The 140,816-nt window shown below is 41.6% G+C and overlaps 12 protein-coding genes across 35 annotated transcripts in view; 7 read left to right on the top strand and 5 right to left on the bottom strand.

Moving 5' to 3' along the window:
- elf2b (E74-like factor 2b (ets domain transcription factor)) overlaps window positions 1–14,135 on the top strand; it is a 19,425-nt gene extending 5,290 nt beyond the window's left edge. For 3 of the 10 annotated variants that reach the window (XM_053419776.1, XM_053419777.1, XM_053419778.1), the window contains 9 exons: window positions 1,236–1,399; window positions 2,794–3,052; window positions 7,991–8,104; window positions 9,008–9,208; window positions 9,553–9,639; window positions 9,752–9,947; window positions 10,048–10,437; window positions 10,554–10,719; window positions 12,091–14,135. In XM_053419776.1, the coding sequence (XP_053275751.1) occupies window positions 1,325–1,399; window positions 2,794–3,052; window positions 7,991–8,104; window positions 9,008–9,208; window positions 9,553–9,639; window positions 9,752–9,947; window positions 10,048–10,437; window positions 10,554–10,719; window positions 12,091–12,669 (2,067 nt within the window). In that variant the 5' untranslated portion in view covers window positions 1,236–1,324 and the 3' untranslated portion in view covers window positions 12,670–14,135. Of the gene's footprint in view, window positions 1–1,235; window positions 1,400–1,474; window positions 1,859–2,793; window positions 3,053–5,629; window positions 5,802–7,990; window positions 8,105–9,007; window positions 9,209–9,552; window positions 9,640–9,751; window positions 9,948–10,047; window positions 10,438–10,553; window positions 10,720–12,090 lie in introns of those variants that run through there. The other 7 variants (XM_053419785.1, XM_053419784.1, XM_053419781.1 and 4 more) reach the window with 7 other exon arrangements.
- Window positions 14,136–15,660: 1,525 nt separating this feature from the next.
- Window positions 15,661–30,459, bottom strand: LOC128437564 (nocturnin). 2 transcript variants are annotated; one of them, XM_053419788.1, is made up of 6 exons: window positions 29,945–30,459; window positions 24,781–25,044; window positions 18,345–18,487; window positions 18,087–18,252; window positions 16,615–16,946; window positions 15,661–16,539 (listed from the first exon to the last, which is right to left on the bottom strand). In XM_053419788.1, exons 3-6 carry the CDS (start codon window positions 18,477–18,479, stop codon window positions 16,018–16,020), a joined length of 1,155 nt encoding a protein of 384 aa, XP_053275763.1. In that variant the 5' UTR covers window positions 18,480–18,487; window positions 24,781–25,044; window positions 29,945–30,459; the 3' UTR covers window positions 15,661–16,017. The 2 variants fall into 2 exon arrangements, with proteins under 2 accessions (XP_053275763.1, XP_053275762.1); XM_053419787.1 differs by lacking the exons at window positions 24,781–25,044; window positions 29,945–30,459 and adding an exon at window positions 20,145–20,656.
- On the bottom strand, window positions 25,552–29,546 carry ccdc175 (coiled-coil domain containing 175). The gene has a single exon (XM_053419774.1). It carries the CDS (start codon window positions 29,544–29,546, stop codon window positions 27,339–27,341), a length of 2,208 nt encoding a protein of 735 aa, XP_053275749.1. The 3' UTR covers window positions 25,552–27,338.
- Window positions 30,460–32,584: 2,125 nt separating the features above from the next.
- Window positions 32,585–46,116, top strand: LOC128437560 (uncharacterized). Of its 3 annotated transcripts, XM_053419770.1 has the most exons (9): window positions 32,585–32,959; window positions 33,362–33,635; window positions 35,803–35,924; window positions 37,260–37,591; window positions 37,734–37,798; window positions 38,836–38,993; window positions 39,175–39,690; window positions 41,762–43,254; window positions 43,677–46,116. In XM_053419770.1, exons 1-9 carry the CDS (start codon window positions 32,719–32,721, stop codon window positions 44,340–44,342), a joined length of 3,867 nt encoding a protein of 1,288 aa, XP_053275745.1. In that variant the 5' UTR covers window positions 32,585–32,718; the 3' UTR covers window positions 44,343–46,116. The 3 variants fall into 3 exon arrangements, with proteins under 3 accessions (XP_053275745.1, XP_053275746.1, XP_053275747.1); XM_053419771.1 differs by lacking the exons at window positions 33,362–33,635; window positions 35,803–35,924; XM_053419772.1 differs by lacking the exons at window positions 32,585–32,959; window positions 35,803–35,924 and having other exon boundaries at window positions 33,497–33,635.
- Window positions 46,117–46,860: 744 nt separating this feature from the next.
- On the bottom strand, window positions 46,861–54,868 carry LOC128437561 (equilibrative nucleobase transporter 1). The gene is made up of 12 exons (XM_053419773.1): window positions 54,590–54,868; window positions 53,393–53,519; window positions 52,610–52,656; window positions 50,824–50,900; window positions 50,599–50,691; window positions 49,913–50,052; window positions 49,678–49,817; window positions 48,988–49,131; window positions 48,752–48,859; window positions 48,479–48,665; window positions 47,701–47,824; window positions 46,861–47,183 (listed from the first exon to the last, which is right to left on the bottom strand). The coding sequence occupies exons 1-12, from the start codon at window positions 54,777–54,779 to the stop codon at window positions 47,034–47,036; spliced, it is 1,527 nt and encodes a 508-aa protein (XP_053275748.1). The 5' UTR covers window positions 54,780–54,868; the 3' UTR covers window positions 46,861–47,033.
- Window positions 54,869–58,287: 3,419 nt separating this feature from the next.
- Window positions 58,288–73,207, bottom strand: LOC128437333 (equilibrative nucleobase transporter 1). Of its 4 annotated transcripts, none has more exons than XM_053419441.1 (15): window positions 73,074–73,207; window positions 66,674–66,866; window positions 66,202–66,455; window positions 65,705–65,834; window positions 64,461–64,507; window positions 64,296–64,372; window positions 64,133–64,225; window positions 63,911–64,050; window positions 63,716–63,819; window positions 62,712–62,852; window positions 61,013–61,120; window positions 59,595–59,781; window positions 59,325–59,448; window positions 59,113–59,225; window positions 58,303–58,767 (listed from the first exon to the last, which is right to left on the bottom strand). In XM_053419441.1, the coding sequence occupies exons 3-15, from the start codon at window positions 66,392–66,394 to the stop codon at window positions 58,662–58,664; spliced, it is 1,563 nt and encodes a 520-aa protein (XP_053275416.1). In that variant the 5' UTR covers window positions 66,395–66,455; window positions 66,674–66,866; window positions 73,074–73,207; the 3' UTR covers window positions 58,303–58,661. The 4 variants fall into 4 exon arrangements, with proteins under 4 accessions (XP_053275419.1, XP_053275416.1, XP_053275418.1 ...); XM_053419443.1 differs by having other exon boundaries at window positions 66,674–66,781; window positions 73,074–73,196; XM_053419444.1 differs by lacking the exons at window positions 64,461–64,507; window positions 65,705–65,834 and having other exon boundaries at window positions 58,288–58,767.
- Window positions 73,208–74,234: 1,027 nt separating this feature from the next.
- ctnnd1 (catenin (cadherin-associated protein), delta 1) lies at window positions 74,235–101,764 on the top strand. Of its 5 annotated transcripts, XM_053417635.1 has the most exons (23): window positions 74,370–74,563; window positions 82,252–82,399; window positions 84,860–84,934; window positions 85,062–85,181; window positions 85,389–85,684; window positions 85,821–85,911; window positions 86,037–86,227; window positions 87,437–87,692; window positions 88,213–88,284; window positions 89,648–89,798; window positions 90,257–90,458; window positions 92,955–93,072; window positions 93,331–93,487; window positions 94,394–94,411; window positions 95,069–95,134; window positions 95,342–95,469; window positions 96,314–96,464; window positions 96,587–96,782; window positions 96,877–97,070; window positions 97,552–97,599; window positions 97,939–98,021; window positions 99,218–99,272; window positions 99,702–101,764. In XM_053417635.1, the coding sequence occupies exons 2-23, from the start codon at window positions 82,259–82,261 to the stop codon at window positions 99,758–99,760; spliced, it is 2,868 nt and encodes a 955-aa protein (XP_053273610.1). In that variant the 5' UTR covers window positions 74,370–74,563; window positions 82,252–82,258; the 3' UTR covers window positions 99,761–101,764. The 5 variants fall into 5 exon arrangements, with proteins under 5 accessions (XP_053273606.1, XP_053273609.1, XP_053273610.1 ...); XM_053417631.1 differs by lacking the exons at window positions 74,370–74,563; window positions 82,252–82,399; window positions 94,394–94,411 and adding an exon at window positions 74,235–74,351 and having other exon boundaries at window positions 99,218–99,312; XM_053417633.1 differs by lacking the exons at window positions 82,252–82,399; window positions 94,394–94,411 and having other exon boundaries at window positions 74,372–74,563; window positions 99,218–99,312.
- Window positions 101,765–109,641: 7,877 nt separating this feature from the next.
- Window positions 109,642–112,927, top strand: LOC128436484 (uncharacterized). Its single transcript, XM_053418210.1, has 2 exons — window positions 109,642–111,293; window positions 112,599–112,927. The coding sequence occupies exons 1-2, from the start codon at window positions 109,730–109,732 to the stop codon at window positions 112,925–112,927; spliced, it is 1,893 nt and encodes a 630-aa protein (XP_053274185.1). The 5' UTR covers window positions 109,642–109,729.
- A 455-nt stretch (window positions 112,928–113,382) lies between these two features.
- timm10 (translocase of inner mitochondrial membrane 10 homolog (yeast)) lies at window positions 113,383–116,941 on the top strand. Its single transcript, XM_053417542.1, has 2 exons — window positions 113,383–113,590; window positions 115,826–116,941. Exons 1-2 carry the CDS (start codon window positions 113,520–113,522, stop codon window positions 116,019–116,021), a joined length of 267 nt encoding a protein of 88 aa, XP_053273517.1. The 5' UTR covers window positions 113,383–113,519; the 3' UTR covers window positions 116,022–116,941.
- An 816-nt stretch (window positions 116,942–117,757) lies between these two features.
- unc93b1 (unc-93 homolog B1, TLR signaling regulator) lies at window positions 117,758–129,771 on the top strand. 5 transcript variants are annotated; one of them, XM_053417524.1, is made up of 13 exons: window positions 117,758–118,015; window positions 122,265–122,398; window positions 122,546–122,687; window positions 122,810–122,963; window positions 123,087–123,248; window positions 123,861–123,990; window positions 124,119–124,212; window positions 124,395–124,519; window positions 125,198–125,380; window positions 125,508–125,793; window positions 125,913–126,034; window positions 126,141–126,263; window positions 127,849–129,771. In XM_053417524.1, exons 2-13 carry the CDS (start codon window positions 122,285–122,287, stop codon window positions 128,104–128,106), a joined length of 1,893 nt encoding a protein of 630 aa, XP_053273499.1. In that variant the 5' UTR covers window positions 117,758–118,015; window positions 122,265–122,284; the 3' UTR covers window positions 128,107–129,771. The 5 variants fall into 5 exon arrangements, with proteins under 5 accessions (XP_053273499.1, XP_053273506.1, XP_053273490.1 ...); XM_053417531.1 differs by having other exon boundaries at window positions 117,758–118,061; XM_053417515.1 differs by having other exon boundaries at window positions 117,759–118,061; window positions 122,285–122,398.
- Window positions 129,772–130,659: 888 nt separating this feature from the next.
- LOC128431231 (beta-crystallin A1-like) lies at window positions 130,660–136,118 on the bottom strand. Its single transcript, XM_053417492.1, has 5 exons — window positions 136,044–136,118; window positions 135,533–135,651; window positions 132,273–132,414; window positions 131,875–132,017; window positions 130,660–130,807 (listed from the first exon to the last, which is right to left on the bottom strand). Exons 1-5 carry the CDS (start codon window positions 136,116–136,118, stop codon window positions 130,660–130,662), a joined length of 627 nt encoding a protein of 208 aa, XP_053273467.1.
- A 3,691-nt stretch (window positions 136,119–139,809) lies between these two features.
- Window positions 139,810–140,816, top strand: part of crybb1l2 (crystallin, beta B1, like 2) — a 4,681-nt gene continuing 3,674 nt past the window's right edge. The window contains 2 exon segments of the mRNA XM_053417482.1: window positions 139,810–139,860; window positions 139,862–139,985. Coding sequence (XP_053273457.1) covers window positions 139,810–139,860; window positions 139,862–139,985 — 175 coding nt within the window.

Genomic DNA, 140,816 nt, shown 5'->3' with positions numbered 1-140,816 from the left:
CAATTGTGTAAAGGCAAAGTGTTTGCTGTTCTTATCAGCCAATTGAGGCCAGAGTGAAAGCCTGTGGTTATCCAGAGGGCAGAGAGATGTCATGGTTTATTTTATTTTCTACATGACAAGTGATGGAAGTAGCTGTATGAAGATACAAAAAAGAAACAGAGACATTTAGTGGGCCGCCACTTATGATGTAGCACATAGGTTTGGGAGAAAAGGGTTTCACACATGTTTACTGACACCTTAAATTGTATTGTATTTTATTTAACTTCATTTTGAAAGCTGTCACCTCACCACTGGAACAGCGCATCAAATCTCAGTAGGTCAGTGGCAAAGACGGCCCTTTAAAAACCAAGCAAAGTCAGAGTAGGTGGAGCGCAAGTCTACATCATGCTGTAGACTTAACAGCAGACAGACACTTCCTGTGGGTTGAGATGCAGGAGATCCCAGGCCCATAATGAGGCTCTGGATAACAGTCAGAAAAGAAGGAGTACATGTAGTTACATTTTGGTTGCATTACAAGATATGCCGATACTTAAATAACCCCATGGTTAGATTAAGGGTTAGGGTAGTTGAGGTAGTTTTAAATGATGTTCAGTCACACACACTGGTTACATAACTTGCCCACAGGCTTCACCTGTCCATTTTTATTTTATATATACAATAAATCCATTTAATTTATGTTTGCCTATCAGCTATTGTGCCCATATTCAACTAATGTAAAAACCTAAATAAACTAAAAATTGTTAAATACTAGTTATCAATATGCTTCAATTATTCGCAGAAAGTTCCCAAAAAGGTTAAATTATTTGGTACCCTCATAGACATTTTCTGCATAAGAGGATTTAAAATACTGTCGGCTACACATCAGCAACTCTGAAACTGTTCTGAACTCAGTGAACAGGCGAATAGGGAGACTTCAGCTCAACTCACTTTTGACATTGCTGCATTACAGAGACGCTCTTCATACCTGGTGGAACAATCATCATCACGTCACTCTGACCACGGTCAGACTCTCCCTCCCTCACACATACACTAACCCAAACACATAAACAATACACAATAAACCTGTCTGTCATAGTTGGACCGGTGAAAACACATTTTGTATTTTCATACAGCAGTGATTTACGTGTGTTTATTTGGATACAGAGCAGGGAAGTGAGATCTTATCACAGGTTATGAAGGTATAACGGCCAAACGTTTGTCATTTTGTTCATCAAAGTCTCTTCTCATCTTTCTAGGGGCTGTTGTTCACCACATAGGTAAAGCCCACCAGACTGTAGGAGCTGTGGCAAATCACTGGCTGTGTAACCCCACAGGAGCATGAGTCATGACCTCAGTGGTGCTGGTCGACACTGGTGGGACAGTGGTGGAGTATGTCACAGCTGAAGAGGACACTCTGCAGGTGGGTTTGACACAGACACAAGCAGAATTAAGGCTACACTGCGTTTCCAAACTAAAACAGTCTCTGTCCAAACAGAAAACGACTTACCAGTCCTTGAAAGAGGGGGAAAGGTCCCTTTTGATGTGCAGTAGGAAATCCAGTGAAGTGGCCTTGCGGACCTGCTGTTGTTGTTTGGCTGGGAAGACTTTGTGTACTTAGGCAGGCTCTCGCGTCGCTGCCTTTCTGTAGCAGTTAGCTTCAGGCAGGCCTGCTTGGAGGTTGGAAGAGCTTGGGTGGGGAGAATGTCTGGCCAGGAGGGGAGAGAGGAGGTCCTGAGGCACACAATATCATATGATCAATAGTAGCCAGAAGTTGGGTCCAGGGGCATTTTCACACCAAGTGGGAAGATGAAGGACCCTGAGAGACTGAGTTCTGGAAGCTTTCCTTCGTCTTCAGGACAAAGGAGCAGAGGTGTAAAAAGTACTGAAATATTGTACTCAAGTAAAAGTACCTTTTACTTTGATGAAATTTTACTCAAGTACAAGTAAAAGTACCCATCTAAAAATCTACTCAAGTAAAAGTAAAAAGTAGATCATTTAAAATGTACTTTAAGTAAAAGTTACTTCCAACAACTTGATGGGGGCCGCTCCTATACAGTGCAAAAAAGTACAAGGGTTCATAAATCCAATCCAAAAACAGTTATTTTTAATTAAAGGAGAATCTTTACAAATATATGTGCAATGCAGCCGCTCTGCAGTGGCTCCCTGTGAAGTGTTCTGCATGTCGCGCATATTTTTCTTGAACAGTGAACTTTACGATAAGTTTTCATATGTTGAACGTGCACGTAAGGGAACGTCATGCACTCTATGCAGCATCTACCACTGCAGTGAGAATTGCCTTGCGCCTTGAACTGTTTTTTTTACTCCGTAACGGATGTAATTTAATTTCCAATGTGCAATACTTCAGTCAAAATCTACTTAAGTAAAAGTAAAATTACCCATTTCAAAAGATACTCAAAAAATTACAAAGTACACAAAAAAACTACTCAATTACAGTAACGTGAGTAAATGTAATTCGTTACTTTACACCTCTGCAAAGGAGACATGTGATCAAAGGCTTTGGCTACACATGTAGGCCCAACTATTGCTCAACCATACTAGGTCTACATAATCAATGACATCAACATGCAAGTTTTCCAGTCAAAACTGGGCCAGCAGTGTCTGCAAACCTCTGTTATTATTTGCTCTATAACTCAGAAAGAGTTTGGACGCCAGGTATATTCTTAGCAGAGTCAATGCATTTTCAAATGAAAAGGTAGTAATATGGTTATAACCTCACTCTGCCTTCTTTTCTCATTTCTGACCTAATTTTTTCCTAATCGACATAGATGGTAAACGTGTTCTTGACTATTCCAGCAGGATGGAGAGTGTGAGGTGGAGGATGTGGAGCTGGAAGGAGAGGTGGAAGCAGAATGTGAAGCTGAGGAGGCCTATGAAGAGGTACAGGACAGAGAGGAGGCTGAGGACTACCCAGCAGTCATAGTGGAGGAGGTGCCTGGTGCCAGCCTGGTGGAGGAGCAACGTTACTCAGCTCAGTTGGTTGTGTATAATGACGAGGTGTACCTGATGCAGGAAGTGGGCGAGGAGCAGGAGGTGGAGACAGAAGGGGAGGCAGGTGAGGAATAAATACCTTTGTTTTGATCAGAAACTGGATTTAATGCCAACTTCACAATCTTCCCTTTTTCTACTTTTATGTTACAGTGCAGGATGACTATCATACAGTCAGATTTATCCTTTAACATGATTAATTAATCAATTAATTTTAAAACCAACATTCTGATCTTGCCATTACGAGCCCTGGCTTCCTTCACGTTTATACAAATTATTTTATATATTTTCAGCTGGTGCTACTGCCAGTCAGCTGCATTCAGACATGCACTGAACCCCAGACAATCTTCCTCTGGAGGGGCTGTATGTGAGAATACAAATGTAGAAGTGAGAGGACTCTCTCCTGAGTTTCTCCGGCCAGCCCCCCCGGTAAAAACTGTGGAGAACGTCTAAATGAGCTGGTGAGAGAACACAGCAGGAGATCCACCACAGGATATACTGTGAGCGAGTGGGCGTGTTGATGATGTTTCCACCAGACGTCACACCCAAAAATAAAAATAATAAAAAGTAAACGAATATCTCAGGATGAAAAATGGTGCCACACACATAGATGACACAGACCAAGATGTCAAGAGAGCTTTTGGTGATAAGGGCACGCCCTTGTCGATATGCTATAAACAAAAACACATGATCTCAACACCACAATTGAGTTACATCCTGCCTCTGTCTGCTGTGCCACTCCTCATCTGAACGGGCCAAAGATTTCAGTCTTGTTTTTGAACCAGTCGGAGCGAAGAATCTCCTACTACTTTGTTCCTATATGAAAAGGGAGCTGCGGCGAAACTCTGGACCTAATTTTGCCAACATTCTCCGGAGTTCATGTCTGAAAATGGCTTTAGACTCAGTAATGTTGACTGATAAGATAAAATGTAATTAATTTTACCCTGACTATGTCCTGGTACTTAATCCACCCAGGAAAAACGTACCCAATCTTTGTGTCACTCTGTCCAACATAATTTTTGAAAAACGTTTTTTGTGTTGTGATTGCACCTTTATTTTGTGGCTTTTTGTACATCTTTGGTTTTTCTGTCTCCTCACCCCTGACTTCAAAACTTTTTAGGCATACACATAAAAGTTTTTTGTTGCATTATAGAGTTTTAAGGACATATTGACATGTTGTACATTCACTTGAATCCCAATCCAAGGCCCACACATTGGTTTATTAATTCAAGCTTAGAAAGTGTTTTTTTATTTATTGCGGGTTGAGCGGAACTACTTTTCTGATTTGGCTGTAAACACTAGTGACACAATCTGGTCTACAGAGGTTTGTGTCCTCATGCTGCCACCTTGTGGATATTTTAGAACAGTCACTACTTCATGTACAGTTGAGGTGTCCAGCATTGCTCAGTAATCATCTATTAATCCCCTATTAACAGAGACTATTGTTCAGTCCAGTGCAGTAATTATGAAACATATTGAATACAAAGTTAATATAATTTAAAACTCATGAGTACTTGTGCTGTACTCATTCACATTATCTTAAATAACATCTCCAACCATTTGCACAAAATCTAAATAAAAAGCATTTCTAAGCAGGATCTATAATTGATCAAAGTAACAGTAAACGATCTTGCATCACTTGAAAGTGCATTTTGCACATTCTGCCTGCTTGAATTTCAGAAATATAGAAAAACTGGTTTTACCCATATAGTTTATTTTGACGCCTGGTTTTCTAATTTAAAAATGTGCTGTTTCAAGCGCAAGGATAAAGTGATTTAATTTGACGGAGTAAGACTGAAAAATTCTGGCACACACCAACATGGATTGTGACCATCACTTGAAAAGGACTTAGTGTTTAAGAGTTTAAGATGACCCTCTGTAGATATATAATTTCTGTCTTTTGGTAAACTCCATAACATTGTGTGTGTGAAGTCCCAATGAGACAAAAGACAGGGCCATTTTACTAAAGATGTGCAGAGATCACAAAAAGAATGCTTTTCCACTACACAACTTGCAGCATGTGCACAATAGTTGGAAATAGTCCTGATTAGTTGTCAACTAAAATGAGTTTGACTCATCTTTTATGATTCTGTTTAGGTAATAGTTATGTCGCCTCAGAACTGAAGTTATAATTGTTATAAATATTTTATACTGTAAACACACATGCATTCAATTACCGTGGATTTATAATAATTTTATTGAGATTAAAATGTTACTTTCCACTCTTCAAAAGAAGAAATCCGAATTACGGACATGATGTGTCTGTAACTGATGAATGTGTGAATTTGTAGGAGAGAATTTGACTTGTATCAAATGACCTAGATCAAACCAGCTAAGAAGTGAATGATGCTATTCCGTAGTTTATGGACAGCAACAAACACCGGTAGTCACAGCGGTTTCAAGGACAGGATTGTTGTTCACTGTTAAGGAAAGTTGTGGTTTAGATGCATTGTGTTGTTTACAACAATCACTTCGTTGTACAAACTGCAGCTTTGTTGTGTAATAAGTGGATTTGTTCGTCCAGTGTGTTCATTTCAATGAAGTTATCGCTGTGCAGCTGTGTGTGACGTAGTCATTACGCAAGTGAGGGAGGGCGAAGGAAGGATTTCCTGTGTCGGCGGAGGGATACATCTCGGACGCTGTAACGCGTCTCGGGGAAATCGACTAGATTTCCCATTGACGGCGGAGTGATCCGAGCTAGCTGGCTTCCCATACAATTCAGTGAGAAGTCAATGTGAATCTGCAGCAAGGGGAAAACATGGCGACTTCGCAGCATGAGGGACATGCAAACCAGCTCGATCTACTCATCAGAGCCGGTAACGTAACTTTGTGTTGTTCTAACCGGGACGCTGGAGCTGCCGCGAATGCGCGGCTCGCGTTTGTAAGCCGGGCGCTGCGCCTCAGTGCGCGGAGGAGCGCGCTGAAGTAATGGAGGGCAATCAGGAAGTGATCACCTTGGTAGCAACCTGCATGGCGTTGCTACACGATGTGTGAGCCCGGTTTAAGACGTGAAACTTGCTCAGTGTGCACGGAGACTCGGATGTGTGCACCATGCGTGTTTTGCACGGTGGAGCAGGCCCTTCTCCGCGCAGTGAGATGTAGAATAACGGTCTGCACGTCGGCTCTGCACAACCAGGAAGTGTAGAGATGTTTTCTTCCCTACGTCTTTGCCACGCTGTCTGAGTCGGAAGGACATGTGGGTTTATTTTCACTGACACTAACCTGTTACACAACATCACACAGAACCTCTGTCAGCTTTGTGGTGGAGCTGTGTGATGAGTGTGTAACAGTTGCTGGCTCTAGTTTGGGCAGTTTGTAGGAATATTGTGCAGTAATAGAACAGTACATTGCACCTAAATATCAGGATCAAATGTGTGGTTTTGTGATATTGTTGGTTGTTGAGCTCCTGCTAACACGTGTCGAGTGGAAGGTTGTGAGTCGGACGTCTGATGATTTCCGTTATCGTGTGTGAGACTGAAGCGTGGGACGGCCTGGCTCACTCGCTTTCTTCCCTCTACTTGTTTCTAGTGCGGCTTGTCCGTTCGACCACGTTGACCCACATTAACACTTTTTTGTCTGATTTGATGCGTGTTTGAATGTCTAATGTGTCAGAAAGACGCCTTCTAACTTCCCTCTCCTGTTTTAATCGTTATACTCAAAGTATTTTGTCTCATTTCGATGGCGGAAGCATTGTTTATGCAAGGGGCGGGGTGTGCTTTTCATCGACCCTCCCGTTGGTCCAATATCAGACGGGGTGGTTTAAAACGCAAGCTGGGGTCCAATGAGATTTCAACGGGGGGCGGCTGTCAATCGGAGAAGAGCCAATAGGAGGCGCTGCGGCTGTTGAGTGACGGGAGGATTTGTGATCTTCTTCGAAGAGAACTGGAGGGAAAGGATGAGGAGTGTAAACACGGAAGTCATCAGAGGCAGCACTACTTTCTGTCGGACTTGCTGCTATTCTTGGCGCTTCTACAGTGTAGTATAGCTACATAATATACATCTTGTGAATTTACTTAAGTATCCTTACGCTTACACACACACACTCAATGCTTATCTTTTGCAAAATTCTCAATGTTTTCTTTTCATTTATTATTATTACTTAATTATTGAATAAATAATTAAGTGTAAATCCAACTCCTCACACTATAGACAGACTTGAAACTACAACTATATGTGTTTATGTAGGTCAGGCTGCAGCTGCAGCTCTGTGACCTCCCACCTTTTGGGGGTCTTATTACAGAGCAGTGTTTTCAAGGGCAGCCCAGCTTGCTATAGGGTCTCTGCCGTGATCGCTGCCAGTATGTCCTGTTTGTTTGTGAGAGGAACTGAATTAAGTGAGACCATCTAAAGATAGCCCGACTCTCCCCAATGCAGTGCCTGTTGCCTCAGTGAGATAGCCAAACATGGACAGGGCAGGCTGGTGGAGATTCTCGTGTTTCCCACCGGTGATTGACAACAACAGCAGGTGCCCAGGGCTCCTTCCCAGGGTGCCTCAGGGTTTTTAACTGCACGCATGCAGATACTGGTGGGCAAGTGTAGGTGCCGCTGATGTTACTTAACCATCTTATCAATCTTCAGTATTTTCAAGCTGTTCTGTTGTCTTTCGTCTTCAGACAAAATGACAGAGCAGGGTAAAAACTGTCAAGATAGTTTATCAAAGGTAAAAATGAAGAGAAGAAAATAATTACATTCCATTGTTCTGTTTTAATCAAGTCCTAGGGTGTGAAAGTTGACTACTGAAAATATTTTAGCAGTATCCACCCAGCAATAGTTTTTTCACTAGGGGGCGCCATGTAGTTGCATTTGGTTTTGCAGCATTGCATTTATGATGCATTCAAGAGTTGACTAATGCGAAATGAAACAGTCAAAACATACAGGTAAACATAGACTGTGACCTTTAACATGATAACACATTTAAGTATGAAGCTTCTCTGTGCAAGACCCTGGACACAGGATTATTTAAAAGGTTGCTAATTGATTCTATGTGTGTTTGTGTGTGTTTCAGTGGAGGCTTCTGTCCATGGCACTAATGTGTACTGCTCTGACAAGACCATCGAGGCTGCCGAGGCTCTGCTACGCATGGATTCACCTTCCAGCCTCAGAGAGGGCCGTAGTCCAGGTAACACACACAAGCTGATAAACAGGAGAACACAAGGGTTCACACAATTAAGAACAAACTACACTTACAGCTGATGTCTGTTATGTCTCTTAAATAAGGCAATATACTTTTATTGTGGGTAAAGAGTGAAGTGTTGGTTGGTCAAAGAGGTTTTTGCTCCCATTTCATCTTTGCCATGGTTTAAACAATTTATGGTATTCCTACTTCGATGATTATTAAAACTCAAAAGATCGCTGGACTTTGAGTATTACTTTGAGTATTATTAGATCCCAAATAATATGAGTATTAGCTACTGAAGTAGATCCTTGTTTTTTATTAGGACTGTCACTTTTTATTCAAAATTCAAACCTTCACTTGTACGTAGGGGGAAACCTTCTTATTTTACCTGTAATGATCTGTTCCATTTAAAAATATAGAAAGCATCATGATCCACTAGAGGGCGCTCACTGTCAGCTTATTGGTCTCTTTATCTAACAGTTAAGTAAGTCAGTTATGTACCATTGTTTTACTACAAAAATGGAGAATGTCCTGAGCAGATGATCTTGACACTAACGCATCTAAGAAGCGACATGTGAAAATATTTTATACGATCCAAACAAAGGTGAGGTTGTTTACCGGCTATGTAATTAAATCTGTGGGCTCACCGGTTTGATTTCCACCCAAGTGAGGCAGCAGAGGAGGCACCACAGACAATCGGAGTCATGTGTTCATTCTCATCTGACTTGTGCAAACAAATTGCATGTCATGTCAAATTCTTTCCAACTTGAATTCTATAAAGAGTAAATACCCAATATATTATATATCAGCTGTGAAATACACATTTAAACCTTCTGCTTTTCCTATGAAGAAATCAAACTTAATGATGCAGCTTCAATTCAAACCTTTCTTCTGTCCTCCACCCAGAAGCCTTTTTCTCCCCATGCATCGTGACACCGGATTTGCTCCACGCTGCCATGCGTCCCGACATGATAGCAGACACAGAGGTGGAGATCTCGACTGAGGATTGCTGTGAGGAGGAGGAGGAGGAGGAGGACGACGAAGAGGAGATTGGGACGATGCTGGAAGATCCAGAACCTGATCACGAGCCTGTCAGAAAGAGAAGAGGTAGAGAAAAACATCTTGCAGTCTTGTCAAAGTTCATTTTTGAAGGGAGTCTTCAGTATTTGTGGAAAAGGCTTTGGGCAGAATGGGGCTCAAGCTTTGGAAAAAGGGAATAACATTTGTTTTTATTAATGGGGAACAAATGTGTTCCCTGATAAAGTTGACTTCAAATTCCAGGCCACAGACATTAAGCCAAGACCTTATCTTCTGCCATAAATGAGTCTGAAAGTTGAAATCCAAGAACACCATCTAGAGGAGGACCTTTGATTGTTGGGTCTCAACTGAGCATCATAGGTCAGACATATCTGGGTCTACTGATGTTAAATGTTAAACTGTTTCCTTTGTAGCTGGACGGAAGCCAAAGACGCATCATTCGGCTGTTTCCAACGGTTCGCCAGACCTCGGCATCAAGAAGAAACCAAGAGAAGGGAAAGGTATCTCACAGTTTCTTTGGACATTTCTGGCCAATTAAGACCTAAGGTGCCCAATAAGAAGGCAGTCCAAAATTTGCATTAATAAGTGCACTAAATTGACTATGATTTCCAGCAGGCAGTACCACCTACCTTTGGGAGTTTCTACTGGATCTCCTCCAGGACAAGAACACATGTCCCAGGTATATCAAGTGGACACAGAGGGAGAAGGGCATCTTCAAGCTGGTCGACTCAAAGGCTGTGTCCAAGCTGTGGGGCAAACACAAGAACAAGCCAGACATGAACTATGAGACCATGGGCCGGGCTCTCAGGTGAGTGTGTGTGTGATTGAGGGAGATTTCACACCATTTTCTCTTATTTTCTGTTTGATGGACGTAGTATCATAAAGTCTGATAAACCTTTTTTCTTCAGATATTACTACCAGCGTGGCATCCTTGCCAAAGTAGAGGGCCAGCGGCTGGTCTACCAGTTCAAAGAGATGCCCAAAAACATTGTCATCATTGATGATGACATGACAGACATGTCCGTCCCTGATGATCTCATCGGCTCAGACACCGCTACATCCTATGAGCGCGTGCCTCCACCATCAGACATGCTGCTCCAGGTGACCGAGCTATCGTCCTCCAAGAAGCCCAACATCCTGCGGACCGGGAACAGAGCCAACGTGGTCCAAGCTCCTGTCCCCATGGGGAGCAAGAACATGGCCGGTGGTGCGCGTATATTGTCGCTTACTGCAGCAACAGATGGGAGACAGACCCAGCACTCTCATGCAACGATCATCCCTAATGCCACGGGGCCCAGGTTAGACTCCTGCAGAGATGTCGACCTTCAGGAGCGCAGATACAAATGTATCTGTTTCTCCCTAACACCAAATACTAGCTTTTGACTCTTTGTGCCCTCTTACCTCTTGTCTGCAGGACGGTGCGGGTGGCCATGCAGGTGCCTGTAGTCATGACAACATCCCTGGGTCAGAAGATCTCTACCGTGGCTGTACAACAGCAGGCGGGACACACAGGACCCACAGGGGCTGTCGGCCACACCACGCTCCTCACCAACACTGGGAACACCAACTCCCAACAGAAGGTTTGTACACATGGAATCTGATTTGCTTTTAAACATTTAAACACATTACAGCAGAGCAGGGGCGTTTCTAGGATTGAAAGAAAGGGGGGCTTAGCCCCTAAGGATGCGTAATGTTTGCGCGGGCAATTTTTTGGGGGCTCATTTGGGGCTGCGGATATCAATTGTTTCAGACAGTTCATAGATTGGTTCAATCAGAAAGAGTGTGATTTTTCTCTGTATCTTTGCTTGCATTGATTCAGTATGAGATAACAGAAGAGACAGAATTTCAGGGTCATTGTGAAATTTGACAACACAAATGTGAACATTTCTCAAATAGAGAGAAATAATTTTCCTGCTTGTAAAGGAAAGACGGATATAGTAGTTTTCATATCCGCGTCAATCCCAAATCCTAATTCTTAAAGGGACCACACACAATGGATGGAGAATGGACCTGCCAGTGTCAACTTCTGAGTTGTTTATTTGTTGTATTATGTTATGTTATATATTATATTATGTTCACACTCTCGCTCACTGGAGACATTTTCTAACAAAATAGCTAGCTAGCTAGCTTAGTGTTAACATAGCTCATTAAAATATTCCCTTTCATTTGCCTCAAGTAAACCTAAATTTAAGCATGTAACAATCGTTAACAACTACAGATAGTCACATTCTGTAACTACCTGTACTTACAATTTCACTCCGTGCATCATTTACTATGAGCTAAACTACTTGGCTGTAATCCTGCTGTCTTGATGAGAGACGTTACTTGGCAGAGTGAGAAAGCCAGCGCAGCAGCGATGCAGACTCCCCAAGGTCCTAGTGCTCCAGGGCTTCAGCCCCCCTAAAACAGGCCTAACGACGCCCCTGAAGCAGAGTATCTGCACTTCTCACCACAGCAGGGAGGAAACACTTTGTCTCATAGTTTTCAGATATAGGTTTTATCAGAGAATGTTTGTTTTGTTCAAACAGCCTTTTAATGCAGCTTTCGTGGTCCAAGTCACATTAATTTAATGAAATATACACTTCGGAGTTAATGTTATATACTGCTGAGTAATATTAAATGCATGATACGATAGTAAATAAGTGTAGATTCATCTTTCAAATCATATTTTGGATACTATCAAGATCTTGAATTCTTACATTTATTAAATTTCGGGGTGTACACAAGATTGGAAAACAGGTGCACAAATAGAACGTACATTGAAAATAATTGTCTAAAATGAAATTTAAGTGATATAAGTTGTCTTACTCAAAGGGAAGAACTGTTATTCAGTCAACATAACACTAGAGGGACAGCCAGGCAAGATTCCATTTTTCGGCTGACCCCGGTTGAAAATTCTTATATTTCATTTATCTCTTTATATTTAAGATGTATGACTTTTTTTTGTGTAGGTTATGATACAGACAATCCCCACCATGGTCCCAGCCACAGCAGAGAACGGAGACAAGATCACCGTCCAGCTCGCCAAGATCATCACAATCCCAGCACACCAGTTAGCCCAGTGTCAGCTCCAGACCGGCACTAACAAGGCCGGCATCGGAGGATCCTCAGCGGGCATCAGCCTCCTCGGCAGTCCCCTGACCGTTCGGGCCCTGGCTCCTGTCAACGTTGCACCGGGAACGCAAGTGATGAGACTCACCATGCCAACGCAGACACAACAGACTCTAGTGGTGTCGCAGCCGGGGAGCATCGCAGGCAGGGCGGGGACGGTGACAGTGACGTCAGCCAACCATACGATGACTGCACAGCCTCACATCCTCAGCGGTGTCATTAACGGCTCAGAGCTGGTGTTAGGAGGGACGAGAGGAGTTGCGTTGGAGAAGCTGAGGGCTGCCGGGGTGCAGACGCTGCAGGTGCCAATGACGGCAGCCGTCCAACAGAGTGTCCAGCATTCTGAGGTGGACGCTGAGGTGGTCATCAACCTGCAAAGCCCCGATGTGACCGTCAAGACAGAAGAGCCTGAGTGTTGAAACATTTCCCAGCACCCATCTCTGCCAGAGAGGGGTAGTTTGTAAATGTCTGAAGTCATTTTTACTCTTGTGATAACCAGCAGCAGTCTCAGAGACTAAAAAGACGTCTGAGGGCCTGTTTTTAAGTCCTCAAACTGTCTTCAATTCTTCCCTGATGCTGCCTCAGACTGAAACGGAACTACGTCTGTCTCTTCACAAATCACGCCGGCACCCCCCTAGGAGCGTTGTGTTCGGAACTTTAACTGGATCCTTCAACATAGGAATACACAAAGACTTTAAAAGGGAGTTGTTGGGAACGGTTAAGGGACCAACCTTGATCACTACAATGTACGCCTTCTAAATGGATCATCATCACTGACTCAAATTTGGAAAACACTTTGAAAATATTAAAGAAGAAAAAGCAAACACTACAAAACGAGGCAAATAATTACAACCGAGCATAATGTGAACTATCAAAGAAGAAGAAAACAAAATGTGGAGGCTATAATGAAACTTCTGTAGACATTGGTTTCCTATTTTTTCCTCCACAGATGTTAAAACCAGCAACTTGTACTGAAAACCTCCATCACTGTGCATCGAGTGTTTGTGGTGCTACACTAGTGAGAGAGGTGCTGAGAGAAGCCCTCACAGAGACAATTATCAGCAGACCATGGTTGTGTATGTACATATTTATATATATATATCTACTATACAGTTTACGGAGCAGAAGTTAACAGAACAGCCTTAGATTTAATTTCAAATTTTCTTTTTTCATATTTTGTTTGAACAGTAAACAGAAACTAGGTTGTGTTTTGATACCTTGTACCAAGCACAGTATTATTGAAACGAGGGGTCTAATATTTGTTTTATCATCGGTTCCACACTCTCATATAAGAAACAATAACAGGTTGTAGATACGTGATCAGATTGTTTGTAATGTGTCTTCCAGCGCCCAGGAAAATCTGTAGTCTTGAATTAATCCTGTATCCGACTAAAAGGATCTTGGTCTCAATTCTTAAAATCAGTTTTTCGTTCACTCTCCTCATCCCAACCCGACACTGATTGGCTGCATTGAAATGCAAAGAATGTGACTAAGAGCAGGTGCTTACTGCCATGTCTTGGAAAGAATAAAGAAACCAAAAAGTAATATCGATATATGTAATCTCTGAGTTATGAAACTATTTTACTTTAAAAAAAGAGGCATTCAAAAAAGTTTATGCAAAATCTTTGCTTTAACAATGAAACCACTGTAGATCCCAGGTCACTTTACTTCACCTGTAAAACAGATGATAGAGTCTTGGCCATTTTGGCTTAACATTTCATTACTTCTTTTTTTTATCTGAAGGGAGGGACGATAGAAAGATGTTTGTTTTCAGACTGAACTGTTTGTATATTCAACATTTGAAGTATATTCTATTTTGTTGTACTCTTGTTTCAAAGTGTATGAAAGTAGATTTTACTGAAATATAAAAAAAGATTTGAAAATAGACACTATTCTATTGTGGTTTCACACTGAAGCTGCTGTGTGTGTGTGTGTGTGTGCGTGCAAAACATTTATTACTTGGTATTTGACGTCATCTGACCGACTTGTAAATGGGATGTTTGTTACTTTAAACTTCTTTCTGACAGTTATTTCTTTCCCAACCTGCACATATCAGTGATTCGGGGTAAAACGAGAACAGTGTCCTACATTTATTTAGAATACCAAATCTGAGTAGCCTCATTTGTTACCAATGATGACGTTGAGTTCAAACTGGCTCTGTAGTTACTTTCTACGCTTTACCTTCTAGTTTGAGATCAGAGAGCAGATGAATTAGTTCTTACAGATCCAACAGTCGACTAATAAATTCAGCTCTGAAACGAGGACCTCACCACGACCCCACCGTCACTATATCCAGATTTTTGGGGCATCTGCACAAAAAACACTTGGTTCTCACACTCTTATTCTGAGAAATCAAGGAAAATGTTGTAAAACCATCCTATCTCCCAATGTTGAGGTAAAACAAATCCTGGATCCACCCAATGTTCAGGATCCAGACCAAAACCTTGTGGCTTCTTCCCAGACCCAGCCTTCCACGTTTCATGGTTAAATTTTAGCAACACAAATGTGTCAATTGAAATTAATGTAATCAGGCCGGGTCAAGGAAGTACCACAAGTGGATGAGAAGCAGCTGTTTGAATGTCATTGTAAGAAAATAGGGCGAGAGGCCAAATGGAAAAACCTATTTCCTCACTGTGTGTGTGTCCCCTCGGTTGAATGAAGTCCGCGTTCTGTGAATTCCAGATGCCACACAGTGGGACGTCTCCACAGAGAGTAAATGAAAACAGGAACCTCATGTGGTGATCTGACTGTGGAGGTAGAAAGAGATCTTACTGACGTCTGTCTGCAGTCTAATACACCTGATCACCATCTGCACACTCACTTAATACAGTAACAAGTGGTCATCTGCAGTATGTCAACAAATTAATATTTGCACACGATTCAGATTGTTGGATGTGGGTCACAGCAGCTCTTCATGTTGAAGATTTCACTTGATTCTAATGTTTCGAGAGCAGCATGATGACGTTGACAGTCCTGACAGGCATTTGCTCTTAATAGACACTTAACAATGAAGGAGTAAGGCACCTTTAAAGGGCCAGTTCCCCCAAATAATAAAAAAACATACATTTTCAATTGGAGCAGGGGGACATTTCTTATCAGGACTCGTTCTTTACTGTTCATGTGCTTGTTATTCAGCGAATCAATGAACCTGGACTTGTTTTTTTCCAGAAAGACACTTTGCTGTTGTAATTTTATATGTAGAATATGTATATAAAATTATATAATAGAAAAATATATATACACAATTATATATATAATTTCAATAAACATTTTCTAAGACCCCTGAGGTTGAACGGTATTCTCCAGCCACTTAAGTGAATCAACACTTTAATACTTTAACCACCAAAATAATGATCAAACCAATCAGTTTATAGTCTGTTAACTAGGAAATAATCAACAGTCATCAGAACCACAGCAGAAACACTTTAATCTCATCAACTCTGTAGCACATGGGCAGAGTGAAACACTTTTAATACAGTTTATTTGAACAAAAGAAAAAACACCATCAGTTTCACTGTGACTGAGTGAGCTGCTGTGGAAAACACAGTGTCAGAGTTTAGGGAGATCACTGCAGTGTTATAATGGACAACTTCACTGTCATTACAATCTCAGACTTCTCCGCTTCCCACCCGGCCTCCTGTCTTCATTCATCGTTTCACTAACACGTGGCGTCTCGCCTCGTCCGCGCCTGCTCGTGGAGGCGAAACCAGCCAGGAGCCAATCTTGACTCGTCGTCCCTTCTCATGAGCAGATTCATCACTTCGCTCTCACTCTCCCTCCTTAAAGCTGAAGTCACAAACCAGAGAGAGATGGTCAGACGGATAGCTAAAGGATGGAAGCCTGTTTGGTCCAATCTGTTCCTCAGTGGGCATGTCCAACACAGCGTCCACTCTCAGTGCGTCCCGACTGTACCAGATGTAGTCCAGAGTGGTACAACATTCCCCTGTCGGCCGGATCTTCCACGTCGTGTACTCTGGCTCCGACAAACCGTCTTTGCTGAGTTTCTTATAGGCCGAGTCCAAACTGAGAGATGATGTGATAAAACGTCTGTACACCTCCTCAGTTGGGACTGCATTGAAGTCGCCGCATATGAGCAGAGGAATGTCGGCGCTGAGGTCACCCGTGGGACTGCCGGCGTGTTTCTGGACCAGGTTCTGGAGCTGTCGCAGGAGGTCGGAGCCCTGAGCGCTGCGCAGCCACTCCCAGCCCACACGGGCCTTCAGGTGGGTCGCTGCCACGCACACGCGTCTCGCCGTGCTCCGACAGCGAAGCATCGTCACTACTGCAACCTGTGGCAGACCAGCAGTGCGTTAGAGGAGCCTTATGAGAAGCTTATTACAAGGAGAAAGTGGACTTCAACCCACCTGATTGGTTGGAATCCTCATGGCAGAGAGGCGTATGTTCATGCTGTCCAGCAGCTCGAATCGCGACAGGTCAAAGAACAGCGCGCAGCCATCCGGCCCGTTGTTGCCCTCCACATCCAAACAGGGCGACCATGGTTTGGGGCAGAAGCTGCTGCTGTAACCCAGGCCGGCCAGAACCGGCTGGAAGGTGTCGAAGTAGTGGTCGACTTCCTGCAGACACAGGATATGAGGTCGGTAGGTGAGGATCTCCTCTAAGATGAGGTACTTCCTGCGGGACCAGCTGAGAGCCTCCAGGGGACACTGGACAAAACTGTCGAGTCCTTCACCCAGAGCTGAAGGACGGGAGAAAAAGAGAGGTCTGATTTCAGTTTGTAGTTTGACACAACGATGCTTCCTAGGCCCTGTTCACACCTGGTGTTTAACATCTGTCCTGAGAGATCAGATCCCAAGTGGTCAGCGCTAAGCTCGTCTGTTCATCCTGTGTCTCCTGAGACCACTTGTGATCGGATTTCAATTCACCGCTTCAAATACAAATTCACATGAACGTCATTTGTGTTCGGACAAAGACAGAATAATTGTGTTTATACACAGTCTGAGTTTACAGATGGGTTTGTTGTCAATGTGATGGAGTGTCTGTTTTGGACGGGGCAAGAGTTCGGGGGGCTTAGTGAATCCATGAGCTGCACACAGCCCTCCTGTGGACTACAACTTAATACGGATCAATCATTATGTGGTGGTCAGTGTCAATATCGTGTTCACAAAGACAAATGTTCATGCTGATAACCCTTTGTGTTTTAAGGCCATTTTGACTGTTTGTTGGTAGTTTTTCCTCACTCTTGATGTGTCTGACATGTCAGCTAGCAGTTTATTTACACACCAGCAGACACAGAGCAGGTGTAGGATTTATTTGGAGTTGTATTAACTGCCACCTGATGAATGTAAAATCAATATCCACTGTGATCTTTCATCTGTGTTGCTCTGAGAGAAATATCGTGTTTGATTAAATTAGTTTGATCTTGCAAGTTGTTCAGTTTTCTCCTCCTGCTAGCTTGACGTTAGTCTGCAGCAGAACATGGAAGTGTGGTTACATTTAGCTACTAATGCTAAGTTCTGTTCAACTCACTAACTTTTTGAAGCTGTGTAGAAAGTGTTCAGTTCTTTTTCAATGAAAATAGCCTGAGACTGGAAAATTAGTGAAAAACTGAAACCTATCAGCAACCACTTATATGTTACTCATAGTAATTATTGCAGGTTTAACTTGCTTAACAATGAATGGAGCAAATGAAGGGGGGAAAAAAGCATCCTAATATCTCCAACAATATGTTAAATTACCATTTATGAGAAGGACTGGTACACTTTAATCACAATAACTCTGTCACATTCAAAATCATCCTTTTTGAATCCAATTAAAAAATATTACTTAATATATCAGAAATTACAGTCCAGTGCGATGTGATATAAAATCCATATACCTTGTGCCAGTATGTTCCACTGCATTACCCGAATGGGGCTGCTGGGGGCGCTGTTACCCTCATTGAGGTAAATGAACTTCCTGTGGAGGCGAGGTGGTCGGTCCCTGAGGGCCTCCTCACACTGTCGGAGCAGCTCCACTGGATCCGGGGGGGACCCCCTCTGCTCCTGCAAACAGACAGGAGGGGCATGTTAACTCAGATTTATTTCATCTCTCTGTAAACTACACTGTGAACCGGAGAGAGAAGCTGGGGGGGCACCTGGCAGAAGTCTGGATCCAGGATTGTGTTCGCAGGCTGTTGGGGGTCCAGCGGGGATGGAGGGAGGGGGAGAGGAGAGCTGCTGCTGATGGCGTGAGTCAGAGCGCTGTACAGCCGGGTGGCTCCTCCACCCATCGGACACACTGGGGACGAGGAGAAGAAACTCATTAAGCATATGAGGATCTTAAAGAAAGAAGTCCAACAAACATCTTTAAATGAAATGAGTACATCTGAATAGCAGCTGGTGCTGTTTTACAAATCCTACTAAAACGTCTCATCTGTCATCTTGAGCTATGACTGTTCTCTGGTTTCACGTCTCTGCAGCTGAACTAAAACACAAATGCAGCCTCTTATGCAGAAGATCAGAATATCAACCGTCCCAGCCGACGTCTCATCACAGGCCTGACACTGACCCGTTATGTCTCCTTCCACTCCAGTCACACAGCTGTCAAAACGGTTCTTTTGGATACGTGTGAACAACAGGCTATAAACACAGCAGCAACTTATCATCACCTCATAAACTTATAAACAATGAATCTACAAATGATCGATACAATGTTTTTGATGTCTTTATTTGTCCTCTGTGTGAAGCACTTTGTCACGGCTTTGTCACGTGCTATATACATAGAGTTATTATTATCGTAGGAATTAAAAAAGGGAAGTGGTCTGATAACCTCAATGATATAATTGTCATAAAGCGTGGTTAAAGGAAGTAAAACTGTATTTATGGATCCGCCCCTTAATCCACACCCGCAACCAACTACATGGTGTTCATCCAAGGCACAGATTTTTTTTTTTCTGTAAAGGCTAAATGCAGAGTTGGGATACATTCTGTGGCTTCATCTCTACTGACAACTTCTTTCACATTACACACTGTCACTGGATCCACTGTTATTCTGAATATATGGATTACAGCGGCTTTAAATGAATGAATCAGTGTTTTCATACGAGTCTCTCTCTCTCTCTCTCTCTCTCTCTCTCTCTCTCTCTCTCTCTCTCTCTCTCTCTCTCTCTCTCTCTCTCTCTCTCTCTCTCTCTCTCTCTCTCTCTCTCTCTCTCTCTCTCTCTCTCTCTCTCTCTCTCTCTCTCTCTCTCTCTCTCTCTCTCTCTCTCTCTCTCTCTCTCTCTCTCTCTCTCTCTCTCTCTCTCTCTCTCTCTCTCTCTCTCTCTCAAGTGAGTCATATTGACTGATTGTTTGTCAAGCTTTGAGATGATACAGTAACAACAATAATCACGCTGTTCAATTAACACACAGTGTTCTCACTGGCAACGAGGACACTCCAAAACCCATCTCCTTAAAGTTTGTACATTTTCTAAATTCCAGCCAGCCCTAGTTGGCATTTTTCCAAAAGATCAACTAATGCAACACTACTTCAAACCTTCAAAAAACTAACTGTAGTGCGTGTTCATGTGCACCAAACTGACACTGACCTCATCTAAATTGTAAGATAGTGACGATAGTAAGATACCTTCTCCTCTGCACCAGAACTATATGACTTTAAAAGAATTGACCATGTAGTGTTTGACCGAGTGTATGATCCTGTTCTGTGTGTGTGAGACTACAGGACAGTAGCTACCACTCGTCCCCGCCCCCTGCTTTCTATGTATGATAAGAAAGTTAGTTTGTGGCACTATGTTTATTAAAATGCGTGCCACCCTCAGTTCCACAGCATCATCACATATACAGTACCCTGCCGTCACGTCAGCCCCCCCTTACAATGACACCAGTCATGTACAAAACATACTCTACCCCCAAACGCGCCCTCATCTACAGCGAAAGAAGGAACAGCTGCCTCTTACCAATAGTCTCCATCGATGTCCACAGCTACGTCTTCGCTGCTCTTCACTAAAAGGTCCCTAAAGCCTCTATTTAACAATACCTTCCACCTGACTGATAATCGATGTTACTGTCCGCTGATTACAGCTTCCTGCCTGAGCTCAACACGAGACAGTGACAGAGTGTTGTCTCTGAGTAAACACAGAAATCGGACGCGTCATTGCTCACTGCCGCCCATAAAACCTCAGGGAGGGAGAGACGGGGGGAGAGAGAGAGAGAGATAGGCAGCATAGACGTCATCAAGCCATATGGAGTATTACATGCTGGTGAGGCGGAGTGGGATACACTGCGCAATCCAAACCCCCCCCCCCACACACGCACACGCACGCACACACACACACACACACACTTTATTACTGATAGATTCCTGTTCAGAGGGAGAGTTTTCTCTCCACGGATACCGATCTGTTTGCTCAAAATGGGGACTGCTGAGTTTCTCTATACCTGTATATGGTCTCAACCTTAATATGGGAAGTGTCTTGTGATTTGGCGCTATATACAGTGCCTTGCATAAGTATTCACCCCCCTTGGACTTTTTCCCATTATGTACTGTTACTAACTGGAATTCAAATAGACTTAAATAAACTTTTTCCCATTTGATCAACAAAACATGCATAGTACTGTGGAGGTGCAAAATACATTTTATTGTGACACAAACAATAATGAGAACAAAAAAGTTGACATCTGTTGGGTGCATAAGTATTCACCCCCCTGTGTCAATACTTGGTAGAACCCCCTTTCGCTGCAATTACAGCTGCAAGTCTTTTGGGGTATGTCTCTACCAGCTTTGCACATCTAGAGATGGAAAGGTTTGTCCATTCTTCTTGGCAAAAAAGATGAAGCTCAGTCAGATTGGATGGAGACCGTCTGTGAACCGCAATCTTCAAGTCTTGCCATAGATTCTCTATTGGATTGAGGTCTGGGCTTTGACTGGGCCATTTTAAGACATTAACATTCTTTAATCCAAACCATTCCTTTGTAGCTCTGGCTGTATGTTTAGGGTCATTGTCCTGCTGGAAGAACTTCCGCCCCAGTCTCAAGTCTTTTGCAGACTGCATCAGATTTTCTTCAAGGATTTCCCTGTATTTGGCTCCATCCATCTTTCCCTCTATTCTGACCAGTTTCCCTGTACCTGCTGAAGAGAAGCATCCCCACAGCATGATGCTACCACCACCATGTTTCACTGTTGGGATGGTGTGCTCAGGGTGATGGGCAGTGTTGGGTTTTCGCCACACATAGCGTTTTGCATTGAGGCCAAAAAGTTCAATTTTGGTCTCATCTGACCAGAGCACCTTCTTCCACATGTTTGCTGTGTCTCCCACATGGCTTCTGGCAAACTCCAAACGGGATTTTTTATGGATCCCTTTCAACAATGGCTTTCTTCTTGCCACTCTTCCATAAAGGCCAGATTTGTGGAGTAGACGACTAATAGTTGTCCTGTGGACAGATTCTCCCACCTCAGCTGTGGATCTCTGCAACTCCTCCAGAGTAACCATGGGCCTCCTGGTTGCTTCTCTGATTAATTTTCTCCTTGTCCGACTCTTCAGTTTGGGTGGACGGCCTCCTCTTGGTAGGTTTGCGGTTGTGCCATATTCTTTCCATTTTCTTATGATGGATTTTATGGTGCTCAGAGAGATGTTCAAAGCTCTGGATATTTTTTTATAACCTAACCCTGCTTCATATTTCTCCACAACTTTATCCCTGACCTGTTTGGTGAGCTCCTTGGTCTTCATGATGCTGTTTGTTCAGTAATGATCTCCAACAAACTCTGAGTCCGTCACAGAACAGGTGTATTTATACTGAGATTAAATTGCAGACAGGTGGACCCTATTTACTAATTATGTGACTTGCAAATGTGACTTGTGAATGCAATTGGTCGCACCAGATCTTTGTTAGGGGTTTCACAGTAAAGGGGGTGAATACATATGCACTCAACACTTTTCAGATTTTTATTTGTAAATAATTGTGAAATCCATGTAATATTTCCCCCCACTTCCAAATGATGCACTATTTTGTGTTGGTCCATTACATAAACTCACGATGAAATAAATTTGAATCTGTGGTTATACCATGACAAAATGTAGAAAAGTCCAAAGGGGGTGAATACTTATGCAAGGCACTGTAAAACTGAATTAAGAACCATGACTCATTATTCCGACTTATCCGGAGGTTGATACACCTTTACTTAAGTCTGAATGTAGAGCAAATTCTAGTTCATACATACAAACATGTCATGTGTTATGTCAAAGGATAGCAGCATTTGTACACACATTTGCACAATGATTCTGCAGAAAGGTGCCTTGTGGATAAGTCATGCAATATTAACTTCCTAAGTTGAAACGACACTGTTTAAAGCTCATCATTACTGTTACATCAGTGTTTCCTGTTACTTTACACTCCCCCCCCCATACTGAAAAACAGTCTGAGTATTCATCAAGACTAGAAAACTCTGTAAATAAATGCCTCCAAAAAGTGTCAACAAAGAGCATTTGTGACTTAAACTCATTTTAATAAAAGCTCTGTGAAACATCCACCTGTGTCCCTAACAATGGAAACAAGTTCCCCTCTAGTGTATTTTGTGATAAAAACAGTTGTGATGTTTTACCAGCAGAGTCACATTACTCCCCTCTCTGGATCCCTTAATCCAACTCAATAGAGCCAGAGCAAATGTTTGATTTTCCACTGTGCTGCTTTGAAGTCAGTGTGTCAGCGCACACACACACAGTGTAAGTTGTAAGCTAGACGGGCGCTCAGAGAGTACATACCTCCACCAAGGCTAATGTCCTATCTCGCCATGGTAAAAAGGGTAAACACATTTTAATCTGCCCATTTATCTGGATCTAAGAAATGTGGATTCCGCTTTGGGTCACCTCCCATCATTAGACAAAATTTCAAGGAAATGGGATCAGCAGTTTTTGATAGAAAAACCATTGACAGCCTCTAGATGTAATCTTTCACAAGAACCATGAGCAAATGATGTCTACACCGACTGAATGAGCATTCACTGTTGTTTGTATGTGTACGTGCTGCCTCCTGGAGTTGCAGTGTATAGGGAATTGTTTTCATTATGGGACAGTGGGCCCATAATGAAACAATAAATCATTCAGTCAATGTAAAGTCATGGAAACACAACTCTATATGTGTGTGTGTGTATTTGATAGGTCAGATTCAGATGTGTCACTGTATCCTTTTGTGGCATATTGACATTTCCATATTGAGGCAGCTGCCTCATTACATTATAGTGTGTGTGTGTGTGTGTGTGTGTGTGTGTGTGTGTGTGTGTGTGTGTGGCTGTGTTAATCATGTTGGTTGCCTGTAAACTGAGAAAGCACTACTTCTGTATTATAACAATAATGTAATCTGTATAAAACACAAATCAATATCTGAACAATGTTTCCCTTTTTGAATCAAAAAGTCACAGACCAACACTGTCAGACCTAGGATAACACTATCAGCATGGGTAGGTAACACAAAAATAAATATGGTAATGAATAAGTTTGTCATATTTACGTATATGACTTAGCAGTGATTTGAACTGTAAACAAGCCTTATTTAAAAACACCCCCCCTCTCAAAATGACACCATCATTGCAACACGTATGAACCGTTGCAGATGTGAATGTCTGGTACATTGGGTGTAGTTTGTGGTGTTGAATTGCTCCTTACTCTCTGACCTTTAACACAGAAGCTCCTGCACTGCAAACTCTGTTTCAACACAACCTACGGTATAAAGGTGCTGCTTATGTCAAGATGGCCACTTGCTTAGATAAACAGACAGGAATGTCACTTACACACATATGTGGTTTTACTACGTTGACATTACAGAGGTTCAGAAAGTTCACAAGTTGCAACCTCTTTATTTTATTTTTTTTGAATAAAAAGTGGCACAAGTTTGCAAGGAGAAATTGTAAGACAACATGTGAATCACTATAGTTACATGCAATCTATTGTGACACATAATGCACTATTTAAGTGTTCTTTATATCAGAGCTGGACAATCTGACTATTAGATTTCATTGGGGTACAGAAATACATTATGGCACAGATCTAGACAAAGGGACAGATTTAGGAATTTCTATTACACTTTCGAAAACATTGTGGGAGGTCTATTGAGTATAATTCTATATCTATATCATGTCTAAAGACTGATTGTCCAGATTCCCGAAAGGCAGCTCATCAGTGCTGCGTTTGTGTGGCTTTAAAGTATTTCTGCTGAATTGTTTGACGATCGTTCTCAAAACCCTTCTCTCTGTGAAAGATAAGTTAGCAGAATCGCATCGTTAAAATTCTGAGTATCAATTTCTTTGGTAGTTATTTCTGTTAAATATGACCTGTGTTGAACCAGTGAGGTCCTAATTCAGAGAATTTTGTGTCTTTCATAAAAACTTTTATGAACCATCCCTACATGACTTGTTTGAACTAAAAGCTGAGCACTCACTACAGATCATTCCAGTTGGATACAGTAAAAGTGCAAGTAAAAGTGTAGATTAAATTAGTAAAAATATACCAAACTACAAAGCAACAGATACTCCAGCTTCCAGGTGGCAGGGCACAAAGGAGTTCAGAGCAAAGTTTACCTCCTGTGTATGTGAAGTCTTACCTTGTGTACAGGAACAAACGGGTGGTTTCCCTTTGGCTACACTCCTTCTGCTGATTCCTTTTTCCGCTCTTCTTTATCTGCCTTAACGTGACCGTAAAAGCGTGTGAGACAGAATCAGGGAGTGTTTTTGTTCTGAGCAACGTGGGTGGTGGTTTGACCCTGTAACTGCAGGGCAAGGTCGAATCCTGTTCCCTTCTGCCACCTGCTGGTCGGAACAGCGCAGCAAAAGAATGTTTCATCACCTCACTTCTCACAGTCTGAAGTCTGAAAAGAGATATCACAATATTAGCAAGTCAAAATGCCATGTGGATTGTGAGTAATAACTTTTTAATTTCTTAACAAGATGAAGTTTGTTGAAACTGATTCGGATTTTCAATTGTGTACTAGTGTTGTTGAGCTATGGAATTGTATTTCATGTTTGAGATTGTGGTTGTCATTAATCAAGTAATGTTGAGATATAAATTTCTCAAAGGGGGAATTGTAATAGGAATTTCCGTATTTGGGTATGTTTAATGAAAGAATATATATATATACGTGTAAGAGTGAATGAACAAATGTGTTTGCTCAAGGAACTTTATTATTTATTGTTTCCTGGGAGCCTAGTGTCTCTGTGCAAATGGTTCACTGCAGGAGGTCACTCAAGGCGTCCGCAGCTGGGTCCACAGGTCATTGTCTTGTAAACGAAGACAAGGTGTCTGGGACAGAGATTGAGACAGGATGTCTGATCACTCTCAGCAGACATCAAAGAAAGCTTATTGGATACCTTTTGCTCTTATCGGAGGAGTCTTTCATGTATAAATGTATTGATTCTCCTATGCTCTGTGCTCATGGTTGCACGTCACTCTAGGTGACGTGTGGCCTGGGCCCATCTGCAGATGTTTAGGAATTAAACTTATAGAAAGATAATTGTATAACTCTGTCCTTGAAATTTCTACGACAATTGCAATAAAGAATTGTAATTCAAATCACATATACGTATATATGATGACAAACCAGTAAGTCATTTCAAACACAACACTTCTGTCATTACACCTCATGTGTCTCAGGGTTAAATGTTTCCTCTGTTCTCACTGTACACAGTTACATAGGTTTTGGTTTATGGCCGCTCTACAGATCTACAAGAGGTGCTGTATCTGTCAAACACCGTGCATGAGAAATAAAGCCACAAAGAGAAGGACTACATGTGTGTGTCATGATGTTAGAAGACTTTGAAACAATGATGACAATAGTAACTTAAGACTTAATACAAGTGTATAAGTACTTATTATGTCTAACTTGTATTAACCCCATTATGCATTTATACTTCATACATACGTTTTTGGCTTATCAATTGCACAGAAAGTGAGCATTTTACTTTGACAGTAATGCTTCAAGGTGGATTTGTCATGAGAGAATCCAAAACACAAATATTTGACTTAAGGCCTCTGTTCAGGATTGAGTGCACTGAGATCAGTACTGACCTGAGTGTTTGTAGACCATCAGTAATAAGCTCCACGTGGGTCTGTGGTTTTATTTATGTTCATATTTGTATTGTTGAAGAAGAGCTACAATACAGACATTACAGATAATGCATGTCAACAAACATTTCTCTTAGAAAAGATATTTAAGACCTAGCACATGGTATTTTAATATATTTTAGACTTAAGGCCTAAGGACTGAGAAACAGAAGCAACTTGAAAGGGAGTCACTCATCATTAATTATATAATTTAACCTGTGACCCTAACCCTAACCCTGCAACATGTTTTTTGGGAAAATCCAGAAATTAAACAATTCACTATATAAAATGTTTGTAATTCCACTACAGACCCATCTAAGTGGCCAAATAGTTAAATCCTGAACCACAATGTTGAATGTTTGAAGCTTGAACCCCTGCTGCACACTGAGCCTACCCCCTTGTACTCTCCTTAAACCGTATATCAGCAGGCAATGAAGGCAAAATGCCAAAAGAGAAAAATAAGTAATTTGCCATTATAAAATAAACTTAATATGGTATTGATGGCTCAAGCTGTTAAAACAATGAAGCCACTTTGCCTCTATGCGTATGTTTGCCGTACGAGCATACTGCTGACACATCCCAAAATCTGTAAGTGATTGGCTTATCTTGAGAGAGAAGCAATTGTCTTAGCAGCGTCACACTTGCCATGTATTGTGAAGGACCCAGGACCAGCGCTCTGTAGCAACGATCACTGGGACTGTATGAATGTTATGTTGTTGATCACTTTCACAACAACGGCAAAGACAACCGCCCCTCCAGTTCAGGGTTCTGTGTACCAAGGCTCACCAAATCTGAACAGCTTCACGCTCTATGGACTGAGTCCTGCAGATGGTCTTTACTTCCTGTGACTCCATACTACAGGTCACTTAAAAGTTTCACAGGAAACAGGCCAAGCAAACAACCCAACAGCCCAGGTTCACTGTGGACACTGCACTGTTTAACAATACATTTAACAGATGTCTGTATGTTCCTGCTGCTCTGATCTTTCATACGTTTTTACTTTATTTTAAAGGGGATCTGAATTCATGTGAACCCTCAACAGTATTTGTGACAGAACTTGTGTCAAGTCAGATATGTTTTATCTCCCAGTCTCTTGCTGAATTCTAGCATTTTCTGGTGTAGGAGTATGTTGACATGTCCAAGCTGCTGTCTCCTAGTCTTCAGATGGTTCAGCAGAGTTTTCATACACACCAGCAGGACACCATCACTCCTCTGACAGTCCTCCGTTACCACTATATCTTCCCTCCATGCTTCCTGTAACGTGTCAAACAAGGCCTGCTTGTCCCGGTTGAACTGGTGAACCTCCTGCCAGTATCTGTCTTTGTTCCACCTGACCCTGTTGACGTCCTCCGTCATCTGTCTGATGCAGAGATGCAGCCTGCTGTTCTCCACTCTGACCTGCTCCAGTTTCACACTGGTGTCATAGATGCTCAGTTCCACAGCTCTCAGCTCTGAGGCCTGTCTGGACAGCACATCCATGTGACGTGCTCGCGTTTCCTCCCGCTCTGCCTTCATCTCTTCTTTGGGCTGAAGCAGAGAGATGGTTTTCTTCTTCAGCACCTGGACGGACAGCTCCAACTCAGCTCTCCTCTGCCTCAGCTCGGAGGTCAGCGTTTTCAGCATCTGGTGGTGGCTTTGCTCCTCATTCCACCTTGCCTCCACCTCCTCGAGCATCTCCTCTTTCTCCTTCACCACCCTCTGCCTCTCCTCAGTGCTCCGTGTGATGCCCTCAGTCTCTGCGGTGCACTGCTCAATCTCCTGATGGAGTTGGATCTCTATTTGTCTGTATTCCGCTGCACACTGGGTCACATGGTTCATTAGCAGGTCGGCATCTGTGCTCTTGGGCTGGCGCTGCTGGAGAGCGGCCTCCTCTTGGCGCAGCTCCTCGTAGCGCCTCCTTGTGCTGGTGATGCCAGAGTTTATTTTCGCCATGTGTTCCTCCTGCTCCCTTTTTGCCTGCTCCAGAAGTCTCCTCAGCCCGTTCCTCTCCTCCTCGAGGTGGCGGATGTTATTCCTCTCTGCTTCCACATTACCGCACAGCTCCTCCCGATTCCTCTCACACATGTGCTTGTTGATCGTGTCAGCCTTCATTAGTTCTCTGATCTGCTTGTCCATCTCTCTGATCTCCTTGTTGTGTTTGACTACGTAGGCAACGCGTTCCTCCAGCTGTAGCCCGGACCGCTCCAGCTGCTGTGATGCACAGGAGTGCTCTGCCCGCACGTTGCTCTCTTCATCATGCTGCTGCTTGAATGTCTCATGGATATGGGCCAGTTGGTCCTGACAGAGAAACTTTGATGACTGACCCTCCTCTATTTTGCTCTCCAGTGCAGTGATTCTCTCCCTTAGATTCTGAACGGCAAGGCTGAATGCTTCTCCTGAGTCACACAACTCCTTCTTCAGAGTTTCTCTCAGTCGCCTCAGGTCTTGACGCCTTTGAGTCTCATCGACCAGCTGTTTCTCAAACTGGCACAGAGACTCTGTCAGTCTTTGTAGGTTGCCCTCTATCTTGGCTGAATCAGTCACAAGCTCTTCCAGACGGCCACGGCTCTCTTGTTTCTCTTCGGTTACTCTCCCCAGCTCTCTTCTGCTTCTCCTGATCACTTGTTCCTGCTGCTTGATTTTCTCGTCCATCTGATTCTCGTCACCGGACAGGCTGCGTTTTTTCACATCGAAGGCTTCTCTCTCCAGCACCATGTTTTGCTCCAGTGATATTTTGTCCTGTTTGACAGCAGCGATGCAGATCTTCAGCTCCTCTATCCGCCCCAGTGTCTGGTCGAGTTGCATTTGCAAGCTGTACTTTAGGGAGATTTGATCATTCAAAACAGCGACGACCTCTTCATGCTGGGCCTTCTCTCGTTCTTTGTGAGGGTTCAAGGCTTCATTTTGGCTCAGGAGGACTCCCTGCCTCTTCTCAGTAGCTTCTCGCAGCCGAGACACTGAGTTGAGCTCCTTGTGCAGCAGCTCCATCTCCTCAGCATTGGATGCTCGGGTTGCTGCCACGTCCGCCTTGATTTCCTGGCTCACTTGATCACGTACGTTGTTTATTTGGAGTCGTAGCTTGCTGTTTTCTATGGTTTCCACTTCTAAATGTTCGTGGGCAGCACGTCGGTCTGACTCCAAGTCGGTGACAGCAGCCTTCAGCTCTGCCAAATGGAGGCTGGCCTCAGGTGCGAATGGGACTCCCTCCTCTTTCAGCACGTTGTCCAGCTCCTTTAAGTGTTCGAGGGCAACCATGACGGCGGGGAAGTCCGGCACCAAGCAAGACGCCATTGTTTGTGACACAAGTGTTATTATTTCAGGTGTCTGTTTGTATTCTAGCTGAAGAAGAAGCTGCTTTAAATTTCGGTTTCCGCTACGTACCTTGTGAGTGCGGTTGCCTTGACAACCGCTGCCTCAGCTAGGCGTAGAAGAAGAGAGAAGCTACGGCGAGTCCAAGAGGACATGATGTTGTTAGCAGCGGCTAACCGCGTGAGCTAACCGCGAAACCGAGCTACAAGCAAGAAACTAAAACCGAAGTGTAGGAAACAGACACGACACTGTGACCACAGAGTCTGAAGAGTAAACGAACACTGTCCTACAAGAGAGCATGTCCCTGTCAAATGTCCTGGTAAAGTTCGCGCTATACAGGTGTAGAACTTAACAACAACGTTAATGTTCGTGGTGCTTACCTTTAGAGTGGAGCAATGGCCCGAGCAGACGAATCACCGTCACTTCCCCGGCACTGAGAGCCGGAGGCAGGCAGACCCGGTCTTACAACTCACTGTGGCTAGCAGAGCTCAAACTGTGGCTAGCAGAGCTCACACCAGCGCTGTTGCCAGATCTGAGGTGAATTCCGGATGTTCGTGGATTGTTGTAAGGTTTTATATTTTGAAACCTCAGAGTCAGAGCCGTGGAGAAAGTGAACCATACAATAACAACACGGGCATCCTGTCTGCTTTATGGAAGCCACGATGTGTGGACGTCATGTTACATCCTTAATGACATACTGAATACGAAGCTTATTTTACAACACGTGTTAAAGTGGCACACATTTAAAACACTGCATAGAAACCATCGGCTTGATTTTCTTATAGAGAAGTGGTGTTGTGAAAACCAACATTTAATGCCTGTCTATTCGTTATGTTACAGTACGGATGCTTGGAGAGGCCAAAAAGGACCTGGTGAGAAAAAGTAGTTCAGGGTAGTTTAGTATAATATTATAATCAGGGGCTATAAAAAGATATATGACCATCAACCGTTGCAATTCGTTGTTCAGGCCCAAAGCATGGCTACCTCCACAATATTTTTGAAAATAAAAACTCTTAGCAATTTCCACAATTGTTACATTTTACACCAGGGTGCATTGAAAACAATATTTACAAACTTATTTTCAAATATTCAATACATGATATATTATAAATACTGATATGTCACAATTGTCACAGTCACTGTTACTCATCTGTTACAAGTCAAGCGACACTATGGACAAGACAGGCGCACATGTGTAACTATTGAGCCTCTGGTCTGGGAATGGTCTGATGTTGTTTGATGCTTTTGTTGCCTCCCTGCCCCTGTATTAGGATAATAAAGAACATTTCTATGGTAAATCTCTCAGTGTTACATTCATTAATATAGGCTGTTATCACCTGCAAGTGTTTATGAATGTTACCGGGCTTCATGAAAAATAAATGTAATCTAAATACGCAATTGTTGACCACAGAAATATGAGCAGCTTCTTGTTTTATCGGTAACAAGAAGTCAACATATTGTTTCTCAAAAGACAAAGTGGCGATGACACAGTGTCTGTTGGTCTGATTCCATGCAGTCAGCATTATCTTTATTGACTATTAGCATTATATATTACTTGTCTCAGCATCATCTATTACTAGTCACTATATCAAAGTGTCCTTTGGGTGAGGACATGTTTCCTTGACTTTTTATTCTTGGGTTTCAAGAACATCTTATTTTTTTGTTCCTCTCAACCTTAGTTTTTGTGATTGAAGTTGTTAAATATATATATATATCCTGTGCAAATGAATAGTGCACAGCAAAATATAAGCAAAGCACACATTTACAACTCTCATTTTATAGTTAACTTATAATTAAAATATATCAAGGTCGTCATCAATACACGGTTTTAGTTTCCCCCGTGCTTTATGCTTTTTGGATAGTGTGGATATACACAGATAAACAGCAAGAGAAGAAAGAAAAAGTCGGCAAACACAAAGGGCAGAGGCCTGCTATTGTCAGCTCTATTTGTTCTTTCAGTATTTGTTTTACAATACAGTTTTTTCAGACATTATCTAGTTCAGTCTAAAGTCAGCAGCAGTGAATCCATTTAACCACAAACATCAGACTGCACAACAGTATCATTGGCTCTAGCACTGCTAGACCTTTTGCATTGAGCATTCATTTCTTTAGAGAACAGGAGTTAATGTATAATTTTCCATGTATGTTTTGTTTAAAAAGTTTAAGATATTTAAATTTGTATCCACTTCCAAAACTGAGTACTGTTTGTTCTGTTATGACATATTATCCAATATCTTAACACTCAATATTCAGACATGTATATTATCTAATAATTAATATGAGGGTTTTATGGATGATTCATACTGTCAATTCAGCCAATTTTTTACTTTAAACCTTTTGAAAGTTGTATCGTAAAATTGAAAAGAAGGTAATAGTCTGAGTCATCTGGAAATCGAACTGATATTCAAGTCACCTACAAAGGAGTTTTCAGTGCAATATCAAGAAATGTGTTTATAATGCAATAAATAGTCCTTATTAGTTGACCAATGGGGAAATTTGTGTTACAGCAATGAAGAGAAGAGTGAGGATAAAAACACAAGTAAAGTAATAAATTGTAAACATGTAACACAAGAAAAACAAGTAAAAATGTATTTAAAAACTTAAAAAATATACATATATTTACACGTTTTAGAGTGTGTATGTCAGGTGTTTTTTTGTAGAAAATGTAATTGAAGTTTAATTTCACTTAAAATTTGAGAAAAAATACTGGAACAAATTATTATAGTAATAACAGTATTTTTAGTAATAAAAATAATAATAATAGTAAAATAGAAGTGGAAGTTATCATAATATTTAAAGTTACGAGAGGGTTAGGGTTAATACATTTTTGTATGTTATTGTAACTCTCGATGTCGCTTTTAAAATAGTACAAACCATAGTATAGTACAAAAGTTATTCATTGGAATAACTTTAATTAGTTTAATTAAACTTTACATAATGCGCACTTATTTTTATTTTCGGCTTTGATAAATAAATCATTGATGGAAAAAAGGCCTTTCGTCCTTTTTGACCGCTCCCAGCACCGGTACCCTAACACTACGAGTAGACACGCACTAGAATACATGCCGCTGTTGTTTTGACGTGTTTTTTCTCAAACTGCCGCCAAGTGAGCGCTGACTGCCTCCATCACGGAGGAGCAGTTACAGGCAGAGGCATGGATCTCATCAGTAAACCTAGGAGTAAGTCCATAGTGTGGCTGTACTTCGGTTTGAAGGCGGATGAGAAGGGGCAGCCGCTGAACTCCGGAGAGGCCGTGTGTCGCTTGTGCAGAAAAATTGTGCTGGCGAAAGGTGGAAACACCACCAACCTTAGAAGTCACCTGAAGAGAAGACACCGTGCGGATTTCTTCGACAGCTCTACCCCCACGACCCCCGGAGCATTGTCCGAGTCTCCTGGTGAGTTCACATACAGTCGGCCATGTGGCGTGGCTGCACTTAGGGATGTGACAGTGTGCATCACCTTTTAGCCTCACAACACTGACGGCCCTTGTAATTCCCCCATGCATCTCGTCTGAAAATGACAGAATGCATTTGGTTTGTGATTCATAAAGTTGCATGTTATGTAGGGAGCAGTTGGAAGGGGGTGTTCCTGTATGTGCAAACACACGTACACACACACACACCACGTGTGAGAACAGAACAATGTTATGAACGTAGAGCTGCAACGAATAGTCGACAAAATCGACGACGTCGATTGGGAAAAATAGTCGACATGGATTTGTATTGTCGACGCGTCATATACTATAAATAGATTCAGCGCTACCGGTAATTTTCATTCGGCATTGCAATGCAATACAGGAAGTGCTGGGGGCAGTATCGATTCCATTGTCTATATGCACCAAGGCATAGAAGAAGAACGTTTTGGAATCATGGCGGAAAAGAGAGTTGGAGATCCGAAACAAGCTAGACCGAGAGCTTCAAAAGTCTGGGAATATTTTACCGTCAAACCAAACAAAAAAGTACAATGCAACATCTGCAAAAAGGAACTAGCATTTCATAGCAGCACCACGGTAATGCATGAACATTTGAAGCGGAAGCATCCTGGAGTCACCACGTCGCCTCTTCCTGCCGGGTAAGTTTAAGTTAACTTCCTAAGTAACGTTAGCCTTGTTAACTTATCGTAAGGTTTACGCTTACATGTTGGAAAACAGACCGTCTCATGGAGGATGCTTGCTAACGCTATTTCAGGTATGGTAAGTGCAATGTAGTAAATCAGTCAATTATCAGAGTAGCCTGTCTTTTCGTGTGTTCTGAATAGGGCTGCAAAATTCCGGGAATATTCAAAGTCGGATTCATGAACAGCTTGAAATGTGTTCTTAAACCACCAAAGTGATCTGAGCTGCGCTGTACATTTTCTCGTACTCCTGAATAAGCATATATAAACGCCCCGCCAGCTTCTTATAAGGGAATGCAAATATAAAGACGTGTGCAGAATTCACAGGCAACGCGAACGCTTACACCATGTAGTGCATTTAAAAATACTACTCTCACACGGCAAGCGTGGGTTTTGCTCGAACTTTACATGAGCAACATGTAACCATCACGTCTACAGTAGTGATGTGTCGGTCGTGAAAGATTCGTTCGTTTTGAACGAATCCTTACAAGGACTCGGGAGTAACGAGTCCTCTCAAAGAGAGATTCGTTCATTTTCTCGTGGCCGCGCATCGGGACTGTTGCATAGGCTTATGCAGGTCACGTGAAAAAGGATCCAAAGACTCGTATCCGGCAGATGAACGAATCACTGATCCGAAGACTCTGTTGGCAGAAGAACGAATCACTGATCTGAAGACACGGTCGGGATTCGTTCATCTGCCGGGTACGAGTCTTTGGATAATTTTCCACGTGACCTGCATAGGCTCAGAAGAGGAACAGTTACCTCATTCCATTTCGCGTGACCGCTGTTTTAGAAAGACGTGAATGATATTCGTCATACTGACTGGTTTTGTTATTTTCACTTTACACTTTCACTTACAGTTAAGTGCAGTGTAATTGTTTGGCTTGATAATTAAATGCCAGTGTGATAATAAATGACAATTTAAAACCATACAAACTGTCTGAACTGTCTACACAGAATTTTTCATATAATATAAGACCATTTTACTTGAATTGCACATTTGTGTGGCAGATCATATTTAATATTCTCTATTAAATACAGTAAAACATGACTGTTTGTATGGTTTTAAATTGTCATTTATTATCACATTGGCATTTAAATTATATTTAATGTAATCTGTAACGTATTCCGTTACATTAACTAGTCTGAGTAACGTATTCTGAATACTTGAATTACTTCCACATTGAATTGCATTTTATAAGTGTAGTAATGTGGCGTTGTTATAGTTAGTGGAGCAGCAGCAGTTTAAGCTCTGTGTGCGCGGCTGCGGCGGGCCAGCTGGATGCGCTGGAAGGGAGCCTGCGGATCAGCAGCTCCGCAGATTCCCGTTCATGTGCGGGTGGTCGTGCAGCGGCTTCAGTAGGAACATCCCCCATGCTGAACACCTCCGTCTCGCAGATGTGCATGTAGGTGACCGGGGGGCTCTCGAGCCCCGCCGCCCCGGAGCTCGGCTTGCTTTTCCGGGGAGCGATTTTCAGGTCCGCTGCCCGCACCGCGGTCACCGGCGAGATGAGCTCGCTCTGTGTGTCCAAGCCGAAGAATCTGAACGATGAACGAATCATTGATCCGGAAACATGGTCGGGGGGTGAACGATTCGTTCATCTGCCGGGTACGAGTCTTTGGATCATTTGCACCCCCCCCCCCCCCCCCCCCACCCCGTTGAAATGAACGAATGACTCGAAAAAAGATTCGTTCATTTTACTGAACGAGATTCAAAGAACCGAGTCGGTAAAAAGATCCGAACTTCCCATCACTAGTCTACAGCCCGCATGCCTAGTGCATTCTGGGTAATGCAGTTCACTTAGTCTGCTCATATCACACGGTCAAGTAAACGCGGACCTAACTTCACCGGTGCAGAGGTGGAGGTTCTGTTGCAGAATGTAGATGTGTTCATTCTATTCCCCTATGGCTATATCCACGCGATTGAGTTTAGTCTTTATTTATTAATTCACTGCCATTTGCAATGTTCGTCTAGTGCTTTGATTTTTTCTTTCTTTCAAAATTTCAAAAATAATTTCATATCAACACAATTATTGGAGATCTGCTCTAGCATAATACAAAACTATGATAATATAGCTTACAACGTGATAATTAAAGCTTTGTGTTTTTTCCCTTTCTCATTTAGTACTAAGCAAAAGCGTGTGGACGAGTTTGTCCTGAAGAGAAGCTCATGCACCCCTGATATGAAACCTCTATCAATGGTTGAGGATGAGGGCTTTAAGCAGATGGTCAACACATTCCATCCAGGTTACACCTTACCTTCCAGAACTCATTTTACAAAGCTCATGTAGCAAAAGTATGAAGCTACACTTGTCAGAGTTAAAGATGCTCTGAAAGCAACTGAGAACAAGATCGTCCTCACAACTGATGCTTTGACCAGTGTAGCAACAGAGGCATATCTTGGCATCACATGTCACTTTACAAGTGATGACTGGGAGCTCGCTAGCTTCTGCCTCACAACCATGCCACTTGAAGAGAGACATACTGGAGCCAACATTGCTGCATGAATTGAGCCGGCCGTGGCAAGATTTGAGATCCCTACAAGCAGAATCGTGATCTTGATTGCTATTTTGAGTTACTTTAAAAACTTTATTTGCACTTTCTCTCTTCTTTTAAAAGCATATTTGCACTTTAATTTGTATTACAATTTTGTTTATTTATTATGATGTTTACATGTCTACACAACTTGTTACTGAAATACATTTGAAGTTCAAAGTCCAACATTTTGAGTCATTATTTTAATTTGCTATGGGAATTAATCGTTAGATTAGTCACTTAATCGAAAAAATAGTCGATAGACTATCGATTACCAAAATAATCGTTAGTTGCAGCCCTACCATGAATGCATTGCATCAGGTAAAGAATGTATGCTGCATAATCAAATGCATGCAGTCCTCACCAGGAGACCATGTCCATACTCTGTAAACACTATCTGCCTTTACACTGGACTTTCAGAGAGTGCAGCCTCTCAAGGTTCACCTTTTCACAACACCAGAGACAGGAAGGCAACTCCCAATACACAACATAAGAGCTCTTATCGAGGCTGTTCCTGCAGAGGCTGTCAGACCATCTGTGGAATAAATATTTGATCAGGCATTATATAAGTCATACACAATAGTAATTAAAGGTGAGTAACAAATTTTGCAAATGGTTACTCAATCAGAGCAAACCTCAGCCGCAAAATACAGGCGTCATTATGAAGCAACCAGGGATCTGGAGCTGGAGGAGGTTGAAGACAGCAGGACTGAAATAAGTCAGGTTTTAAAAGAGTAGACAACGTGGGCTGTGAACTGCTTCACTGGCTAGTCAGGGTCTCAGTGGCTGCAGTTGAAGGCCCTTTTCTGGTTTTGTGAACACTTCCTTACCTCACAAAATATGTTTTTGAACTTGATATATCAAGTCTGCCTTTTGGAAATCTTTTCAAATTTCCATCAGTTGAGAGAGGTGTAGGACCACAGGGCAGTGATTTTAGTTTTAAACCTAAAACCAACATCAAGCTAGAACACGCTCCATAAAGCGGATCGTCAGTAACCATATCCCACCTCATTTCTGTACTGAATAAATTATTGTGTTATGTTCTAGGTTTCGATCTCAACCATGAAGAATACTTTGAGGATGTTCCATTTCTGCAGAACGCTTCGAATCAGAACTACGTCCCGGATGCGGTGCTGCCACCCGGGGAGCCCTGGCTCCATGGCGGCCCCTCACGAGCAGTGCTGTCCCTGCCTTCCTGCCTGTGCCTGTGTGGGGAGGATGGATCTCTCCTGTCTGGTCCTGGATCTTCTGGCGAGGAGCCGATGGGAGAGGTGAAAGTGTACGCCAAGTGTCACCTCCAGCAGGGCGTCATGTTTGGGCCCTACATAGGAGAAATGTGCAAGGGTCAAATGCCAAACAGCCTCAAATACTCCTGGGCTGTAAGTATGCGAGTCGACATCAAGAGGCAATTTAAAATCAAGTTTTGAGCTTCAGTCAGATCTAAAACCATCATGTACTTTGTGGTTTGTGTCGATAAATTACCGGTAAAACTGTTCAAGTAAAGTTGGCTTTTATCTCCAGATCAGAGATGATGCTTCCTTCATCTACATTGACGCTTCTGATGAAAATAAATCCAATTGGATGAGGTGGGTAGTTTTTTCATGTTTTGACTTTTTTGTTGTTGTATATCTGTTTAACAGTCATTTGTACTTTCTTTAAAGTAGGGCTGCATCTATTGATTCATTTAGTAATTGAGTAGTCCACTGATTGTTCCGTCGAGTAATCTGATAAAAAAAGATACATTGCCATGTTAAATAGCAATGATAAAAATACACCAAGTAGAGGAAGAAATATGTCTCTTAAAGTAAACAACTAATGGGTTTCCTTGTTAGAAAATTCAACATTTTGATTTGTTAAATTGCATGAAATATATGTCAGAAGTAGATTAATTTAGGGCATTCAGGTGCTCTGAATATTTTCTAAAATGCCCCCCAATAAATACAATAATGTCGAGTTACCTAGTAACAAAAAAGGAATACAAGTTAAATCGGAGGCATACATTTAAATTGCCTTTACTGCCTGTCTTATTAGAAGACTTTATTGTAGTTGTAGAGGGCATCAAAAAGTTTCTGGCAACATCGCATCTCGTGGATAAGTTAGATATAGTGTGTGTGCATGCCTGTGTGTTTGTGTATTTGTATTTGTTGGGGCTGCCACAGTACTCAGAGTAACATATTAATCAGGCGCATACAGATGAGAACCTCCCACTGGCCTCTGTCGGTAAAAGAAATGTATAGACAACTTTAAACCTATATAGCTACTTTTAGTATAGCAACAACATTTATTTTGAAGCTGCATGACACGAAAAGCATCACACATCATTTACACACTGCCGGGACAGCATCAGAGGTTCAGTATTTTGCTCAAGGACACCTCAGCACGCGGAATAGGGGAGACAGGGATCTTACCAACAATCATCTGGTTAGCGGACAACCTGCACTACCTACTGAGCCACAGCCAGCCAATCATAAGAAATGTAAAATGAAATTGTGTCGGGATAAATTGGAGTGAGGCGGGCTGCCACAGTTTTTTTGTAATCAAGTTATTCAAGTTACTTGTGTTACTTGTTTTGCCAGAGTCGTTTTCTCACACAGCCACTGTTTTTATTTTCTCTGTGTTGTAGGTATGTTACATATACGAGCAATGAGGAGGAGCACAATCTATTTGTCTTCCAGTTTTACCGCCACATCTACTACAAGGTTTCCCAGCCCATCACAGAGGGAGCACAGCTCAGAGTGTGGATTGGGAAGGATTACGCCACTCTGCTGGGCCTCGGGATGGGTGAGTTCTGTCCCACTGGCTTTCTATCATGTCATAGATACAGACTAGCTGAACCAAATTGTTTTGTCTCTTTCACATACATTTTTCAGCTGATAGTAGATTTTGATTGTATGTGTTATACAAAACCTGCTGAATATCCTCTCAATATCCTGTTCATTTGTTTTTTCATGGGGTCATACAGGCGACAGTGTAAAATGTGAAATCGGAGAAAAGGAAACAGCTCTGCGCCTCCTGCAAGACATCCAGTTGGTCACCCTCCCGGAGTCGTGCAGCTCTTCCCTTTGGTCAGATCACAGCCAATCACAGAGCCCCATGCCTGTCATCAGTGACGTGACGACAGTGTCAAATGCAGACTCGGCTATTGATCCAGGGGGGCTGTCTGGATCCGCCTTCCCCTCTACTTCCATCATGTCCCTCCCGCTCCCCAGCTCCCAGCTGATGGAAAAGTATGATTTTATGCCTGGAACAGAAAAACTGCTGAGTAGCCCAAACGTCACGCAACACAGCCCGTGGTACTTTTTCGGTTTCGAGCCGGACCCAACCGGTCGGCCCCTTGACCGGAGCATCGTGGTGTGTAAGCTGTGTTGGGAGCACGTGAGCTGCGCCGGAGGAGCTGCCGACCTCCAAAACCACCTGACCAGCAAGCACCACATCAGAACACGTGACTGCAACAGGGAGCGGGCTCTTCTGATAACGGGTAACAAAAAGTGTGCACATGTTGAGGAGTCGCAGCGTCATAGTAGCAAGGTTAACGGTAAAATTCGGGTCACTAATTTCTGTAGAATTCTCGATCATTTTGGGAAAACCTGAATAAATGCTGAATTCATAGAACCACTGTCACAACAACATTTTCAAACTAATAGTTCTAATAAACTGAGCACGAGGCAAATGTTAGGCATACTCCCTCAGTTTTGTAGAAACTGTAACAACAACCATGATGATACCGTTGGTTAAATTTGAACCAGGAAGGAACTGAATAACAATTTATTGTTCAGCTTGCTGCATAAAAGTGTGGTCAACCCCGGTCACGGTTTTCTGATTGCTCATGCATCTTATCCACTTGGAGTAACTCAGTTTAGTATTGAGACACTCTTGAATGCTTAGCAGCGATTATAGCTGAAGTATCGGAATTGTTAGTAACTGGAGACATTCTCTGTGGATCTTCTCCACACTGATCACAAACCCAAAACCCAAAACATTTCAAATTGAAATGCAAACGCCACTATTCTTTTTATCTAGAGAAGCTGTAACTCCCTCATTTACTTGTATTATTTTACTTTCTAGTCTTGCACAAACCAATACGGTGGACGCATTGACCAATCGCAGCAATGGGCCAATGCTGTTTTTTTAACAGCGGAGAAGAAGTAATTTCTGGTAGTTTACAGTTACTTTCGAGGAGTGGCGCTCGTAGAAATCTCATAAAGCATTTGAAGAACCATTGCCAGAAAGAGAACAAGGAGTTCACCAATGTGTAGGGAAAGAAGGAAGAACCGAAACAGCAAACTCCCAAGCATCAGATCGGTTCTCGTTATAGGCCAATACGCAAAGTCCAGTTATTGGGAAGGAAAAATGGTATTGGAACAGCTCTAAATTAATTTAATAGTAAAATAATAAGCTCTATTATAACAACATATACTAGGGCTGAACGATTTGGGAAAATAATCTAATTGCGATTTTTTTTCCCAAATATTGCGATTGCGATTTAATATGCGATTTTTTTATTTTATCTTCTTTTTCCCCCCCAAAAAACCATAATGAATGATTTAAATATGACCAACACAATACTAGATACATTTATTGTACAATATTCTTTCCCACATTTTAATTTAACGGCTCATTACAGAAACAAGAACAACAAATCAGTGTGCATTTAAGTAATTTAATCAAAGTCATTGTAAGTATAAACACAAGGCATGCACTTTTTATAACCTGTGTGCAAAATTTACCATCTTGAGAAAAACATTTTATAAATTATAGTCTTACTGCTCCCAAGTCAGTAACATTTCCAGTGTTGGGAAGGATACTATATTCTATATACGTATTCTGAATACTTGGATTACTTCCACATTGAATTGTATTTTATAAGTGTTGGAATGCGGCGTTGTTATAGTCAGTGGAGCAGCAGCAGTTTAAGCTCTGTGTGTTATGCTCCGGATGCGGCGGGCCAGCTGGATGCGCTGGAAGGGCAGCTTGCGGATCAGCAACTCCGTAGATTCCCGTTCATGTCCGGGTGGTCGTGCAGCGGTATGGAGGCGCCGGGCCTCAGCAGAAACACCCCCATGCTGAACACCTCCGTCTCGCAGATGTGCATGTAGGTGACCGGGGGGCTCTGGAGCCCCCCCGCTTGGGAGCACAGCTTGCTTTTCCGGGGAGCGATTTTCAGGTCCGCCGCCCGCAACGCGGTCAGCAGCGGGATGAGCTCGCTCTGTGAGTCCGCCACGTCCGAAGACTTTAGGACCCTGTAGGTGATGCAGGCTTGCTTTGCTATCTTCTTGATCAGAGGAGTTTTGTGGTCCCGCGGCATTCTTGCTGCGGGTGAGGACAGCAGCCCAGTGCCCTACTCTCTTTCGCACGTTTTAATCGCGCACGTTGCGATTAGAAAAATCGCATTTTATCATATCGCGATTTTATCGCAAATGCAATTAATCGTTCAGCCCTAACATATACATATATAAAAGGAAAATCTGAATAGGCTTTGGTGAAATGCTTTGTCAAACTGTGGAAGATTATTTGCAGATTAAAGATTTTTGTTCTGTTTCTTTCAACAGGACAACATCACCCTCACTCACTGATGGGTACCAACGGCCTGGTCAACACATTCCCCCATGTTTTGTCTGCTCAAGTGACCCATGCCATAACCAACTTCGTCATCATGGATCTCCAGTCCCCGGCTCTGGTGGAAGGGGAGGGCTTCAAACAGCTGATCCTCACCCTCCTGCCCTCATGCAAGGATCTGCCGTCACCTTGTCAGCTGGAGTACCTCCTTAGAGAACACCACAGCAAGGGCAAAGCGAGGCTGTCCCAGCTGCTGATGAGGAAAACAGTAAGTGGGGAGAACGAGGAGATATCTGACTACACCGCTCCCATCGAGTGTGAGCCCAGGAGACGTGGCCGACCTCCTGGCAATAAGAGGGGAGTTCATCACTTTGTCACTGTAAGTGTGGACATTTGGTCGCACAACTGGCAGGGCAAACCCGAGAGGTACCTCACCGTCTGGGCACACTGCATAGATGCCAGTTTTGTCTCTAAGAATCTGGCCCTGGCAACCCAAAGACTGAAGGAGTGTGGGGTGAAAGACTACACCCTTCAAGCAGTGGAGACCCAAGTCAAAGTGATGGCACAGGAGTGGGGGATCTTTCAGCCTAATCTGGTGCTGCTGGGAGGGGAAGGAAGGAATAAAATGGGGTTGGGGACAATAAAGGGGAAGAAAGATGGAGAGGCGGCAGTAAGTGTCCCTCACCCAAACTCAACAACATTTCTTGAAAAGGACGAATCTGTGTCACCCGAGGAACCACATGGCTCAGAGTGCAGCCAATCCAGTGTGGGGCTTCCATCTATTCCATGTTTCTTCAGCATCGTGCAGGACTGCATCGAGGAATTAATGTCACATCATGTCATCTCCAAGACCCTCGGCCAGTTTCAGGGTATTGTATCAACAATGTTCCTGCCACCTGCTTTAAACAAAGGCTCATATCAGCATCATGTCCAGAGTCTGCTGGAGACGCTGACGAGACAGGAACAGGCCGAGCTGAAGTCGTGGGCTCATTGTCAGCCAGCGTGGAATAAGCTCTACCCTCTACTTAGCATGCTCATCAAACATAAAAGCCTCGTCTGTGATGTAATAAAAGAGATGAAAATGCAGGGCTTGTCCAAAGAAGACACTGCTTCAGAAGCCAGTTCATCTGGCGGCTGCCACGCCAACTCCACCTCCAACACGGCCTCAGCAAACGTCACAGTGCGTTCTGATTGGAAGGTCCTGGAGGATCTGTGTTTGGTGCTCAGACCTCTGGACGTGGCCTGTCGGACCCTCGCCAAGGAGGCCTTCCCTCGTCTGTCCCTCATCAAACCCATTCTCATCGGCCTGCTCTCCCGCCACCTCGTCTCACGGCCGGGAGATTCGTCATCCATCTTAAAGGAAGTGAAGAGGATGATGAGGCGAAACTTGTCGAGCTGCTACGACAACCCTGTGGTCAACAGGGTTCTGTGCGTGGCGTGTTCCCTTGACCCACAGTTCCATGGGCTGGGCTTCATGGAGGAAAAGGTGAGCCATAAAGTTAAAATGAAGGGGACTGGTTAGTGAATAGCCGGGGCCTGGTATCACTGGAAAATTTCATCCAGGGTGGCAACGATTGATTTGTTCGCCAAGAAATGTTGTGCTGACATAGGAGGTCCTTAGGATGAAGTAAACTGGCTTCACCTGCAGCATCAGTAATTAATAAAATGACTTGACAACTATTATTATATTTGCCATGAAATGTGATTCATTTGGTTCCCATCAGTATTAATTGCAATAACTTTTCTGATGCCACTAACTCTCACCCCTTCTGATGTCTTTGACCTGCTGCATCTTCATAATGAATTTGACTTATTTTTGTATTTCTCCGAGTGTCCATGCATTGATTTGTCTGTGGCCATAATCAGTATACCCTGTAACACTAAATCTCTGTGGTGAATATTTTCTAGGAGCAGACGGCCACATTTGATTGGTTGAAGAAAGAGGCCATCAGGATTGCGAAGGAGGAAAGGAGGAGGAGCCATTGTAAAAGCCAGACCAAGAGAAGCTCCTCCCCTGGGTCTCCAGCATCGGATAGCGACTACCGGCGGAGGAGCAAACGCCTCAAGGACTCCCGCCCAATCAACTTCAGAGAGGCCGACGATGACGAGAGCGACGTTGTAGAGGCCGATGAGAACGAGACAGCGGACCCGGCCTCCCAGAGTGCGCTCTCCGGTATGGAGTTCCTGCTGGGAGACCTGTTCTGCTCAACCCCCCAGAGCAAGCAGAGCTCTGCTGAGGAATCTGTAGACATGGAGATGTCTGTGTTCAGGGCCGGTAAGGGGGCCTCGCTGGGATTGGAGCCTCTGCAGTGGTGGAGGACGAAGGCCGTTCAGTTCCCACTGTTGGCAACAGTGGCACGGGCCTACCTGGCGGCCCCCGCCGTGGCAGGCAACGCCGCACTGGACTTTTTGCGGGAAGGGGTGGGAACCATGTACAGAAAAAGAGCCAACATTCCACCGGAAAGTTTGGACGCAATCCTCTTCCTGCACCACAACCACATGTCCACCTGTGATGCTGAGCAAACGGCAGTTAGGAATGATGACAAGAACAGTGGGAGTGAAAAGGTTCTATGAACACAAACACACACTTAATTTATCCAGATTTAAACTGGATTACTACTATAAACCAAAGCCCCAAAAAGAGCTAGGGGTGATAATCCTGGAAAAATTTGCATGAGCAGGCTATACTTATGTATAAATATACAGCCGATACATCCCATCCCCTCCTTTCAACCATCTGGGAGGTAGGTTAGTGACAGTCAGGTATGCCAGCCATTCATTTCTTTTAGTCCAAATGAATCAGTCAAGTTTATCACAGTTGTGCAAAGGCCAGAGTCACCAGTTCCGGCTCTGAACACTAATGGTCAGGTGACCAAATAACTTTTGTGAACGCTCTAATTTGCCAAAAAAGCGAGGTTATATTGTGCCTCAGTTTTCAGTGTGTTCATGATGAAAATTGCCTTTTTAGCGATAAAAAAAAAACCTGCGGATACCCACAAATCGTTCTGTAAGAGGTATGACTTAGAAAAATCAAATAACCATGACTACTTTTAAAGCTGCATTCCGAAGTTTTTGAAAATAAAGGAGAGAGAAAGAGAACTTATAGATGCAGAAAATCTGTCACTTTATTTAGCGAGTATAGATCGGATCACTGTACGACTGACTCACAGTTAAACTTCTTCTGTGTAGTATGAACTCTGTAGTATCTAGTGCCTTACCTTGTTTAAATACAGTAGATTGAAAGACATTTTTATTTTTTTTATCCTTAATGCCAATTTCCAAGAAACATATTGTGTAAAACTCTGTGGTTGTATTGTGTAAAACTTCCACCTTGTGACTAAGCTATTGCATTTTTTTTTTTGTTCTCCAAAGACTGACTATAAGCTCACTTCTATATAGAAGGAATTTAACAATTGTTTCAGTAAATGAAACAACCCTTGTGAAGGATTTAGGAGGATCTGTCGGCAGGAATGGAAAATAATATGAACATTCATAGTGATGTTTTTATTAGTGTAGATTCACCTGAAACTAAGAATCCATTTTTTTTTTCACCTCATGATGAGCCCTTCATATCCATATCTGTTGCAGTTATCAACCATACTGTTGCTGTTTCTGCAGTAGCCCAGAACAGACAAAACAAATCCTGGTTTTAAAAAGAGCCTTATACAGTTTGATGGTGGAAGGCCACTGTAGGTTCTCCTAAACACTCCTAAATTCTCCTCTATCTTAGACCTTGTTTAGATCGTACAGTCTATGATTTAGACATGGTATTAACGTCTGTCCTGAGTGGTCAATTTGTACGTGACAAACGCTAAGTTCATTTGTGAAAGCACCCAAAGTGTTCTGGGATCTGATCACTCAGACCTCGTTGGAGATGATGCAGGTGGCCACAAACAAATCAACTAATGGACACAGAGAAGCTTAATTATACGATTAAAAGGCACCGGCTGTGTGCTCGCATGTTGACAGCGTTAAGTTTTTCTCTTCAACCCTGACATTAAAATGTGTCCTGTCTCCTGTGACCACTTTAGGACGGATGTTAATACCACTCTGAATACTGGCTCTTAAGATCCCAGGATAACAGTTTGATCATAAAAAACTTACATATACCGAGTAAACTTTGCTGCCTCATGTAAAATTGTAGAGAATCTTGTTTACTGCTTGTTATTGCTCTATTTCACAAGGTAATATAAAGAAGTGTATTGCACAATTTCAGATTTGTGATTTAAGCCTACTTTTATTGTTTTACACCGTAGTGTCCTGGAATCTTTGCTTATTGACACACATGTATTTGTCTTTCTGTAATGTAAACATTGCATACTTTTGTAAGTAAAAACTGTTCTAGCTCCTTTGAGTTCATTTACAAATTACTCATGAATGATATGGTGATAGATCCCAGCAAACCAAATGTAGGGTGAGGAATATGATTACCAAAGATGAGTGGCGGTCTGAAATCGTGCTTCACATTGTATTCTCCCCCGTTGGAAACTGAAAAAGAACTAAAGCCCACAAAGTCTCTGAGAATCACCCTCCACCGGCTTCACCCAGTTGTACATAGCTTCCCAGCCTTTTATTGTAGCTGCGTTTCCTCTTCTTGGCCATGCTCTCCATTATACTCAAAATCTGCATAAATTCTGACTTTGTGCCTGCAAAGCAAGACAGTGACATGACTTGCGCAGGTCAAGTGGGCGCATAACATATACGTTTGCTTGATTGACGGCAATACACAGCCCCTTGATGACACCTTTCCCTGCTTTCTTTTCAGCCAATGAGTTAAAGCCTGATTTAAGACGAGTCTGTGAGAAGTGTCGTAACTCGTTGAAACCAGAGCCAGTCGAAATGCGGGACACCATCTTAGTTTGTGGGATATGGCAGAAGGGATAAAAATGCTTCTTGAAAAGAGAGACACCTGGTCATCCTATGTTCTGTGTATAAACATGGTACACAGTCCATTATTTGTATATTGTATACTGTCGTTACATATATAAACTAACAGTATACTGCATAGTAAATGTCATTTAAGCGCTCAAATACAATGTTGGTCAAACATTTGAATGCTTTTTGGATTTTTACAAATAAAAAAAAAGCGTGTGCATCTGTTCTATAAAAACGTTCAAAATATCAACGCAATAGGAAAAAGTTATAAAATGTATCGTGATCTATTTTCTAGTTACGCAAATGAAAAAGATGAGACAGAAAAGTGTTTTACAAGTTGAAAAGTCAAGTATCTAGACAGAGGTTAAAACATTATGCATTATTACCCCTTTACAGCATGGTTTCAACCACTTTGGAGCCATTAGCGGCTTCAGTCTGCGCCTTCAACGCCCTGTGGTGAGTGAGCTTCCTGCAGTGGAGGAAGACGTAGACAGGATGGATGAACACCAGCAGCGTGAGGAAAGTCAGAGCAATGTCAACCTGGAACACACACACAAAAATAATTAATATTCTAAGTTTTGTGATGTCGGTTACACTATTACAGTTTAATTTTGCTTGTAGGCCTAAAGCTCCGACTATATAAAGATGAACGACATAACTTCCCAAATGTAAAGCATCTCTATTGCATATATAGGTCATAAACAACACCTTGTCAGCAAATGGGACATGCGTCAAACTAATAAGTCAACACTTTTGGGCGAATTTGGAATGTTGTGTCAGCCCCACACTAAACTTGTTTAACCTCACATACATCAAGGCAACCGGCTAGGTCTACTTGCTAAGTACTACGTGTGCCACTGAAGGATTCCAGTAGAGGACACACGTGCAGTCTTTGACTCGGACTGACCTTCCTGCCACTTCCAGATTTGAGTGCGGTAAACATGAACCAAAATGGACACTTAAGGACATCAACATTTTGCTAATGTTAAACCAAGACAGAAAAAACTCAGGTGTCTGTTACTTATTAGAGCTGACTCTGATATTCAACCGCTCTTACATAAAAGGAGTCTCCATCCAGAGTTCCTGTGACGAGGGCGAAGCAGGGGTACTGCAGCAGAGACACGACAGAAGACATGGACATCAGCAGGCCGTACAGCTTCCCAAAGTGACAGGCTGGAAAACTGAAGGAGGGAGGGAGTCGAAACATCATAACATCAGTCAACTGGTTCATGATCTGAAAAGAGCTTCCAGGGCAACTATTAACAATTAACAATTGACAAGTCAAACCAAACATCTCTGTGCACACATTGTGCAAGACTGAGACTTTAACTGCATCATTTTGCCACACAAAGGAGTTGTGTCCCTGACCATCTCGACATTTAGCAGGTAAATTAATACATTTAGGATTATTTTATAAATCGAACTGCAGAGTTAAACCGAATTATGAGGTTTAATGTATATATTTGTTTAGAATGGTCCCAATCTAATTACATATACGATACACGAGTGGAAAAACGTATCTATCTGAATAAATAAATAACAGCAGACTAATGGATCACTCATAATATCTGCTCATACCTGTAAGAAAGTTCAAAATACTAGAAAATTGGGGAATGCAGCAAGTTCTCTGAATCACTCGTACGCGAATCAAGAGCAAGGTAAGCAACTGTAAGATCAAGTTACAGCCACAGCTAAAAACACTGCAAAATGAGTGATCAAAGAACTTCATGTCACGTCACTGTCAATAAGAACCAAACACTATGTGGCCTCAACGAGACTTGTGTTTTCTGCTGTGTTTGAAAGCTTTTTTCTTTGTGTATGTGATGGCTGCTCACGCGATGCTAATGAAGGCTGCGTTTCCCCCGTAGAGGAAGGAGCGACTGAGGACCTGTAGAGCAAAGGTGAGATACTGCAGGTGGAGGTGGGGAATGGTGGCGCACACGGAGAAGAGCAGGCACTGCAGGGAGGTCAGGAACAGAGACAGAGAGGAGGAGCGCAGGTCCACCTCCTGCTCGCTCTCTCCTGCAGGAGGGAAAAAGGAAGAAGAAGTGAGTGCATTTGCTCTCTCACACGCACACATGCAGTTGGAATACTGGCCCCTGACCTACCAGGAGCTAGAGGCTTTCCCTTATGTCTGTCCATGATGAGTCCGTTCCAGGGAGCACACAGCACTCCACACACCTGGGTCATGGCGAAAGCGTTGGTGTACTGGCTCACTGTGGGGAGATGTGGTGTGAGGGAAACAACCACAGAGAGAAGCATTGAAATGGAGATACTGGGATTTGTGTTGGGTGGTGATAAGGAGAGGAGAGAATCAAAAGAGAGAGAGAGTGATGTCAGTTACCCAGGTCGGGGTCGTTGTTGGCCAGGCGGTTGAGCATGGGGTTGAGTGTGCCGATGAAGAGATAGTGTCTCAGCTGCATGATGGACAGCCACAGCAGGTGCCACAGGAAGAACCAAGACAACACACAGCTCCGGAAGCTTGTCGCTAAACACATGAGACATCAAGTCTGTGCTAGATGAAAACTGGCTTCGTAGATTATCTCATCGTCATGTAGCACATGAAAAAAAAAAATTACGTTCTAAATCAATTTTTCTTCTAAAGTTCTAAAAATGTATTGTTTGGTATTTATGGTTTATTGGTTAAATAAGTAAGTCAATGAATGATTGAACTGTATATATATATTTAAATAATTATTTTAATATGATATATTTTTTTAGTTTGTTAGTGCTGAGAAGATGTTTTTTTTTTAAAGCTGTAAGGATTACTATTAAAGGTTAATATTACTCTGTGTTCATTTTCAATAAGAACAAATATAGGACAGCTTCCTGGAGATTCACAGAGGGAAGGGAGGGAGCTCAGAGCACGGGGTCATTGTCAGCGGTTCCTCTGGTTATTTTCTGCATTGGAACATGCTATTCTTAGTTTTGAAAACCGTGCTCCTCAAGTAACATCTTTAAACGCTTTATGACTTGTACTGCACAGTGTAATCATCCAACCATAGTCTGTGGATGTTGAAGAGAAGAAATCAACAACCAGGTTGAGTACCTTTTGCAGAGTCTTGGGCTTCTGTCCCATCCTCAGCTGCGGGTGTTGTGTTGTCCTTCATCGCACCGTCCCTCGTCTTCTCAAGCTGCTCCACATTGTAAGAGTTGGCCTTTCCACAGTTCAGCCTGAGCATCAGAAAAAACGCTGAATAGCTATACATTTCATGTCTCAACAAAGAAGATGAACGACTGTAGTCCCAAAGTTGATGTGATGTTCTCACCCATAGGTGTAGTACTGTGGTGGAGGGTACGGTATGTGGGTTCTGGGCATCAGCAGGAAGGTCCTCAGCAGGTGGACGATGCTGCAGATGGACATAACAAGGAAGGAGGAGCGAAGACCGACTCCTTGTTCATACAGAACCTGGAAAACACACGGAAATAAATATATACATGTATTTCAAAGAGGTACAGATTCAGTTGCATTTCAATTCACAAATATAACTGGGTATGATGTATATCCACACATTTCTGCTGCTAATCTGTAAAATGTGCTTTGACCGTAGTTGTGGGTAAAATATTTTGGCTGTCTGATACTCAACCTTATACAGATCTCTGACTGAGATTATGCTGCACTGCAACCAAACAAACAAGAGTTAAAGCCAAACATTACCACCACCAGTGTCAAATATAATAAGAGAGCAATTTGAAATACATCCAGAACTAGAATGTCAATCAGTAAAGTGTATTCTTCCGCCAAGGCCCAACAGTCCCCTTATGAAACCACCTTTCGATTGAATAGATCCAGATTTTTATTTGCCTCTACACAAATTGCACATGTTCATAAATATCAGTCTCCTAAACAATTTTTTTAATTAAGATCCATGAATTATTCTCTGAGAAATCAAGGAATATAATGAAAAATGCCCAAACCTCATAATGTTGACACTGAACAGCCTCGTTGTTTTACCTTGATGACGAGAAACACAGCGGAGGAGGAGTCGAAGGCACCGTTGTAGAGCGTGATGATGGTGGAGCGGTGAACTGGGAACAAGTTTCCCACCTTCAAATACAGATCGGACTCATCAATACAAAGCTCTCAGCACGTTGAAGTGTTCATTAGTGTGTGGTGTCTAATTAGTGTGCTTCTATGCTAAGACATACCCACTATACAGGAACACTATGGAGTTTTCACCTGCATGTTAGTTAGAAGGAGCAGAATTCCTCCCACAGCAATGCAGGGCAAGGCTGGAAAAAGCAGCTCTGAAAATGCTACAGGACAATGGAAGATAAAGTCATCGCACTTTATCATCCATCAGATCAGTTAAAGCATATGATTAATACATGTTAACGTTAACAGCGACAGTTTATCACATTTAGCTCTAAAAAAATATCGAGACAAAGTTTTGTGAGTTCATTTTTCACCACACTAACAGCAATATTTTAGTCAGGGTTTGTATATATATGTTTTTTAATATGTGAATCGCTCCGTGTAATGATATCAGTTTTCATTCAGCCATCTGCACTGCGCTTTCATCATTGTTTACGAGGTCATTGTCTCATAGAGAGCTGCAGGTTCACTTTCAGGACAGGTATTACAGAGAGTAAATTCAAACGAAAAAATTTAACTGTCAGCATCAAAAGAACAGCTACCAATACAACAAGTGTTTAAAAAGAGAAGGTAGAACTGGATTAAGACCAGACATGGGCAAAGTACGGCCCGCGGGCCGTATATGGCCCTTTGGGGTTTTTAATCCGGCCTGCCGAACTTGTTCAAATATTAAAAAAGCACTTACTTATAGCACTTTGTAGTTTTTGAGGAAATTGTACTTTCTTGCTTCTTGTTGTTCTGGGTTTGTACCCTCGGTGTTGAATGCACTTATTGTAAGTCGCTTTGAATAAAAATTAAATTAAATTTGACTGGGAGCGTGGGTACATGATCTCCCTTCACTTTTTTGCTTTGCCCTGTGAGCCCTTCTGTAAAATGAGCGGATCAAGGAAACGAAAAGTGGACAATGATTGCATAGTGTTTAAAACGGGGTGGACAACAAAATACTTTTTCACTGAAGTCCTATCGAAGGCTGTATGCCTAATATGGCGAGAAACTGTCACAGTTTTCAAGGAGTACAACATCAGCCGTTACTTTGCTATGAAGCATGCTAACTACGCTAGCAAGCAGTCAACGCAAGAATGGGCGGCTACGGCTCAGAGGTTGGCGGCTAATATACAGACTCAGCAACATTTTTTTCAGCGAAAACTGCGATTCAAGAGTCAACTACCAAGGCAAGTTTTTTGGTGGCATTCGAAATAGCAAAGGCTAGCAAACCTTTCTTCGAAGGTTTTTCTTAAATTGCCTTGCAAATAAATGCTTTTGTACTTGTTTAAGGCCAATTCCTTTCATGTAATGATTTTTCTATGTCATTTATATTAGTTCAGAAAAAAACACTCCATCCATCTGGTCCTGGCCCGGCCCCTCTGTCAAATTTAAGAACCCATTGTGGCCCGCGAGTCAAAAAGTTTGCCCACCCCTGATTTAGACGGTTGTTAGAATTTGAACTTTATTGATTATTGAGAATAGTGACGCTCAGATTTGACCTGATTTAACCAGGTTTGTTTACTCTTATCATATTGTGACGTGTTGTGAGGCCATTTCCCTTGTTTGTTCTAGTTTGATCTTGAGATGACCTGGTAGTCTGAAACCTACTACCATTTTAGGTTATATAATGTTTTTTTAAATATAATGAAACAACCATTCTTCTAATCTTCGTTTTCTGTCCATTTAGTTTAGCTATATACTGTATTAGGTGAATTTGAATAAAAAACAACAACATAACATTTGGTTTAAATTAAAATCTTTCTCTGGGGGACGAACCCCTGACCCCCTGACCCCGTGCCCTCTATGTATCTCTCCCAGTTTGCTGACCCATTTTGTGATGTTACCCATCGCCTCAGGTCGTGTGTGGGCTCTTGCGTGTAATTACCTGCACTCGAGAAGGCAACAAGAAGGGTTCCAGTGGTGTATAAACATCTGGAGAGAGACAAGAAAATGATTTAGAGCAGGCATGTCCATATTGGGCGGGGTGGTGGTGGCTGGTTGCCCTTCAACCTGATTCGCTACGTCACATGATCTAACGTGTGCATCAATTCAAAGAATTAGCCTCTTTCTGGTCTGACTTACAGTAAACTGTGGGTCACTGGCCACGTGTCTTAGTAGTATTCTCCTCACTTCAGCTATCTGTCTGTTACAGTTTTCAAAATCCCCCTCTACTACAGTAAACAATGACAATCTCTGAAGTGGCAACCTACACTATAAAATGGCTAGAAGTCTTGAAGATTTGTCGACAGTGCAAAGTCGGTCACCCATTCTTCTGCTGTTTTTGTTAGTGAGTAATTTTAACCAAAAACATGTTCCCCACTGGCACTATCTCTGCATCCCAATTCACACTTTTGATTGGTTTATAGCAACTCAAACAGGCCCGAGTGTTTCCCATAAAGCAGAATGATAGATGTGCTTCTTGCCTTCACTGCTAAATCTGAGGCCAGAGCAATGTCCTTAACTTCCAAACCATTTATCTTGGGATGCTCTCGGAGGTGTAGATTAAGTCTCTTAAACCACTCTTTAAGAATATATGATTTAAAAGATAGCATTTATCTGTCAGATAACTTACGGTTGGACAACCAATATGTTAAGAATAATACAAAAGTTGATACACTTTTGCAGCCTGAACTGTGGAGTTATATGGTTGCAGAGAGAAAGAGCTCACATTCCCAGCAGCCTGGTCACCATGGTGCCAAATCGATCAAACAGGTAGCCATTGATGATATTAAAGTTGTTGAGGAACGAGGCGACGGTGAAGACCAGAGAGAACCTCTCATCTTGTCTGCTACAGTCTGTGAGACAAAATCAAAGATGGATAATTAATACATTATAAAGTCAAAACAGGAGAAAGGAAGACGTGACTTGTTTGGTTTCGGGGGAATTTTTAGCCACTCAGATGCAAACTGATGTGAACATCACAGCAAGTGTGTTCAGGTTCAAAACACTGTTCATACTTGTCCATAATGTGCAGCGGCCCGCAAATAAACTGTTTTCCCTTTGGTAGAAAAGATCTTGCTCTGTAGGTTGCTTTACATGTGCAGAAGAGTAGGTCATATGTTACATGCAATTTTGATAAGATTCAGTATTGAAGTAAATTACTGCAAAAATAAATCTTAACAGTGAACGAATGAGACTGTACAATGTGATTATAGATAAATTAGAAAATGTTCAACAGACAGAATTAGCAGATAGCTGGTGAAGAACTAGTAGCAGAATAGAGTTCAAGTTCCATTTGTCCAGTAAACATTGCTGTTTTTGGCTTGAGATTGTCAGAGAACTTTAACTTCTTCATGTATTTTTTTTTCTCCATCATTAGGTCTTATGTTTTTGGTGTGTATGAGAGCTCTGACCTCACTGATAAGGGAGATAGTCATAACAAACAGCCCTGCTCTGTGTCTCATGGCCAGTCTCGCTCAGCGGGATAGAGGTATTGGGATGTACAACACACATCTTTGCAAATAAGGTAGCAGTGACTGGCAGGTTATCGATTTCAATCTGTGATAGAAACCATTTCCAAACACTCTTGACATCATTTGCAGAGGTTAATTATGTCAAAGGTGCGTGTGTGCTTTTGTGTTGGCTGTATTTCTGACCCAAGTGGTGGAGTAGCATTGACACAGCTTTATTTGGGAGTATTTGCACTTTTTGCCTTGAAGATGTGAGTGCCTAGATTTAGTAAATACTTTATATATTCTTTCTCATTTAATAATCAAGTGATGATTTCTGTTCATGAAAATAAACATATTACATGAGAAATACGCTCTAACTCATTCAAGCAGACATCCACAAAAATGGATGACTACTTGAATAAGCATCCCAACAGCATTATCACTTCTGACGTCTAAATACCAGAGATGCTCACCTGTACTGCTCAGCGTGCCGTTGGTGCCAGGGACAGTGTCACACAGGTGACTGAAGTACCCGTCCTCCTTCAGCACAAACACCAGGGAGGCATAACCAAACACCACACCGGCAAAGCACAGACATTCCAGCATCCCCGTGGCCAGAGTCAGCTGGTAGCGTAACCTGGTACCAACCGTGTATCCCTGCATGCTTCACGTCCTCTCTCCAGGGCTGATCGTCCAGTATGAGATTCTTCTTCCGGGACTAAAGTGTGGTCTCACTTGTTCTCTTCTGTTTTTCTCCTCCTTTAATTCCTGGCTGAGCAGATTGAGTTGACCTTCAGCTCAACCGGGGGACGACGGGTCTATGCTGGATTAAACTTTCTACCGAACAAAAACAGAGCAGGTCGGAGGGAGATATTACAGCATAAGTACCACAAGATGATACAGCATATGGTTACACACACACACACACACACACACACACACACACACACACACACACACACACACAAAGCATTATGATCCAGTTACAAGGTGTAACTGGATAAACACAGACAAAATAAAGTACAGCCACTGTGTTTCAAACAGTGATAAATAAAGGGGGGAAATTGCATTGGTTTAGTAAAATGTAGTTTTATGGATTTCATAGTGTGAACAACTAATTCATATTCTAAAGGCAATAAACTAAGACAGAGATAATCCGGGAGGGAGACAACCATTTCTATAGAAAATTCTGGAGCTAATCCACACTGAGTGAATTATGGAGAGAATGTAGGAACCTCTGCTCGGACAGATTACAACAGAGATAATACGGGCATATAAATGCACTGTTATGAATTCAGCTTAACAGTTACACTCTATTAGAAATATTAATCCGGATCATTTATTTAACAGAATAAGGCCACGTAGAAAATAACTGAGTACATTTATTCAAGTGATTAACCTACATTTTAAAAGAAAGGAAACATTGCACTTTTTATCTTCTGTTTACTTTGCTTACAAGATTTATTTGAATAAGCTATTTCTAACTATTTAACTATTAACTCTTATACCACTTGACAGATTCTTTTTTGTACACATAATAATAATTTGAAAACTAACAGCACTGAACAACCACAAATGCTACCAATTAAATATTGCAATCTTATAATCAATCGAACAATGATGCTATTACTGCAACATCTGTTGCTACTAATACTTCTACTACTACTACTACTACTATTAATAATAATAATAATAATAATAATAATGATAATGTGAAGGTTGAAAGTGAACATTCTGAGTAAAAAGCAAACATTTATTTTGATACTTTATGAACATTTTGCCTACACGATGTGTACATACATGCACAAACAGTATACGTCCTTTAATCACCCTGTTCCAATGCACTTTTCTCAAGTTTTTTTCTATACAAATAATATTTCCATCTGTCGTGAAAGGTAAATGTTATGAATTTATTCTCAGTATCTTTATTTTCTATTATATTGTCTATTTTATAATTTTCTATACTTTTACATACACTTTCTTTGCCTAACCTCTCTTTAACTATTTTCTACTGTAACATATTCCCTGGTGTGGGATCGATAAAGTTGATCTCATCTTATCTTAAAACATTTTGGTACCTATAGATAAAAGACCATCTTTGATATTTGGTGGGTTTCCTCAGGTGGTCCACTGTGATCGAGATCTTTTTAAAAGAGCTCTGTGCACCAAAAATTAATTTATACCATTTAAACATGAGAGACCATTCACAGACAATACATTATGCATTTTAAATTTCAGGAAAAGTCCAAGCTCAGTGTGAACAAAAGATACAGCAGCAATTTTAAACTGTGACTTTGAGCCTACAATGTATACATTACATTTAGCTTACCTCTACTGAAGTCATTAGAGACATTCAAATAAACAGCATACAACACTGCAACCCTCTGCTTGTTAAGTTGGACCATCTCACCTTTTCATGCAGGATGCATCATCCGTGATGAAGAGCAGAACTCTGTCATGTTGGAGGGATCATCACAGTCACAATCTCACCACAAACAACATAGCAGATGATCCTGCAGCTAGTGGAAGTGAAACATAGTTTGTTTCTACACAGAAACCTTCAGTTTGCAGACGCTTCAGTCAGATGTCCCTGATCTGTCTCCACACACCACAACAAGAGAACAGACTGCGCAGACGGTGCTGACTGTAATCCAGATTAGTTAGCTAAATCTATGCGTTGTGACACATGGCACATTCTAGTCACTTAAAACGTGTTGTAAAATAGCACACTGCATACACCCACCTGCTGCAGACCCCCACGTGAGATGATGTTTGTTTTCTTATTTCCAGGTGATCCAAATATTTCCTTCTGCGTGGACTCTGCTCCCTGCAGCCAGCCGGAGTTTGTCTTTCATATGTGCACAGCAGAGATTTACAGGGTACCATCATTTTGTATAATTCATTTTAAACACAGATGCCTATATGTTTCTATTTATCTTCTTTGTTTTTAATCGGTAGTTGTATTTTAGTACACTGTGCTATTTGCCTTTCTATTCAAATTTTGGGACTATTTTAATTTATTGCTGCTCTTCCTGGTATAAGAGATATTGAATCTCAATGGGAACTAATTGGTAAAATATGACATTACTCTGGACTCATTACCTGGACTTTTCCTCTTGAATGAAGAGTGTTTTGTTTTGATTATGGGCTTCTTGTTTATTTTACCTTTACCATTGTTATCCTTGTGTTTGGATTTGTGTTCTCCCTGTGCTTCAGTTTGCTGTTTTATTTTGAAGTTTTGCTCCCTGTGTGTTTTCCACTTTACTTTCTATCTTTTTCCTGTTTGGATTTTGCCTTAATTAAAGGACACTTTTGTTTTAGTACTTTTTTGCTCTGTATTTCTGGCTCCATCTGCTTTAACATAACCCGACAAAATAAAGGATAGTTAAATAAATGAGCTGCAAAGTCATTGTAAAGTCACAATTTAAAATACACTTATCATTGAACGCGTTTCTGCAAATAAGTATAAGAATCTATATATGTAATCGTATTTGAAAATGTGAAAATCAATTTGAAACATTTTTGCTACAATTTGCGATGACTATGGCCCCATAGACGCCTCGTATAGTTAATTTTCATGACAGCTGCTTAGCCTGACCCTGTTATTGAATACCAGCATGAATTTTATACATATATTTTTGTATTTTGGATGCCATTTTTTTTATGTATATTTAATACAATATCTGCTATGATAAGTATATATTCTGCAATGCGGATACATCTTTGGATGCTTTCACAAAGGTTTGAGTGCATTTTAAATGGCGACTCTATTTTTCTATCAGAAGCCTGAGGAAGAGCCTTCGTGCTTGAAACATTACTGGAAAATATATCCCTTCAACAGGAGCTTTGGGTGTGTCGGTTTTCTTTTTCAAACCTTTTATGTTTTTGTGATCAAGTACCGATCAAGGGTTTGTTTTAGTTGAGGTGCTTTTGTTCCCATGTTGGACGTCATCAGTTTGCTAACAACAATTTGTCAGATTGTCAAGTCAACTTTATTGCTGTGAAAGTGACAACTTGTTTCACATGGTTGTTTGCAGTTACTCTGCCCCCACAAATCCCATTATGCAGCTTTAACATAGACCGAATGTAAGAACAAACAATACGTCTCTTCCTCCCACTATCAAGGAATGAATCCAACATATATCGGAAAGGCAGATTGCCATCTTTTGCCAACGATGTAATTTGCAGGGGCATAACATCATAATCATATAACGTTTCACCTTATTTTATTGCACCAAATGTCCATTTAAAATCAAACGTACCAGTTAAAAGAACGTGGACCTTGCATCTAGAAACTGATTAAATAACTTGACCTCAATTATGAGCTTCAATGCTTAAATACTGACACATGACTCAATTCAATTCATGTTTATTCATAAAACACATTTGATAAACTGAGTTGACCAGAGTGTTTTACAAAAAAGAGATGAAATGTGTAAAAAGATGCACAAGAATCAAACAACATACAATAAAAGGCTGAAAAATTCAGGAGACTCAAAGGCTTGAGAAAAAATGTGTTGGTTTTCAGTTTACCCTTAAATATATCTATGTTAGGCAAACACCTGATTCTAAATGGTTAGATGTTCCAGCTTCGTCCTTATCCCTCAGACTCGACGAAGGGACAGCCTCATGGTCAGAGGATCTGAGAGATCTTAATGTGGAAAGGAAACAGAGAAACTCAGATGTTAAAAATAAATAAAAGAAGATTAGAATTGACAGTTATGGTTGATGAAGCAGTCTTTTAACCATGATGCAATCTTAACTTGGCACAAATAAAAGTAGATATTTTCCTATTTCTAGTTTGAACATGCAGCATTGGTTGCCTGCGAGTAAACAGTCCGTGTGGAAAACTTGGCTGAAACGCATCGGCTTTCTGCTTTTTAATTTAACCCCAATGTTTGCCAGACCTTGTGGGTGATAAAACTAGTCAGCCACAGCCGCCCCTCACCAACACAGTGTCGTCCTCAGACAATAGTTCGGAAAAGGTGATACTTACTGTTGAGTAAGTTGTGAATTCTTCCTCTGCTTGGCTAGCTCTCTGCAGTAGAGGCTGACCTGCACTGGGTGAATAAAGGCGAGCAGGGACACCACGGTTATGCCGATATTTACCTTAAAGAAGGAGAGAGAATTAAAGTTTGGGCTGGTTACAGAATGGGACTAATTATTAAACTGTTTCCATAGAATATCTTACAAGCTATGGACACTTACATAGAGCGGGTCACCACGCAACTGATTTTGGATGAGGTGTAACAAAGGAAACTGGAGAAGCAGCACCAAGGCCGATAAAGACATTGCCATTCCGGACATCTTCCCAAAGTGAGACGCAGGGAAGCTACAGGAGATTCAGAGGACATGGGTGGTAGAGGGGAAGATAGCAGGAGAGATCAGTTTAAAGAAATAGGAGAATAGTATCAGATTGATAAGATAGATGTCACTGATGGAATTGTCTGTGGCAGAATTGAAGGAATGTGCACATACGCAATGCTGATGAAGGCTTGGTGGAGTCCGTAGAAGAAGGAGCTGCTGAAGACCTGCAGGATGAAGGTGACATACTGCAGAGGGAGGACAGGACAGGTGAAACACACACAGAAGAAAAAACACAGCAGGCAGCTGAGGAGGAGGGCGAGAGGAGCAGAACGCAGATCTGCCTCTCGACTTGTTTCTCCTAAGAAGCAGAAGGAAAGATATTGGTTAACAGAACTGTGAAGTCATTGTAGGACAATAGCCTGAGATCATAGATATTCAACACTGAATACTTGACTATATTCATTTTAGTTTTTTTATTTGATTTTAAAGGAGACATGTCATACTCATTTCAGGCCCGGATCGAGACTGCTCAGATTGGGGGGGGGGGGGGGGGTAAATATAAATATGGGTTGGGCACCTTTTCAAATCAGTAGACATAGTATTGAGTGTTTTTCAAAGTTTTAAAGAGCTTGTCCTATTAGAGAGATTAATATAACAACTTGGATATGTTTTTTGTTTTTAATAGAACTAAAACTCTAAACTGTGCAAGGATATCTTGCCATTAATTTAAATATGTAGAAAAACAAGTTCAACAGCCCTGTTCGCTTTAGAGAATAAACAAACTGTGGAAACCTGGAGACATTGGCTTGGTTGTTCTCTGAGTAGTGTTTGGTTTTTAGACACCACCTGAAGTGTGAGTGTGTGTGTGTGTGTGAGTGGGTGAGTGAGTGAGTGAGTGTGTGTTTGAGCACTCCGCCTCGCTCCAGGAGAGGAGATGATAGAAGAGCCCTTTTCCAACCAGCATTTCAGAAATGAGGGAATTCTGACGGGCGAATGGAATAAACTTGATTGGCAGATTGAAATGGCACAGAATAAGGTTGACCAATTTGGCTGGGCATTGTCCACCTCTTCCCAGTCCTAGATCCAACTCTTATTCTATCATTTTAATTTGGGATATTACAAAGAAAATGTAAACGTCACTTTCCTTGGACTGTTCATTGATACAGCCTCTGTTTGAAACACTTGGTTTTAGCTCCTGTCCGTTGAAGCTTCCCTGATTGGCCAACTGGCCCACTCTGTGATTGGTCAACAGTTTCCACTAGACCAGATGATGCAATTATGGGGTATCATGATGTCACGTGACATTACAATGCCCTGGAAGTTGACCAGACTACTGACAAGGTGTTCCAAGAGCTGTGTTTTTGTGGGGTAGACAAGCTTTACTGTATATTTTGAGCTTTTTAACTTTGTAGAACTTTTACATATCACAAAAAAACTATTTAACACCCTCTGAGAAGGCATCATATGTCTCCTTCAAAGATTTGTTTTGCTTTGGTTAAAATGTAACCCCAAGCTTTAGGCTACATCCATACTAGTATGTTTTTAGCCTTGTCTCTCTTGCAGTATAATATGGAGGAAATGTAACTAACCTGGAGCCAGAGGTCTGTGCTTGTGTCTGTCCATGAGGAGGCCGCTGAGCGGAGCAAACAATACCCCGCACAGCTGGGTGATGGCAAATGCGTTGGTGTAGTGACTGACTGGAGGGGGGCAGAGGACAGAAGTGGACATTTAATTTGGATAAGAAGAAGCTGTGGTAAAGAACACAAATTGTGGAGCCAGTGGAAATTATGAACATTACAAATGGATGACATTTTCCTAAACACGTGGACACAGACTAAAAATATCAGGTGACACACAGGTGATAAATGGTGTTGTAATTTTTTGGAGTTTGTGAGTGTAGCTGCCTCGCCACCGCTCTGTGTGTGACTCCTTTTAGTGTGTGCTGCTGGCTAGGAATGACCTCCTATACTTCCTGCTACTCCTGCCAATTCTACAATGAACTTGCGCCATATCCTATAATCATCTTCACACCTACTCTGCCAGAACATGGACTTCTGCCAACCTCACTAGAAATCATCTTTCCTCAGTAAGGACTTTTTATTGTACCCACACAACTGAACTTTAACCCTTGGTTTTTCATCTGCCTCAGGATCATCTGCACTCCTCTGTTTTGACAGTCATGCTGAGCAGTTCTCAAGCCACACTCCTCCCTAGTCAATACAACCCTCCAATCTGAACCTAAGCATTGTCTCATACAACTTTTTTTTGCTAAGTTATATTTGTCTTGCGAACTTATCCCTGTTTGATATTCGGCTGCATTTTTTGCAGTCAGCTTTGTTTTTGCGGAATCCATTGTGAAAGAGATACTAGTATTAGCACTATTAGATACTGGTACTAGTTGTATAAGACTTAGCCATTTCTCATCCAAACCACCAACTTGTCTTTAAGGTCCTATGACTACGGATGTTTTACCTGTAATAAACAGATCAAATAAATCTATATTATTTAATAAAAATTGACACACCACAGGCTTTCAATCTTGTAATTAAACCTCTCGTTAAAACTCTTGACCCAGATTTTTAGCTAACTATAGACCTGTATCCAACCTCCCTCTCGTTGAAAAAGCTTGTGGTAACCAATTTGTGATTAATTACAAAAGAACCATTTGCAAACTTAAGGTCAGGATTAAGATCATAATACATAAAAGGTAGTGGTGAAAGTTACAATCAACCTTCTGGTGGCCTCAGACAATGGTCGTCTTAACCTGTCTCTGTACTTGTTTTGCTAGATCTTAGTGCATTTGACACATTCGATCAAAAGATTTGATTGCAGATACTGGAAGATATTATTGGGATTAAAGAAACAGCACTAGACATAATTAATAGTTATCAGGTAGATACTTCTTTGTTCATGTTAACAATCACTCCTCCACGTACATATTAATTAATCATGGAGTTCCACAAGGTTCTGTACTTGGACCGATAACTTTCACTTAATGTTTGCTTCCTTTTAGGAAACATTATCAGAAAGTTCTACATAGATTTCCATTGTTACACAGATAACACCCTGCTTTATGTATCTATGGAGCCAGATAAACTAATTAGTTAGTGAATCTTCAATATCCTGAAGGTTTACTTTTGGTTCCTAGAGTCTCGAAGACTAGAAATGGAGGCAGAGCCTTCAGCTTCCAGGCTGAGTGCATGGAACCACATGTCTTTTTAACCTAAAATTCAAACAAGGAGGGAACTTTTATTTGTTACACTCCTGGAAATGCTCATTACACCTCACCAACGGTTTGGTCCTCATCAGCCAGCCGGGTGAGCATGGGGTTGACGTTGGCTAAGAAGATGAACTGACTGAGGATGATGGTGACCACCCACACCAGGTGACAGAAGAAGAGCCATGAAAACACACAGCTCCTGAAAGTGGCTGATGATTGAGAAACAAGATGATTGGAAACAGGAAACTCAATTTTCAGATGAAAAATGTGTTCTTGTAATTTCTTAGACATTACAAGATATTTTTTTCAAGATATGTTGCTGTACACAGTGCATCTACATGAGGAAGCGATTTCCCACATTGCCTATAATTACTGGAAAGGACAGACATTGGCTTTATTTGAAATCACCCAATCATTCACGACCCCATAGAGTTCATCTGCAAAAGAGTAAAACAATTATTCTCTGTGCTGGTTATCATGTCATTGTAAGATTATGACATATAACAACAACAATGCAGACTCTGGAAAATCCCATAATAAATGCTTTTTTTTTTTTACTTAGTAATAATACTTGTAAGGTAAATTGGGAGTTTATATGTGCAGATGTGCTCCCATCTTTTTACATTTTTTACTGCAAGGATAATTAGGGAACAGACGACACAATTCTGTTGAATATAAGCCTGAATGTTTTAATCTTCTCGATAATTCAGATATTTACGATAAAAATAAGGAGTAGAATCACCGGAGAAAGATGGCTCAGAAGTACTGCCCTCTCGTCTCAGCTAGTGCCCATCATTACATTACTTTTCATGATGCACAGGTGTATACAATGAGTCCACAGAGTTATAAAATATTCCCAAAACATTCCAACACTACTCCAAAGAGGCCAACTCACTACAAAGTGATTAGTGAGTGATTTTGGACACAGCCATGAATGACACATCAACAAAGCCAAAGCAGCAATGCATATTGGACCATGACACTAGCTTCATGTCCATATAAAAGAAACAGTGTTATCTCTTATATGTTATTGGACTGTAGGATGTTTGTAAAAAAACGACTCAAAAGTAACCTTTCTCGTCCTTTTCAGTCTTCTCCGCATCTCCTTCCTTAAATGTTTGCACTGTGTCGTTCTCCTCCCGTCTTCTTTTTCGTTTTTGTACAGTACAGCTTACCCTGTCATAGCAGGTGAAGGAAAGAACAGTTAAATTGCTGCAGAAACAAACTAATGGCTCAAATCACTTCGGATTATGCAGTTTGTTCTGACCCGTAAGTGTATGTCTCTGGTAGTGGGTAGGGGATATGTCGTCTGGGCATCAGGAAGATGGTGCGGACGCAGTGGATAATGTTACACAAGGTGAGGAAGAGAAAAGATGTGTGCAGGGAAACTCCTCTTTCATATAGCAACTAGAGAAAGGAGGAGGAGGTTGTGAGCCCTTTCAATTGTGTGATTGAGAATCAAAGAGCCTAACACTATATAATACGATACCTTTATAATGAGACAAACTGCAGCAGAGGATTCAAATGCTCCATTGTATATGGTGATTGTGGTGGAGCGATAGGAATGAAACAGGTTCCCCACCTTCAGAGAGAGGTTACCACATTAGAGCTTCTTGCGTGAGGTGAAATATTTAAACTGGGTCACCACACACCTGAGCATTGGTGATGTAGAGCATCATTCCAGCAATTATTAAACTTGACAAAGCTGGGTAGAGCAACACAGACGTATCTGTGTGTGAAAGAAAGATAAATGGAAAGAGAGCTGACATGTTTTCTGATTACAGTATTGGCACAATACAATACAAAAGACAACATACCTGCATTTGACAGTGTGATAAGCAGTGTGCTAGTGGTGTACAATGATCTGCAGGCAGATAATTTCATGATCATGAGAGTGTTAGGATTTTTGGTTATCATATAACCATTCATTCGCACTGGACATGTGTGTGCCAGCGGAAACAGGAAACAGATTTTCTGCCTGATTTGGTTGTATAGTAGCAAAATTCTTCAAACCAGGAACAGCAGGGATCTCTTAAATTGGGAAGACAGTGAGGTGGAACACTTTGCATTCACCACTGGAGATGTGACTGATAAGAACCAATAAGGAAGTGAGCGGAGGTGTTTCCAATAGTCTTAATTTCTGCTCAACCAGACAAATACAATTCCAACCAAAACTGGGCTTGCCCAAAAACTCTCCTATTGAGGGGTTTACAAACATTTGAGAGCTGTGGCCATGACAGAGAGAGAAAATGCATATAACATAAGAAACCAATTGTGTTTATCATGGGAGCATTAACAGCAAAGGAATCTATGCCACAATATGCATGTTTTCTATGTTACTTTAGTTTTTAGTACATATTTAGAATAACACACACACACACAATAACTGGGGAAAAGGACTTAGTTTCAGTGTACCTACAATTCCCTCCTTTCACATTGGAGGGAGGACTGTCTGTAGGGGAGAGCGGGGTAAAGTGGGAAATTTTTTACATTTGCTCCCCTCTAGGTGAGCTAAAATGATATATCAGTAAAATTTACACATTTCCCATTAATTCAGGATGTTTTCTAGCAATGGAAATGATCAGAATGTCTTCAGGACAAAGGGCAGTGAAAATATGATTGTTTTAAAAAAAGTGGTCTTGTGTCTATTTGCTAAGAGAAGAGAAGAAAAACCTGTACAATAACTAATAAACAGCTTTACGAAGACTACATTCGGACGGAGACAATATTATTGAGGAAAGTTTTGTGGTGAGTGAGCTGGTGGCTAAGAAGTGCATCAGAGGGACAATGTGTGAAAGAGACATGTTTATTTTGTGTTTTTCGACTGTTCAATATTTAAAAGCCTGACAAGACAGTGATCTATATATGCTGCTTGGTTAATAAAAACTACTCCAGGCATTTGGGGTTACAGGACACGAAAGTTGCGTAACACGAGATGGAAACCTCCCAGTGCCCGAGTTCTATAAGCTGCTGAGGAGATATGCCAGTGAGCAAGTCTTTTCAAAACTGCCTCGTGCAAAGACTGCAAACTTGACGGTAGTTTTCTTGATGGTGTACTCACATTGCCACTATCCTTGTAACTGCGGTTCCACAGCGGTCAAAAACATATCCAATGGGGAAGCGCAGTATTGTGGTGGCAATAGAAGCGACTGACAAGACCTGAGAGAAGTGCTCGTCCTGACCACTACAATCTGGAATGAGTAAAGAAAAACTTAATAATGGTTAAATACATGCGTGTTGTTTCATCTAATCTTTAAACTCAGAAACCTTATACCTAATAAAAATGTATATTTGCCCTAAGGCACCAGGTATATAATAGATATTTATAGTCTAGTGACATTTAGTTGAGGTGGTACAGGGAAACTAAAATCTACAAACCAACTGCGTTGTGTTACTGGAATATTTGAATAGATCATTCAGAAGAGCTGGTTTTCTTTTGTTTGCCCTTCTACTAAAACTCTATGTATTCAATGATCTCTGAACAGTTTTAATTGCTGTTGTGTAGCCTGAATGTCTATGCATGTTTCTGTAAATTTAATTATACCAATTCATACATACCTGTATACACAGCAGAATCTTCATCTCTGGTGGCATTGGTGCAGTATGCAGCGAAGTATCCGTCAGCTTTCAGCACAAACACAAGAGAAGCCCAGCCATAGGCAATCCCTGTGAAGAACAAACTCTCCACCAGCCCCGACAACAGTGTCAACCAGTGTTGTAATTTCATTTCTCCCCCTTGATTTCTGAGCATGTTGCCAAATGCTTCTGCTGAGCCAGGAGAGTGAAGTGCTGCGGTAAAACTGTAAAAAGTTCTAAAAGAAAGATCACAGGGAGAAGAACAGGCACACCTTGTTTATTCTAAGAAGAGTTTTCTGGCTGTGGAGCTGGAATTACTTCTACAGATTTTATTCCTGGCATCTAGACCCGCCTTACATAGATTGTCAAAGTTAGTGTTAATCCCAGTTGATCAGTTTATCAAATTAAATTGTACATAACCTTTGTATATATACATCAACAATACAAGCCTTACCTTTTTTTTTTTCTGTGATCAGCAATAGATCCTCATTCCGATATCACAAATGTTCCATCTTGATCATTACCTATACACTGTCTGTGCACCTTAGCCATCTCACAGCCGCTGTAATGACAAGAGAAGCGCCACGAAATTACGGAAGCAAGCTTGGGGGACGGCCCGGAGTCTGGAAGGGCGGAGCTGCTCCCAACTGAAGCAGAGAAAACAGGTATAAAGGAATTAACATTTACAATAACATACCAACATGCACAGTTAGCAGTCACTTAAAATCATACATTAATATTTAATATAGTAATATTCCCTGTTCCTTTTGATAGTCGGTTTAAAGTGTATTAATTAATTTGTCTTTGTTTGAATTACCTGCCTGGAGTTCACCTTCCTGGTTTAGCAAAATAGCAAAAGAGTATCTTTGCTTTGGGATACAGTAACTGTATATTGTGAAGGAAATTTAACATTTTGACCATGCACAATTTAATCATGCTTATTTCCCCTTCGATTGGTCATGATTGAATCTTATACAATGTAACCTTGATCATGCTGTATCCTGTTCAACTGCATTGTTGCCTTGACATCATCAGAGGATCCTGACCTTTGGCTTAGAAACAAACTCAACCAGGGGAGGAAGGAGCCAAATGTACAAGGAGAAAGAACAGCTTCCGATCGGTGTGCATATTACAAATCAACCTTGGTGTTGTGCATCATGCTCTGAGCATTAAAGCGTGACAATGCTGTAAGAGATTTGTGTCTCGTTCCTCGTTGTCAGAGTGGAATTGCAGAATTGCCCCGACAATATGTAGTTCTCCCCTGTGTGAGTTTAGTTAGTATATGTTCAGTGTTGCCACAGTTACTGACTGAAAAGGGATTTTGTTTTATTTTTTAAACAATTAATTAATTGTTACTGAATATCATTTTGGTGTCTTACCTTCCTCCATGTTGTTCGATGTACTCTCAAAAAAGCATTTCCAAATACATGTACAAGGATATGAGGTGGAGTGTGTCAACCCCCCCCCCAAAAAAAAACGTCAAGGCGTGCCGCATACCGAGCTCCTCCGGAGGCGTGCGCGTGCACGTGCCCAGCGGTTTAACCACAAATACCAAAATAGTAATGCATAGTGACTGTTAGAGTAGTAACACTAGTAGCACTGTGCATCACTGTATATGTTGCCCTTATGGCTCATTTTCGAATGTCTGTTAATTGAGTTGACATCCTTTTTTTCTCGCCTTATTTTCAATAGTTATGTTTTGTTGAGCTATTTAAAGGGCCCTATTACTCTATTAATGTCGTTTTTGCAGTATTGTATATTCTTAAAACTTTTTCCTTTTTTGGGGGGGAAAAAAACCTTTTTTTTTTTTTTTTTTAATTTGTGTTCTTTCCCTGAAAGTAAGCATGCCAAAAGTGAACATACCTCAAACGTCTGAAATAATCTCTGGAATGTTTAATTTTTTAAGCTGAAAATATTACGGTTATCTGTTCAGCAGTAATAGAGAATTCCTCTACTAGTGCGTGACAGACCTCAGTGTAGTCATCTCTGACACTGGGAGGTAGAAAAGGGGGGAAATTTCCATTTTGATATATTGTCTGAAGTCCAGTGAAATGGTCTTGCTGGTTTGTGGCTCCTGTTGTTGTTCTGCTGGTAAGACTTTGTGTCGTGGCTGCTCGTGCTGAAATTCTTAGCTAGGCTGTGTTTCAGCCTTTTGGAGAGTTTTAGCAGTCTACTTCAGGCAGGCCTGCTTGGAGGTCGAAAGGGGGTTGGGTAGGGAGAATGTCTCCCTGGCTGGGTGAGCAGGAGAGGTACACCTCTCCTCCGGGATAAGTGATAAGTAAGACTTTATCAGATGGGTAACAGGGCTTTTATTTGCCTGGTGACCTCATGGGTCCTGTGGCACACAGTGACCAATACTGGTTGAAAGTTGTGTCCAGGGGCAGGTTTCACACTTGAGAAGATGAAGGACCCTGAGAGACAGAGTTCTGGAATCTCTCCTTTGTTTTAAGGACAACGGAGGCATGTGGTAAGGCTGTGGCTACACATGCTACACATCTAAGTCTAATAAAACTTAGATGTCAAGGCCGTCACCAAGGCTTGCTAGCAACTTTGTGTTCCGAAGAGTATGATGTTATTTGCCAAACCTTTTAGATATGTTGATGTCTATGAAAAAAATGATGTGCAGCCAAATTATATTACACAAAAATTCACCAGAACAAACATTTCTGATGCTTTAAGATTTAATTTATGTGTGCACTGTCTGCTTAAGTTTAACCCCATATTAATTTCAACACTCAAAATACAGATTTTCCATCAGTGACCCCGACATTAACTTTTGGAATGAGAATATATCTCAATTCTAAAGACCCAAAAAGTATTTTTGAGGGTTCTTAACCAGTAGTACTGAAAATTGATCCAAAGTTGGAGACACACAAATACTGACGTCTGCTGGTAAAAATATTGCGGTGCAACCAAATACACCGAAATACAGTCAGTGATGCTGCATGCAAACTTATTATTCCATATGGGCTACATTGTTAAAATATTTACATACCAAAAGTTTGAATTTTTCATTACAGTTGAGTGTTATTGATTGACAAGATGATCATACAATTATACGGTTAGAACTATAAAGAGATAGTAAAACAATAATCCATTCATAATGCGACTGTAAAATGACGAGGTTAAACATGATGAGTAGAATATAAATATTTTGTGTACATATGTAAGCTATTATTATCAATTCTATTGTTTCCTATTTTTTATGTTTTTAAATATGTAACATCAATTAAACATTTGTATTTAATTGTATTAAAGATATATATATATATATATGCATATGTGCTTTCAGTGTATTTTCCCTGCATTAGCATTAGGCTAAAAACATTGTTCCCATGCTGTGACATTGACCTAAGACTGGTTTGAAAAATATTTTATTGTTTTAATTCAATACTTGTAAAACACAAACGGCTCCAGGATTAGGATAAATACATAATTTGCAGGACATGATATCCGCAGAAAATATTTAGATTTAATTGGAATGTAGAGCAGATTTCTTCAACTGGGGTACTGCAGGGGGGTCGCAACATTTTTGGTTGAGACAATTTTTATATTTTTTATAATTTTTCCAACCAATTTTTCCCCCACAAATTTAAATGACTTTAAATTGCATCCAACATATTGTGAGGCTGATATGACCCTATGCCTGACAACCTCTATCTGTCCAAGGTTAGATAAGTTGTGTGCTACCCATCAGGGTCCGACATCTCACGTTCACAGATGGCTTGAGGATTCACTGTCTCTTCTACATGTATGTTTAAAATAAAAACATGAATCTGTGAATTACTTTAATAGCTCAGTGTTGTATGCAAGATGTATGTTTATAAATGGCAGTGGCATGGCCACCCTGTACCTTGCACATGTTTTAATTAAAAACATGAACATATGAACCCGTGTAATATTTGAATAGTTTAGTATTGAATGCACAATAGCAGGATAGCTATGTTTATATATGGCACTAGGCCCAGTTTAATATAAAACACAATTTTATAGAATATATATAGTATGGGGTCCCTGCTCAATCTCTCCACCAGTTTGGGGGTCCTTAGCCTGAAAAACGTTGAAGACCCCTGATGTAGAGGGTAAAGTGCTAAAGGAAATAGAAAGGGCCAGACAACATGGAGGATCTTCCCTTACTTGTTTGTCAGGAATTATTCACTCCAAACTGAACATAAGTAGTTACATCCTGATTGACCAATATGTTGAATAGATAGATAGATAGATGGATACTTTATTAATCCCGTGGGAAATTCAGATCATCCAGTAGCTTGTACACTTAAACACATCACTGACATATATACATATATCACATATGGAGAACATATTTACAGATACAGGAATGTAATGTAATGATGTGATTGTGTCAGTGTCCAGTAGGAACGTGTTCTTGTGCTGCTGGAGTGGATAGTTCAATAAAATATATATATATAAAAACAGCAGAAAAAAAAATATGCACTACCGTTCAAAAGTTTGGGGTCACTTAGAAATTTCCTTATTTTTCAAAGAAAAGCACTGTTTTTTTCAATAAAGATAACATTAAATTAATCAGAAATACACTCTTTACAATGTTATTGTGGTAATTGACTATTCTAGGTGGAAACGTCTGGTTTTTAATGAAATATCTACATAGGTGTATAGAGGCCCATTTCCAGCAACCATCACACCAGTGTTTTAATGGTACATTGTGTTTGCTAATCGCCTAAGAAGACTAATAGATGATTAGAAAACCTTTGAAAACCCTTGTGCAGTTATGTTAGCAGAGCTGAAAACTGTTTAGCTGCTGAGAGAAGCTATAAAACTGGCCTTCCTTTGAGATAGTTGGGTATCTGGAGCATCACATTTGTGGGTTCCAATATTCTCTCAAAATGGCCAGAAAAAGAGAACTTTCATGTGAAACTCGCCAGTCTATTCTTGTTCTTTGGAATGAAGGCTATTCCATGCGAGAAATTGCGAAGAAACTGTGTGAACTACTCCCTTCAGAGAACAGCACAAACGGGCTCTAACCAGAGTAGAAGAGAAGTGGGAGGCCCCGGTTAAATAGACGCCTCACAGGTCCTCAACTGGCAGCTTCTTTAAATGGTACCCGCAAAACACCAGTGTAAACGTCTACAGTGAAGAGGAGACTGCAGGATGCTGGCCTTCTAGGCAGAGTGGCAAAGAATAAGCCATATCTGAGACTGGCCAATAAAAAGAAAAGATTGATATGGTCAAGGAACACAGACATAGACAGAGGAAGATTGGAAAAAAGTGTTATGGACAGACGAATCAAAGTTTGAGGTGTTTGGATCAAACCGAAGAACATTTGTGAGACGCAGAACAGGTGAAAAGAGGCTGGATGAGTCCTGACGCCATCTGTCCAGCATGGTGGAGGTAATGTGATGGTGTGTGGCTGCTTTGGTGCTGGTAAAGTGGGAGATTTGTACAAGGTAAAAGGGATTTTAAATAAGGAAGGCTATCACTCCATTTTGCAACGCCATGCCATACCCTGTGGACATCGCTTGATTGGAGCCAATTTCCTCCTACAACAAGACAATGACCCAAAGCACACCTCCACATGATGCAAGAACTATTTAGGGAAGAAGCAGGCAGCTGGTGAACTGTCTGTAATGGAGTGGCCAGCGCAGTCACCAGATCTCAACCCCATTGAGCTGTTGTTGGAGCAACTTGACTGTATGATATGCAAGAAGTGCCCATCAAGCCAATCCAACTTGTGGGAGGGGCTTCAGGAAGTGTGGGGTGAATTTTCTACAGATTACCTCAACAAATTAGGAGCTAGAATGCCAAAGGTCTGCAATGCTCTAATTGCTGCAAATGGAGCGTTCTTTGACGAAAGCAAAGTTTGAAGAACAAAATTTATATTTCAAATAAAAATCATTATTTCTAACCTTGTCAATGTCTTGACTATATTTTCTATTAATTTTGCAACTCATTCGATAAATAAAAGTGTGACTTTTCATGGAAAACACGAATTTATCTTGGTGACCCCAAACTTTTGAACGGTAGTGTATATAAATATATAAGAATATGTAGTGGTAAAGTCCGTGCATGGGACTAGTATAGCCAGTAAAGGGATGGACAGTGGGTTGGTATATAATAATGAGATGAGATGAGAAGAGTAGAGAAGGGGAGGGCAGACTGAGGTAGACTCATGCAGGGAAGATCACGCCATACCCCCCCCCCCCCCCTTCTGTTATGGCGTTATGTAGCTGTAACTCTGTATTGAACTATATAATTGTCCTGTTTACCATCTTTACACTGGCTAAGTTAAATGTCGTATTAATCAAAGAAACAACATTAAATGGGAAACAATTACAGTTTACTATTACTATAATAATTTATAACAAAGTGGTTGATGATGTTACTAATTGATGACAAATTCACTTCCAGTCTAAAGCAGCAGAAATAAGCCTTTGCCGCTTTATAGTTTGACACTTGCCCCTGTCATGTGTTATAATGTCTTCTTAAAGGGCCCATATTGTGTAAAATAAATGTTTTGGGCTTTTACCATCCGTAATAACTTGAAGGGGGTCACCAGTCCACCTCCACCACCACCAACTGTCCACACCGAACGCGACACCAAGCAGACTTGTTGCAGAGCTAGCAGCTTGTTAGCAACCACAGGCTTACCACAACAACCATCACTGAAGAAACACAGCACTATAGAGGCACTAAAAGATAATGTGTCCGTGCTCATTCCTCCAAGAACGTCACTGTTCGAGACCAGCGGTTACGCTTTATTTCTTCTGACGCGCCGTGTCACTTTGCTCAGTGTAACTGACTGAAACTCCGTACTGTAACTCGGGCCGTTACTGTCCTGCTTAAACTTGAACAAACACGAGGACGGTGTAACTTACCGTTCAGAAACTATCTGTTGTAATCGATTGTGAATATGTGGCTGATCTTCTATAGCTCCAAACATAACGGGACTTTCAGCTGTCTTTACAGCCATAGAGAGTCAATGCGCCAGAATGAGACAGGTGATAGGCCTGGTCGCGTGTCACTCAAACCGAGTCATCAGAGGAGGGGCTCAAGAGTCAGGCCAAAACAGCCTGTTCTACTTTAAACCACTGATATATAATTTTTGGGGGACCAATACAAATTACATCCAAGAAAGGTGTCAAATATGGGGCCTTAAAAATATGAAGGAAACATGTTGTTAATTTTACGCCGATTTTATGAATCTTGGATGTCTCCCTCTCTCCCAGGGCTGACACACACACACACACACACACACACGCACTCTCTCTCTCTCTCTCTCTCTCTCTCTCTCTCTCTCTCTCTCTCTCTCTGTGTGTGTATCGAAGCAATTTATGTTGTATGCATGTGCCTTTCATCGGTCATTAAGAATTAAAAAGCTGTATAAATACAATCCATTAACCATCTGAAAACACACCTTCCCCACAGTAACTAAACTGTTGAGACCCCAAAATAAATGCGTAATTTTATTAATATTAAAAACAATTCTTCTTCCTCCTATTATGTCAGAGTAATATGCCCAAACTCTCCTGCCCCTCTCTCTTTCCCTGTGTCTCTGTTCAAGAGGTGTCTTGCCTTGCCCCGTCACAAGTATTATTTCATCACAATGTATATCACCTTCCGTGAGATAACTTCTGCAGCATTAATGTTAACACGCTCCATCACTGTGACCTTCCCCACATCACTGCACGCTCTATTCTGCTCTATAACAGCCCCTCCATTCAATGACCACACGGGGGCAGTAGCTTCAGAATTTTCCAAAGAAGCGTTATTTACAGACATTTATATGATTTTTACTATACAATCAAAATATGAGCTGCTGTATTCTTAGTTTATTTGGTCTTTAAAATGGAGCTAGGCGACTCAAGTTAAATTCAAACAAGTAAATCACCAAGCAATGATTTGATATAAGTATTAATCAAATCATTATTGGGTTGTTTTATTTTTCATTCCAAGCTGAAGTATTGTTTATCAATAGCTGTTAAATAAATAATCGCACGATAACGTAATATATCCTGTGTGTCTCCCCACTCCCCACCCTCCTCTCCACTCTGCTCGTCCCCTCCTCTTGCCCCCCCAGCGGAGAGAGAGGAAGAGCAGAGACAAGTGAACAACAAGCCGAGGAGGCACAGGGAGGAAGCTAGGAAACTGCAGAGGTGGGTGTTTTCTCCTTCTTCACAGGGGGGTTTTGTTCCGCTCCGCCTCACCGACGTGTTTTCTGGTCGCCTCATCCCGACTGACGTCCTCTTCTTCCCCCGAGCCTGCGGGTCGTGTCAGCGGCGGCAGCAGCAGCAGTCCGCTAGGCCTGAATCCAGCTCCGCAAACACTTATGGACTTTGAGAAACGAGCGTAGCGGCCTCCAGAAGCGGTAACGAAGCACGTCTTCTCCGGGGTTGTGTGCTCGGTGGAGCCGGTTTGAAAAAACAGTGGGAGGCGGAAACGGGAGCGACTTTAAAATGTGGTGAACTTTGTTGTAATCACAGCGTTAGCATGCTAGCCACTGTAGCGCTGGTTAGCGCAGCTAGCGTCGGTGTATTCCAGTCGATAGCTTGATGAATAAGTCATCCAGAGTGGGACTTGTGGGGGAAGTTTAACAGAACTTTTACACGTAGAGTGAAGAGGTTGAAATAATGGCGACTTGGACACACGTCTGTCCCTCCACTAAGTTAGGGTTTAGCTGATATGTGACATTATTACATGGATGATGTGGTTTGTGGGTTGTTGTTATTGTATTACACGCTGAGTGCTCGCTGTCTTTAAACATGGAGGGGCTTTTCCACCGGGCGTTTTCCGCCCACCCGGGGTGTAACCGGACAGGTGAGGGTACACGGAAGTGACCGGGCAGCCCGCCGTGTCACGCACCGTAAATTTGGAGTCAAAGTCCAGCCTCGGATCACTTATCAGTTTCCCATTGTGTGCTGTGCCTGGAACGCCCACTCTCTGCGGACCGTGGTGCTTAACGCTGCTTCTCAGGTGAACACGATCACCAGGTCTGTGCTTTTTGTGGGAGATTTTCTTTTTGCTGTGTTCATTCTGTGTTGACTGTGTGGAGACGCGAGGGTTTGTTGTTCCAGCCACTGTCCCTTGGTGTGGTCTCCCAGGTAGAGCAGGGAAACACAGGGTTAGCGGCGGTGGTGGAGCAGCGAGGGACAAGAGCAAGAACCTGTTGTGTGAGTGCGGTTGTGTGGGTGTGGTAAGGTGGCAGGCCTGTTTGTGGCTTCGTTATTCAGACTCTTTTTTTTCTTCTTTTTTTTTAAAGGGTTTCAACACAGGCTCCATCTCGTCTTACAGTTATTCAGGATCAACGGTTACACAGGGGGACTTGGCTTAATCTGCTTCAGTGGGTCACTCCTCATGGTTTCACTTTGTAATCACGATCCACTGTAGTTTCTGTGTGACTTAATCATTGCGCAAGAGCAACTCAGAATGTGTCTCTCATCTCGTCGGAAGCTACTGTGATTTGTCAATTTGTGTTGATACTGGTGATTTTCATCACACTAGGGACCTACTTGGCAAGTAACTTAATATTTTTTGATTTGCGTAGAAACTGTCAAGCTGATCGGTGAGTTTCCGTACAGCATGGACATGCCTCGCATATTCCTCTTCCAACCCCCCCCAACCCTAGGGCATGTCTGCTCTGACCTGTTGGAACAAGGATGGAAGTGGTTGTGAGCGAGTTTGGACAAGCTGTTTGCTCTGAAATGTCCCCTCTCTGTAAATGTAAAAAGGAGGGACAAAAAGATCAGAAGTTGGATATTTCTTTTGCTGCCTACAATTTTTCCCTAGCAATTTTGTCTTTGGGGGCTGGAGTCTTGCTGCTCAGCCAGTTGTTCTAACCAGGGCTATCATTTGTGAGCCAGTGTAATGACGGGCTTTCAGGGCACGCCACGGGTGTGTCCCTCTGACACACAGAAGCTGGGGTTTTCTTGTGCTCGCTCCTCCTCTCTGTCTGTGCTCACTCATTCTTTCTCTTTTATCTGTCCTCAACTCTCCACCTCCAACGGCTCCACCTGCAGCAGTGTTTTCATTTGAATCCTGAGCACTTCAGTACACAGTCCATGCAGGCGGTGTCATGTGAGATGTGTGACAGTAAAATCAAAGTGCACAGATTCCACTAAAGCCGTGGAGCTGGACTGTTGCAGTACCCTCCTTCAGAGCTGGTGGTTAACTTCTCGGAAAAGATCAGGGCCAGTTTGCCTTTTTATGGTCCTCACTGCAGAAATATAACCAGCTTCCTTATTGAGAGGCAACCACGCTCTCTTTGCAGTTCGCCAGTAGTAAATCTTTACCGACTGCCAATCATTAGTTTTCAGTTTGGCAGACCATTTTCCATAGTCTGCAGATTGAGCAGGAATATTAATTAGTTTACAAAAATTATTGAAAATTAGTCATATATACCCAGTCAACTGAGTCAGTCTGATTACTCACCAGTTTCATTATTTCATATGTTGACTTTTGATTAACTTAAAGCTTATGTGTGGAGTGACTAGTGACATCCGGTGTTAAAGTGTCGTGTTGCAGCTGAATACCCCTCCCCTCACCATCCAAATATCAAACACAACCTGTGGCAGCCTTCAGTTGTCAAAAAACTCAGAAGGTGCTTAGTTTGTCCAGATTGGGCTACTGTAAAAACAGGGAGGCCTCCGTAGAAAGTAAATCTAAAGTATTTAAATATAAAGGGCTCATTCTAGGAAAGCACAATTCTTACAATTTAGATGAAACACACAAGTGAAAACATCACAAGTATTATTTTATATTAACTTCGTCACAATAGATCCCTTTCACCTAAATCATACACACTGGATCTTAAAGTTTCATTTACCATACAGTGATGTCATGATATTGATTTCAACTATATAATACTAGTCCTACAACATGTTTGACCTATATGATGATAATAGTTCAGGTCGGGTGTCGCCATTAGCTCCTAGAATCAAATTAGTTTTGATTCATTAGGTCTCTGTTAGAATTGTTCTATTTGATGTAGTTTGGTTTCTGTTCAGGATGATTCATTTTCACTAACACTTTTACTTTTTTATGGAGTTGTCTGCTTCTCATTCATCTTTTACACCAAGATTCATAGTTATACACAGGTTTTTAAACACAAGTAAACCAGCTAAAAAAGGCAAATGATTCCTTTCCCATTGCCAGTAGAGGACATTGCCTGTCTGTTTGTATAACTGGTGCGTCATGTTCGATATCACGAATGTGCTGAAAATTGAGGTGTTCTCTCACCTCGCTGTCTTGCCAAATTAGCACATTCACCCGGGTGTAACATTTCCATCCACAGCGTGGTTTCGAGTGGAGTTCAACTTTGATCCGCAACTTCTGCCTGCATTAGCACATTTTAGATAATGCCCCAATGCTGTAAAGTGTATAACAAACCTTCCAACCTAGTGCAGCAATAATATATCAACATTTGTGAATGTTGTGCTCATTTTTTATTTTGCATGAACAACAAGTTCTTTCTTTATTGCAGAGACACTAGAATGTTCATTCACTTTAAAGTGAAGCTGTAAAATAAGATATACCGAATGTCAACTTCACTCACACTGCAGGAAAACACACTTTGCTGTGATTGTCCAACAGAGCATTTGCACAATAAATTGCAGTGGTTGCATTCACATAAAATGTATTCTATGTGTCAGAAGCCATTATTTTCAACAACGTTAGAGAGGTGAATATCCTTAGAAATGCCTTTTTTTGGATATGCAGAGAATAGGATGCTTATCCTAATGCAAAAGGCTTCTCCAGTGTGGTTTGTTTTGGATCAACATTCTGAAGATTGAGTATCTGTCTTATATAGTGTAAAATCCTTTGTAGATTTGTTGTCATTCAACTTCATTTTCCCTAACCCTTACATATGGATTTCCATTTTTATCCAGCGCCTCACTGTCTTCACAGTCTTTAAATCCAAAGGTTTATTTTAATTTGAAATCAATTTTTTCTTTCTTCAACCCGGCCAGACAATTGATGATATAACTATGACATTTATACCCTAACCTGGAGGAGACAGACATGTTTTCATCAGGGAATTGTTTGAACATTGTGGTATGGCATTCTGGGAAGTTGTGAAGGGTATTTCCCTGAGAATTGAGTGAGGAAACGGTTATGACAAAATAATAAATAATGAGGTGCATTAAATAATAACAGCTTTGCATTAGCTTAAGCACTTGTTTGATTAAAAATGCCAAATTTGACATTGGTAATGTTTTGTCTTGGAGCAGCTTATTTACCATGTTGGTTTTGTAGTCAAGTTAGAGGCGTTTAATGTTTGATCCAATCAGCTAAAATGTCTGCAGTATGAAAAGGCAACTTGAATCATTATATAACAATAACAAAAAACCCAGGAGATTTTGAGCGTCATATCAATATTGTATTCAGATAGATCATTGTTCCAGTTAGGTGTACTTTTAGTCACTGGTGTGTGTGTGTGTGTGTGTGTGTGTACACACTCACTCTGCAGTTACCACACTGCAGGCCACATGGGAGGACGGTGTTGTTGTTGGTGGGGTTCACGGTTTCAAGTCAGAACAGCGGCAGTAGTTGGAGGTGGGCCAAGGTCAACACACACACACAGAGTCCAAATCTGTGTGTGACCATTCAAATGAGGCTGAGTCAGCAGAGCATTTGGCCAAGCCACAACAGCATTTTACCATAGCTTCACCTCAGCTGTGGGTGTTGGTAGGTGGGTGTGCCTACTGGAACAGAATGCACATCAGCCTGCCACAACACCAGTGACTGAGTTGCTGAAGAAGCAATAATAGCAACATGATAATAAGGGAATACTTTGCGGTCACTCGGTGGGCACTGGCTGACAGACGTAAAAGCTGACTGAGTGTGTACTTAAGAGTTTTCCATTTGTAGTGGACACTAGCTGTTCATCTCTGTTGTGTGTTGGCTCTGGACAGTAAGTGGCTTAGCTGTGTATTTCCTGGGCTGTCCCATTAGCAGATAAAATTTAGCACTGCCGCAAAGTGGATTTACAATGGATTAATGATTAATGCCAAGGCATTAAGTGGCTAAAGCCATTTAAAACTCTCTCACAAGAAAATGCACTCTGCCACAAGAATGTAAGTGGTGAGTCTCGTATAGCAACAGGCTCTGTGGGTCTGTCTGACTATTGCACACAAGAGACAGTCTTCTTCTACACTCTCAGAAAGTGTTTATGTTGACAGAGGTGCAAAGAAAATCTTTGATTGGTACATTGATGTGCTGATGTCTGGTCTCAGTGGTTCATAGTCAAATATTTGTCAAGATATGGCTGCCACATAAAGGCTACCCCCACGATACTTAGTTTTCATTTGAAAATCTGTTAACTCTGCCACGAATGCTTCTGAGATCCAAACTATTCCAGAGTTTGAAAGCTGTTGACCACATTTTAGTTTAAAAACATTTGATGCAAAATTTGTCAAAGTAACTTGCTATTCACCGGCACGCGCGTTCCTTCATGTTTACACTGGCATGCACATGCACAGTGTGTGAGTCATCACGTCATATGCCTTGTCAGGCGTGTTAGTATGGACAGGGATTAAAACTGATACAGGGCCAAAACACTCATGTGTACAGAGTTTGCTTTGGTTCGAAAACAAAAACATACAAGCATGCGTGTAGCCTAAGTGTAATTCCATACTTGCCACTTGAAATAACTTTAAAAATGTCTTTCAGTTTACACGCATTATCCACTATAGAAGCACTTTGTTGGTTTGTGGTCGACTGCCCTGATTGGGTCAGTGAACGGGATTGCTCCCACTCTCCCTTTTCCAGGATTGAAGTGTTTGGCTTTGAAGAAAAAAAACGTTGTGTGAGAGAAGGATGAGCGCAGCGCTATGAAAGACTGAAAGGCTCCCTTATTAGGACAGCTTCCAAGAGCTGAGGCAGGATATGACACGCCAAATCTCACTGTGGAATGTATGACAATGGCTGCGTGTGTTATTGTGTGACTCTTGCATGCTTCTGTCCACAAATGTGTGTTTTATTTTCCACGCAAATGAAAAGAAACAAGGAGCAGCGTCAAATTCACTCAAACGCACAACAGCCTTGTTTGAGTATTCAAGGATAAAATCAACGTCAGCCAAACACACACCTGCCACATTTATGTTGTTTCTGACCCAAAATCACTTGGATGCAGACACACACTCAGGTGTGACTGTGTTTGTGTACACGGAAGTAATACAGGACTCTTTGTTCACTTTGACAGTTGTGTGTACAAGGATGGAGAGCAGATTTAATATACATGAGTCAGTGGACTTTGAACTATAAAATGGTTTTTACCCTGGTTTGGAGATGAGCCAAGCTCGTGTCATCCCTTTATTAGACAGATACTACTCCACTAATCCTCCACAGATTCCTCCTTCCTCCCTACCAGCGTCTCTGCTGAGGACGTCACAGGAAAGCACTTAGTCACTGTCTTAATTTGTGCTTGAGGGACATTCCTTGACTTATCATCATGCCTGTGTATTTAGCCTGAGGTCATCTATGGCATTTGTTAAGGGCACATTTCCTTCAGATGTAAAAAAACATCAGAAGAAAAACCATAACATGCCTCCATACTGCTCGTGTGGTGTCATATGAGTGTCAGAAAGCCCAGACATTCAATTAAACTGGAAACAAGGTTATTTACACTGGGTTTTAAGCCTTAATGTTTGCTGATATCTTCCGAGGAGGTGCATTCAGGTACTGTCAGAAACCACTTCTGGTGGACTTTAAAAATGGTGTAAATTACCTAATTTCCAGTTGAATATGAATGTCGGGGATTCCAAAAGTGTTTTTGGACTCAAACACTTCACCCACCCTTCAATCAGCACTACAACCAGCCCTTTGACTTTTGCTTTCACTTAATATATCACTGATATTTTATTTATAAAAAGGGGTGCAATAGGACTTAAACACTAAATCTCATAAAGTTGATCATTTATTTCTAAAATACTTTTTATCTTATTAGTTGATATCCTTTTCACGTCTTGATAGCCATCAATAAATAAAGTTGTCTGGAATAAAAAGAAGAAATTGAAGTTGGGAGAATCAGTTGTGAGAATGAAATGAATGTAAATTAAGCTGGTACAAGGTACATAAATATATTATGTCTTATGAAACTAGCCAAGGAACCCTTATTGTGATCACGATATTGAGCAGAAGAAAGAAGTATTTTTTTTCGTTCTTATTTTGCTTTTTTTTTTTACTGTCTCCATGTTTTGGTAGCTTGCAATGTTTTCTCACTCGCTGCTGCTACATAAATCACTTACTCTGGATCACTGAATAAAACCTAAATGCATAATTAAAAGGTTCATTGACCAGGGATGGTAGCAGCCAGCCTGCAAAGAAATTAAATCCGTTATCACAGTATGGACAATATACAGTGTCATGGACGGTGTATGGATGAATTGGCATTAGTAATCCAGCCAGTAAACGAAGCACAGTAGAATTTATGCTACCACCCTCGTCTCCCTCTCCATTCCCAACTCTCTCTACAACCTTTGAATTAAGAAGTGATAACAAGCTCCACACGCTGCAGCTGAAAACTTGGTGTAACCTTCTCCTGTCGTGTATCTCACTTTCCTTCTATTTTTAACCCAGCATAGCAGAAGGTGAAAAAAATATACTGAAACACAGAGTGGTTCACTTGCATCCCTGCTCTTACATCTCACATCGAATATAAACTAAATAATAACTTTTTTAGATGAATTCTCCCACAATGAGCTCTTTCCTTAGTCCTTCTGTTCACCCTCCCTCTGTATCTTGCTCTCGTTCTGTCTGTTGTCACGTTCTCTCTTTACCTGCTACTTTATCTATGCAGTTCACTCCCGCTTCCCTCATTTATCCTCCCCGCATCAGCTCCTGCTGCTTCTTAACCTCTGCAAAAAGCTTCACTAGCCCTTCTTCTGGGTTTGTGTTCTCAGATCTGCCCTGTGCTAGGGCCCTGCTTTGTATCTATATCTACTTGGGGTTTTCACTCTTGCTGCATGTATCCTCTTTGGATGAAAACTTGGTGATGGTTGAATCTCATCTGGCTCTCTGGTGTTGATGACCCTGTCCTGTCCTGTGCTCTGCTCTCAGCGTGTGAATGGAGCAGTGTGCGAGTACGGCCTCCCTGCTGGCCTCAGTGCGGGAGCAGGAGAGGCAGTTTGAGATGCTGAGCCGAGCTCTGGAGGATGAGCGGAGGTCGTGCGCCGGCACCTTGCCACGCCCCCTCCCCAACATGCAGGTAATGGGCAACAAATCCAATGCCCCTCCCTCACCCACGCACACGTTCCATCGAAAAAGTCCCTCGGATTCACCCATCCTTGATCCGAGTGAGCTCATCCAACGTCATCTCCATGGTCAACCATATCCCATCAGTGTCGACTGGCTGGATGGCAGAAGAACATAGAGGACATGAGTAAAATGCCTCCTCTGTGGGTTTTACTTTGACTGGACTCTTGGTGCTCGCATGAAATTTAGCTTGAGTTTTAGAAATTAAAATTTGAGGCAAATGAGTCAAGCCTTCCCGAGGAGGTCATTTTCACCCTCTGTTGCTCTTCGCAGCTTCATTCAAAGCATTTTCGTCCACATTCTCGGAAACCATCTTTTTCTCTTTCCAAATGAGTCTTCCCATTGCCATCATCATCATCATCATCATCTTATCTTTCCGTGAGTCAAACTTCAGACTGCCACCCATTTTGCTTGTCGTGTCTGGACCATGTGCTTTTGCATGCAGAGAATGATTTTGCTTAATATATAGTTAGGTATGATATCAGTCATTTCCTGGATCATCATGGAGCTGCAGTATGTCAAAAAGCTGGTTTAAATAATCTAGTAACCTGGCCTATCAGACCAGGGTTCTCGATTTGAGATTAAACTCTTGATTAAGTGACAGTTTCATAGCTGAAACCACGAGGTACACGATTTTGCGCTGGAAGTCATTTTTTACTTTGACCAGTTATAATTGAGCAGGCTTTAGACCCTGTACGTATCTGGAATTAACGTGGTTTATGTGATCTGAAGTACAGGTGTGAATGCACTCGGATCTCACAGTGATCCGATTACCACATTCGGTGGTGGTCTGGTCCACGTGTCCACGTTCTTTTAACAGTGTGAACTCAAATCCATCCTGGGCCACATATGAAGGACCTCCTACTAAAGTCAGATGAGCCGCTGCAGTTTCATTACCAATCATCAAAATGTTTTCCTCTTATAGTTGATTTGATTGTAACCACTGCCACAATATCAACTCTGATCACCACATGTCTGAACAGGCTTGCGATCAAACCAGGAGGGATGTCAATGCCAGGTGTGTACAGGGCCTCAGTTGTCCACAGATAAACAATCGGTGAGGAGAGCAAAAGAGGCCGAATACATTGACCGAAATGCATCAGCTGACTGCTTTTTAATTTAACTGAATTCATATGCAGATAGCTATTAAAAGAGATTAGCCAAAATGTCCTCTGGACTTAAAAAATCTGTTAAGCTATTGCTTATGTGATAAAAGAACATAGTTGGACTATAAACAGTGTACATTGTGCGTAAGAGTCATCATGGGCCAGTTAGTTAGCTGCTTTAGAGTGACCTCACAGACAGACATGCAGTTACACCCACCCAGACACTTTTGGCCTGGAGGCAACCTTTGAAAAACACAATAATCAACTGGGCTCTCCTTCACTTTCACTGTTGGTAGTGGCGCTTGCATGCAGGCTCTCGGTCACATTCCTGTCCCAGGTGATTCTTGTGGCTGACTAGCAGCAGAAAAAAAGGTAGGGTGTGTGCAATACAGTGTGAGCAGGAGAGAAATGTAGCTTGTGCGGATTCTTATCTCTATATGTGTTTACATAGCCCAAAGGCTTTCGCATGCCTCTGCCACTCTCCCAGGCAGTGCTGCACGACCTCAGTCATCACTGACAAGTTCCCACATGCTCACATCTGCCCGGCACTTCCTACTATTCACTCTGACTGAGTCCTAAGACTCTCTTCTCTAGCTTTGTCTTGTTTACCTGATCGGGGCAGAGTTGCACTTCTAAGAGTTGTGGTTGCGATACGTGACATTGCAATTATTCCCAGATTCAAAAAATAAATGAAAATACATTTGTCAATTTGAGACAGCTGTATCTCATCCTTGAGTCAGGGGTGAGCAGTGTCCCTTCTGGCTCTGCCTCTTCATTTTCCTACCATCAAGTTGTGCGATGGCACAACAGATAGTTAGAGTTCCCCCTGTGGCTGGAATGGGAAGTGCACCACACCCATCACAACCCCTGGGCAGGCAATGCTCATTGTGATGTCATGAGAGAGAAACAGGTTTTATCTCTCTGCTCGTCTCTCATTCATTTCATTACTGACATGTTTTTCATCTGTTCAGTCCATCATCATAGTTCATTCTTGCCGACCATGCAGACTTCTTTGTTTTTGTTCTAATCCGTCAAATATTTTCACTTTGGTTTTAAAAGCTGCTGCATGCTTGTTTTGTTTCTGGTCAGGCTGTCATTAGATGGTTGTTATCATCGTTGTCATATGGAAAATATTAATCAACTTTGAAGTGCCTGAGCTTTACAATAGGTTCCACAATTCAAATAAAAGTTGATGACGGTTGCTTCACTTTTTATTTTTATATGTATTGCTGGAAAAGTTCAACAGCCCAGTGACTTGAGTGTGTGTATATGCGTGTGTGTTGATGTGTATTCCTTTCTCATGGCAGAACGGCCGCGTACCTTGTAATGCAGACATAGAGAGGCTGACACTGAACGAGGGTTACATCAACGGCACACATCACGTAAGCATCCATTAGAGCCCTTCTCAATGCCACTTATTTTATTGTTAACGTGCTTAACCATAACCACAACCCATGTGAAACCTCTATTTGCTACATTTCTGAAATATGTGAATTTGTATGGGTGTAGTTCAGGATGGAGCCTGGTCAGGTGATGCAGGAGACATACACAGTGGAGGAACCCCAGGAGCCTCAGCCCGTCGTCTCTGTTACCAGTGAAGATGGCACCACTCGGCGCACAGAAACCACGGTAATACATAGATCCAAATAAATATATTATCAATAATCCTTAGATGCCAATAGATTGACATGCTGTCACAAATGGTAACAAATGAGTGTTGTCTTGAATCATGATATAACTGTTATCATCTATCCTTGTAATTACATTCCAATAACACTTTATTGCTGTCAATATTTTTGGCAGTAACTTATTGTTTTCCGTCTTCTGCCCTTTAAGGTAAAGAAAGTAGTAAAGACCACTACCACTCGCACAGTTATCCCCTCTGTGTCAGACACACTTTCCCTGGATGGTGGGGGATCAGTGACTGGCATGGCGGGTTACACCACTCCCATGGACCGGGTCTACAGGCCGCCACCTAGTGGAGGAATGCCAATGGATGCCTATCCCACTCACACCGTGCCCCGAAACTACCACTATGGACCCCCAGGGGGTTATGATGAATACCGCACTGGGCCTCCGTCTGAGACCTACGCAAGCCTTAGCAGGGGAGCTCACATGGACGATCGCTACAGGTACCATACTTGTCGAAACCGATGTTTATGTTACTAAGATTCAAGCCATCAATGCGGGGTAGACAATAAATACACATTCTTATTGGATATTGTTTTCTGGTCTCGTGCTCAACCTCTGCTTCCTTGTGTTCTCCAGACAGGTTCATCCAGACGGTTACAGAACGCTGGATCCAAGCTACAGAGCCGCCAGCAGGAACCAGCTGGACCCCTATGCTGCTCAGCCACAGGTATGTTCAGCTGGTCACACTTGCTAAATGTGGTGCTTCCTGTTGTATCTTAAGAATTGAATAGGATGTAATTTGGTAGACACCAGCTTTCCGATTGTCTTGCACTAACTTCTGCCTCTATGTAGGTTGGGCGTATGGGCAGTGCTATGGAGCTTTCCTCCCTCCCGAGGTTTGTTCCAGAGCCTTATGGTCTGGAGGATGATCAGCGCAGCATGGGTTATGATGAGCCTGACTATGGGATGGGACACCCAATGCACTACAGCACAGTGCCCCGTAACCAGCACGTATTCCCCCAGGGTCCCCCACGCCGGGCTGGGTAAGTGATATTTGTTTTTGTGGTGACTTATCTATGTTAATAGGGATCTAGATGCAGAGGCGCCACTAGAAATGTCGGGACACTATGAAACAATATAACAAACCCCTCACCAGCCTGGAAAACCCCTTTTGATAATTCTTAGTTTAATAACAGAGACAATTTAAAAAAGAATTGCCCTACATGAGCTACGTAAACACTCTTCAACTAACTAACTAATAATAATAACAGCAAATAATAATGTGTTCTCTGGGCACCCCTGTCTGTGCTGGTCCCTTGGAAATCGCACTAACCCTTTTTCTCAGTTAAGAGAAGTAAATCTTCGCTAAATGATTTGTATTTGCATGGTTCTTTGTTGGGAGTGGTTCATTTGAAGATGAGTAAAATATTTACTTTCTATTTTAAGTTAAAATGAAATGTCGATGACAGACATTACTTAAGTCTGAGAGTACTTTCCAATTCAAGTTAATGGAAAGGCTTTCTCAGACATAGTCACGTCAGTCCCGTAAACTCAGACATAAATAGTTAGAGTCTCTGCGGATTGGTCACATTTTACGAGACTGTCCTTACTCAGCATAGTTAGCGGACTCTAGATTTCCTGTTTCAAATCTAGTGATGCTGTTTACAAGACTGAATAAAATCACAGTGCACTCTGATCTGAGCTCTGGGATGGTGTTTGTTGAAGACAGTAAACAGTGTGCGGATCCTACTTCATTCAGTCTGTCCCTGCCAGAGAGCTAACAGTAGCCAACCAGCTGTATGTCAATACAAACAGTGCAGATGAATTAATGAAAAGTTTTCGATTTCCACCTTGTCTGTTAATAGTTGAAGCATCGGCTACTGACAGTCCATGTGTAGTTGTATGGAATAGCATTTAACAATTCTTTTTTTTATTGTTCTTGTTGAACAGTTTTTCTTGTGTTGGCAATCAGGGCCATAACTGTAAAATATTTTCAAGGTTAAATCTATAATATGCTTCTATAAACATTTATATTCAAGGAATCAGTTGATTCAAGTTGAAGTAATTGAAATTTCCGAAAAATATATTCTCTAGAGCTGTAATTATCTGATGTAACTGGATCATAAGATCAGTGCTGGTATCCAATACTAATCCTTCTTATGAGCAATAACAAGGTAAACTCTGGTATCTAATTTACCGCAGTTTGTTTTGATAGATATCTGTTGATACATTTTCGTCACCTCCCTCCACAGGAGTTACGAGGGCACCTTAGATGGTGACATGAGTGGTCCAGGGGACATGTATTACTGGGGGGGAGGAGCACCTCTGGCCCAGGGTGAAAGAGGAAGCATGGCGTCGTTGGACAGCACACTGAGGAAAGGTCCCGGCCCCAGTGGCTGGCGTCAGCCAGAGCTGCCAGAGGTCATCGCCATGCTCAACTACAGGCTAGACCCTGTCAAGAGCAATGCAGCCGCATACCTGCAGCATCTCACCTATAAGAATGATAAAGTAAGAGATGTACATATGCAAGCAACTTACAATATTTTGGCTTCAATTTGTAGATCAGAAGCAATCATTTGTCAGGAGTGTGAGGTTGAAATACACTTGTTTCTGATTAAAGTAAAGTTAAATATGATAGCAAAAAAACGCTCTTCTGAAATGGGAGCGTTTGCCACATTTTGGAAAAGTTCAGTCAACGTTGATGGTTAAGAATTAGTATCTTTATGAGACCAGAGCTTGAACTCTGAAGTGTAGATGAACAGATATCAGTGGTGATACAGCATAGGGTATTATTGGGGAATGTCTTTAATTGCATTCATAGAAGACAAAACTTGTGCAAGACAAGATTTCTTAGTTTTAATCTTAAATATAAAGAGCTGCAAAAAACGGTATTGATGGGACTTCTTCTAGTTTGCCCACAGAAGTTATTCTTCTTAAAGGATTTTCTACGACATAATTTATAGTAAACAGAAAGCTGGACATTACCTGAACACCATCCACTACTAACATCCTTCCTTCCTCTCTCCAGGTGAAAACTGATGTGCGTCGTATGAAAGGCATCCCAGCACTGGTTTCCATGCTTGACAACCCAAACAAAGACGTCGGTTTGCTTTTTTTCCTCCTCGCCTTTCACTTTATTCTTGACTTTGTTACAAGTGTGCTATGATTGGACTAGGTTGAGTCAAAAAGAGTCTCAGGGAAACTAGTGAATTTGTGATGTAATACTGACCCAACCCATTGGCCTGAGGCGAGTTTTGAGGAGAAGGTGAATGTAATACTCAACCTTAAACTTTGAAGAATGAGAAAGGGAAATAAGCATTACGTACCCGACTATTCTTGTTAAATCTTGGAGGTCAACATTGTTGCTAAATATGGTTTTGACCAAAACATTCTGTGTTGTTTTTTTACATTTTTTATGGGTCCCTTTCATTTAGGGTTAGGGTTGTGGTAACTTTTTGCTGATGTTTGAATGGACATTACCAGACAAACCACATCATGCATTCCACCGTCAGAGCAAAGAAGCCTCTCAATTTCACATTTCATGCTCTACGGCCAAAACCTAGTCTGAAGTCTGGTGTGTGTCGAATGATTTGCTGACTGTGGAAATGGGTCAGACAGCGACTGCATCCACTTGATGTTCTTTTCATCAAAACCCTTTGCTCTCGAGTTTGGTGTATGTCTGAAAGCACCTATATTTCACTGACACACACCCGATAGCAAGAAGTTAGCGAGCAAGTCATTGAAAAGTCCTCTTCTAGCTGTTTACAGAAAGTGCACGTTCATGTGTTATTGGGGCGTAGCTTTGACGAGAGGGCTGATAGTACGGGGTTGGCTGTATCCGTTGCATTTTTTTCAAAGTGTTTCCAGCTTTTCCAGGACTACCAACCATAGCTTTAATGTAAGGTAACATTGGTTTACAGTGAAGAAATGTGGCCACCTAAATCCCGTTTATAGGGTATAATTGCATCGTATCTCATGCCAAGACCCACATAATATATATAGCAGTTTCAAGGGCATGCCAACAATGCCAAATCCATGTATGTGTTATATAGGGCTCCAAACTATTAGGAAATCAAGCGATATACCATAAAGTTTTTTAATATCACATGAACTGTTAATTTGGGGTCTTTTCATACATGTTTGGACCCTGAAGTTATTTTTTTTACAGCTTTAAGCGGCTCCGTCAAATCTGTTCTCTCAGATTTCTCTTCTCCTCTGACAATGAATCACTGACTAAACAAAACGTCAATGATCTGAAGGTCTTTAATATATCATCTAGGGCAGCAGGGATCCATCTGATCGGCCAAATATATTGGAATGCAGATTGCAAAGGCTTAGCGCATGAAACACCATATATTGCCGATTTTCAATATAACGTGCAGCCCGTGTGTTATAAGTGCTCTCCAAGTGATTATCCATCACGTTTAATCGCTCATTGAACTGTTACTTCGTTACTGTTCCAGGTTCACTACGCAGCCAGTGGAGCATTAAAGAACATCTCTTATGGCAAAGATCAAGAAAATAAGATCGCCATGAAGAACTGTGACGGAGTTCCTGCGCTGACCAGGCTGCTGAGGAAGACCCATGACCAGGACCTCACTGACACAATCACAGGTTGGCAGCACTTGAAAACGCACAGTTTATAGTCAACTATTCTTTTCCTGCTTGTTTCCTTATCATTCCTTCAGTCCTGATGGTAGATTTATTTGCATGTCTAATGTCAATGTCACCATTTGGAGTCTTTAGAAACCGAAATTTGATCTTGTACCAAAAATAAATAACAGCTTGTTTCTAATAATGTTTGTACGCAAATCCAAAATAGGAAATGAAAGGCCCCAATAGGATAATTAATTTGTCGGACTGGTGTAACTTGGAAGTCTCTGTGTCCCTAGGTTCATAAGATAATTAATGGACTCCCTCTATGCAGACTGGTTTACACACAAATCACAAGATGCAACCAGCCATAAGCTTATGTTTTCTAAAGGGAGATTTGTTAAGTGACAGTTGGTGCGGCAAGAATGCTGCATAACTAAACAGCGTTTTGCATACTTAAAATTCTGTATTTTTCCCAGGAACGCTGTGGAACCTGTCGTCTCATGACTCTGTGAAAATGGAAATTGTAGACCATGCACTGCACGCCCTCTCCGACGAGGTGATGGTGCCCCACTCGGGCTGGGAGAAAGGGAGCAACGGAGCAGGAGGCGGCGAGGAGAACTGCAAGCCCCGACACCTCGAGTGGGAGACAGCCCTCACCAACACAGCCGGCTGCCTGAGGTAGGGAGGGAGGGATGTAGGTATAGGTGGTGTCAGAAGGCAGATTAGAGCTATGTGATTATAGAAAGAGAGAGAGAGAGAGAGAGAGAGAAGTAGGCAGTGCTGGTGAAGACAGGAGAGGAAAGGGGACAGATGCCAGCTTAACAGATGAATGGAGCTGTGGGATGTATAAGGGAGGAAGGAAGCGATGAAGAGCTGGCCGTGCAGAAGGGGAAGGAAACAGATAATGGAGTGGTTTTAATGGAGAGGAAAGAAAATATCTGTATCAATTTCATCTGAAGCTTTTTGTGCAAAGTGTGGAAACAGTGAGATGACCATTGCCTGATGTGTTTTTCTCTGTCAAAGTAAACTGTCCCTTACACTATATAAACATTTCACCTTAATGTTTTAATTGCTGGGCATTGAAAGAGTGAAAGAAAAACTGAATTAGATGCCACAGTGAGAATGAAACAATGAGGTCTGACTGTCTGCATGGATGGTAAACACATTATTGACCCTGGTGTAAGCATGTGGTAGTTTGTGATGACATGACAGCAGGAGTGAGCATGCAGAAAAATAGTGCTGCACACGCCAAGTAAAATAACTCTTTTGTTATTATGAGAAGTGTAAAACATATTTTGGTTAATTTTGAAACTGGGATGGGACAAAGAAGAATATGGCAGGCCGCCAGTCTAGATAATTAATGGGAATAAGGACTGTATCATATCTATAAAATAACTTCAGTAAAATACACTTTCTGAGTTGAAAGAAAAAGGCCAACGAGCAAGCATATCACTTTCAAAATTCTGTTGCGGATTCAGTGCTCTATGAAACCCTAACCCATTGAAATACTCGTGGGCTAAATGTCAGTTATTTATTGAAGAAGGAATTCTGGGACCAAATCGTCCCAGTGATGTGGACGGTTGGAAGAGTTTACAGGGAGGGGGTAAGCAGAGGACAGTAGGGCATTGACTTAAACAGTGTAAACAGTATGTTCTAGCCTCCAGGTCTGTTATCTGTGCATTCCCCTCGGCCACATGGTTAATTACAATGTTCACTTGTAGCTGTAGAGAAGTATGTGTGAATAACTTGATAATCTTGATCATTTGAAAACTTTGGTATTTGCAGAACGGGCCTGGGCAGTATCGTTCACTACACAGTATAACTAAATCTGCATTGTCAGATACATTCTACAGATTATTACTGGGAATGCACCAACAGTAGGTTGATCTTGACTCATACGCATTCAGACGTTACTTTGTATATTCTAATTTTACTCAGGTACTTGTGGTTCAGTGGTTCTTGCTTTTTCTAACCACTATTTTCGTTTGCACATATTCAACATAATTGCTGATGTCTGTTAGCATCACATATCTCCCCATGTAACATGAATCATGATCATATGAATGGATAGTTTTAAGATAAACAGTAGTTTTTTTTAAACTTGCTTAAAGGAAGAGAGAGGAGAGGTAACTGGTGTGTGGTCTGATAGGTGGCATATCAAAAGGAAAACTTGTATTGTATTGACCAATGATTCCGGTAGGATTTAGGTAAATTGGATGAAATTTTATTTTGTATTTAAAGTCGTTTAAAGCAGTAGATGGGAGACTTGGAACTCGTTCTGACATTTTAATGCCAGGTGTGACCAAATGTACGTAGAGCTGTTCACTTGTGATCAGCTCTCTAAAAAGGACTTTTCACACCTATGATAAGTAGCTCCCTGTGTCCTCACACATGGCCGACCAATGTTGATCAGAGGATGAGCAGTTGGCAGACAGAGGTGGGATTATTTGGAGCTCGTGTGTCCGTGAACAGCTGCTCTGTTATTGTGTCGACTCAAAGGTTAATCTAGAGGTAGGAGATCTAACACTGATTAATCCTCCCTCATTGAAGTGCATACTTTCTTTCTCTTCCTGTGTGCAGACAGGATCCACTGACAGTGACCTCACCTGACAGTAGAATCAGAGAAATGTAGTAAATGTGGTGGACTATGGCACCGCTCCTGTGCTGCTGTACTGATCGGATTTAGTTTGTATTTACTATCAGAAATGTTGCAGTGAAGTGAAATGAGTGCCCCCTGCTGTGGAGGGGAATGCGTCCTGTTATTGTGTGAGAGGGCGCGTCTGTCACCAGGAAAAACAGGCCAGCACAAAAGACCAAGGCTGGATGTCTTGAGTTTCCTCCTTCTATGGCCCTTTTCTTTACGTCCGTTCTGTATCAGTGAATGAAGAAATAAATGGTATCAATTTTCCATCTGTCCACTATTGTTAGATCTTTTAAGTGGGACTCAATCACAGAGCGAGGGAAGAAATTGGTCCCGAGCCGTAACTTGAACCGAACTCTTTGTAAAGCAGAAGTTTTTAACAAGAGTTTCATTCAAACAGATCTTGGGGGGAGTGTTCAAGCATTGTGTGCAGGAATTCCTTTTGTAGTGACTTGTTTATTTCTCCAGCCGCTAATCCCTATTTTGTTTTACATTCTTCTTTCTCATCCTCTCAACTTTCCGCTCGTCTGAAGAAACGTGAGTTCGGAGCGAAGTGAGGCGAGGAGGAAGCTGAGGGAATGCACAGGATTGGTCGATTCGCTTATGTACATCGTCCAATCCCAGATCGATTGTAAAGATGTTGACAATAAGGTTTGTGGATTTATTTAACATTTGACAATTGAGCATTTTCCCCCTAGTTATCAATTAAGTAGATTTTTGAAGCAATAGAGACTATTAAGATCAGGTATTTTTAAAAGAACAATTGAATTAAGTTTCAGTGTATATGTTCCACTGCCCGTAGGTGACTTGGTGTATTAATAAGAAACTTTGAAGGATTAGTTTCTATTAAGATTATACAATATTAATTCTTCATTCTTTTTCTCTATCATCCCCTTTTCCACCCACCAGTTGATAGAGAACAGCATGTGTCTGCTGAGGAACTTGTCCTATCAGGTTCACCGTGAAATCCCTGGCTGTGAGCGCTACCAGGAGGCCGCGCCCATCAACCAGGGCCCTGCCCCCTCCGGCCAGAAGGGCGGCTGCTTCAGCTCACGCAAGGGCAAAGGTAAGAGAGAGAGACAAATGTGCTGTATTTGTTTAGTCAGTATGAGAAAGAATCAAGATAACTGTGATGTCACTGTTGTCATACTGACACACACACACACACACACACACACACAGACACACACAGACACACACACACAAACACACTTGCACAAACAAAACCATTTGCTTGCACAGGAATGTGAACAATTTCCCCGACTGAGAGGAGGCTCATGCTCTCTCACACTCTGTGTTTCACTGAGAGTATTGATTACTTTTTCCTCAACTACACAACCCCTCTCTGCTGCTTTGTGGTTATTCCAGTATTAATTATAAAATGATTTTATGATTTTACAGTGACAAAGACCATCTCTCAACATTGATATTAATACTAATTCAGATATTGTGACCTCCCTTCTGGATGTCTTTGTTTTTTGTATGTTTCTTGTTTTATTTAGATAAAATGAGGCAGTGTGAAATTTGTTTGTTTTCATTATCCATCCATCTTTATTGATTAACCAATTATTGTTGTAGTTTATTAAATGTCAAAAGTTTGAAAATATTTTTTAGCACAATTTTCTAGGGACCAATGTTTTGCATTTTGTTCCTAGAAAACAAAAGGAACCCGTTTTGCCTCAAACTGAGTGTCCAGAGTGTTTACGATGTGTAACATGAAGTTACATGAACACGTTTTTGCTTTGCTTTGACACCTTCACACTTGGCATGTCACCTAATTGACTGTGTGTGGTGGTAGCAGTGCCTTTGTAATGTAATCAGGTGTTGACTGGGTGCCTCAGTTATGGCTGCTTTGCCCTCATCTTAATGCTCTCTCTTCCTCCTGTTTGCCATCCTGTCCCTCTTCATCCCTTTCTTTTTTCTGTCTTCTCTCCTCTCCATGTTTCTCTCGTGTTTTTGCGCTGGGCTACAGATGAGTGGTTTTCCAAAGGTAAGCTCCTTACCTCTGTTTGACAGCACTGTGCTTCCGCTGCCTGCTTTTGTTGTAGTTATAGCAGTAGTAGAGTAGCTGTAGCTAACAGGTTGGTACTAACATGCACCCTTCTTTCTCACTGTGAGAGAATTATATTGAAATATTCAGATCATTCCCTTCATCACTCGTTGGTCGGTTTCTATTTTACTCTGACAATATACATCTAACCACAAAAATGATTATTCTAAGGCTACATCCACACTATTGAGTTTTTATTTGAAAATACATCAACCCTGCTATGGAAATGCCTGACGTCCACTAGAGCGTAGATTGAGGTCTGGACGGGCAAAAATGGAGATGTTCAGAAAAAACGACAAAGAAACTCACAGCCCCTTGCTGATTGGGTCCTTTCGGTCACAACATTTGCCAGGATCCTATCACGATAGAAAACAATTGGCATCAGCCTCGGCTACCACTGTAGAACACAACATTGGTAATCACGTACAGCTGTTGTTCAGTTAAGTCCTGCATTTAAATTTAGACAGGGATTAAAACTGATTTCAAAGGAAAACGTTGTAGTATGGATGTAGACAGACAGTAGATACAAAATAAATCTATCATATATTTTTTATTTTATGTGTTTTTTAAGACTGTAATTTTGCTGTTTGCTTCCAGGTAGGAAAGATGAGGATGCAGCTGCAGATGTGATAGACATTCCAAAGAGGACCGCACCAGCTAAAGGTAAACACTGGATCCGTCAACACAAATACTGTATATATTGTACCAGGGAAAAGAAATAAGCAGGTGCTAATAACCCATATGTTCCTTCTGTCTCTCCCACTCTGTTTCTTCTGCTTATTTTTTACCAATCACCCCTTATGTCTTTACTTTCCACACTTCCCCTCCCTCTCCACCTGTTCTCCACGCACTCTCCCTCGTTTCCTGTAGGCTACGAGCTGTTATACCAGCCAGAGGTGGTACGCATCTATACCTCTCTGCTAAAGGAGTCTAAGAACCCCACTGTGTTGGAAGCATCGGCTGGAGCTATTCAGAACCTGTGTGCCGGCCGCTGGACTGTAAGAACAACTATCTGCCTCTTTAATTTTTTTTTCAGAGCACCATTGCTCCCTGTGCTGAGTAACTATTGTCCCAGATTGAGGGAATTAGAGCAGACATGACTTACAATGCACGACTCTGGCTGCGTACTCCAAGAACAAACCGAGCTTAGACAACATCATGTAATTTTGGGAAAGGCATGAATTAGCAGCATTTACACATGATGCTGCTTCTACTTTTGACTTTGAACATACAAATGTTTTTTGAGAGGAAACAATTAATAATAAAAATCTTTTGAATATTGTAAAGACAGGTAAGTTAAGTCATTAATACTCTTTTAGTGGTTAAATATACTGCATACAATTAGTGGGAGACTCAATAATCCAGGGAAACGAGTTTGAAATATTACTTAATACTTGCCAACCTCAAGTATGATTTATGATTACTGTGTAAACATTCAGGTTTCTTTTGATATGATCATCTACAAAATGCTGTAAATGTGCAGTTTAATTTTAAAGTTATTATTGCAAATTTAGTCAAAGATGGGGCTTTGTGCACTTCTTTCCATAGTTATATTTCTGTTTTCTGAGGGAAGAAAAACTCAGTTCCAACTGATGGGAGACCACTTGAGTGCAAATGTGTGTTTTACCTAAAAGGGGTGAACAGTGGTGAAGCCGTTGGAATAGAGGCAGGGAGGCACCCTCAGGTTCAGCACATGTCATCAAGCAGATGAGACATCCTGGAGAGTAATTTCGGCATGCATGATACCTTAGGTTGTGTTCACCCAGGGCAGGTAATCAGTCAGTCACACACTTATAAAGGGGCCCCTTAATTAAACCAAAATATATGTTTGTCTTTGTTTAGTATGGGCGATACATCCGTGCCTTGCTGCGCCAGGAGAAGGGTCTACCCATGATGACTGAGCTGCTGGCACACGGGAACGACCGCGTAGTCCGAGCCATGTCCGGAGCCCTCCGGAACATGGCTATTGATGCACGTAATAGAGATCTACTAGGTGAGTGCTTTCTGTGTGACTCCGTTGCATTACGTAAGAGCTCACACTTAAACATGGAATACCAGTAAGATTCATGGAACCAGAATAATACTGAAATGCTTTAACCTCTCATGTGTTGTTAGGAAAACATGCAGTGCCTCACCTTGTTGCCAACCTGCCCGGTGGGGGTCAGAGTCAGCCGGTGCGAGCGCTGTCAGAAGAGACGGTGGTGTCGGTACTGAGCACACTTCATGAGGTGCTGGGCTCCAGTCTGGAAGCAGCCAAGATCCTCAGGGCCTCACAGGGCATAGAGAGACTGGTTCTCATTAACAAGGACGGGTAAGACGGTTCTCTGTTACACAGTTTTGAATTTCTTCCTCTCATCGGAATATCTTTTTTAAAAATTCCGTCTCTTCACTGTTCTGTCCAACAGCAACCGTTCAGAGCGGGAGGTGCGTGGCGCCGGCCTGGTGCTGCAGACAGTGTGGGGCTACAAGGAGCTGCGGCGTACTTTGGAGAAGGACGGCTGGAAGAAGACGGACTTCATGGTCAACCTGAACCCTCCCAGCAACAACAGCAGGGCCAATGGAGGATATGAGGACGGTACACTGCCACTCATAGACAAAGGTGAGGGAGTGAATGGCTCGTTGCTGATGAAGTGAAAGCAAAGGTTCCTCTTACCATAGATCTTCTGTAAAGTTTTGTTTGTAAAGCAGCGTTAAGTATTTCTTATTTTTCTGTTCATTGGAATCAAAGCTTTATTAAGACTAATACCTGCAATATATACTAAGCTGACTATTGCTACTCCTTTAAAATGAATAACTGACTGTGATTTTCATATATTTTAAATTAAGTATTTGGTTTCTGTTATCTGAATAATGATGAATTGATGAAGATTTGGGGTATTTCAGTCCAAACTAAGATTTGTCTGATTTACTAGCAGCTTGTTCCTATAGTAGCTGGCTTGAATTAGAATTCAACACTCACACAACTACACACTTCTGTCTTTAGTTGGAGATGCTCGGGCTCACTGAGAGTACAAAAACATTTAACTTTGCAGAGAAACAGGGATAGTGATGCTCAGTGTGTTTGTGTCTTTGATACACAGGCGGCAAAGGGGACCGGGATATGATTCCAATGAATGACTTGGGACCAGGTGAGTGTGAAAACAGAGAACACACACACTATCACACATACCTGTGTTAGGGATTTGGGGATCGAGATTAAAATCAAGTGTAAATCTGATTCATACCATATAGTATGGCATGTAGTTGAATATATAGTTGTACTTTTATTCAACTTAATACAGTTGTTACCGAGAATGTAGATGTACATCCAGTGTTGCCCACAAAAAATACCCACGGACATCTGGCTTTTGTCTACAATGTGAATTTTATCGGCTCCGATCGGCTGTGTTGGAAACATGGCACCGACACTGGCAAGACATACCAACACAAATGTTGATCTCTAGGTTAACATATTTTTCTCCTCGAAGATGCCTACTCCACACTGGACCAGAGAGGGAGAAGGAACACTCTAGATAATACACTCGATCCTGCTGACAAAGATGCAGTACAGGTAAGCACTGGCCACATGTGCACACACAGCACCCCTCCTACATACATAACCTGCATGACTGCACCTTAAAGGAAATTTAACTAACATCCTTTAATTCTAACATAAGCTCTATTACATACGACCTACACTTCACCTGCAACACATGATTGTGAGAGCAGATGAGAGCAGACTTTTTTTTTTCATTGCAGAACGGTTTCTCACAGGATGTAACTCTGTTACACACATTTTCCAGTGAATTCAGGAAACCTTAGTGTAGTCTGTAGAGAAGAATCTGTCAGGAGGACAAATGCCGTTGCCACCTCATTTATGGACATGGCTTTTTTAGGTAGTGAAGGTTGCTGGTATTTCCACATTTCACTATCACAAAACAGTGACAACGTTTACATAACAAAGTGTGGACACGTGACCTTATTCATTTATTACAGTGATTATCGCACAATTTAGGTTGTGTCACTTTGGTGATGACTATGACACCGATACTTCGGTAACTGCACCTTAAAGGGATAGTTTGCCAAAAAATGAAAATTCACTCATTATCTACTCACCACTATGCCGAGGGAGGGGCGGGTGAAGTATTGAGTCCACAAGGCACTTTTGGAGTTGCAGCTGAAACTTTGTCGCAGCAAAATCCACTACAATTGGAGTAAATGTTGACCACTTCTTAGGACGTAATAAAACAACAGAAAAAAACTAACGTGCCTCCATACTGCTCCTGTGGTGTCATCCAAGTGAATTTTCATTTTTCTGTGGAATATCCCTTTAAGCTGAAAATAGAATGGTGTGAATGAACATGCTCACACACGCACACACACACACACACACACACACACACACACACACACACACACACACACACACACACACACACACACACACACACACACACACAGAACCCACATACACAATTCATGTCTCATTAAAGCACTGTGGTTGATGTGAATTGCACATAATTTCTCACTGGTGTTCTTTTTTCCCCCTGAAACACGTCAACATTTAACAAACCTCTCTAACCCCTTTCTCACCCCTTCCATCTATCTTCTCCTGTTTCTTTTCCTCTTATTATTCACGTCGTTCACACTTAACCCTCCTCCTTTACTCACCGCCTCATCGCTTCGTGCCTCGTTTCTGTCTCTCTCCTCCTCTTTCTGTCTGAATCTATCACACACTCCTCCTTTCTCTCTCTTTCCCTCTCTCAGGGAGGGATGTATGGGGAGAAGCAGGCCTCTTTGCCTCTAATGGATTCTTACGATGGTTAGGCTACACCCACTGTCACACTGCATGTCAGCGCATGGTATGTGTGTCCCCCCGGCTGCTGCTCTCAGCTCACTGTATGGCCTGATATCTTGTGTTGTGTAGTACAACTGTGACTGTGTTTGACAATGTTTTCAGTGAGCTTCCATAATACTGTATTTGAATGTATGGTTTCTGCTCCCCCTGCTGGTGACAAGTGTCAGTGAACTTTATTTAGGTTCTCCTCAGATGTGTTTTTTTTTTTCTCACTCCACAGTTTGTGTAATTTTTGTCTGAAGTGTTTTAACATTGTTGCCTGCAGCTAAGGTTATGTACTGTACTTTTCCTGTGAATCTTAATTTTCAAACGTGATTTTTCCCACTTGAGTGCCTCACGTTAGCCACTGCGCATGATCAATGCCCTCACTGGTGGCCTCTTCTTCTCTTGCAGAAAAACTGATTGTGTGCATCACAAGACGACAGCCTCCTCCCACCTACTGCCCTTGCTGAACTGACAATGGGGATCACCACGCTGCCGACGGGATTAACACTCAACTCTTCTGTCCCTCCTCACTCTTTTTGCAGCCCATCTCTCTCTCTCCCTCTCTCCCTCTCTTCCTCTCTTCCTCTCTTCCTCTTTGTTACATTCCACCCCTGTAACTGACACACTAATGAAACCACATGGAAAACTGAGGGGGAGATACACTCCCTGTGGACTAGCGGATGTGACACTATGACCACTTTAAGCTCTGCGCGACCCTAAACTCTCAAAAAAAGAAAAGATGCCTACCACTCGATCAGATACTGTGTCAAAAACACTACATCAATCACAACAACACTACGACTTGGACAACACTAACGCTCATCGGGCGTCATCTTAGGACTTTTGGATCTCCTGGAGGTCGGAGCTTAGATTTATTAAACGCATTAAAATGAACCGGTGATCAGAACAGGACACTTTTTGGTGAAACATAAATGGCTATTACACTCTGTTTTGATCAAACTGAGGGAATGTTTCTTTTTTTCTGATTGTTAAATATGACTAAAAAAACTTCCTACCACTGAGAACCAATGTTTATCAAGTAATCAGATATGTGTAAACCTTCTGCTTCTGTTTTGGTAGTGGTTGCTAATCTTTTTGCTTTGCTCTGTACCACAGTAATGTACATGTGCCAAATGACACTGCTACTGCTGCGACTGCCAATATTTAATGCAAGAACTTCACACACACACACACTCTTTTTAACAGCAGCTACATTGAAATGTCAGCTGTTTTGTTTTGTACGCAGTGTTCGTCAGTGACCGACCATCCCCTAGGTGCATGCGAATGCTGCATAGTTCTGTATTTGATTGTGATCTGTAGATATAAAGGGGACAGAAAATGGAGCGGAGGAATAGACAATATGTCTGTACTATGTTTCTATCTTTGTGTAACATGTATGCCTCTTTGTAATTCTCTGGGCGATATCACGGGATTCATGGGGTCCATCTCATTGTCCATAATCTTTATGAATGTGTACATACAAGATGGTCTCGAACAGTGGGCTAACTGGAGTGCCTCGCTCATTCAGGATATGTCTGATGGGTGTGCTCAACATGACATTGGTGACCAATCAAAGAGTATTTTTCTCAGCAGGTTACTAATTGGAATAATACTGTATATGGAACTCAGCAGTTTTCTATTCTGCAAGATGATGGAAGATGTGAACTTGTATGTATGTAAGAGTTGATTCTTTTTTCTTTTTTTTAACGAGGTATAAAACTCTTGAGTTCTGTATCATCGACTGCTTCACAACTTCTCGGCTTCAGACCAGTACATGGGAGATGACAGCACTGTCTGCTTTTGTTCCAGTGCTCGTTCTGTAGACAAATGCATATTCCTAGTGCAGAGTGAGATGTAGATACTGAGTGGTAGATTTAAAGAGGCACTGGGGTGGCTTATGTGTGCCCCCCCCTTATGTTTTATTTGAACATTTTCTAAGTTGTCCATGTCAACTGAAACACTACAGAGGAACCCTTATTTTCTCAAAGTAACACGTTGCCTTTGAGAGCGGGCCGACTAAAAGACAAGAGGAGCGTGAGGGTTTGTGGTAGAAAATCTGTGTAAGGAGGCATAGACCAGAATTTGCTTTCCGATAAAATGGAGAAAAAAATAAAAGCACATTAAAACTATATATACAAGAGAATATTTGTTAATTTTAATGATTTGCTATACTTTTTTTTTGATATTTTGATATGGGTTTAATTGTTTTGGGTGCTCTGGGTGAACGCATATGGAATCAGTTTTTATGTTTAGATTGAAAACTTTGAGTTAATGTCTTAAATGCAGAATACGTTAGCTAAACAAAATCCTCCCAACAGTCATCACATACTGGAACACTAATGGATAAACACAAAATATGATTCTGGACTACACCTTAATCTCTTTGCCTTGGCTCTTAAAAGTTGCACATTCTCATTTATGAATGAATTATGTAACTAGCAATACTGTTTTTAATAAAAAAGTAAATGATTTCTCGTAGCCTTTGTTTTTTTTTTGTTGAGCTCACCGCTTCGTGATGGGTGACCCGCCCAGCAGGTGGCGCTGTCAGTCATTGCCTCGGTCATTCTCAGGTGAGAGGGAGAGGTGTTTAGCATCCAGAGCCTCTGACGTTATTTCACAGGTTTAGCTCAATGTCGCTTGAATTAAAGTGTGAAACCCAAATCTACTGCGACAGGGAAATACTGGTAAGTGTCCTTTTCCAGCTACGAAGCTTTAGCTTCAATGTTGGCTATTTTACTACAGAGCTAGCTAACTTGCTAATTAAATAGTTGAAGTTGCACTGATTTAAAAGTCGAATAACGTTTATAAAACCTAACGGGCTACATTTTTGAAAGAATCATTTGTGAATATTGTGGTCGTTGCATATTTAATTACGCTGTTGAACAACCCCCCCCTCCTCTGCTAATAAGTTAGCTAGCTACTAGCCGCATAGTGATTAGTTGTGCTACTATCTGTGTTTTAACTAATTGTGGAGGTGATTCGTCAAGTTGAGCATGTGGCTAAAGCAGGTGCCAGAGGTAAAGACATGAGGTTGACTGTAAAATTAAATATGTTTAATGATCAAGTTCGTCAAGGCTAACGTAGCACGAGCGCAGCTCTACTGCACCACGTGCTGTTGAGCCATCACCTGCTATCATAATAAATCGAACCGAGCCGTGCCGACCCATACTCAGCTGTGGTGACAATACAAAGTGACAGAGTTCATATTTGTACACAGTTACCTACGTGTTCATTATAATCAAGATGTTGGTACAAGTTTTATTCGTGAAGAGTATTCTTAAGATGAAACATCTTCTTAAGGGTGTAGTCCTGATATACAAATAAAAAAAACTACATGAACTTAATAGAAAAGACAAAATATAATAAACAATCAACTTTTCAACAAAGACTTCACTCCAACCTGAACGTCATAATGTTAAATGACGTCCTGAACTTAACCACTAGAGGACCATATAGAGGCCCTGAACAAATCCTTTGCCAACTAATGGATTGGCAGCAAATGTCTAAAAAGTAATAGACATGAATGCAGAGAGAAGAAGTGGCTGGAAAAGGCAGCACAGAGTCGCTTATGATGGCTGCACAAGATCAGGTGCTGAGCACAAGAGTCCTCCAAAGGTGGTTGAGAAAGAGCGAGCTAAGCTCTTGCGGGACTTCCAGATCCAGGCAGATAAATGGTGAGGTTAACTAACCGCCGAAGACGGCAGCTATGATGGATGTAGCGATCTCAAGGGACAGCGACATCAAGAAGAATAAACACGTGAAGCTTGAAAAATACCAAGGGCTGAAGGAGATGCTAGAGATTTTTTTTTTTTTAATGCAACAGTGGTGCCAGTGATAAAAGAAGCACTCAGGGCTGTTAACCCCAAACTGAGAGAGTGACTGCAACCAATGCCAGGAACAAAATCTGAGATCTATTTAGAAGAGAGCAGCCCTAGGGACTGCTAACCTACTGCAAAGAACCCTCAGGCTCCCTCTGGTGGAAGACTTGAGCTTGAAGGAAGAAATTCAAGTCCACCAGCATAGAGCTAGTGTGGATTTTTTGATGTAGACACATTGTATACAGGTATAGCTTCACCTGAACATATGCAAATATAGGTAACGTACCACTAGTACCACGAGTGAGTGTTCTGGATCTTTGTCTATTCGTCCATAAGTTTTTAACCCCAATCCTTCACTCTTGTCCTCCACCTTTTTCTTTTCCCCAAGTTCCTATGTGGACATGCAGAGATACTGGTGGCCCGGCTTTGAGATGCAGCTTGTGGGAGAGCTGCAGAGACAACAAAACAACTCCCAGTTCTGTGATACCCTGCTACAGACGGAGGGTGAGCCGTACAGCTTATAAAAACACACTGCTGATTGAGCACACAGTTTAAATTCAAGTGAAACCAAATATATAAACTCATTTTTTAATCACCTCTTTTTTTGTGTGAAGGTATTTCAGTACCCGTCCACAGTTGCGTTCTTGCAGCGCTCAGCCCTTACCTGTCTTGGAAGCTGTCATCCTCCCCATCACCTCCATCCGGCCAGAAGTATCAGCTCCAGCTCCAGGCTGTGAAGGCCCAGACCCTGCTGAAGCTGGTTGGTCTGCTGTACTCTGGCGAGATGGAGGTAAAAGGGAGCGTGGAGCAGAATGACGTGCTGGCGTTAGCCCGCCAGTTTGGGATCACAGACCTAAAAGAGGGGGGAATATGGAGGGCAGAACCCCAGGAGAGGAGGCGGAAGAATCCCGAGAGTGAAAGACAGAATGGCTTTCAAGCAGAAAAGGAGAAAAGGAGGGATGAAAGCAGGACAACGAAAGATGCACAAGTTCAGGCGGAGATGGCTGAAAGGAAGGATACAGACGCTCCAGCTGAAAAGAGAACTACTACATCTACAGGAACACAGACTGTTATAGCTGTTGAAAGGTCATTGGTCAGGTTTATTGATTGCTCCACACAAGTTGCACCTCCAACCCCAGAGCCTGGAGCTCAAGGTTTGGATCTTCCTGTCATGTTGCAACCCCAAAGCATCACACAAGTTAAACAATTATCCTCCATGTCTTGCCCAGTCATTCCCAGCATGCGCAGTGGCGTACCAAGTGATGGGAACTCTCTATTAAGCAATCCCTGTAGAATTGTGACCAATAGCACTTCAACTCCAGCTTTGTCCAGGGACATGTTGACTTTCCAGCGCTCTCTTGATGATGACTCGAACTCCCAAAGGCATCAGGAAGACAGCACCGTCCAGCAGTCGTCTGAGTTTGAGGAAAGCATACAGGTTTTGGCAGATTGTGGGACAAACTCTGAGAATGGAAAAAGAGAGACGGCTGACAGCAGGCGAGATACAGAGCAGCCAAGTCAATTTAACAGAGATGAGACACCAGAGAAAGAGAGAGCAAAGTCTTCAGACAAGAAGCACGTCTGTGTCGGGATGAAGAGCCTGGCCAAAATGAAACAGATGCAGGAGATGAAAGAGACCACTCAGATTTCTGCCAAGGTTAGTTGTGTACATAAACTCTGACACTAATGTATATTATCACCACTGCCACATGCACCCTCCTCCTAAATCTCCTGATATAGTCTAGAGGGGCTTTATGTGAGAACGCATCCTCCACACGATTCCCTGCAAGCGAGGGGATATGTTGATGACGTTTTGACAAACACAAAAATGGAAATACAAAAATCTCAGGATTATAACGCCGAGCCGTATATGGATAAAATATAGACTAAGATGTCAAGAGAGCTTAAAGTGATAAGGACAGACACCAGTGTTGATGTAATTTATCTGTGAAAGGCAAGCTGGAAAAAGTCTGGGCTCAATTGTGTGCAATTTTTTTCATTATGATAAAAATACAATTGAGTATCAGGCTTGACAGCAAAATTATACTGGAATAGACAAGTGTCCAAAATCACATTGTACAAATCTTAATTCCAACACATTTTCTGACTCTTGTTTTATTCGATATCATCTTGTTGACTTCCTGCTGTTGTCAGTGTGCGATTATTTCCTGACAAACAAGGTTTCATATCCACTTAACTGCTGTTGTATAAAGTTTACTCGCATCTCTATTTTCCGTTCCATGCTTCAGTTCATGTATTTTCATGACAAAGTTGTCACGACTTGAATCTAATTGTGATGTCTTCTCGGCGCCTTTAACTCGGCGTTCTCATCGTTGCTGTGTTTTTCTTCCCTGCGTGCAGGTGAAGCTGAGGAGGAAGAACACAGGAGAAATGTGGGAGGTGGTGAGAGGGCAAGACACCCTGTCAAGTTTTACCTCACTTAAACAGGTAGATAAGTATGACCATGAATCTATATATGATTTGACAAGATGATATGGTGTGTTCAGAATAACATGAATTTATTATTATAACGTCCAGTAAATGCTGGACAATGCGTCTTTCTGGCGCAGGGCAGTGTTTTGACAGAATAACAAGTAAAGTTTATAGAAGACAGCCACTCACACATACATCATGCATTGTGTATATAATGTGTAGGTGTTTAATCATAAACAACTACATACATTTAACCTTGACACCAATGTTACTATTACTACAGCTACCAAGCTGGGTCATATTAACTCCGCTGCATAACATCAATTAAAGCTTTAATAGCTAAAAACATGTTCTCATGTTATGTAATCCACAGTTTATTACAATATTGAAGTTGAAAAAAAAATTGAATAGTGAAAAATATTTTTCTAAATCAATTTTCAAAACAAACATTCAACCATTGCTTTGTTACGTCTGCCAAAGAGGTTGTTAACCCCCCCACCCCCTCCATGCGTTTGTTAGAAAGATTATGCAAATAACACTGGACTGATTACCATGAAATATTTTTCAACACTTTCATTGATTTTTCACAGCATTATTCATGGCTCTTTGTGAAAGTAATCAGGCGTGTTTAGAGGATATTTATGAATGTGTGCAATTTGGAGCAGATCCCAACAAAAACCTGGATCAAGTGAATTTACAGTGCCTTGCATAAGTATACACCCCCTTTGGACTTTTCTACATTTTGTCATGGTATAACCACAGATTAAAATGTATTTCATCGTGAGTTCATGTAATGGACCAACACAAAATAGTGCATCATTTGGAAGTGGGGGGAAATATTACATGGATTTCACAATTATTTACAAATAAAAATCTGAAAAGTGTTGAGTGCATATGTATTCACCCCCTTTACTGTGAAACCCCTAACAAAGATCTGGTGTGACCAATTGCATTCACAAGTCACATTTGCAAGTCACATAATTAGTAAATAGGGTCCACCTGTCTGCAATTTAATCTCAGTATAAATACACCTGTTCTGTGACGGACTCAGAGTTTGTTGGAGATCATTACTGAACAAACAGCATCATGAAGACCAAGGAGCTCACCAAACAGGTCAGGGATAAAGTTGTGGAGAAATGTGAAGCAGGGTTAGGTTATAAAAAAATATCCAGAGCTTTGAACATCTCTCTGAGCACCATAAAATCCATCATAAGAAAATGGAAAGAATATGGCACAACCGCAAACCTACCAAGAGGAGGCCGTCCACCCAAACTGAAGAGTTGGACAAGGAGAAAATTAATCAGAGAAGCAACCAGGAGGCCCATGGTTACTCTGGAGGAGTTGCAGAGATCCACAGCTGAGGTGGGAGAATCTGTCCACAGGACAACTATTAGTCGTCTACTCCACAAATCTGGCCTTTATGGAAGAGTGGCAAGAAGAAAGCCATTGTTGAAAGGGATCCATAAAAAATCCCGTTTGGAGTTTGCCAGAAGCCATGTGGGAGACACAGCAAACATGTGGAAGAAGGTGCTCTGGTCAGATGAGACCAAAATTGAACTTTTTGGCCTCAATGCAAAACGCTATGTGTGGCGAAAACCCAACACTGCCCATCATCACCCTGAGCACACCATCCCAACAGTGAAACATGGTGGTGGTAGCATCATGCTGTGGGGATGCTTCTCTTCAGCAGGTACAGGGAAACTGGTCAGAATAGAGGGAAAGATGGATGGAGCCAAATACAGGGAAATCCTTGAAGAAAATCTGATGCAGTCTGCAAAAGACTTGAGACTGGGGCGGAGGTTCATCTTCCAGCAGGACAATGACCCTAAACATACAGCCAGAGCTACAAAGGAATGGTTTGGATTAAAGAATGTTAATGTCTTAAAATGGCCCAGTCAAAGCCCAGACCTCAATCCAATAGAGAATCTATGGCAAGACTTGAAGATTGCAGTTCACAGATGGTCTCCATCCAATCTGACTGAGCTTCATCTTTTTTGCCAAGAAGAATGGACAAACCTTTCCATCTCTAGATGTGCAAAGCTGGTAGAGACATACCCCAAAAGACTTGCAGCTGTAATTGCAGCGAAAGGGGGTTCTACCAAGTATTGACACAGGGGGGTGAATACTTATGCACCCAACAGATGTCAACTTTTTTGTTCTCATTATTGTTTGTGTCACAATAAAATTTATTTTTGCACCTCCAAAGTACTATGCATGTTTTGTTGATCAAACGGTAAAAAGTTTATTTAAGTCTATTTGAATTCCAGTTAGTAACAGTACATAATGGGGAAAAGTCCAAGGGGGGTGAATACTTATGCAAGGCACTGTAAATACACAGTTTCATAAGAGGACTGTTGGGCCTTGGTTGAGGTACATGCTCTTCTGAGTGACAATCTAGTTTTTAGTGAAAGGGTTTTGTTAGCCAATGGAAAATGAATATAGTAAGAAAAACAGACATAAGTATGTTTCAAAGAATATCCCAAAAGAAGCACAATCTGAACTGTACATGTGGGATTAGCAGAAAACGGTTATAAAGGGTATTGTTTTTGTGAATGACCTTATTTTTACCCTGAACCTAACAGAAGATCTGCTTCTTGCTCACATCTTCTTATCTCGTCTACAGGACAAAACGCCAAACACAGATGTTTTAAACGTCCCACCTCCTCCCTCCACTGTCCAGCCAAGCTCAGATCAGAATCCAGACTCCCTCTTTCTTCAGCCGGCCACCACTAACTCCCCCAAATCACCACCTAACCCCAATACTTTGTCTGACTCCCAAGAGCCATCTAACAACTGCTTCACCCCAAACCAAAACGATGGCATAGAGGCCTCCCCAGTCCTCCAGGGTCAGGGCTCTGTAGAGGAGTCTGATGAGCAGATAGAAAAGCTGCTAGAGGACATCATGATGGGCCTCAACATCCTGCCAAACCTGGAGAGGGACTGCAGTGGGGCTCATCACGGTCAGCAGAGCCAAGGAGGAGGATCTTCTGTCTGCCATATCCCTGTTGCACATAAAGAAGCACGCCACAGTCATATGCAAGCTGGTGTCAGCACTGCAGGGTGTGTGTTTTACCAGGATTTGGGGGTACCAAATTGCTCAACAGATACAGGTATGTAGATGCTTTAGTTTGCTTTAGATAAGTTAAGATAACGGAAAATCACAAAAATCCAATAATATTTACTAACCTTTGAGACAAAAAAAAGCACAAAACCAAGAATCAGAATGAATACGGATTGATTTTCACATAACTTTAGTTCATGTTTGATTTCCTGTCGATTGATTGTTTAGCTTATTTTAAGCACAGAGCAGTATTGTCAAAATAACTGAAGCTTGTATTGCTTGGTACACTCACTTCTTATTTGATTACATCAACAGACAATCAAAGGCTACATCCATAATATGTATTAAACCTGTCCACCCAAGCTGTTTTAGCTCAGTTTCATGTACATTGTGTGTGTGTGTGCCAGTGTGAACAGGTAGCAGATTGTCTACTCTCTAGTTTGTTGCTTAGTTCTAGAAAATTACAATCTACATGTTTCAAACGTCTCATTTTGCTGGTCCATTACACACTGCCCCGGAGTTTTCAAACTAAAACTGCCCCAGCGGCGTTTCCAAAATGTTCTGTTTTAGGCGGTTGAAAACTCTAGGGTACTGTGGTCGGCAAACGTAAACGTAGCAACAGTGATGTGTTGTAATACTAAAATGTAGTGGTATGGATGTAGCCTCTATCCAAATCCACCACCCTAACATTCAACCACTACAGCTTTGGTAATTCATGATGGACTGATGCCAGTCTTCCCACCGGTTGTACAGGTATCCTCTGTTGTTTCACAGCTCAGAACCTGCCCAGCTGCTCCGCACTTTCATCTGTTCTACCAGACACTGCCCTGATCCAACAGCAGCAAGACTTCTCTTCACAGTATCATTCATCTGTCAGATCCATGTGGCAACGGGATGGAATGAACCATCAGAGAACGGCACTCTCCAAAACTCGAGAAAGTGTATGTCCTGCAGCACCTACAGCAAGATCACTCATACCCTCAGCTTTCTTTTCCGCTGGGCAGAAAATAAATTACTCAGCTTTCCAGGAACCGTCTTCACGACCAAATTTGCACAAATTTGACAGCTTCCCTCTGACAAATGGGAATGAGCCACAGTCCATTCATACTCTGCCATTACCTTGCATGGCTGATTTCAGAATTCCTCGATGTCTCTCTCCCTTAGAGCCGTGTACTTCATCAGCAAATTATCAGTGTGTCCTAAACAACTCAATGAATATTGGCAATAAATTTCAGCAACAGCCATCTCTACAAAGGCGACCCTGGCTCGCAGAAAACCCTGTATCACTGCAGCTCCCTCTGAGTACCATTACTCCAAGAAAAAATGAAAGTGCGTCTTTACCACAGGATATAAATGGCCGCTGTTGGTCAAAGCTTAGACAAGAACATGTGGAGTTGAAGCAGCCAAATGGAGTAACCTGGACAGGATCTTGTACCGGGAAAGAAGTGGCCAAGAGAAAAACGGCATCTGCTGATCAACCAAATCCTCTGGAGCTTAAATATAAACCCAGGAAGATGAAAGAACTCAACACTACAGGTGTTAAAGTCGCACGTAAAAGAAAGAAGACAAAGTCCACCAGTCATCAGCAAGATGCTGCTGGTTCTATATTGACATACAAGGACGTGAAAATCAGTGATGCAACAAAGAGCAAAATCAACTTGAGCATTTGTCAAGTCAGTTTGTCGAGTAACAATGTTCTGGCGAAGGAAAGAGAAAAGGCTGCAGGCGCTTTGAGCAGTCCATCCAAATTTGTTGGGAAGCCAAATCAGTCGTTGGTCAGAGAAAGTCTAAGAAAGATCCGCAGGCAGCCTGGGCTGAACGCTGACCGAACTCCCATCAAAACCAGGGGTTTTGTAAAAATAATCCAAGAATTGCTAAGTGAGACAAGCCCAGAAAATGTTGTAGCCGCACAATCTGTGGTCGAGGGAGTGGTGAACAAACAAGAAGTCGTACGCCGAAAGCGTGGAAGACCAAAGAAAAACCCTCCAGCTCTTACTGCTCCAAACAACATCCCTGCTGTGGACAAAGAGGACAGCCACAATGAAGGAAGTCATCAGCAGACGGTCAGTTTGCCGAAGGACGATTTGGAAAAGGGGGACAAAACAAAGCAAAGGTGCAAAAAAAGGAGGCGGAATAGAAGTATAGAAGCAGGGGAGGTTCAAATGAAGAAGTCCATTGAGATAGATTGCCAACCTGAAGGAGATATTACTGACATAAACCCAGACATAAGAGTACCTGGGGTTAATAAACGACCACGAATGGTTATTCTGAAGGAGTTTCAGAAGCTTATTAAGAGTCAAACCTTAAAGATGAGGAAGTCAAAAGAAAACAAGCAAACAAATAAACCTGTAAGAGTGGCAGAGAGTGACAGGGTGGCTACCTTAGACAGCACATGTAAAAAATCGACTGAGGTGTTCGTGAAGAACGTGGAAATTGTTCAGCCGCAAGACAGGAGCAAGAGGGAAGGATCTCAGGCCGTGGTCACCATCGATAAAAATCACAATCAAGTCTTCAACGAATCAACAGAGGAGAAAAGTAAATCACAGCGAGAAGAAAGCGGCAGCTATACCAGTAAGGAGCCCAGTGTGATCAGTGGGGGAAAGCTACCGGCCTTTTCCTTTGCTGCTTTGGAAGAAGTGTCCAAGCTATCAGCAGACAGGGAGCCGCCGCTGAAGAACCCTGATGAAGGTTAGACCTTTGTTCTGCCCCATTTTTTTGCTGTGTTCAATGAAATAAAAATGTCGTATCAGGAACTTAGGAACTGAAATCCAGCTAATGAACCATTGAAACATTTTAATTTGATTCATTGGTTTGGCTGAAAGACGTTGGTGTCATCTGGTGGTAATATGAAGAACTACACTGTTATTGAGTTAATATTTTAATGAAAAACAAGCGACCTAACTCCCTTTATTCAGGTATGACTGGAACCCTGTTTAAAGGCTTAGTTCAACCAGATCACAAACATCTTCTCCAGTTTATCTTTAGTGGTATTATTCTGAGTCCGAGGAAGTTCCAGATGTAAAAGTTTAATTACAAATATCTAAACATACTCCAATACACTACACTTATAACATAGCTTAAGTTTAACCAGCACAATGTCTACTCGTGATAAAAGCAGTGGTTGTGTAGTACAATGCACTCATGCAGGACTCGCACGTATGTGTTAATTAATCAACTGAAACACTTTTCATTGTCTTTCAAGGGGTGATGTTATGTGTAGCCCAACTGTATTATGGTTACTTTAGGCTGTTTTGTCGCAGAAGTTGAGCAGAGCTTAACTTTTCAGTTGGCAACAGGGGCACCAGCCAATCAAATGATTTAATGAGAAAAAAGGAGCCAGAGGCAGTCGGTGAACTTGGTATCTGTTCATCTGAGTGTGGATTTTATTTCCTGTGCACTTATCTTAAACATTGTATTGACAGCTAGCATGACACCGCTGTGTTGTGTGTTGAAAGCATATTACAGTATTTGTTGTTGTGAGGATCACACTGGCACCAAGCATCTGGCATGCCCACTCTCAAGAGGTAACGCATCGCATACGTGTGAGTTCAGCATCTGTGAATGTTTTATTTCGGCTCTAATACTAATGCATCCCTATTCAATTTAGATTGTGTGGTCCCAACATAGAGGTCGGCTCTGTCTGCAAAACAATGAACAACACAATTCTCTTAAATAAATTTGCCATAATCTCCTTTCAGTTAAAAAACACTATTTTAGTCAACTGAGAAGTTTGGAGAGGAAATGTGTTTCTGGTGGAACTGTAACAAAGTCACAGACATGAGTAAACATGAGACCCAAATAAACAGCTCTTTTTTACATTATGTTTTACATGTCGGACAAAAGGATGAAGCTTCACAAAATCAATCACTTAGGCCTCATCCTTAAATTAATTGTCATTGCAATAAACTTTAAAAAAGACTCACTAACTTAGGAAGTGACAGAATAATCAATCTTTATCTTTTTTTGTTTCGGCTGGAACAACCTATGATACAGGAGCTTCAAATACAACACAGCAGACTGCCGTCCAGGATGAAGAAGGCTCGCCTCCCAGTGACCTGCCTCAGAAAGACAAGCCCTCAGATGACTACTTGCTGTCCCAGACACCTGAGAAAACTGGTCCAGGTCTGTCCGATGCTGGTGGAATCGGCCGGACCCCAGACTGTGAGGAGGAGGAAGACGAGGAGGAGGTGGATGTCCTGCTGTACTCTCCAGTCAAACTGCAGAGCAGAGAGGATGGACTACACAACATTCAGATAATACCAGATGAAGAGGAGGAGGAAGACGTGGATGAGGTTGATGTGACTGGAGATGAGGAAGAGTAAAGTTCAGACACAGTTTTATGTTCTCTGTGGTCTGATGGTATTAAGTTATTAAGTTCACACAAGTGAAGTGTGTATATAAGAATCAGAGGTTTATTGCTTTCGTTCAGCAGACTAGCCTGAAAGAGTTGTTTAGTTTTGATTAACAACATGTTGAAGCATTAATACAAGTCTGAAAAAAGTTCTTAATGTTGTTTACATGTTTGTTAATGTAATAATTTTACATTTTGAGAGAAATATGAAAGGTCAGACTGTTAAAAATATTCTGAGTCTGTATTTGTGTGAAAAACATGATTATGGCCATAATAAAAACAGTCTGTCTTTTCATGCAATTGTTTTTTCCACTTGCAAAACCACAGTTTTGTTCTCACTCCACCAGAGGGCGCGCTTGCTCTTCGCCCCCGTCTGAATCCAACTTTATTGACAGCGGAAGTCGTAGAGGAAACCGTACACACGTGTTTACGCTGCTGAAGGTTACAGAAGCAGCAGCAGCAGCAGCAGCCGGTAGAAGTCTCATCGACTGTCCGCTGTGCAGGCTCGGCGGGACGGACTGAGTTTGGCTGAAGGCGGGAGTGAGCAGCGGTGAAGCGCAGACATGGATCCCATGAAGGCCCAGCAGCTGGCGGCGGAGCTAGAGGTGGAGATGATGGCAGACATGTACAACCGGTAAGAGCTAAGATAAGCTAACTGCTCAGCTAGCTCTTATTAATGCTAACCGTTTGACGGCTCTCATCGCAGTCTTCATCAAAAGTCCTGCAGAGGTCATTTACTACTGCTGTCACTATTAAGTCCCTCTCTGATCGAGGCCGGCTTTCATTCATTTTAATGCCAGGAGCTGCATGAGACTCGCATCGTGCCACTGATCAATGTAAAAAGTGCACAGACGTGGACATCTGATGGGATCGTGCACAAGAATCAGAATGTGCCTTAAACCAAATGAGAAATCCGGATATGATTTTGATTTATAAAGCACTCAATCTTGCCCGATATATCAAATGATGAATTAATATTGAATTAGTTTTGCCCAATTTTATAATATTGTGCAGGAATAGTTAATTCGATGTGTTTAAAGTTGGCTACTCACAGGAATGGGCCAAAATAATGGATCTTGCTCTTTTGTGAAGGTTGTAATTTTAAACTCGTCTTGATATGTAGAGAAGGACAAACGCAAGAATAAACAGCGAAACAGGACTGAGGTATTATCCATCATGTTTTTATCTATAATCCCTCTTCTTGCACAATGCATTTATTATCTGGATATATTTTGGACTTAAGTTACGTTGTTAATAATGAAATAAGTAACTGTGACTCAGTAAAGCATGAAACTATTTTTTTTTTTTAAACGTAGAGTTTGTCAATCTCCTGCAGACATCTTTTAACTCGGCCTTTGACAACACACTGATGACTGATCCATCATGTACACTCTCAGTTTTGAGAAAGAAGGAGGGCTCTCTCAGGGAAATCCTTAGCTGAGTCCAACTGCAGGGTTTCAGTATTTTACAATCACTCACATTCAGATCTGTCAATAGTGATCTAATTTACACGTCGTTTCATGGTCGGATTGACTGTACAAGGGATCCCACTAGTTCATCAATGCCCTCACAAGGGAAAGCAAGCTTTTGAATGGGATGACTGCAAATCACTGAGCAGATATTATAATCAGATGGTGATGGAATGAGTTAACCAAGTGGATTTTTTTTAACAAGGGGAATTCTGCTTGAGAATTCAGCCTGATGCTTTTTGTTGCCATCTCACATTTTTCCATTCTTGATGGACCCGACTGAAGTATGACCCACTGCCCTCGTGCTACGGTACAGAGGTTTAATTAAGATATGGGCCGCCATCAGGGAGTGTTAAGCAGATGAACAATTGTTTTAGAGCTTGTTATTTGAAGATGAGTTAGCGACAGGATTGTTGATGGAGTGGAGATGAAGTTTCGATCCGGTTTGTTTAACTGTGGAAACAAGAACTGAACCAAGGTAATCTGAGGGGAACTCATTTAATGCTGTATGTAGACAGCTGTGGATTTGAAAGCAGGACTGCTCTGTATCCAGCTGTGGGCAGATCGTAAGCTGGCCATTATAATAGCAGACATTTTGACTTGACAATTTTTTTAAATTTATTATTAATCCGATACATGTTATTGACCCATCGCTTGTCAGTCACATGTTAATCATCTCGGCTTGGTTTTTTAGCGTCAGTGTGACATGAACTGTCTAAAATGGCGAACATGTCCCATCCACTAATATTGAGGAGGCAGGCTTCATTACCCCAACTCCAGCCAGACACCAGGGGGCAATCAAGTGCTTCACTTTGGGTGAGCTTGCCTGTCTTTATATCCAGTCTATGGTTCAGACATAGGTTTGTTTTGATTCTTTGAATGTGCCCGCTCTGGAAACAGCAGTTCTTCCATCCTCCGATTTTTATATGCATTATCAGTTAGCTGTAGGTGAAGCATGTGACTGACACGTCTACTAAAGAGAACATGGAGGAGAAGCATCAGATCTTTCTAACTTCATGACACAAATGTCCCATTTCTATCTTGTTTTGCTATTTTCTGTATTTTAATTACGCCATTTTGTCGTGCCGCCTTCTTCTGCGTTTATTTCTTGATAACTGACTGATACATTTTTGCCATAATATCCACATAATGTGAGAGAAAGGAGTTTGAAATGGGATTTTCTTTTACAGATCTTTCTCAAAAGTCTGTTTATATTTACAACACATGCATCAAATGAAGAACCTGGTTATGTCAATAAACAAATTACAGTATGATTATTGATGTTAAGATGCTCAGGCACAATGGAATACCCTGGTAAAAGTGTTTTCACATTAAATCATATTGATCTTTACAGACAACAGAAGAACATGACTGACACCTGGCTTCCTTTTCTCACACAGAATGACCAACGCCTGCCACAGGAAGTGTGTACCACCACACTACAAGGAGGCGGAGCTGACAAAGGGGGAGTCGGTGTGCCTGGACCGCTGCGTGGCCAAATACCTGGACCTCCATGAGAAGCTGGGTCGCAAGCTGACAGACCTCTCTGTGCAGGACGAGGAACTGATGAGGAAAGCAGCTGTCGGCAGCGGATAGAGACATTGATGAAGGAAATGACATGTGGCAGGGGGGCGGGTTACGGGATGGGGTTAGCATGTCTGGTTTCTGTACAATGAGAGACTGGTGTTTTAATGTAAAGGGTGGATCAACTTAAAAAACAAAACCGTTAAATTAATATTGAGACAAAGTGCAGACGGGGTTAGAGGACGCACCCAGTGGATCAACTGCATATCTTGAAACTGCTCAGAAGTGTCCGCCGGCGTCTTTGGACCAGTCCGATTCGTTTGGTCCTCAAGCAGTCATCTGCAAACTGAGGGGAGAGAAGAAAGACCTGGGACATTTAAAGTTTATTTGAGTCCCACTTTGTGCTTGTTTTCAGCTGCTTTGCTGTTTCTGCTGAACCTTTGTAATACCAACAACGTAGCACTCGCAGCCAGTTTAAACGAGCACTATTGATCTGAAATCAACCTTAGATCCCAATTCGCTCTTTGAAGAGTTTTTCTTTGTGAAAGGGCTGAAAGTAAACACAGGCCTCTTCTTAATGTTACACCACAACTTGATATTCTGGTGGAGTCGTCTGTTATGCAGACTAAGTAGTATTTATCCTGTTCAAAACCTTGAAATACAGCAAATCAAATACATATACATGGATAAGGGCGTGCACTGTGAGCCAAAACAAGTTTTTACACACTAGAGCCTGACTGATAATGATTTGGGGACTAATGCTGATATTTAGATGTGAAAACATTTCAAATAGATAGCCCATATATAAAAAAAAATTGGCAATGATTCCTTATATGTTATCAAACTCTTATTAGAAAGAAATTGAGTCTTGATATTTTACAGTTCCAACATAAACTTCATTATAATTGATTTTGAATATAAATCAATCTCAAGTAAATATATACAACTTTTCTGAATTGTTTATTCTGTAAAATAAAAAGTTTTCAAAGAAACACTGACTAGGTTTACATGGACATAAATTCATATAATCAGTCTGATTAAGACAATGGTCTGAACAAGTCACTGTCATGATTATTTGAGGCTGAAAGGGGGCGTCCTTGGAATAAACAATCAAATGAAGAAGTGGAGCATTCTGACCTTAGTCCCTTTATGTAGACATGTATAGGTCCTAACCACATAACATCCTATTAGAGTTTTCACAGGATTTTGTGACAGCTACCAGCTGCTTTACGACACGTGCCCTGGGTAGAAACAAGTCGGAGAAACAAAAAAAGAGTTGTAGCTTTTGGGAAATTCCAAAGAAGACAAACCTGACGGTGCATGGCAGCACACATCAAACTCTTATGTGTTGGGGTTTTTGAAACTGGGAAAATAAAGTCAGACGCTGTGAGTCATGTCGGACTCTGCTCTGTGATATGTCAATGGGAATATGATTGAAATGTTCTATTAGCAGCTCATGGTTGTGTGTTTCTGAATAAGGTCAATAACCTGAACATAGATGTCCATGTAAACAAAGTCAGTGATACTCACTGTGGAAGGTAAATAATGACATATGGTCAGTCCATATATTTGTCAGGCTTTACAACAACACTCTGCATAGTTTACTCACAGACCCAGACTCGTAGCCTAGTCATTGTGGTTACATGGACTTAAGTGGAAGACAGACTGCACTTTGATCACTCGTCATGTCTGTTGTGCTGTATGTCAGTGGACCATGTTTTTGACTGTGATGGGTTTTTTTTTTTCCTGTTGTGTTTCACTGTCATTAGTTACTCTGATTAAACAAAGTCCAACTTGGTGTGAACTTGAAGCTGCAGTCATTCGGGGGTGTGCTCAGGACTAAAGCCTGGTCCTGTACCTTTAAGAGAAGCTTCAGGTCAGACTGCTGAGAGGAAGTGAAGCAGTCTTAGTTTCGTTTCCTTCGTGAAACCAGTTTGTATTTGTTGCTGCTCTGTGGCTCTGAAAGAGGAACCAGGAGGGACACGGGGACAGGGCTGGCGTGTCCTGTCTCAGGTGGACACCCTGATTCACTGGGGCTCGTGAGGACACACGCAAACACACACACGGTGAGTGAGTCCACAGGTGTGGGTGAAAGAAGCGCGAGCTGTTCAGGTAGGACTGTTTAATCAAGAGTTAGTTATTAAATACGGTGACCGAGATTGTTCTGAAATACTGCATTTGGGGAGGATAGGTTTAAAAAGTGAATATATTTGAATGGGGAAAGTGCTATATATGCAGAGTAGTAGAGAAGCAACACCCATAAACCGAGCTCTAGATTATAATATTGAATCTAGTGGTTTAAATTAGATTTAGTCTTATGGAAGAATTAGTTCTCTAATATCTTGCTGTTATTGTCCTGAGGAGTTTGATCCAGATCCTTGAAGTCCACTCCTGATTGTTAATCGTGGTGGACAGTAAAATACATGTACTCAATTCCTGTACTGAAGTACACAGTTGATGTATTGGTGCTTTTTCGTTTTTTTGCCATTCGTGCACCTTTCAGCTACTACTGCACTACATCTACATCTACAAATATTGTACTTGTTACTCCACAACATTTGTCTGACAGCTTTAGTTACTTTTCAGATGACCCATGGTAAATTACCCGATGTGTTGGTGTTGCGTTTTTATGGTAATCTCCATTCAGTTCCGTACATACATTATCTCAAGGGTCTCGTCATAGTAAGGTTAAGACCGTACAATATTATAGAGAAACCCCAAAAGTTGCCACAATGAGCAAACACTTTGGCGACGCTGGAGAGAAAAGAAACTCCTAACACGAAGATACCTTGAGAACCAGACTCAATGTGTCCGTCCGCCTCGACCGGTTGGGGTGAGCAGGGGGAAATGGGGGAGAGAGAGAGACCAGGAACAGTTCTGTAACATGCATACAATATGTCAGACCGTTTGCTATAATGAAAACAAGTGTGTGTACAGATGTTATTAATGATAGCAGTACCAGTTCATATTGATGATATTGTTGATGTCTCTCGGAAATCATGAAAAGCATTCATAGAGATACATGATTCTCACAGATATATGATGATCTCATAAAATATATTGTAGATTCAACTGCTACAGAAACAGAAACATCTACAGCAATAAAATACAACCTACACATCAGTGCAGTGATAATATTCTTCCAAAACTATCAGAATAGTAAAACATTTTACTGCACTTGAACAACTTTTACCTTTCATTGTTCAAGTACATTTAGCTGAGGATACTCTTTAATTTATCTTAGTGTACAGGGCCCCATAGCTTGTAGCCAGGGAAGAATGAGCTATTTATCGGGTAGATTTTAGAGAACATCTTGAGGGTCATATCCTCTTTTATGACAATGTGGTTCAACTGTAGTCAAAATGAAAGGAACCAAAGCACAGCAGATGTTCATACAGTGCCTTGCATAAGTATTCACAGCCCTTGGACTTTTCTACATTTTGTCATGGTATTACCATGAATTAAAATTGATTTCATTGTGATTTTATGTCATGGACCAACACAAAATAGTCCATCATTTGGAGGGGGGGGGGGGGGGGGGGGGGGGGGGATATTACATGGATTTCTAAATAAAAATCTGGTAAGTGTTGAGTGCATATGTATTCAGCCCCTTTACTGTGAAGGCCCCAACAAAGATCTGGTGAGAACAATTGCCTTCACAAGTCACCTTTCCAAGTTGACTTGTTAGAGATCATAACTGAACAAACAGCATCATGAAGACCGAGGAGCTGGCCAAGCAGGTCAGGGATAAAGTTGTGGAGAAGTATGAAGCAGGGTTAGGTTATGAAAACATATCCCAAGCTTTGAACATCTAACGGAGCACCGTGAAATCCATCATCAGAAAATGGAAAGAATATGGCACAACTGCAAACCTACCAAGACAAGGCCGTCCACCTAAACTGACAAGCCGGACAAGGAGAATATTAATCAGAGGAGCAACCAAGAAGAGGCCGATGGTAACTCTGGAAGAGCTGGAAAGATCCACAGCTGAGGTGACAACTATTAGTCTGTACTTCACAAATCTGGCCTTTATGGAAGAGTGGCAAGAAGAAAACTGTTGTTGAAAATGAAACATAATAAATCCCATTTGGAGTTGGCCACAAAGCATGTGGGAGACACAGCAGACATGTGGAAGAAGGTGCTCTGGTCAGATGAGACCAAAATTGAACTATTTGGCCTCAATGCAAAACTCTATGTGTGGCGAAAACCCAACACTGCCCATCACCCTGAGCACACGATCCCAGCAGTGAAACATGGTGGTGGTAGCATCATGCTGTGGGGATGCTTCTCTTCAGCTGGTACAGGGAAACTGGTCAGAATAGAGGGAAAGATGGATGGAGCCAAATACAGGGCAATCCTTGAAGAAAATCTGATGCAGTCTGCAAAAGATTTGAGACTGGGGCGGAGGTTCATCTTCCAGCAGGACACAGACCCTTAACATACCGCCAGAGCTACAAAGGAATGGTTTAGATCAAAGCTTGTTAATGTCTTAAAATGGCCCAGTCAAAGCTCAATCTATAGCAAGACTTGAAAATTGCTGTTCACAGTCCGTCTCCATCCACTCTGACTGAACTTCAGCTTTTTTGCCAAGAAGAATGACCAAACATTTCTATCTCTAGATGTGCAAAGCTGGTAGAGACATGCTCCATAAGACTTGTAGCTGTAATTGCAGCGAAAGGGGGTTCTACCAAGTATTGACTCACGGGGGTGAATACTTATGCATCCAACAGATGTCAACTTGTCTGTTCTTATTATTGTCCAAGGGGGTGAATACTTATGCAAGGCACTTTATATGATGTGGTAAATTTGAACAGAGATGTATAAATAATGGCAGGAACCCTCTGACAGTTGTTTTTTGTTATAACTCACAGGGTTCTATTTAACCTTTGACCTCAGACAGTCCCATCATGAAGATTGTAGTGTCTCAATTGTTTAAGAGATGCTCCTTGTTTAAAGGTTATCAGGGGAATTCAATTATTTTAAAAACAAATGACCAGGGTGTTTGTTTCTTTATTCATCAGACAGATTTTTTTCATTATAAAATGATATATTATTATTATAAATTAATCTATTATTTTGTTGATGAAACAATTAATTGTGTGATCCATTAAATGTTAGAAATTGTAGGTTTGGAAAAAGTTTAAGCAAAAATGATCTTGCACTTACAACCCTGTGCAGTCTGCTGATGTTCACATCTCTCTCGGTCTCCCTCTCTTTCTCTCTGTCTCTCTTTCTCTTGTCCTGGTACTTTCCGTCTGAACAAACCCAAATGCCTGAGGGGCCTGCACTTAGCCGACAACTTAATACCAATGTCACATCTGTATGATGTGTTACCAAAAATCCATCCACCAGCCAATTCGGCCACCCCCTATCCCAGATGACAGAGAGTAGTGCGTGTGCAGACTTTGTTTCTGCAGGTGAGCATCCTCTTTTGGGATCTGCGATTTATTTTTGAAAGTTGAAACTGCCTGCTACAGTGAAGCAAAACAGGAAGTAGGTCAGAGCAGAGGCGTGAGCAGCAGAAGGACAGTGGTCTTTGCCTCTATGTCACTTTCTCACTCACTCTCACAATCAAATTGACCATCAGCAGCAGCAGCAGCAGCAGTTAAATCATAAAGATGTTCAGCATAAACTATAGATATTGCTTTCCCTGTGCACATTAAACATTTTTAGACTTAAGTAGCAGTCCAACTAAGCAAATAAAGTCTTGTCAGGGAGATGAAATAAAACTGTACTTAACTTTTTTAACTTTACTTTGCCCTATTTTGCTCTTCTTTACTCTACTTTTCTTGTTTTCAATGTAATCTGGGGTTAATTTTCCTGTCGGGTATCAACTCTAAAAGACCTAAAAAATTACAGCCATCCCATCAGCCCTTGTCCAATCAGGCCTTTATGGTAGAGTGGATAGAGAGAAACCACTTTCAGTAAAAGACATTTCCAATTGGAATATGCTAAATGGCATTAAAAGGAATCTGAAAGCAAAAGATTCTCTGCTTGATAATATATTAGACAAAGAACTGTACCACTATCTATGACATATATATTACTGTGTTTAAGAAGCTGCTTTCACATAATTTTTTGGCATTTGAAACTAGTTTTTTTTTATCCAGCCTTAGAATTTAATCTTAATTTCTAACGAATATATGTGGCCTGTAAAGACTTCATCAAATAGTTTTTTTCATTAGGCTGTAACAGATTAGACAACCCATGTCCCTGCTGGCATATCATAAGAACAACATCACAGGAACAGGACAGGGATTAGCAAATCTGGGTGATTCCAATAGATTCAGTTAATCATTAAGTAATCCGGCGTAGTTCTGCTTTTCGGTCACCAGATGGAGGCAATTGATGGAGAAGAGCACGCCAGAGATGCTGATCCTGTAGCGCTTCCCGACGGCGGCATTAATGAACTGCAGGATGTGGGGCAAGAGGAAAACCTGCAGGGCCAGGTGAGCTCATCTGTCCTTGGAAAAGAGGAACCGACAGTCTCTGTGATTCTGACTCACTCCTCCACGAGTGTGATAAAACATCCACACCTTTGCTCTTACCAAACAGTAACCCCCCCCCCCCCCCCCCCCCCCCCCCATGTTCTTCAGATGGAGGAGTTTCTGGGTCCGCACTCAGAGTACAATGAGGAGGAGGAGGAGAGGAAATACTACAGGAGGAAGAGGCTGGGGGTCATCAAGAATGTTCTTGCAGCCAGTGTTGGAGCCATGATTGTGTACAGTGTGTATATGGGTGAGATTCACAGGAGAAAAGATTGGCAGTTAAATTCAAAGAGTTGCAGACTCCTATATGTTCATTTTACAATCATACTTTGTGTGTGTCTGTGTGTCTGTGTGTGTGTGTGTTCACCACAGGCCTTCTGCAAATGCAACTGATCCTTCATTATGATATGACGTACCGTGAGGTGAAGTATAGCAACCTTGGCTTAGAGGACATTGACCGCAAGATGTTGATGGGTATCAACGTCACGCCTATTATAGGCCTGCTGTATACCCCTGTTCTCATCAGGTAGACACACAAACACCGCACACACTCTCACACACACAAACACACACAACACGATAACAATATAAACTCTCTTCATGGACACCCGTATTCTGCCTCTATACACTCTGTTTATATCTCTTTCAGGTTTCTTGGTACCAAGTGGATGATGTTCCTGGCTTCAGGAATCTACGCCCTCTTTGTCTCAACCAATTACTGGGAGCGTTACTACACCTTGGTTCCGTCAGCCGTGGCCATTGGCGTGGCCATAGTGCCACTCTGGGCCTCCTTGGGAAATTACATCACCAGGTGAGAAACATGATGCAGGTGGGTGGGTGAAGAGGTTTCACAAGCTGCTGAGGTCTGACCCTTACAGCACCAGAGCAAACAAAGCGCAGTGAAGGTCGAGCAGCAACAGTGGCTCGGATCTCAATGGATGGATGAGCTGTTGCTATTCTTACCTTCACTGCACCACAATCACACATGCCCAACAACTCAGTAGTTTTTTCAGCAGTTTTCTGACATGAGCTCAGGAGAACCTTCTCCGAACAACGCGGAGCGTTCAGGGGAGAGACTCACTTCACTGCGTGAGTTTTTGTTGACAGCATATTGACACCGGCGTCGGGCCTTATCACCACATATCTTCCGTGTATGGCTTTTCCATATTGAGATATATGTATTTGTTTAGTTTTTTTCCATAGTTTTGCGTCTGTCACATTGACATCTGACTCCCCCACGAGATAATCTGCTGTTGTATTCTCACATGGAATCATTTTTTACTGTTTTATGAAAGAATTCCAGAAAATGTCTGCAGCAACTGATTTTGGTGCATGTCTGAAAGCGTCTTTAGTGTATATCACACTAACACATACTGATTGTACCTTAAATGTGTTTAAAAAAAAATTACAACAACACATGCAGGATGGCACAGCAGTACTACGAGTACGTCAACTACAAGGAAGAGCATGTGCAGGAGCAAAAGAAGCTTCCTAAAGGAGTGTGCCACCGCTACATCATCATCTTCCAGTCACTCTTCCACATCATCTTCCACGTGAGTCCTCAGCCATGTGTTCTTCTCAAATGCTGTGTTGTTGTCTTTAACATGAGAAAAGTTGTTGTGTGCTACTTTCAGAGGAAAAATAAACCACACTGGTCCCTGTCTTCTCATTTACTCAACAGCTGAGTTTGGTCTTTGCGGAGTTCCCCATGCGTCTGGTCCTCAACGGCTGCCTGCAGAAGACCAGCCACATTCTCTTTAATGTCAAAGCCTGTGGTAAAGACACACAGAACTCCACCTCCTCCGATGAATGATTACTTACAAATAACCACATGACAATTATGTATGAGGAATCACTCACTTCTATCCAATGAGATAATTCATTCAAAGCTAAGGGGAACATATGTCAGATTCCCATCAACTCCTCTAATGTGGGAACCCTCCTCCTCCTCTATCAGGTGCAGGTGTCAGTGGACTGATCCCTGGCTTCAACACCACCGTGCTGAGTAAACTGCCTAGCTCCATGCTGCTCATCCAGGTGGAGAGTGTCCTCATGGGCTTCGCCTTCCTGGCCATGATCATTGTAGGATCCTCACACACACACTCACACACACACACACATGCAAGTTTATCTGTTTGGGATTTTTAGCAATTAAGCAAGCCAAATTAAGTACTTAACGTGAGATATAAATGGCACCAAGACAAATTGTAAATGCAACAAAGGACGATACAAAAACAAGCATTTCAAAATAATTAAAAAGATACACACGCACAGATAGTGACACATGCCGCTTTCGTAAGAAGACCCACACCGCCTGGAGGCGTAATTCTCAGGAAACCGTTTTGCACTAGGAAACATTTCCAAGAAGTCTTTAGAACAAAAAGTATTAGTTTTTGGTTTATACCCTCTGCATTTAAGAACAAATTAAACATGTTAGATCTTTGTAAATACAGTGAAATCAGACTTCTTACCTCTCCGGTAGGCATTGGTCGAGTCTGTCACACAAAGACACACACACATCTACACTTATGTACAATGAAGAGTTCAGAAAGCTGGTTTAGTGTGACTCGTAGTAAAGTTACAGTCATTCAATTACAAAGCCAATGCTACTCTCAGTGTTGCAGGAGTTGTTCTGTGCTCTGTAAAGGTCTTGTTCTGTCCTATGATTGGCCAGAAAGAACTGTCTTATTATTCACATTGGAGAAAAGCATGTATGGAGCACAATGGTCAGTCCTGATTGCTGTTTGCTGCTACCTATAGTTCCTTGTCCTGTGTGGCGCCGCCTACAGGCCAACAGAAGAGATTGACCTGCGGAGCATCGGCTGGGGAAACATCTTCCAGCTGCCATTCAAACACCTGAGGGACTACCGCCTGCGGCTGCTCTGCCCCTTCTTTTTCTACAGCGGCTTTGAAGCCCTGTTTGCCATCAGCGGATTCTCTCTGGTACCATTTCTGTCAGAGGAGTTTGTTGAACTATTAGAAGTGTAACTCAACCCAAACAATTCAAATAAAAAAATGTAACGTATGTTTCATCTTATAGCTTTGATTCTTTCCCTCCCTCCCTCCACAGACCTATGGTGTCTGCATTTTGGGCCTGGACAAGCTGTGGCTCCTGATCCTCGTCTACGGCCTCTCCTGCTCCGTCTTCTCCTCCCTCTCCCTCTGCACCCTGCGCCTCCCGCGCTGGGTGTGTTTGGTGAGCGGCGCCGCTGTGCACTTTGTGTTGCTGGTGACTCTCATGGTGTTCTCTCTAAAGCGCGTGTCGGGCGAGTCCTACGAACAGTATCTGGGCCCTCTGCTGGTGATCATTGTGCTGTGGGGTCTCGGCACCGCACTGAACAAGACGGGCCTCAGCAGTGAGTAATGGCTGGTGGTGGGGGTGTCTGTATGTACTGTGCAATAACTTTGTTCACACATGACGTGTCCGTTTTAACTCCTACGTGTGTGTGTGTGTGTGTGTTGCTGTGTCTGTCAGTTCTGCTCAGTATGCTGTATGCTGAGGAAAAAGAACGTCTGGACTTTGTGTTCACCATCTATCACTGGTGCCAGGCCATCGCCATCTTCATAGTCTACCTCTGGTCCCACCTGCCTATGAGGGTACAGTATGGGACTGTCTGTGTTTGACAGTGTTTAGTGTGCATTTGTGACATGTTTCAAATGTTCCTGTTTTTGTCTTTACCTGTGTGTTGTCCCCACCTCTCAGGCCAAAATCTCCATCCTTTTGGTCACTTTACTGATCGCCACTTACTGCTACTGGGTGATGGAGCGTCGGCTGGCCAGGGAGGTGCGCCCCCGACTGCCTCGCATTCCTCGGCCACGGCACAAGGTAACCAGTCACAGGCTTTCAAGAGTTAATCCGGATAATTCCACTTTATCCGTTTCATTTTGTCAGCCAATGATTACACCTCGCAGGAAGAAGTGTCATCAACTTGACAAAGTGAAGCTAAGTTAACAGTTGCCATTGAGGCCAGCTATGATAAAGTTACCTTGATGAACTCCTGCCTCTCGCTTGCATCTGTTGGTCACACAGGGTGTCTGCTACGACAGGAGATCTCAGGTATGACGACTGTAATTCCTCGAATAGAAGTAGGTCTTTGCACTCAACCAAATACCAGCAATCTACAGAATTAAGCTGTGCATCTTCTGGTACTGCTAAGAAAAGCAAGAGGTTCAACTCATGCAGCCAGTGTGGCCGGGGCCGCTGATACCACTGTGTGATTTGTATGAATTCATAATTTAATGTCAAAAGATTATTACTGTTCTTTTGATATAGAAGAAGTACCATGAATCAGTCTGCATATGTAATTCATAACATGGTATATCATTAACTTTACGTATCGAGTTTCAGAGAAGAACCCACAGGAAATGAGGCAGGTTTTGAAGAATGAGTGAGCAGCAATTAGTTTTACATTGAATGACTTCACTCACTATTAAATACATAAATAATGTAAACTTCTACACTTGGTCTCATTGCAATTTACTGTATGTATAGAAAAGTTGTAAATTTTGTATACACATTAGGAAATTTCAGTGTAATATCACATTCATAACGAGGCCACTTCACATAAGCAAAACAAGATGTTGTAAGAAGCACTTTTAAATGCAGTAATCAGAAGTGCTGTTGCTATGGTTACCTGTAATCTCAAATACCCTGTGCACTAATTTAGAACATTGGTTAATTAGAGGCAGAAAGTTTCTACGTATTATTGTTAATGAGGTCACAGTGAGCGTGTTGATGAATGTTCACAGATGTTCTCTGTTGCAGTTAGACTGTCAAATCTGTCACTTTGTGGTTTTCTCTCCTTTTCTGTTCAGCTAAGTGCAACGTGCCGTGATGCCTTCAGTGTCACTGTGACTGTGAAGTTGTTTTATTGTTACGTTCGGGTTTGGTGACATACAGACCTGAGCTGATTGGTCGATCAGTCATTCAACAGGAAAAACATTTAGTACTTACTTTGATAACCTATATTTAGATTATTATCTTTATCTATTATCTTATTTGTTTTAATGTAATTTAATTGTTTTATGTACCTTTACCTGTGTGTTTTTTTTATACTTGAAGCTTGTTGTCACTTTGTTTTGAGAAGTGCTATATAAATAAAGATATTATTGTCTTTTTCTGTATTTAATGCTTTAACAGGCTGCCCATAAATGTATGTAATCTGACAGACTGCATCTGACTGCATACCTCATATCTATGAGTTTATTCTTTGTTTCTCATTCAGATAGAAGAGTTTTTTTTCTTTTTTACTGCATGCAGTGATTTGTCTGGTTCTCTATTCTATGGAGGGAACCCTTCAGTAGAAGTCTCATTATAGTCTGAGCTTTTTCGTGAAAAACTAAAAGAAAGGGGCCTGTAAAACCATTATTTTCTCCAGATTGACTCGTTATTGTAACATTTGTCTCCGCAGGTCAAAGGCTACCGCTACCTGGAAGAGGACAACTCAGATGAGTCCGACTCGGGGGGAAGTGAGGAGGAGAACCGGGAGGACGACGAGCATGTGTTGGAAGAGATGGGAGCCGAGGGCAGGGAGGAAAGGGGCCAGGATGGAGGGGCCCGCGGAGCTGACTCACCTATAGCCAGGAGGAGAGGAGCAGCATGTCACCACCAGAATCGGGATGACGCAAATGTCAATGGGGGAGAGAGGGAAGAGCGTGAGGGATTGTGAGAGAAAAGAAAATGGAGGTGAGATGGTGGACAGATGACGTACAGAAGAAGAGGAGAGAGTCCGATGCTCTGGATTCCTGTTGTGTTTCATGGCTCCATTCATATTTTTACAGATATTTACGCTTCATTCTAGAATAAACGGACATGTGTTTTCTAGCATTTGTTTTAACCAAAAAGCTCAAATCAGCTCTAGTCATAACTGTCATCCTGATGAAAAGTGGAAGGACCATAATGCGTTGTAACAGACTGCACCTCAGATACTGCTAAATATCTAATATGCTAATATGCTAAAATACTCACTGAGTCTATATTGATGTTGAGCCAAAGTAAAACTGGAACCAAGATTTTTTTTTTTAATTAAAAATCCAATTGACATTTCTAACTATGATACAATTTCAGCCTTTGTCAACAGAATATTGAGTGGCTTGATTCATCTCTTTAAGATAATTGAAGTTTTTAAAGATCTTGTTATATTGTTTGTTATACCTTTAACAAACTCCATTTCCCGTAAGGCCCCGACAGAAGAGTCCATGAGTGAGCAGAGCGGTCGTGACTAATTCAGACACGTCTGCATTAACAGGACAGTGAACGCTGCACATGTTTGTGGACAGCAGACGTTATGACTAGGAGAACTATAAATAACTGAGGGTGTAGTGATTTCCAGGGACATGAATTAAACCACGTGACGACGACCTTGTGCTGCTGTGCTGTCATGGGAGCTTATTGATGTAAAACAATGATTACAGTACAAAGGTTGCTGTGGTGGATGGTGATTTGTTTTAGAGTATGGAAATTAAACGACAGGAACAAGATTAATTTTGTCATAAAGGCAGACAAAAGAAATGCTGAATGAGAGGCTATGTTCCGTTCTAGAGGTTTTGTGTGTCTCTGTTAATCAGATTTATCATTTCAGGTTGGCATGTTGGCATGCTGACATTTAACAAGTTAGCACTCAACAGAAAGTACAGCTGAGGCTGATGGGAAGGACATTAGTTTTGCAGGTATTTAGAGAACAAAAATATCCTCCTGATGCTTCAATCGACAAAGACACATTTCAGTTAAAATGTGAGGAACTTGGTATGAACAGCAGATAATGTGTTGAAACTACAAACATATCAGGATGTCCGCCTCTACCTACAATTACTTAAACGCATTGTAAAATGTATGTTTAAAATTAAGGCTTAAGGTTGATACATACAATGCAGTTCTTAGAAATCTTCTTTGATACAAAGTTAAGTTAAATATGATATTTTATTCCCAGTTTCTACTTTATTATACAGTTGCTACTGTATTTCCTGGCAGTCGAGTGTTTCACTGACCATTTTTATTTTAACAGTACTGCAAGCTGTCGCGCTTTCACACTGATGCTCTGTCATTTCATACATTTTTGTAGTACCTATACTTAGACATTAGAGTTGAGCTTGGTTTTAGCTCATTCTGATAAAGGAATGAAAGCATGAATGTTAACTGAGTCCCTGCTGTAGAGGAAATGAATAGAATCCACATCCTAGAATACTAAACATTTCATTTAGTAATTTAAATCACTCGTGATTTCCTGTAAACTGTAAAAGCCAAAGGTACGTCCCTGTGAAGTTATTCTCTCATGTGATGTTTTGTTACTGTGCTTCTGAGTTCACTGGAACCAACTAAAAAGTGTTGAAATCCACTGCTGCTGACTGTGACTGTTTCTGTCCCTGGTGGGTGGCACGTATTGAAGTCACCGACTTTATATTCAGACAGTGGTGGATGCCAAACACGTAATGCCATGGAAACTTGGATGTATGACTAGTGCAAAGAATAGCAAGACTAAATGTTTCATTACAGTTGTTATGACATTTATAACTGTAAATGACATCAATGAAAACTTTTCATGTATTTAACTCAAATAAGAGTTCATATACTGTAATGAACAGTATAAAGGTGCAAAGAACATTAGAAGTATAACTACATAACCTGCATCACTTTCTTCTGTGAAAGTACTGATGCATTCATTTGTAATATAAGGTTGTAATGCATTATCTTGGTCTCTAAGTGTTTTGCAATTTAATTATTACATCACTATGCTGGTTGAACTTACTGCATGAATTCTGAGATACTTCATCAAGGATCAAGAAGTTAAAAAATGTAATTTTGCCATGTGGGAAACACTCAAGCACTGTGCCTCAAAAAGCACATAAAACACTACATCTGCACACACATGACGTGTTCTCATAGTGTGAATATAATAGTTTCCAGACTAATTCTCAACAGCTCTGTTGCTCATCTCTGAGTATTTGCACGCACACAGGAATTACAGGACTTCTCATGCTCTGAATCTGAACTTTATTTCACTAAAACAAGATGAGTATTAGAAGAAATAGGAATCTAAGCGAGAATAAAGAGGTAGCTGCTACTTCACCGATGGTGTGCATTGTCTTAAAGAAGCCCTAAGGTCAGTTGCCTTTTGGAATCATATCCAAAGCGGGGGCCCAGGTGTTAGCCTGAGCCCAGCCTCTGCTGCTGCTTCTGCTGCTGCTTCTGCTGCTGCTGCAGCCGGTCCGGATGTGTTTCCCTCTCAGTGCCTGATGCGTCTGATGGACTGGATCTTGGGAGTCTGGCAGTGGGAGCCCCAGTTCCTCCAGTGCTGGTAGTCTCCACTGTGTTTCTCACACTCCATGATGTACTGCTGGCCTCTGTAGCCCGGGTACTCATAGCACACAAAGCTGTAGGGAGACAGAGGCAGCAGGAGGTAAAGTAAGTGAGGAGCTGGGATTAATTGTCAGGAGTTGTTCAACACAAAGACATTCTCCAAGCATCTCCCCGGTATTAAACTCTATAAGCTTCCATGGGAGCCAACATTGGGTCTGTTATTCAAATCGGAGCTCGACATATGCTGGATCTTTGATGTCGATACCAACAAGATATTTATATCTTTAAAAACACAAATAAATATATATAATTTGTTGTTATTGGAGGTTGGTGATATAATGTTTATAGTTTTCTCTGGAAGACAAATTGTTTATTAGTTAACATAAATTGTTTTTATCATGTCTGTACTGCAACTTCATGTACATTGTCAACGTGTGGCAGAAGTTAATATTTAATGCTGCTCCTGCGAAGCAGCGTTGGCTTGTGGATCACAGAGGACATTTAGGCTAAAAACATGGTGTACATGACCTTGTTTCGATTTGAATATGAATGTCGGGGCTTACAGACACTTGGATGACACCAGAGGAGCAGTATGGAGACATGTTATGTTTTTTTCTGTTGTCTTTTACGTTCGAAGTTTTGATCACCAGTTACTTCAATTGTATTGGATTTTGCTGCAACACTGTTTACCCCTGAGACTCCTAAGGTGTTTGTGGACTCCAGCATAGTGGTGAGTAGATAATGAGTGAATTTTCCTCTTTCGACGAACTATCCCTTTAATATTACACTACCAAATTTATTAAAAAAATTGACTTTTAAGGGTTGAACATGACTCATAACGCCACCTGGTGTTTCAAACCGTGTTGGACCCAAGCTTAAGTTTAGGATGTCACTACATAATAACATTTATTTAAAACATTAATACCATCTAATCAAAGGTGGCTCACCGCTCATAACTGATATGACCACATTAGACCACACAGGTACAGTACGTTAGTTCACCTCTTTTAACCATTGGATCAGACTACCTTTGTTTATCAGCCTCCCACTCACTTCTCGACTTTCTCTCATCCGATTTTTCTTTTATCTTAAAACACCATCAGTCAATAAGAACTAGTATGTGACAGGACTGTTGACTTACGCTCCACACTGCACGTGCATGGAGCCCACCTCCGGCATGAGCCAGCCCATGGCCTGCAGGGAGGGGAAGTCGTCGCCCAGCTCGGTGCTGCGGCCCTGGAAGTTCTCCCTCTCAAAGATCTTCATGCGGCTGCTCTGGTGCGACTGTGGACCGGGCGGAACAGAGAACTGGTGTTAAAATTAGCGTCAGGTCCTGTCAGACAGACGTACATTTGCCACTGACTTGTCTCATTTCTATTTTTGAGCACGCTCGCAGTGTGGCTCACTCTTGTGACCACTCGCTCCTTCTGTCACTCTGTCATCACTGCCATCTCCATTCGCCCTCTCTCCTGCTCTTTCACTCCCACTCATCTCTTCCTCTGGCTCATTGCGGCCCTGCCCTCCCCCGCAGGTACTCACGGCGCAGTAGATGGGGCGAAGGGACATGAGGCGCTCTGTGTGATAGGAGAGAGAGCCGCTGAAGGCGTCCCAGCTGGGGTACTCGCCTCTCTCCAGGATAAACTGCTGGCCCTGGAAGCTGTGGTGCTCGAATCCCACCCAGCTGGACACACGAGGGGAAGAGGTCACATGGGTTTCACAGTGTCATTTGAGATCAGTCTGAACATACAACAGACAGTGACAGGGGACATCAGACAAAAGAGAGATGACTTTCCTACATTTTCCAGGTGCTGAGAGGCTAACCTCAGCATTTTCCTAATTTCTTGCTTCAAAACTTTCATCGTACTATAAATTTAAGAGGGATTAAAACATGTAATATTCCCCCAAATCTGTTTGTATTACCTTCCTAATAGCTTACTAAAGAAAGAAAGATGTGTGCCAAAGTGTCTCAATAGCCCCCTAGTGGCTTGCTGCAGTAGAGATCATAAACCCCACCTCCTCTGTGTTAGTTAAAGGGACATGGACATTTTCAGAAAGGCGGTTTCTTTTAATTTTAGGTGGTTATCTTCACACTGATTTTCAAGGCTTAATTTTCCAGTGAATGTGGTTTTAATTAGCTATTTGATGCTATAAAGACGGGATGACACTGACTTGTGATTGGTCAAATGCGTGTGTTTGCGGGACCTTGATTTTGTGGCTCCATTCCCCGATCACGACTACTGCTCCTACTCAGGCCCCAAATGTACATGAGTGCAGCGTTCATATCCAGGGTATTTTGGCTTCATTTCTGGATAGTGGGATGAGTGGAGTCTGTCTCTATATAGTCAATGGTAAAGACTTGGAGGGTAAGGAGACAACTTTCAAACTATGCAAATGTCCCCTGTAACCTGTGACTTGTTTACTTCCTCTCCATTTCCACAAAACAGTCTGAGTCAGTAATAGAGCAGTCCCAGTATCAGATTTGTAATCCTTGATTATAGTCGACAAAATGTTTCGCAATAACCATAGAAAAATAATAGTAGTAGTATCAGTCAAATTCATTTTAAAGTTTGTTTGTTGTGTTTTTTTCCGAAAATAATTTAAACTCAAATAACTACACAATACTAATACTTACGATGTTAGAGTGTGAACTAGAAAGAAGTATTTAAAAGAAACTCCATATGTGTATAATTAAAAGAAACCGTAATCTACTTCTCCCAAGTGTAAAAAATGATCAGCTCTCGGCAGCTTCGTTCAGCAGGTGTTTGGAGAATGTTCACTGGAGCTGAAAACAACATGACTAAGGTCTGTTACGTATAAATCTGCTCAGAGTTAGCGTCTGCTCTTGATTGCGTCAAAACACGGAGGGTGAGACAAAGTTTGCGTGTGTTTAAACTTGTCCTCAGCTCCTAAATGATCAGAGCGAGCTTTCTCACCCGGTGACGAGTCTGAGTGTACAGACGACTGTGTGGGGGAAACCGAGGACACATTACGATGACAGGCAGCTGGTACTAAATAAACAGGCTTCTTAATATACACATGGTTATCAATGAAGATTGAGCTTATTAAATCAATCTAAAAGTTCAATTTGATAATTAGTGTACCAATCAATGCATAAGAAATCTTCAACATGAGTATTGTCTTAGGTGGATTGTTGTTATTTTACAAGCTTCATATATGTTCCCTTAAACTGAAAGGAACAAAAAACTGTATCAGGGACATATTGAGACAAAAAAGAGAAGAGATTTTCCAAATAATGTCATAATGTGATGAGATTAAAGTTGTGATTTAATGAGAAAAAAGGAGACAATCATCCTCCATCTAAAGTTATATTAAAACCTGTTTAAATAGTGCAATGCAGCACTGAAACATGAGGCCTACTAATGGCTGATTCATTACAAAGGGCAATGATTTTTGTGATTTTTTTTTTATTTTGCTCCACTTTACAACAGAACCACCCCTGTTTCCGACTTTTTTGCTGCTTTTACTAACTTTTTTCATTCTAGCCCACTGGCCTTATTCTGTCGCAAAACCAATGTAATGTGCTATTGCAGATTTTTATAGGTGGTTCCGAAAATAACATCCAGTTGTGTAAGAAGTAAATTAGATCATTAACTTATTTAAAGCTTGCATTTCCACAATATAGAAATAATATTCCTTCATACTTCTGCTCCAATAATTATTATTATATTCAAAACATCAAAAATAAAGATTCTCATTACACCGCATGGTTCTCGTCCGTGTTATATTATTGGATCATATTAATTAATAATAAGCCTTCAAGTGCTACTTCAGCGTTGGAGTTGATAGAGGTGGAGCTAATGTTTGGTTATTTCTAACATAGACTGTAAATAAATCATGACTGCTCCCAGAAAGTGAAGCCAAATCATTGTGATAGCCCCCTGGTGGTTGGCAGCTGCATAAGTAATGTTAGCAGAGCACGTTCAAAGCACTTGTCAAAGTTTTTCTCAAAGATGGTTTCTGTTATTTTAGGTTAATTTGGTCACACTGCTGATTGTTCACGTTCTCATTTTCCATTAAGTTTGGTTTTAATTAGTTATTTAATCCTATATATATGAGGTGAAACGTCATGATTGACAGCCGAGACTGACTTCCGATTGGTCGAGTGCGTGTATCGTTGGGGCCTCGCTACCACCTCTCCACACCCGGATCACTACTGCACAAACTTTGGCTCAATATGACATAAAATGTCCAAGATGGCTACAACTGATAATATGAATTGATAATATAATAATGATTACAGATTTAAAATAGTTTATACTTTGTAGCCAGTACTCAGAGCAGTTTAGAGTTTATCAGTATTTAGGTTGCTTTATAGCATATACACCGTTTTATCAAACCAATAAAACCCATCATGTGAGCTTCAGTAATCCACTGCTGACCAGTGATAACTGCTGAACATCTGTGGGCGGGGCACGTGAGCCAGGTCTGAACAGCCTACACACAGAGTAAATCCTTTAAAGGACTTTGAGGAATAATAACCCTTTCAGCTTCTCAGGGCATCTTGAATAAACTCTTAGTGGTGCTCCTTCTAAAAGGGTCAGTGGCACAAACAGGACAGGGAGCTGCATGCATACACCCGGTATCTAAGAGGGAGGGGCCTCAGATGCTTTCTGGTGGGAGCCTGGACACTTTTCCCTTTCTCACCATCTTCCTACCTTTCTACATCTCACAGACACACACTTAAATTAACACACATACATACACACACACACACACAAACACAAAGAGTCAGTCAGCTGTCCACAAGGACTTGCAGGCGTACAGGCTGTGTGACTCACGCTCCACTCTCGACTCGGATGGAACGGATGTTGTCCAGGCCGCAGTCGTTGATGTTGCTGCACTCGGATGTGAATTCCATATTCTTTCCCTGGAAATGCTCCTGCTCAAACACAGTCACCTGTGGACATGGAGGGGTGCGCATGAGGCTGCAGTCATGTCATCACTCCATGTGTGTGTGTGGTCCAGGATTACTCATGTGGTGGGGACATAAATCTGTTAGCGTAGTCATATTATATATATATTATATATTATAGAGACTACTCGTTCTTATGGGAACAAAAAACAAGACATAAATCATACATGTGAAGGTGAGGACATGTTTTAAGGTTAGGTCTAGATTAGGGTTAGGTTAAGGTTAATGTTAAGGTTAGGTTAAGGTTAAGGTTAAGGTTAGGTTTGGGTTAGGCAAAGTAGAAACTATGGCTAAAGTTAGACTATAAGTCTCCAAGAAATCAATGTTAGTCAATAGAGTTTGAATGTGTGTGTGTGTGTGTGTGTGTGTATGTTCACCTTAAAGAAAGGGGCTGTACCCATGCTGGGGAAGGACATGGGTATGGTCATGCTGGTTTTATTGACTCTATACATTTCTAGAGTAGAGAGGGTCAGAGAGAGAATCAGGGTCACGGATGAGAAGAAGTTTCATCAGTAAAATGTCACAGTTACTCGACAAATTCACATAAAATCACAGAAAAACCCTTATTTTAATTAAATATACTTTTTAAGCGTTGCTTAAACGTTTCTATTTGCTGTAAGAAACTTTTCCTTTTGACATGAATTATGCAAGTAGTGTGTCGTCAGAGAAGTAATAAAATGCAGTAATAACGATAATAATCAAAATATGGGATTATGGAAGATTAATAAACATTTAAACTTATATCACCTGATATGTGTCTTCGCTGTCCTCACACACCGGGTCCTCCTGACGTAGACTTTTGTCTCAACCTGGCGCCTGTGCTTTATACCGTCGTCCACGCGAGGCCCTCGTGCTCGCGCATGTGCGTGTGCCGCCACTTTACTGATGACTGTGAACGAGCTGAGTTTGTCAAGAGAGCAGCTTTATCTCAATTAGTCAGCATACTTCCGGTGAGCCTTTTCAAAATTAAACTGTTAAACAACTGATTATTTCCACTCATTTTAGATTCTTGACACGATATTAGAGTTGTGAGGTTTAAGCAACTAATCAAATATAATTCTCGATTTAAATTAACAACTCCATAATACATATAAATACATTTATTTTGATGTGTAATAAACAGTCTATTATTATTATTATTATTATTATTATTATTATTATTATTATTATTATTAGCATATTGTTATATATTTGTATTTCCTACCTTGGTCTAATGCTAAGACTTGTTAACACATCTGCGGATCAATGTAAATGAATCAGCAGCTAAGCCTTACAAGTAAAGTAATTTTTTTAAATTCTAAGTCATTTGTTAAGTTGTTGAGTCAAATCTTTTTCGGAATTCAATGGTTCCAGCTTATTAAAAAGGGGATGTTTTTTTATCGGCTGATCACAATTGGAATATCTATAGAAGTAGAATAAGTTCAGCGACTCAACAATTAGTTTGTCGATCATGCGAAATAATCAGCTAATCAAACATCACTGTCTTGTTTAATGGAATACTTAATATGTGATTTTTTTGGGGGGGTTATCCCCTGATATTACTTTTTAAGGCCGAAGGAAGTGTGGTTCCGGTGTTGCTCCTCGACCTCACTGTGAGCAGCTTGACGCAGGTGAGAACGTGCGCTCATGTTGGTGCGTAAAAACAAACAAACACGGATTTTACGCGCGCCTGTCAGCCCCAGCCCCCCCTCCACCCCCACCCCCACCTCGCCCCCCCCCCCCCCCCCCTCTCTCTTTGGGACCATGTTGTCTGTCGACTCAGCAGATCGCACACAGCTGAGGTGCAGCCGGTGAATGCGGGGCTGTTGTTGGTGTATTCGTGTAGGTCAGCAGAGCCATCATATAGAGCAACAATGGTCGGGACTATAGGCAGAGAATGAGGAGGATTTGGAGAGAAACCCGGGAGGCCTGTTTCAATGGTTCAGCCCAGAGGTGAAGGAAATTGGAAGAAAGAAATGCAATTGATGAGGATGTAAATCAGTAATAAAAACAGCTTGAAATGTAATTTATGAAAATAAACTCAACCCAACACACACCCACCCACACGCGCACACACACACACACACACACACACACACACACACACACACACACAAACACACACAGTCACCACTATTTCCCCAGCAAACTTTCAGCACTCACACTCCTTCATTTACAAATTCAGCGTGATTTGCAACTCTGAGCTCTATTAACATAACTGACTCGACTTGATGAAGCTCTGTGATAAAGAACACAGTAACTTCTCCACAAGAGGCCGCAGTATATAGAGCTGCACGTTTGATTCCCCTTTGTGCTGACTTAGCCGGAAGCAGGGTGTTGCTTTCACCCCTGTCTTTGAGTGGGCAAAATAGCCCAACTACACTTGGACATGTTTTCACCAAACTTGGTGCAGTTATTTCCTTGGGTGTTATTTACTTTTGGACCTGATCAATCAGAGGTCAAAGGTCAAGGTAAAAAATGCATTGTATGTTGTATATTTCTGCAAATAATTGAATAAGAGACAATCGGAAGCTTAAATTAATCAGGAAAGTATCCCCCTTCATATGAGGTCATATAATAAGAGACGTCATGAAGATGCCAGAAAAAGTTATCATATTTAAAAAATACTGGAGGTAGAGTGGGTCATCCACTAACCAGAAGGTAGGCGGTTCAATCCCTGTCCCCCCCCGTCCGCCTGCCACTGTGTCCATGGGCAAGATGCAGAACCCCAAATCGCCCCTGACGGCTGTTCTGTCAGTGTGAGTGATCCCTTAAAGACAAAGTGCTGCACGTTTATGCACTGTACGAGTGTGTGTTAATGGGTCAATGGCAAAACTATACTGAAAAGTGCTATTGTAAAGTAACACCACAAACTAAACACCATAGGCTTGCATAGATGACATTTTAGTTCTTATCAAACGGAACGAATGACGTCACTACGACACGGCACCATTACAATATACATAGAAAGTTAGTATTGCCTTATGGGGTCATATAGAGCCCTCAGATTACGCATCACCCCTCTGATACGTTTCATTGCCTCTTGCAGCCGACACCCCCAGCATTTTAGCTGCCCACACAAGAGAAAAGACAGCAGGCTTTAATTTGATAGCTTTCTTCCACTGTGATGAAGAGGGCGATTCAGATTATTGTCCGTGCACACTCCGAACCTCTTTGCTCACCCAGAGGTGGCACAGCGAGGTTATTGCTTCTCACAGCTTATTGCTTTTCCTGTTATTGTTTTCCCCAGCACCGTCTTGATGATAGAACTGAAGGGAGTAGGGATGAATAATTTTGTGACAGGCTCTTTAATGTGAGCCTGGTCAGCCTGGTCGTCATTATTTGGAGCTGCTGCTTGGGTTTGGTCTTCGAAAATACCATGTATACCACAGAAAGTGTTAAAGTCACTCTATGTCCCTCTCTTTATTTAATGTTTTTATATTATGCTCAAGTCATCAGTTTTTGGTTTTGTCTTTCATCCTGTCTGAGGGGAAATATATGCGTACTCAGATTTTTTAATTTGTCATAATCTCTTCTTCATACTCCTCTTGATTTTCAACTCACTAGTGCAGTGCCTGCTCTGAACCTGCCTGGTTAGAATGGGCTGTACTCTAGGTCTGTGTTAAAGCTCTGGAGTTACTTCCGAATTATTATGGTTAGTGACTACTAGTCATTACTGAGTCCTCCTCAAACATGTCTACATTATACTGTCCCTTTGTGGACGTTGTATGCAGAGACTGCTGGTTCATCCAGACTGGTTTATTTACAATTAAGATTTTAGATAGATTTTAGAGTCAATGTTTTTCATAAAATGAATCTGAATTAGCTTTATTATTTTTCACACATGTGGCTTATGATTATAATGATTAACTGAACTGCTGTTATTTTTTCATACATTACATGCTGGCTATTTCAGTGGTCTGTTAAGAAATCAACACAGCATTGGTCGCTTTTTTACACAAATTGTATTAATTTTTAAATTATAACTTATCAAGTTGGTTATGCGCTCCACAGACAGACAGACAGACAGACAGGCAAACGTCCAGACAGACATTTGTTGAATTAGTACAGTAGTAGATATACTGTATATTGTGGCGTCTATCTGCCTTTCCACCTGCTCAACTGTCTCTATGTCTCTCTCTCTCTCTCTCCTCGCTCTCTTTGATGATGGGGGTATTTCTATTCTGTGGGGGCTGTGAGCTCAGCGAGTTTGTTGTCTGTCTCTATAATCCCCTCTCTCTGGGCGCCAGCATATAAAAGCCACAAGGGGCTCGGCGCACTCTCACACAGACCACCAGTCCCAGCCCAGAGTCTACACTTTTACGCACACACTGCCACAGGTAAGACAGTGGACAAACATCATACAGAAAAAGAGAAGGGAGAGCGAGAGAGAGAGAGAGAGAGAGAGAGAGAGAGAGAGAGAGAGAGAGAGAGCGAGCCTGAAAGTTACCTGGTGTAAAACCTTTCAATAGGAACAACATAGGAAAGTCAGTTCTAGTTCAAGCTAAGCTATAAAAGTAAAGCTACGTGAGTTTCTTTAGAGTAAATCCAAAAGTGGACAATAAAAACTTTATTGCTTCTGCTTAAACCAATACTTAAATCCTGTCTAGTGGTGTCTAACATTTCACTTAAAAAATGATGTTGGTTCCACAGACAATTGCTATTTTTTTAATTTAAGGCAAAACTGAGAAAAGTTTTAAACTTATGCAGGTACTACAAATGTACTGTACAGTTTTGGATACTTGTAAAGGGTTAAGGGCTAGTGGTAGTAGCATTGATTTGATTGCTGATTTGTGATGGAGGTTTTACTGTAACTCTGTGTGTAAAGCTAAGTGACGAGATGGTCATTTGTGTGGTTAAGTTTGAATCGAATTCAGCTTTGTTGTGGAATGTGTGAAAATGATTCAGGCTGCGAGAGACGATCAGAAAAATGGGAGGTTTGTGTCTCATATTTTGTCCTTCTTGCATTACAAATTGTTTAAATGTGATTACAAATAGCATTCATCCAGTTGTATGTATTTTAGAATTGGCAATGTTGTAATTTTAACAATTTTATTTATAAAATCTTATTAGAATTGATGTAACATGATCTATCCAGAACTGAAGTAATTTGTAACAGGATGAATAATGTTGGTATTCTGTTGCTTCAGTTTTGGCCATATATTCCACTA

This window comes from Pleuronectes platessa, chromosome 3, assembly GCF_947347685.1.
Source record: "Pleuronectes platessa chromosome 3, fPlePla1.1, whole genome shotgun sequence".
Lineage (NCBI taxonomy): Eukaryota > Metazoa > Chordata > Actinopteri > Pleuronectiformes > Pleuronectidae > Pleuronectes > Pleuronectes platessa.
This window is presented reverse-complemented; position numbering and strand designations above follow the sequence as displayed.

Bases quoted from the DNA above. Each gene is read 5' to 3' on its own strand.
- LOC128431231 (XM_053417492.1), bottom strand. From the start codon at position 136,118: ATGTATAGAGTCAATAAAACCAGCATGACCATACCCATGTCCTTCCCC. The intron at 132,415-135,532 runs GTGAGTCACACA...TCGTGTGTCCAG, and splicing joins ATCCGAGTCGAGAGTGGAGC to CTGGGTGGGATTCGAGCACC. The intron at 132,018-132,272 runs GTGAGTACCTGC...CCCGGTCCACAG, and splicing joins TTCGCCCCATCTACTGCGCC to TCGCACCAGAGCAGCCGCAT.
- LOC128437560 (XM_053419770.1), top strand. From the start codon at position 32,719: ATGGATCTCATCAGTAAACCTAGGAGTAAGTCCATAGTGTGGCTGTAC. The intron at 37,592-37,733 runs GTAAGTATGCGA...TTTTATCTCCAG, and splicing joins GCCTCAAATACTCCTGGGCT to ATCAGAGATGATGCTTCCTT. The intron at 43,255-43,676 runs GTGAGCCATAAA...AATATTTTCTAG, and splicing joins TGGGCTTCATGGAGGAAAAG to GAGCAGACGGCCACATTTGA.
- ctnnd1 (XM_053417635.1), top strand. From the start codon at position 82,259: ATGGAGCAGTGTGCGAGTACGGCCTCCCTGCTGGCCTCAGTGCGGGAG. The intron at 85,685-85,820 runs GTACCATACTTG...TGTGTTCTCCAG, and splicing joins CACATGGACGATCGCTACAG to ACAGGTTCATCCAGACGGTT. The intron at 90,459-92,954 runs GTAGGGAGGGAG...GCTCGTCTGAAG, and splicing joins AACACAGCCGGCTGCCTGAG to AAACGTGAGTTCGGAGCGAA.
- LOC128436484 (XM_053418210.1), top strand. From the start codon at position 109,730: ATGGCTGATTTCAGAATTCCTCGATGTCTCTCTCCCTTAGAGCCGTGT. The intron at 111,294-112,598 runs GTTAGACCTTTG...CCTATGATACAG, and splicing joins GCTGAAGAACCCTGATGAAG to GAGCTTCAAATACAACACAG.
- LOC128437333 (XM_053419441.1), bottom strand. From the start codon at position 66,394: ATGCTCAGAAATCAAGGGGGAGAAATGAAATTACAACACTGGTTGACA. The intron at 64,508-65,704 runs GTGAGTACACCA...ATCTGCCTGCAG, and splicing joins GTTACAAGGATAGTGGCAAT to ATCATTGTACACCACTAGCA. The intron at 64,373-64,460 runs GTATGTTGTCTT...TTTCACACACAG, and splicing joins TATCACACTGTCAAATGCAG to ATACGTCTGTGTTGCTCTAC.
- LOC128437561 (XM_053419773.1), bottom strand. From the start codon at position 54,779: ATGCAGGGATACACGGTTGGTACCAGGTTACGCTACCAGCTGACTCTG. The intron at 52,657-53,392 runs GTGAGCTCTTTC...GTCTCTCTCCAG, and splicing joins GTGACCAGGCTGCTGGGAAT to ATGTTTATACACCACTGGAA. The intron at 47,184-47,700 runs GTAAGAGCGGTT...TGTGTGTTCCAG, and splicing joins TGGATGGAGACTCCTTTTAT to GTTGACATTGCTCTGACTTT.
- timm10 (XM_053417542.1), top strand. From the start codon at position 113,520: ATGGATCCCATGAAGGCCCAGCAGCTGGCGGCGGAGCTAGAGGTGGAG. The intron at 113,591-115,825 runs GTAAGAGCTAAG...TTTCTCACACAG, and splicing joins ATGGCAGACATGTACAACCG to AATGACCAACGCCTGCCACA.
- unc93b1 (XM_053417501.1), top strand. From the start codon at position 121,327: ATGACAGAGAGTAGTGCGTGTGCAGACTTTGTTTCTGCAG. The intron at 123,991-124,118 runs GTGAGTCCTCAG...TTTACTCAACAG, and splicing joins TCTTCCACATCATCTTCCAC to CTGAGTTTGGTCTTTGCGGA. The intron at 126,035-126,140 runs GTACAGTATGGG...CCCACCTCTCAG, and splicing joins GGTCCCACCTGCCTATGAGG to GCCAAAATCTCCATCCTTTT.
- LOC128437564 (XM_053419787.1), bottom strand. The intron at 18,253-18,344 runs GTGCCCCCCCAG...GTCTGTTTGCAG, and splicing joins TGGATCCAGACTTCTGCCAG to GAGCAGAGGGGGTCCCCCCC. The intron at 16,540-16,614 runs GTGGGTTGAAGT...GGTCTGCCACAG, and splicing joins TGAGGATTCCAACCAATCAG to GTTGCAGTAGTGACGATGCT.
- ccdc175 (XM_053419774.1), bottom strand. From the start codon at position 29,546: ATGGCGTCTTGCTTGGTGCCGGACTTCCCCGCCGTCATGGTTGCCCTC.